The sequence below is a fragment of the Chelonia mydas genome, chromosome 3, assembly GCF_015237465.2.
Source record: "Chelonia mydas isolate rCheMyd1 chromosome 3, rCheMyd1.pri.v2, whole genome shotgun sequence".
Lineage (NCBI taxonomy): Eukaryota > Metazoa > Chordata > Testudines > Cheloniidae > Chelonia > Chelonia mydas.
Window position 1 is genome coordinate 87,087,747 of NC_057851.1, and position 136,680 is coordinate 87,224,426.

Genomic DNA, 136,680 nt, shown 5'->3' on the forward strand with positions numbered 1-136,680 from the left:
AGAAAGGGTGGAATCCTGCCCCCACTGAAGTCAATGGGAAAAGTCCTAACGAGTACAATGGGTCCAGAATTTCACCTGAGGGACCCAGGGGCTTTGCCCTGTAACCTTTAGTAAGTCTCTTAACCTTTGTGCCTCATTTTCCCCAAACAGGAGAAATAGTGCTAATACCCATGTTTTGAAGCATCCTGTGATTCTCAGAAGCAAATATTTTATTTGTTAGTTAAGAGACCATGGGGCTGAGAGGATTTACCAAGGAGCATCAGCTGTCCAATCTCTCACCCTGGTGCCTGGCAGGATGGTTGAGATATGTAAGGCAGGAGGAAGTACAACTGGTGCAGCCTTTATCCATAATGCTCACTAGTCATTGGAGTTAAATAACTTCTAACACCACCAAAGAGTTTTAACCAGTCCAGCTAAAAACCCTCTGCCCCTTTCAATTGCTCACTTTGTTTCTTGTCTCTTCTGATGTCATAATTTTACCAGTCATCATAGCATTTTCCTGAGTACACGAGATGTAAATTTCTAATGTAAAAAATAAACCAAAATAAACAGCAAAAGTCTTTTATGTAAAGACAGGTTCAGAGTAGCAGCTGTGTTAGTCTGTATTTGCAAAAAGAAAAGGAGGACTTGTGGCACCTTAGAGACTAACCAATTTATTTGAGCATAAGCTTTCGTGAGCTACAGCTCACTTCATCGGATGCATAAAAGTGGAAAATGAAGTGAGGATGTTTTTATACACAAACACCCATTTTTTCATGGTCTGTATCACTTCAAAAGGTTTTCTCCCCTCCACCCCACTCTCCTGCAGGTGGGGTGGGGGGAGAAAACCTTTTGAAGTGATAAACACCCATTTTTTCATGGTCTGTGTGTATAAAAACATCCTCACTGCATTTTCCACTTTTATGCATCCGATGAAGTGAGCTGTAGCTCACGAAAGCTTATGCTCAAATAAATTGGTTAGTCTCTAAGGTGCCACAAGTCCTCCTTTTCTTTTTATGTAAAGTTCTTCTTTATACATTGTAAAGAAGCAATAAAAGACAAAAGACTATAATTTCCACTTGCAGATCGCCTTTAAAAGTCCTTTTCTATATCTGTTTAAGTTCACTCTTCAGAGTTTGTGATAACTAGCTTGCCTTAGCTCTAATTTTAAATCGCTGAGGTCCCAAACCTGCAATCCTTATTCACATAGATAAACCTTAATTATATGAGTCAGCCTATTGAAATCCAGGGGATTACTGGTGTAAGGATTACTCACAGGGTTATGAGTAGCAGAATAGGGTCTTACCTCTTTGTCACCCAATAAGATCTTGTATTTCTGTCATTTAAAGCATTTATTTCATGTTCTATAGAATCTTGATAGTGGTTACAGATGGAAAGACCCAGAGAATCACTGGTTCCTGAACTGGTCTTTCAACCTGTGGTAGTCCACAGAGCCTTTGCTGGTGGTCTGCTGAGAGCTGGCTGTTCACGTGGTGCTGTCCCAGAACACCCACACCTGCTCCTGAAATATCCACAGGAAATACAGGGAAACAGAGATCTATGTTGCTAGCTAGTGCAGAATAATCCATTGTCTTGGACTGATTGAAATTAGTGTATCATAGAATATCAGGGTTGGAAGGGACCTCAGGAGGTCATCTAGTCCAAAGGCCCTGCTCAAAGCAAGACCAATCCCTACTTTTTGCCCCATCCCTAAATGGCCCCCTCAAGGATTGAACTCACAACCCTGCGTTTAGCAGGCCAATGCTCAAACCACTGAGCTATCCCTCCCCCCTTCTTTAGGAGTTAGGAATTATGTCATTTAAATTTTACTGTTTAATAATTTCATCACAATAGCTACAGATACTACAGCACTTTTAATTTAAAAAGCAATTTACAGACATTGGTTAACTACCACAACGTACTTTTAAGGTTGGCAATCATAAATGTTATTGGCCACACTTTCTAGATAGCAATACTGCAGCAGCGAAATTAGGTGGCTTGCCCAAACCCATACAGTGAATCCTTGTCAGAGTTGGGCTTAGAACTGATTTGTAGCCCAGTGCTTAATCTCCTGAACAATACTGCCTCTCAGTGTTTACATGTTTTGTTAAATGTAAAGAAAGGAGGCAATGGAGAACCAGGCCCAGATCCTCAAATGTATTTATTTGCCTAACTCCTATTGAAATCAATGGGAGTAGGTGCCTAAATATCTCTGAGGATCTGGACACAGATCCCTAACTCAAAGACGGACTTCTGTCTGGCACAGCTACCTTGGACTGGAAGCTGCAGGTAATGAAAGCAGGTGTGTGGGTAGGTGCATGGGCATCCAATAATTCCTGAGCTATAAAAACTTAATTCATTCTCCTCCTTTTTTTGGAGTTCTTTCCATAGATGTCCAGGTTCTTCGTTACAAAAGAAAAAGTTCCTGGATGCCTGTAAATGCACCTGGAAACAATGAAGGAGCAGTATAGGTGCTTCCAGAAAAGGGGATGGAAAAAGGAGATGTGTTCAGGAATAACATCCACCAGTGGAAATGGAGCTATCTGCCACCAGCAGGAAAACAGAGGAGCCAGGGGAAAAGGGAATGAAACAGCCAGCCAGGGGAGAAGATGGACAGCATGTCTGGGGAAGCAGAAAAACCAAGTTGTAGAGAAGCTTGTTCAGGGGGAGAGGAAGGGGACCAGGCCAAAGAGACGCATATGCAAAGGAGCATAAGGAGAGGTAGGCACAGAACACACAGACAGGGAAAATTAAATGAAGGGCAAAATGAGGCAGCATAATAACAGCTAAAAAAGGGCAAAACACTTATCACAATAAAGACACCTTCACATACTTTTCTAATGTTACTTTTTCACATAAGCAACTTCTGCAGTTGCCATGGGGATCACTAATGGAAACAAGTAGGTGACAAGTGTTCCACAAGACAACATGGTTATTAAGACATGATACCTCTTATGACAATCTGAGAACCCTTTCATCCACACCAAGGGTCGGGGATTGCCCCAGACACAAGATGTATCGGATATTGATTGATAATGCTCCTGATCTTAGCTGAAAGGCTGGTGGTTCAGGAGAGAGTTTAAAATTGGACTTCAGTGAAGTTGGGAGTCAGAATATAGTAACCCTGTATCAGTGTTATCCTTCAAAAGAAGAATCTTGGTCAGAGTGCACTGGTTAGACAAAGCAAGCCCCAGGGGTTCCCACAGGTAATATGGCACAGCTCTGGCTCTGCATCTGGGGCAGTTATCACACCAGAATGGCTATACAGAGTGTTATGAAACATGGCATGATAGTTCAAGTGAAATTTTTAACAGTGAAGGCAATTAACTGTTGGAACAAACTACCACAGGAAGTGGTGGATTTTCCATCTCTTGATGCCTTCAAAGCAAGATTGGGTGCCTTTCTGGAAGATAGCCTTAAGGAGCTCAATCTATTTAGCTTAACAAAGAGAAGGTTAAAGGGTGACTTGATCACAGTCTATATGTACCTACATGGGGAACAAATATTTAATAATGGACTCTTCCATCTAGCAGAGAAAGGTATAACATGATGCAGTGGCTGGAAGATGAAGTTAGACAAATTGAGACTGGAAATAAGAATTAAATCTTTAACAGTGAGAGTAATTAATCACTGGAACAACTTACCAAAGGCTATTTCATCACTGATTATTTTAAAATCAAGATCAGATGTTTCTCTAAAAGATATGACCTAGGAATTATTTGCGGGAACTTCTATGGCCTTTGTTATACAGGAAGTCAGATTAGATGATCACAATGGTCACTTCTGGTCTATGAATCTATGAACATAAGAACAGCTATACTGGGTCAGACCAAAGATCCATCTAGCCCAGTATCCTGTCTTCCGACAGTGGCCAATGCCAGGTGCCCCAGACGGAATGCACAGAAGAAGTAATCAATCATCAAGTGATCCCCTGTCGCTCATTCCCAGCTTCTGGCAAACAGAGGCTAGGGACACCATCCCTGCCCATCCTGGCTAATAGCATTGATGGGACCTATCTGATATGAATTTATCTAGTTCTTTTTTGAACCCTGTTATAGTCTTGGCCTTCACAACATCCTCTGGCAAGGAGACCCACAGGTTGACTGTGCATTGTGTGAAAAAATACTTCCTTTTGTTTGTTTTAAACCTGCTGCCTATTAATTTCATTTGGTGGCCCCTATTCCTTGTGTTATGAAAAGGAGTAAATAACACTTCCTTATTTACTTTCTCCATACCAGTCATGATTTGTAGACCTCTATCATATCCCCACTTACTCATCTCTTTTCCAAGGTGAAAAGTCCCAGTCTTATTAATCTCTCCTCATATGGCAGCCATTCCATACCCCTAATAATTTTTTGTTGCCCTTTTCTGAACACTTTCCAAGTCCAATATATCTTCAGATGGGGCGATCACATCTGCATGCAGTATTCAAGATGTGGGCATACCATGGATTTATAGAGAGGCAATATGATATTTTCTGTTTTATTATCTATCCCTTTCTTAACAATTCCCAACATTCTTTTAGCTTTTTTGACTGCCGCTGCACATTGAGTGGGTGTTTTCAGAAAACTATCCACAATGACTCCAAGATCTCTTTCCTGACTGGTAACAGCTAATTTAGACCCCATCATTTTATATGTATAGTTGGGATTATGTTTTCCAATGTGCATTACTTTGAATTTATCCATATTGAATTTCATCTGCCATTTTGTTGCCCAGTCACCTAGTTTTGAGAGATCCTTCTGTAGCTCTTCGCAGTCTGCCTGGCACTTAATTATCTTGAGTAGTTTTGTATCATCTGCAAATTTTGCCACCTCACTATTTACCCCTTTTTCCAGATCATTTATGAAAGATATGTTTTAGTTAAAGACAAGTTATTTGGCTCAGTAAAGGGTAGCTGGATGAAATTCAGTGAACCATGTTATGCAGGAGATCAGACTAGATGATCTAATTGGTTTCTTCTGGCTTTAATATCTACAGATCTATGAAGCAGAATTATAGGCAAAACTTTTTTAAAAAATATCACTGGTGATTGTTTTTAAATCCTCTTTTTCCTCTTATGGAAATATGCCCATGTCTGCTAGTGGTGTCAGAGGAAGGGGAGATCTTCATCCTGCAGCATACTGGACATGGCTGCAGTTGACCTCCGTCAGAGGTGAGGGTGTTGGTGTCAAGTGAGTCTTGCTACTAATGCAGACTGCTTTAGGGTGCAGATGTTTTGGGTGCTTAGCACCTCTTTGGACCAGGCCTCATGTTGCAGGACCCCAACTGCAGTCTGAAGTACTGAAATTGCTGGGCTGGGGTGTGAAGGGAGGGTAGCTGCTTTTGGAATTTCCTACTCAACAAATAATTTTCAGGGTATTTGCTCATTAGAAATGAGACAATGTTAATGGTGTCACGTGGTAATTTGTCTACAAGAGCTCACACAAGTGCTGTCCGCCCACAAGGGGACCACCTGTACTGTACTTGTCAGAACACTTAACCAGATCTCTGAAGTCTCCTATTCTGGTCGGGAGGTTCACACTCCTGATCTGGAGAACTGAGGAGACACTTCAGGCTGTCTCTGGATGGCTACAGCTGCTTTAGGCCTGATCTCTATGGTGAAGACTCTAATCACAGACACCCACCCAGGAGGATTAACGTCCTGTCTCCATACAACTCTGGCTAAAGCAACACTAGACAGTGCTCTCCTGACTGCAGGGACCTAGAAGTGCTAGACCCAGAGGTGCTCCCGCTCATCAGCTAGGGAGCGATGGCCTGACTACAAAGTCCTCCCACCAAGGGGCAAGGAGCAGCCAGAACTAGACACCCAGCTAGGGGCCAGAAGTCCAACCAGCCATAGCAAAAAGCAGCCAGGCCCAAATCCCTTTCCTGACCAGGGCAGCAGCAGCCAACAGCAGGAAATAGCCACCCAACCATAGCCCCATTCTGGAATGGAGAATACGTTTATAAAATTTTCAGTTGACACCAAGCTGGGAGTGGTAGCAAGCACTTTAGAGGACAAGATTAGAATTTTAAAAGACCTTGACAAATGGGAGAATTGGTCTGAATTCAACGAGATGAAATTCAGTAAAGATAAGTCCAAAACACTGCCCATAGTAATGAAAAATCAAATGTACAACTACAAGACAGGAAAAAACTGGCTATAGAATCATAGAATAACAGAGTTGGAAGGGACATCTGGAGGCCATCTAGTCCAACCCCTTGCCCAGAGCAGGACCAATCCCAACTAAATCATCACAGCCAGGGCTTTGTCAAGCCTGACCTTAAAAACTTCTAAGGAAGGGGATTCCACCACCTCCCTAGGTAACGCATTCCAGTGTTTCACCACCCTCCTAGTGAAAAAGTTTTTCCTAATATCCAACCTAAATCTCCCCCACTGCAACTTGAGACCATTACTCCTTGTCCTGTCATCTGCTATCACTGAGAATAGTCTAGATCCATCCTCTTTGGATCCACCTTTCAGGTAGTTAAAAGCAGCTATCAAATCCCCCCTCATTCTTCTCTTCCGTAGACTAAACAATCCCAGTTCCCTCAGCCTCTCCTCATAAGTCGTGTGTTCCAGACCCCTAATCATTTTTGTTGCCCTTCGCTGGACTCTCTCCAATTTCTCCACATCCATCTTGTAGTGTGGGGCCCAAAACTGGAGACAGTACTCCAGATGAGGCCTCACCAGTGTCAAATAGAGGGGAACGATCATGTCCCTCGATCTGCTGGCAATGTCCCCACTTATACAGCCCAAAATGCCATTGGCCTTCTTGGCAACAAGGGCACACTATTGACTCATATCCAGCTTCTCGTCCACTGTCACCCCTAGGTCCTTCTCTGCAGAGCTGCTGCCTAGCCATTCGGTCCCTAGTCTGTAGCGGTGCATTGGATTCTTCCATCCTAAGTTCAGGACTCTGCACTTGTCCTTGTTGAACCTCATCAGATTTCTTTTGGCCCAATCCTCCAATTTGTCTAGGTCCCTCTGTATCCTATCCCTACCCTCCAGTGTATCTACCACTCCTCCCAGTTTAGTGTCATCTGCAAACTTGCTGAGGGTGCAATCTACACCATCCTCCAGATCATTAATGAAGATATTGAACAAAACCGGCCCCAGGACCGACCCTTGGGGCACTCTGCTAGATACCGGCTGCCAACTAGACATGGAGTCATTGATCACTACCTGTTGAGCCCGACAATCTAGCCAACTTTCTACCCACCTTGTAATGCATCCATCCAGCCCATACTTCTTTAACTTGCTGACAAGAATACTGTGGAAGACCGTGTCAAAAGCTTTGCTAAAGTCGAGGAATAACATGTCCACTGCTTTCCCTTCATCCACAGAACCAGTTATCCCATCATAGAAGGCAATTAGATTAGTCAGGCATGACTTGCCCTTGGTGAATCCATGCTGACTGTTCCCGATCACTTTCCTCTCGTCTAAGTGCTTCAGAATTGATTCCTTGAGGACATGCTCCATGATTTTTTCCGGGGACTGAGGTGAGGTTGACCGGCCTGTAGTTCCCAGGATCCTCCTTCTTCCCTTTTTTAAAGATTGGCACTACATTAGCCTTTTTCCAGTCTTCCGGGACTTCCCCCAATCGCCATGAGTTTTCAAAGATAATGGCCAATGGCTCTGCAATCACATCCGCCAATTCCTTTAGCACTCTCGGATGCAATGCATCCAGCCCCATGGACTTGTTCACATCCAGCTTTTCTAAATAGTCCTGAACCACTTCTTCCTTCACAGAGGGCTGGCCACCTCCTCCCCATGCTGTGCTGCCCAGTGCAGTAGTCTGGGAGCTGACCTTGTTCATGAAGATAGAGGCAAAAAAAGCACTGAGTACATTAGCTATCTGGTAGGACTGCTGAAAAGGATCTGGGGGTTACAGAGAATTACAGTTTGAATGAGAGTCAATAATATGATGCAGCTACAAAAAAACCTGGGTTGCATTAACAGGCGTATTGTACGTAAGACACGGGAGGTAATTGTCCTGCTCTACTTGGCATTGGTGAGGCCTCAGCAAGAATATTGTGTCCAATTCTAGGTGCCACATTTTAGGAAAGATGTAGACAAATTAGAGAGAGTCCAGAGGAGAGCAACAAAAATGATAAAAGGTTGACAAAAATCTGCCCTGGGGGAAAGGTTAAACAAAACTGAGCATGTTTAGTCTCAAGAAGAGAAGACTTAGGAAGGAACTGAGACATGTGAAGGGCTGTTATAAAGAGGATGGAGATCAATTGTTTGCCATGTCTACCGAAAGTAGAACAAGAAATAATGGCCTTAATCTGGAGCAAGGGAGATTTAGATTATATATTAGGAAAAACTTGCCAATTATAAGAATAGTTAAACTCTGGAATAGGCTTCCAAGGGAGGTTGTGGAATCCCCATCATTGGAGATTTTAAAGAACAGGTTGGACAAACATCTTTCAGGGATGGTCTAGGTTTATTTGGTCCTGCTACAGCACCAGGGACTGGACCTGATGACTTCTCGAGGTCCCTTCCAGCCCTACATTTCTACGATTCTGTGCTTAACCTTAATTACATAAGGAGTCCTACTGATTGCTGGATCAGGCCAGAGTGCTCAGCACCTTGCAGCATCAAGCCCTAGGATATTTGTACTTGCAGACACCCTTTTGCAATCCTTTAATTTCAAGACAGTTTTGATTTGGATAAAAAATGCAGATATTTAAGGCCAGATTTTTAAAGCTATTTAAATGTGTAACTCCCATGGAAATGAATGGGAATTAGGTGCCTCGTTAGAAATCTGCCCCTTAGTCCATAAAGTGGTCTAGTATCTAAAACAGCCCATATATTGAAAGTCAAAGAAAGTGGGAACTACATATGTTCATCAAGTACTTCTCCATAATGTAATTTCTACTGTGTATATTGTGTTCTATGCCAAGCACACTGGAGTGTCTTAAACAGAGGAGGTCAAGAGAAACAGTAATTTGTGTTTGGAGACTGAACCTCTTGTACCACTATAGCACATAATGGCTATTCCAGTTCCTCTCTAACTTAGATAACAAGCATCTCATATGTGCCATGAAGGATTCTTTTCCTCCTTCAAAAATATCATTTGCTTAAAAGCTCATTAACACACTTAAACTTACTTTGACGTTTTGATTTCTAGCCTCAAAACCCAATACATTTAGGGTTAAGGTTTCTACTCCATTTTTACCTTCCTCTCTCACAGCTGGAGGTGGTACAGTTCAGAGACAAGTACAGCACCGGCAGTGGCAGTTTCCTCCGCACCCAGATAACAAGCCAGGAGTGTTGCTCTAAAGCTAAGAAGATAAATTATTCTCTTTGCCCCTCTGATGCTTGTCACCAACGCAGTCTATAGTGTCTTTGTAACGTAGATAGCTATGCTGTATGAACGGGATTGAACCACCAATTTAGTTTGCATAGGCCACTGACCAGTCATCCAGCAGCAGTGATTTTCAGTCCCAACAGACATTCGCTAGATTTGAAGCAGCACACTGTACCGTTGGGGAAAATGGCACTGAGAAGACATTTTCATCTGCTAGGACACGCAGAACCATGGATTATTGATTATAGATCTTTCTTTCCAGCTTCATTCAAAGAAAATCCATTCTTCTGCACCTCTTCTCAGAATTTTTGCTTTACTCTACTGAAAATGTGCACTATACAAACTCCCTATGCCGCCTATCGATTTGCGTTTCTGTAACACGTCACATGTTCAAAGCCCTGTATAAATATCAAGGAATAAAACCTCATCAAATCACTGTGAAATAGTTCAGTTTTATTATTCACATTTTACAGATGGGAGAAGTGAGGGAAAGAGAAGTGAAGTGACTTGCTCAAGGCTGTGCAGCACAACTTCTTGTCACCCAATCCTGCACTGGTTAGGGAATTAATCCTGCTGCTGCATAGGTCCTAGGGCATCACCAACCAAGTGGACACCCTTGGGAGTGAGATGAGCAGCCAGCAGAGCAGCATGCAGTCCAAAGACAGCCCGCACACAAGGATCTGCCCACACAGCAGCGGATGCCCATGCCACAGAGAGGGACATGGCTTCAAAACAGTGCAGCAAGGGGGATTGTGTCTGGGGTCACCGCTCCATCTGGCTGAGATAGACACACCATTGGTTGGCCAACCTTCAGATACAGTTCTTCTCCAGCAGAGCTACCTGGGCTTGGGGCCATGGTGCTCGTGGTGCAACAGCTGGGTTCCTGCAGTTCCCTGTCTGTATGGTTGGCCCCTACACTTGCAGCCAGTAAGCACAGGGGAATTTGATTTTGGATGGTGGGTGGGGAGTAGCTGCCACCTCCTGGATCATAGTGCCTGCAAGGGGTATGGTTCCATGTCCTGCCTCTACCCTCTTGCCCCGCCCCTTCTGTCCTCTGAGCACTCCTGCAGAGCAGGTTGGGGAGTGGTCAAGAGTGCATAGCTCTCCACATCAGGGGCAACTAGGGATCCTCAGTGATAGGGTCACCACACCATGCTCAGTGCTTCTGAGGATCCCATCTGTGTAGTGGTACCCCTGGCAGTGTCCTGCACCACTGGCAGGGTCAAGCCCTGCTCCTCCAAACCAAGCCCCCCAATCCTGCGAATGCCATATTTGTAAATAACTTTGGGCCTGAAGCAAAACCCACTGACATCAATGGGAGATCTTTTCCATCAATTTCAATGATCTTTGGCTCAGGCAGGCCCTTGCTGCATTTGAGTGATGCTATTGAATGAAAGGGAGTTATTCCTGGGCGTTAAGTTACCCACATGTGTTAGCAGGACTGGCGGCGGGGGACTCGCTGTCTACACTTTAGAATCCTAATGTAAAGATTCTATTACTTATTATTTCAAGGTTATCCAAATGGGAGCAATGTATATAAAATGCTCATCAGCCAACATATTAAGAGAAAGCAAAACATACACTTTTCTTATCCAGTGAACATAATCTGGAAAAAAGTGCTAGAAGTTTTACAGTTTTCTATCAGCATCACCAGGTCAGGGTTTCAAGTTTAGTTGTAATCACCTACTCTTAACGATCATTTATAGGGGCTTTGACAGGTACTTTAAAAATAGATTTTCTGTATTTATTTTGTAATAATCTCTTAGAAGGCCAGAATTTTAACACCTTGTTCTACTCACTTAACAAACATTTTGGGCCAGACTTCAATGGAGTTACGCACTAGCTGAGGATTTGGCTCTTTGTTTCAAAAGAACTCTGCCCATATACCATGTTTTCTTTATTTCTCTCCTGTGTCCTTTATTACTAAATATATTTGCATGAAAACAGGATATTGTAACCGCTAATAGATAAATAATGCAAGAGATGCCATTTAATAACTCTGTCTAACTCATTCAATTATAATTATGGTCCCAATTGACTATCCACACTTTTTAGTCAGTACATTCTGTTTGGAAAACTTGTCAAACAGTTTGGTTTGATTTCCAAATACAGAAAAGGATATTGACATCTTCTGATCTAAGATCTTGCATCAGGGTCTGTTAACCTGATCTGTTGTACCCCTCCATTGTCCCAGTCCCTGCATACCCCATTGGTGCTATCCATAGTACAAATACATTGTAAGAGACAGCCTCTGTCCTGCAGAGCTTACAACCGGACATGAAACAAGACACACTAATTGTGACAAACAAAAGGAGGAGGTAACAAAAATAGGATCATGTAGATTCACAGAAAAACTATTGCACAACTTAATGGTTCCAAAGTCTTTTCTTTTAAATTAAGAAATAAACTAAGCTATACCCAATGATGCACAGCCCGTGGGCTGATCTCTGATTGCAGCTGTTTCAACTGGAATTTGAAAAAAATAAATAAAAACAATGACATTTTTCTTATATTTTGCAAAAGCTTGTTTTTACAAAAATCTAAATGTGGGCCAAATTTCAGGCAATATTGTTGCCATAAGCCAGCGAGAACCAGCTTTATAATATATCGGGGTGGCCAAACTTACTGACCCTCTGAGCTGCATACGATAAACCTCAGATGGCTGAGAGCCGAGTGCACCTGCCAGGGCTCAGGGCTTCCGCTCTGCAGCAGGGTGGTGAGGCTATGGGCTTCAATCCCACTGCTGCTGGAAGGTGCCTCCTTCAGGGTTGAAGCCCCGACCCCCAGCAGGCACCTCCTGCAGTGCTGAAGCCCTTAGGACCCCCTCTCCACTGGGCAGAAGCCTTTAGTCCCCCCACCCCACCACAGGGGAGAAGCCCTGAGCTCCACTTTCCCAGTCTTGTAAGCAGAGAATGGGAGCTATGGGGGGTGTGGGGGGGGGGCTGCATAAGCCACACTTTAACTGTAAAAGAGCCAAATGTGGCTCGTGAGCCGCAGATGGCCACTCCTGTAATATATGAAATAGCACATCATTGCTCTCTTTCGAGCATGATAGCATGTGTGCCAAAATTTCATTTTAAAATCACTTCTCATCTGATTACATGTCCAATTAACCTAGTTCATATGAAATTCCCAAGTGGCCATAAAATTCAGGAATTCTTGATCCAAGAACTCCTATGTCACTGGGTTACTATTCTGTTATATATCATTAATTCCTTTGCAATATTTTCCAGTATTTTTAGTCGTTACAGTTTTTTAAATAAAACCCCAGATGATATCTCTAATTTTGACAAGAGACACATGCTTGCAAGGTACTTAACCTGAAAATAAACCTATCAGATCACTCGTCATTATCAGAGGCATAGTTCACACCTTCAGGACTGCTGAAAGTATGGCAGAGTGCAGGATATTTTCCTTTGCTTATTTCTTCATCTGCACTGGTGCCTTCTCTTCTTTCCTCAGACTGAAGGAATCAGATTTCACCCAGCTCATTTGAATCTCTGTTTTCTTGATCTTGTTTGTTTTCTGTGACTAGTACCAAATAGTTTAAGCCTTCGATGTTCCTGGTTTCCATTAATGCAGCTGAAAGAGTACTTTCCGAATCTGTACACGGAGCATCATCATCTGCATCTGAAAGAAAGGCTGCTGTTTTACTACCAATTCAAATGCACCATTAGAAGGCAAAGAGAGTCAAGCAGCAGGTAGAGAAAGTGAATCTAGCGACCACAGAAGGAGTGACAGCTTGCATTTATTCTCTACTGCAGCATGACTGGATTATATCCTGAAACAAAAAATTTATCACCACTCATGCTGAAAAGGACAGTAATACAGTTATAAATAAGTGATTTGCCTTTCCTGGTAGGAAAGACTGTGTGCATATGGCAAGAATGTTCGTAACCTCTTGGACCCTACTTCTAACCAAAACTGTCCCACCATTTAGGCAGGTTCTTCCCTACTGGCAAAAGGTTAAGTAAAGTATAGATTGATGCATTCTCTACTGTGCTTCTAGGGGCAGAGACATATAATTTAATAGGTTTTGTCCATTTCTGATTACTTTAATTTACAGTTTTTATTCCAACTTTGTATTGCTTACATTTGCACATGTGCCCAGAACCAGGGATGGGCATATCTTCTAAAACCTGAAAAATAACTGAATAACTAAAAGGCTTGAGTTATCATTGCTGTTATTCTGGGTATTTATTCTTAGTAACACATACCTTTTTTTATTAGATACCTACTTACTTTATTTCATTACTGGAAAATAAAGCATATGACACCCAGGTTCATCTATATGAAAATGAAGCATGTGACATCCAGGTTTATCTACACTTCAGAACCACAAGCATTGCGCTGTTCTACCCAGAGGACATTTAATTATTCATGTTGATTCACCAGCTTTTTTTTAATCCTTCTCTGTACTATGAAGAACTCAGAAGTGAGTCGGGTCCACATGATACAGTCAATTCGGAAAGATTATCAGAAAAAAGAAGTTTAATTTAAGAACCCTATTGAGAGGAGGGAAGTTTGGAGACAGATCAAACTATGTTGACATACTGTGATGACTGACAGCTAAGAACAATCATTTGATACACTCTTTGTCAGTTCAGGGTCATTATGGCAATATTTAGTAAGCCAATCCTCATTGAGATTTCACCCACCAACATGGCTCTTCTTTGTATTTGTTTTTTTGCTTAATAGAGCACCTAATGGAAACCCTCAGGGGCAAGCTGCCCTGGAATAGGCATGTTGGCTACACACTGAGGGCATATTCTCAACAAACTCTTAAGAGGGAAAACTTAAAATAAGGACTTCCAAGTACAACCAGGTATTTACGGACCAGACATATGCCGGCTGACCAGCCTAAGTATAGAACACTAGAGGAGCATTCGGATTTGTTTCCTGTATAAGTATCTGGAGCTGATGAGGTGATGGTTACAGAAATGTGAGCATGAAGTCACTGGGATATTTTTACCAGATATATAGATACATTACTAATTCTTTCCCCATCAGTCCTGAAGGATCACAGAACATACAAAATATAATTTTCTCCTTAGCTGACACGCCACTGTGTCTCCCATTAAAGAAAAAAAAAAGACATCTTGCAACTAACTTCTTGCCTTGTTTTTAATCTTTTAGCTTTGGAGACAAAATAAGAAGAAACACTATTTTGCAGAAGCATTCAATATAGTGTACAAAGCCAGGGAAACAACACAACCCTGTTAAATATACCTTACTTTATGTCATGACAGCAACTAGTTACAAAACCACTACAGAACTGATGCTTTGCCATGTTTACACATTGCAGTTTTACACATGGTTAAATGTGTATGCTCTTTCCATTTGCCTCTATTTATTCTTCTGTTGGCATAACATTCCAGGTGAAGACACCAATGAAAACTTTGCACCTTATACACTAATGTACAAGCTGAGAAATATATGCTAAGATGTCAAGTTACTGGGTCCAGCGGTCACCTTTTGCATAGGTGAGCTTAGCAAGGCAAGAAAAGCTAACCTGGATCATTACAGCACCAACAGACCAGTAGAGGATACACAGATGAACAATTACAGGAAAGTCATGGCTGGTTAGGAAAGCCTCAGGAAATTAGAGAAAAGGCTGTGAGCACCCGAAGCAGCACTAAAGGCCAGAAAAGTGATAGACCAGCAACTGAGCTGAGTTTGGGTAAGCCTTGGGAGGCAAAAGAAAACTGCTAGGTTCTCAAGCGAACAAAGAGGGAGGGACATATGGGTGGGGGCTTGTTTATACCTGGGTCTTGTCAGATTTTTTTGTTAGTTTCAACATTGTTAACATTAGATGTTTGATTTATACCCAGGCTAGGTTATATGTGAGTAGATGCAGCCATTAAATTTTGTTTTGTGATCGCTTCAGATTTCACATGCAAAGCCTGGTTGAGCCAGTTAAACACTCAAATCGGAGACCTCCAAGCAACGTCTGAATGCTATATGCAGTGGTGTGGGTGATTCACCCGTGGGCGCTTACTCCCTTAGCACTTTTCCCAAGAAAAGCATTGTTAAATACAACGCCCTGGCCAAACTGCAGCTGAATTAATTACACTGTGCCTCTCCTAATTCACCCTGCACTTTCCACTGCCAAATTTCTGCAGTATTCTTCAGTTACCTCCTGTTCTAAATTGATATGCAGTGTTGTTCAGTGCTGTTAAATAGCTACTGCATTCCACCACAGTGGTGGGAGAAGCAATCGCTAGGCATATTCCCTAACTACCTTGTGGGGTGTTATGCAATTAGTTCATGTAAGTAAATGTTCCGAGATCTGGTGTGGAAAGGTGCAAATAGTTATAAAGTTTATATAAATATCTTCAGTGTACTTTCAGTATAGTCTTATTTAAAGAAACTTTTGATATCCTTTATTTTCAGAGATGACAAAATTATAAGAGGAAATTAATCAGCAGAAGGGGTGATTGGTGACGAAGGAGCAAACAGAACATTTTTAAAGCTGGCCTAGAAATGTTACTTTTTCCATTGAAACTATTTTTAGGGGCCAGATCCTGAGCTGGTGCAAATCAGTGCAGCACCAGCAAAATCAGTGCAGCTATATCAATTTACACCAGCTAAGTATCTAGCCCTAGATGATAATGATTTTGTAATAAAGACGCAACACAAGCTGTCTGATATCGTACAGTTTTTATATGGTGACTAGCACTGTTTCCCTAATTGAAAGTTACTTTCCTATTTTCTTTTTAATAATTATTTGAGATGACATCTCTCGCCCACCACCTGTATGCACACCAAACTATTCATATGTTGGGGAGCAAGAGATGCTTCTGGAGAGAGCATAAAGTTGAGTATATTCCAGACAAGTATTCAGTTACATATCTTTATTCAAGGAATATTAAGGGTAAGAATTTGGTTACGGGACCTTGAATTTCTCGGTCTCAGACATGTATGATAGTATGAGGGAGTATTTCCTACAGATAAAGTATTATGCTGATACCTATGGACTACCTGGAGGTGCAGGTACTGTATTTCAGTAACAAGTATTAACAGAACAAAAATATATCTGTTATAATACTTCACACTGTATTATATATCAGTGGAGATCCATCTGTGTCTCCTGTCTAATCAAGCATATCATCTCACACGTTTTTAGGATGACTCACTAAGCTTTGCTATTCTGTCATCCTAAGGATGCTAAAAGTGAGAATTTTGCTTAGCCAAGGGACAACTGTGCTGTGCACCCATTTATATAGTGTTTAAAAAATAAAAGCAACACTTAAAAAGTTAAAGTCCATTTTTCAAAGAGATGTTTATCAAGAGAAACCTCTGTATGAAAGAAGCACTCTTGGTAAACGCAATGTGGGCCACAGTCAAAGCAGGGATAGATGCAGACTGGTTTGTTAGACTAAAATGTATTGTCATCTAAGAATTCCTAGCAAGGATCAGGGCCCCATTGTGCTAGGCACTGTACATACCTGTAATGCAGAAGACAATTTCTTCTCCTGCTTTATAATGACTTATTGTAATGATCACTTTTTGTATTTTTTCAAAATCTAAAGGAAGATGTGACTGTTGTTTCCCTAACCAAGTAGCACCCATTATTTGTTCTCTCTGAAATGAAAGAGTAATTGGCAAGGAAACAGAGATGAAATGACTGTTCTGTGCTGTACTGTTTTTGCATGCAGTGTTGTAGCCATCCACCTCTACAGCAAAAGGGCTTGAAATAAAAGCCTACTGAAATCAATGGGAATCCTTCCATTGACTTAATTTGGCTTTAGGTCAGACACTAACTGAACTAAATAGAACAGAGGATAATGGAATTTCAGAAGCCTGCACAGAAGGCCAGATACAAGGTTTAGGTGATGTAGTTTATCAGCACATCTGTTTTAGAGAAACTTCTGCTTGTCCAAGTGATTTACTTAAACACAGGCAGGTGTGCAGAATAGCAGGTAAGAGTGATTGGTTTTAACAAGGTACATGAGTTGAAAACCATTACTAGTCATCCAGCAGATGCTACGCTCTCTAATCCCAGATTTTAACACGGCAGAGAAGTTTAAATAGATATGATCATTCCTCTGAACAACAGAGAATTCAGGGGAAAAAAGACTCATGACATACACCCTGCAGGTTAGTTTATTACTCTTTTTTTTTTTTCCAAAATGTGAATTGAGCATTTAAGAATGGTGGTGGCTTGCCAGCTCTAAAGACAGAAAATAATATAGCCACAAAATAATTTACCATGGACAGTGGCACTGCTGCCTTCTTCAAACTTCCCCACCCTTGTGTCTGATCTGTCTGGAAGAACCGTTTCTAGACGGGACAGAGTAGCAGAGGCTCACACTGGCACTTTGAGCAACTAGAGATTTGCCTGATACATCCAGCTGGAGCAAGAAGTGGGCGCTGAGTAGAGCACTGATCAAAACTAGTGCTGCCCAGCAGACAGACAGATACTTAGATATTTGATTACCTTCTATTCAATACTCCTCAGACAAAGTACATTCAGCTGCAAAAAGAGCCCAGCACATCTGTCCAATGTTTTTGAACATTAACATTTGGTAGACACGCCTGGTCTGTTCAGTGGGTACACAGAGCTTTCACTCCATTTAATAAAATCACTAGAAAAGACCTAGCGGGTGTAATGATGCTCAGTCTGTAATATGGTAACGCCCCGTAAAATAGATCTGCTGACCATATTCCAGTACAGGGTCTCTATAAACAAAAGCCAACTCTTGTAATGATTGTTTTGTTTCTGGCAAGGATTTGTAAACTTGTTAAAATGTCCCAAATAAATAAATAACCAGCTAGACCTGCCAGGTCTAAAAGGCAGGGAGCTGATCAGCTCCCTCAGCTTTGCTAAGTATCCAATCCAGCAGACTGAGACATTGGCAAACCTACAATTGCACTTGTAGGTATAAACTTCATGTTTTGCATCCACAAATGAAGCAGTCTGGGAACGGCACAACCAAACACCCAGCTTGCATGTGCAAATGCAGAGGGTTGTTCTGTAAATGGATAAACCTAACAATTCTACAGGTACATTTCTGGAGGCTGACAGAAATTTGGGGCCTTAATGTTAACATGGTAGTTAGTGATACTTTTCATTTAGGCTTTTTGAAATTGGAGGAAGGATGCTCTTATGTTTCAGGCACTGAACTGGGTCTCAGAAAATTTGGGGTTTGATCCTGGCTGTGCCTATGTGACCTGGGGCAATTCACTTATTTTACTCTGTACCTCAGTTCCCCAGTCCAATGGGATAACCGTGCTTCCCTGTCTCACAAGGGTGTTGTGAGGATAAATTCATTGTTTGTGGGCACTCAGAAACTACAGTGATAAAAACCATAGAAATAACAACTGTGGGAGGGAAGCTATCCACTCACATTGGTTAAATTATCGAAACTGCCACAGTGCAGTGCACTCGCAGTAGTTGTTGGGAAGAACACAAAGACTTTGGTTGTGGATGACCAGCGAAAGGCTACAGACTAAAGGCTGAATCTCAGAGTAATGGAGCAGAAAGAAGTTCTCTCTTCTGCACCTTTATAATGTTCACACTGCCATGCTTACTCTAGAGTTGGATATTCTACAGAGTCAGATTCATGTTCCCCTCTGAAGAACAACCCCTGGTATTTGGTCATTGTTCTTGGTGCATCACTGCCAGGCTCACATCAATATTTTGGTGTCACCAATAGGACGTTGTGTGACATGTAAAAAAGGACAGGTTGCGTGTGAATAGCTGGCTTTCTTAGCGGTCACCAGTGAGGCAGGCAGGTAAAGTGGCTAGCTTTCCAGGAGCTACAAGCCGCTTTTTCTGCAGGTGTGGAGACATTTATACAGTTGGACTGGGAGAGAGATCAGGTGTCCAACAGCTATCCTCTTCCTCACTGCTCCTCTTCTTTGAACTCTCCTTCCTCCCCCTCTTCTAATTAATTTCTTGCCCTGCAGACTGGGGAACTTTGGCATAGAACCTTGTCTCCTGAACGTGTCTGTTTTAGATGACATCCTTCTGTATAGTTGTATTTTAAGAGGCTGGATATTTGCTGGGGTCTTTATGTCATTCACTCTTCTCTATTACATATATTCTTATTTCTCCTAAGAGTCAGGGGTTATAAAGTAGCACTCATCTATCTCCTTCCCCAACAGCAGGCTTCTCTTTAGATCCTACACTGTGCCCTTCACTGTGGTACCTGCATGCCTAATGTCCTCAATGTCCTTCGGGTATATGGTGCATTGCAGCCAGGGCTGGGAATGGCAGGTTGTTTAGATATACCTGCTCTAGCTGTGCTTTAGTTAGTTCACTAAAAATAGAAGTGAGGATGTCACAGCCCAGGCTTCAGCATGGGCTGCACTAATCCTCCTGACACCCTGGATACATATTTGTTTGTGCATCTGGTATGGGTACATTCACATGAGCTTCCCTCCACAGCCCCGGCTGTAGGGTTGATGTAGTGTCATTACAACTTCAAAGATAAGTTCTCCTGTCAATGCAATGTGCAAGTAGGTCTCCTGATTTTCCATGGATTTCTGTGCCCAAGGTCAGTTCAAACAGTTATCTGTCTGCAGTGTAAATCCCCTGAAATAGCATTCACCCAAATATTGCCTCCATATGTGGGGCTGATTTAAGCAAGAGGTGGCAATTCAATTCGGGATCCTGAACTAACATGAGCACTCCTTAATTACTCTGTTGTAAATTGTTTTGGGCAGGGAAAGTGTCTCAGTCTATGAATGTCAAACGCTCCATAATATCAAAGTGATTTTTAATAAGAATAATCCTGAGTTTACACATGCTATCATTTTAGCTGTGACTAAATTAAGCACATTTATGTTAGCGCTGGTAAGACCAAGGCCAAATCAAATAAACCAAAGGTCTGTTCCATGACGAATTATCTGAGACCTGTTTTCCAAAAATGTTACATGACTGTTGGCCTTTGTGTGTAATGAAACTCCTGTTACAAATCTCCAGCCAAGAAATGCTCACTGTCACCAAGAGCTTTGGTTCCAAGAGAAAGAGTCACATGCCGAGGGAAGTGAAGTGATAGGCCTAATAATAATAATACCTAGCCTTACTTGGCGTTTACATCTTCCAAATGCTCTAGAATTCTTACCTAACTGATTCTCCCAACACCCCAGGAGGCAGGTAAGAGTTAGTATCTCCATTTTATAGATGGTCCAACTAAGGCACACTAGATTTCCTAGGATCTCCGCCAGTGTACTAACATGGGGGCAGCTCCACCAGCAGGTAGCAAGGGAGGATGCACTTGTGTACACAGGGCACTGGCATTTTTACCATCGGGGTGTCTAACCCAACTCAGAACAGGTAAAGATGACCCAATAAAGCTGCTTGCTGTCACTAGTGCCCTGCCTACACTTGTACTTCCACCATTGCTACCCACCAATGGAGCTGCAATGCTGGTAGCACAGTAGTGGAAGATTTCCCCCCAAAAGATAGTGTAAACCGACTTAAAATGTTAGTGACCTCCTTCACAAAGGTGCTGAGCAGTCACAGTTCCCACTGATTTCAACATATATTTTAGCCAAGACTGGTAGCACCACCTATTATTAAGGTTGCCCGACACTTCTCCCAATAAGACCGTTTTTCAGCGGCATATAATTTTGCCAAACTTCAACTGTTTGGGCTGAAATTTTCCATGCTGGGTGTCTGCCTCAGGCTGAATTGTTTTGGAACATTTCAGTCAAAATGGATGAGCCATTTTGTCTGTGCAACCTTAATTCATTCCTCTTGTGAGTATGCATTATGACTATGGTAACGATTGCAATAACAAGAATACCTCACCCTTTCTTTTGGCGATCTCCTCTGCAGTTTACAAATATCATCCAATTAATGTCCACAAGCCCACTGTGAGGGAGATAAGTAGTACTGTCCCCATTTTGTCACTGGTGAATTTGAGGTAAAGAAATCACTAAGGGTATCAGCGTCTGTCCGTCTGAACTTGTATGACAATGAATTCCTGAATCCTATTCCTTTTCTCAGAGCATTAGAACACGCTGTTCTCCCACTGCTCATAACCTTGGACACTTGTTTCATGTGAGATAGCATTTTCTGGCTGACAGACTTGTTGGGCCACAACCCGATCTCATTTACACTAGATGAAATCTGGAGTAACTCCCTTGATGCCAACGGAGTTACCCCAAATTTGTACCAATGTGAGATTGCTATGTGGCCCATTTAAACAAAATATTTTTCATGTCTAAAACACCTGCAACATTATGTTTTGTAACTACATCTCTATTTTACAACTACAAGAGCATTTACCTATTCTGCTTTGTTTAATCATACACAGAATGCCAGTTATAGAGAGAGTGATAAGCTACTAACTAAAAGCTAAGTTGTAAATAATATGGAACCAAGACATGATAATGAAAGAACAGAAGGAAAAGCTGAACTACAATGTTGCCTACTTTAAATTATCCTGTACCTTGTCAACAGGGGAAACAAGTGAGACTGAAGGCATTGTCTCAAACTCACCTTCAAAGGCATGGTTGAGGACTCCAGTAGAAAGCATTCTGTCCTCACGCTGGAGAGTGCAGCACATCGGAGAGTTTCTCAGTTCTTGCAGTTGGTCCTGAATATAACAGAACGTAGGCCTATTGTGAGGTTCTTGGGCCCAGCATTTTGTCATTAAATCCCGTCTAGAAAAAAATAAATGATAAAATAAAAGAATTAATTCTAATGTAATTATAGCCACCATTATAATGAAGCTATGTTAGTGGATCATTAAATCCTCACCACCAATAACTTTGAGGGCCAGATTTTCAGCTGAGGTAAACTGGCATATCTCCATTGACTTTAATGAGTCTATGGTGACTTACACTAGAATGTTTCATTAATGAACACATAGATGAACACGATAGGCTGGGGAAGAGTCAACACGGCTTTTATAAAGCAAAATCATGCCTCACTAATCTATTAGAATTCTCTAATGGTGTCAACAAGTATGTGGACAAGGGTGGTCCAATGGATATAGCATACTTGGACTTTTACAAAGTCCCTCACGAAAGGTTTATAAGCAGTATAGGAGTCATGGGATAAGAGGGAAGGTCCTCTCATGGATCAGTAACTGGTTAAAAGATAGGAAACAAAGGGTAGGAATAAATGGCCAGTTTTCACAGTGGAGAGAGGTACATAGTGGGGTCCCCACCAAAGATCTGTACTGGGACCAGTGCCATTAAACATATTCAGAAATGATCTGAAAAAGGGGGTAAACAGCGAGGTGTCAAAATGTGCAGACGATACAAAATTACTCAAGACAGTTAATCTCTCTGTCTGTTTTTTATTTAATCAAGCCTTTTACTGGGGAGGAACTCTCAATATAGGCCAGTGTTACAAGTACAACTGCTTAGTTACACACGTAATCAAAAATGTTTCTTCACCAAACTCAGCAGCAGAACTTTCATGGATAGCGAGGGGTTATGTGTGGAAACGATGGCCTCATCTACATTCAGGGACTACCATAATTCAGCTATTGGGGTAGCTGTGCTGGTACACACTCCGACATGTAGACAAGAGCCTTTTGGGGTTTGCATTGATTTAGCTCAATTGTTCAAACTTTGGTTTGCCTTTGTCTACACTTAGGGGTTCACGCCAGTGTAGTTATGCCAACTGATGGCCATCAATTACTATATCAGGGTTTGAGTGTCAATAAAGTCAATATTTACTTAAGTGTAAATGCTTGTAGATCACATAGTCCCTGTCCCAACTCAGTACTAGAATTTACCCCCTCCACTCCTACAGGGAAAGTGGATTATTATCTTCCTGGATTAACATTTTGATAAACAAATGGTGTGTGTGTGGGGGCATTCACATCCTCCTCCCTACCCATACAGTCCCTGCCCCTTCAAGGCCTTTTATGTCCTAGGCTTCATGTGAGTTCTACTTGTCCCTGCAGTGAAAGCCTACCACAAATTCCTAAACACTTCTTAATTGAAGTTGTTTGGCCTTTGAACCCTCTTCCTATCGGTGACGGTTTGTTTTGTAAAATGACAGTGAGCGAGCTGAAGTTCAGAGGAGACGATTAATGACTGCTGATGTCCAGTGCAGGTTCAATTGGGAAGCAGGAATGCCAAGAATCTAGGCATTCCATTAATAACTGAGCAAAGCAGCAACAAGCGATTTACTTTACTGACAGAATCGGCATGCAGGTGCTGAGTGGTTGGCCAATGAGATAAATGAAGGTACAAGACTTAAAGAGCTAATTCAGACTCCTAGCTTTTAAAGATCAGGTTATTGATCTTAGGCCCTCATCCTACAAGTTACAACGTGTGAACGACCCCCACCACCTCCGTGCAGTCCCCCTGAAGTATGGATCTCTGCAGGGGTCCACCTGCACATTGTAAATTGCAGGACTGAAGCCTTAGAGGGTTATTTCAGCTAAAACAGATTTTCCTTGTTCCTTTTGAAGGCCTAATTAATCTTTATCAAGGCAACATAGAGCCTTGAATAGCTTCCTACTAGAAATAAATTTCATGTGATATATTTGTTAAATACTCTCCAGCAATGATCCATGAAACTCATGCTGCTACTCACTAACCCCCTGCCGTAGAGGGCAGGGCTCACCAATTCTTCCCAAGCCACTTCTATAAAGCAGACGTTTGTGGGACTTTTACACCAGCGGGGATCTTGCATGTCAACTGGTCTCTCTTTCCATTTTTTGGACTGAATGCCAAATGCCCTGCTGTGACTACTTAGATGATAATAGCAACTTAGAATATAAGTCCTCCTCAGAGAGTTTAAAGGGTGAAATGGATTTGCTCCATCTCCCTCAAGCGACAGGCATATTGAGCCATTCTGCACATCAGTCTTTTTAAAAAATTTCATTTTAATGTAGTGCTTAAGATAGCCCGGAAAGGTGCTGTTTTTATCCACAGATATGTACAGAACAATCAGAAGAAGAATAAACTTCTCTCTTCTCACTTTGCCTCAACCTTTCTCTGTAGAGAGTACTTCTAGGGTGAGGGGGTGCCTGGTCTCCAAACACATTCCATCTATGGCTGGTTTTCTGAAATTGCCAACAAGGGTGCTAACCATTATGCTTATATAGGCACCTGTACACTAGGAACTAGACTGAGACTAAAATTCTTAAAGCCATCATGACTTCTATTGACTACTGAACTGGCTGCAGTCAAACCTGTGACCTATATAAGTGAAGGCTACATAGGCCATTACCAATCCACACATCTTATGTTTAACTGCTTGGATGTGATACATTCTGTGAGTGGCAATATAATGCACAGACTGAGAAAACCCAACTTCTGTACTCAAGTGATTAAATTTAAGGGACAGAAGATGAACTCTCTGAAATTACCACTGAATTTGATTAGATACATCTCTTGCTACAAGATTCATTCCCAATGCTGAATGTCCAAATTATATCTTGGTTCCTGCATGTACAACAACAAATATACACTATTTAATTTTAGGGCTGAATTTTCAGCCACAATCAAAGCTCTACACTCACAAACTGGGCCATTGGATGAGTAGCTAGCCAGCTGGGGCATGCAAATGCAGATTATTTTGTCTGCCAAAAAGAGAACACACTGAATGCTGCAGGGGAAAGCACTGCATGTGCAAAAGTTCCCAAGCAAAATGATGGGCAGGTGGACATGTGGCCCTCAGTATCTCATTAATATTCATGATTCTATTCAAACAAAATTAACTTACAGATCATCCGGACAATTGTTTGGCAACTGCAGCCTCCCTCCTGTTTGTACATGATGTAAAACATCAAGATTGGAATAACCTGGATATGGCTGATGACCCAGAGTTAAAGTTTCCCAAACCAAGACTCCAAAAGCCCTAAGGAAGGCAAAGGGAGAATTTTAATGAGCTTAATGGATGTCATAAATAGACAATTATGTCTACTGTTATTTAACCTAATTTTCGCTAACCTCTAAATAAGAAAAAACAGAGCGAAAGGGTTTTAATTTCATATGAACCAGTTCATACATTGTTAACCAGGTCTCTAGAAAAAACTACAGGAAGTAACCTATTATGCCACCTATCCTTCACGTACGTTGGGATCAATCCTGTAAGGAACTGAGCACCCTCACCCTCCACTGACACCTTGTAATAGACAATTGTATCATATTTATTTAAGAAGCCTCTAGTGGCGTCAATGGGCGTTACACTTGCTTAATATCACTCAGGAGGCAGTCAGCACCTACAATCTGGGGCCTGGACTTGAAGCACTATACATTTCCCTTATGTAAATAAAAAGAGTGAAAATTAAATGGCTGCAGTGAAGTACTGTTGAAAATTCTAACTGTGCTGATGCTAGGATCCAGACTGGGACAAAGGTCTAAAGAAGTGTATTAACAACTTAAGGTCATTGCGGAGCTTGGGGAAATAGTGCTAAGGAGAAAAGGTTTGCCTCTGTGGAGGATGCACCATTTGGTCTAATGGAAAGTGGAGTGGGAAGAATGTGATGTCAGCAGTCAGTTCATTGACAAAAAAAAGCAAAATAGACACTTTGTGGACAAACATATAAATTTGTTTTGGTCATGTGACCCTAGTTACTTCCAGCTGGACTGAAGTGAGACTCCATGGCTTTAAATAATGAAATATATACATGCAGGTATTTGTCAGAAGGCGGGACCTTTTATCAACTCAGGAAAACATCAACAAGCAGACATTATTTCCCTCAGTATAAAAATGACCAGAGATGGCACTATAAATAACACACCATTGCTACTGCAAACTGATTTTTCCCTGCTTTACTATTTATTATTTTTCCCACCTCTTTGTACCCCCAGGAACTTACCATACATCAGATCGGTTAGTAAACACACCATCAATAAGACTTTCAGGTGCCATCCATCTCACAGGGAGAAGCCCTTCTCCTCTTTTCCTGTAATAATCGTTTTTATAGACATCCCTCGCAAGTCCAAAATCCCCAATCTTCACTATTCGGGAGAGGCTGGTGTATTCCTTCACTGACACAAGGCAATTACGAGCTGCCAGGTCCCTAATATACAAGCATAAACAATGATGGAATTGTAATAGTTTTTGCCAGGCAATCATTTTCAGTTTAGTTTATTTTCTCCTACAAACTGTAGGTAACAACATGTAAGAGCTACAAGGAAATTAACCCTGTACCTATGAATGAAGTGCATTTTCTCTAAATAGACACAACCTTTGCAAATATCCAGACAGATAGCCAGAAGGTCAGCCACTTTTAGCAAAGGACCACAGAACTAAAAGAAAGAGAGGCAGTGATTAGCAATGTCTTCCATCTTTACAAAGGCAAAACAAAAAAGACCACTTGTTATGACAAAATTTATTGCTTGTCTCCTTTTGAGATGACCAGAGATTTTCAAAAGTGCAAAAAGCAGGTAGGTGCAAAATCTCTGTATATTACCAGGACAGACAACTCTGGGTATTCATGATTCAAGAACAAGGGGATTCTCTATTATCTAAGTAATATCAGTGAGAGATAGCAAAACAAACCCTATTTGCCGACTTCAGAGTAACATAATACTTACTGACGTCATATATAATGACATATATAATGGGAGATATATGTACCATGTACTGGGAGAATTGGGCCTCTGGAGATTATCCCCCACCTTTAAGGCATTATTGAGGACAGGCTAATTACTCAAGAGCTAATCACTAAACACTCTCATCAGGCCAGAGACAAGCAAACTTTCTGTAGTATGGATCAATAGCTAAGATCAGTACACTGGATCTGGACTAGGCATAGGAATGGCGGTGAATTAGGTTGTTGCTACAATGCCATAAAATCCTGGCTTTAAGTCATCCTTGCCAGTGACTTTTTAATCCATGTTATTATTCCACATACTAAATATGAATCACCTGAGTAAGAGATTTATCCCTCCTCCCCAACCCTTCATTAGTTGGTAGATCTCCCCTAGCATATAAACTCTTTGAGACAGGGACAGTGTCTTCCTATATGTCTGAGAACTGCCTTTCCATTATAGATGCTTCTGCAATACAAATCATAAAAAGAGAAAATATTATATTATCAGCCTTATTTATGCCTATTTGGGGTACATGATTTTACTAGGTAAATTCAATGGGCATTTTAGGACTAAAAATGTTTTTTGAAAATATAGTCCTAGGCCTATTGGCAGATCAAGCTACTGCCACACAAGAGACCTGAAGTTGGTTATGAGCTCAATGTTGAGTTCCTGGGCTGCTATGAAGAAGCCAGTCCAGAGACCTTCAGATGGAAAAAAGGGTTGGACAGACACAGGGCCTTTCACCAAGGGGAAAAGAGGAAAACGGTGGGATCCTTCAGGAATGCCACCAGCAGCTAAAAATAAAACATACCTTTTGGAGTCCACTGCCTACCTTTTGCCCTCTGGCTCCTCGTAAATAGCTGAGTAGATCTCCTCCTTCCATCAGTTCCAGGATAATGTACTGGGGTTCATTCAACAGACAAACTCCAAGTAACTTCAGGATGTGGGGGTGATCAAATTTGCTGAAAAAAACAAAACATATGTAGGAGGAAAAATCCAACAAAAATCATGGACTTTACTAGCTAACTGGACTTGCACCCATTTCCTGCTACCAGTACTGTACTAAGTGTTTCATCTCTAAAATTCTGTCTGTACCAATTGTAGGCTTTTGACACTTGCAAAGTTCTGTATCTCCTCAACCTTAAAGAGAGCTCAAGTATATATACCAAAAATGTAGCTTTATGTTACTCTATGGGGTAGGGTGGTTAGGCATGGACTCTTCAGAGTGTTCCTTAGGGTGACCAGATGTCCTGATTTTCTAGGGACAGTCCCAATATTCGGGGCTTTGTCTTATAGAGGCGCCTATTCCCCCCCCCCCCCAATGTCCTGTCCTGATTTTTCACACTTGCTATCCAGTCACCCTAGTGTTCCTAGAAAAAAGGAAGTGTGCAGAGGAAGAATACCCATGTGATTGTCTCCTCTTGGTTGAAGTTAATATGAACTGCAATCTGTCCTTGATATTCTGGAGATTTACTACATTTATAGTGTTTTCTGCAACATAACATTAAATGAGAAAAAAGAGGACATTTTACAGTTACTATTATTAGAGTGGAATGACTCACCCAGAGAAGTCCATTCCAGCATATAGTCTGTGGGGCAACATATCATCTTAGTGCAGAGGAGCTTCAGCAGCTTTGCCATAGCTTTGTGCTCATGTAACGCTGACAGACCCTGGTCGTCAGCAGGGAGCATCGAACCGGCAGCCTCTGGAGCTTAGTGCATGAGCCTCTACCACATGAGCTAAAAGCTAACTGGCTGTTAGCTAAGGCTGTAGAGCAGACTCGTTTTTCTCTCTCTCGCTTTAAATGGTCTCGGTGCCACTAGATGGGACATAACACCATAACCTGGAGGTGTGTGGGTTACATACTTCCCCTAGCCAAGGAAGTGCATCCTGAGCTTCAGAGACTTCCCAGCTGGAATCGTGGATGAGCCCCCACTTGTAACGCCAACATACCCCGGTCATGGGCGAGCAAGATCGAACTTGGGGCCTCTGGAGTCAACTGTTGACCTGGGTCAACTGGCTCTTAGCTAAGGCTTTAGAGCAAACGCATTTAACTCTCTCTCTTAAAGTGGTCTTGGTGCCACTAGATGAGACAGAACACCACACCCAGGAGGTGTGTGGGTTACACTAGATTGTCATGAATTTCGACTAACCAACCGTCTAAAGAAGACTCTGATTATGGCACAAGGTGTGTTGGCTGCACCAGAGATTTCAATAGCTGACACCATACTAGATATTGTGCACAAGTTCTGCTATCTAGGATCATCTGTACTGGAGAACTTATTGCGAGATGACAAGCTTAATTCTTGCATCAGCAGCCGCCATATTCAGCCAGCTAACCAAGGGCATGTGAGATAACAGGAAACTAACACTGAACACCAAGATACACATCTAGCAGACTTGCATTTTGTGCACATTGCTGTTGGGTGGCGAGGCCTGGACCACCTACCACAGACATGAAAGAAGGCTAAACATCTTTCACACACCTGCTGTCTTTGCCGTATTCTAAATATCAAGCGGGAAACCAAAGTTCCTGACACTTGAGAAAGCAACATTGCCAAGTCTAATCACTCTTCTCGAACACAGATGTCTCCGTTGGCTTGGTCATCTGCACCCAATGGAAGATGAACATAGTCCAAAGGATTTCCTGCATGGAGAACTTGCAAATACCCTGAGGCCACTAGACTGACCTAGGGTCAGGTACAAGGACGTTTGCAAGAGGGACTTGAAAAGAGGGACTTCAACATTGACACCATAAGCTGGGAAAGGTGCAGCTAGCAACAGGCTGCTCTAGAGGCCTGCACTTTACCACAGAGTCAAAGAGCTGAAGGGAGTGGCTGTGAGAGAGGAAAGTGAAGAGAGCGAATAGCAAAGTGCAGCAGTTCTCAAGCTCTAGTAATGAGCTGACTTCTTCCTCTGGCCCTGTACCTTACGCCTGCGTTATCTGTGGCAAGGACTGTCACTCAAGAATTGGACTTTTTAGCCACTTGTGATGCTGCCGAATGACACACAGTAACTGAACTTTTTTGGCACTTACACCATCATTTTTTGAAACAGATGGTTGCCATCGTATAGTCTTTAGGGGCAAATGACCATAGATTCATGAGAGTTAGAGATGTAAAAGACCTATTAGGTTACGCAGCCCAACCACTTGCTTATGCAGTATTGCTTCCTATAGTACATTTTCAAGGGAAATCTAAAACTGTGTGAAGAATACTTGCAATCGCATCTGTTTGCATGCATAAACCCATTAAACAGACTTTTATGTGTCCAAACAAATAGGGATATTATAGGGACACTCTAAAATCTAGTACATTTCAAAGAAGGAATTAAAAGCAGTGCCAGATTCTGTCAGTTTCTGTGATTCTACAATCTCAATTTCTTATGATTTAAAATGGTTTTCTCTCCCCGCTGCTGCGTGAAAGATTCTAAACAATCTGGGAAACTATCCAGGGGATAGAGTGAAACTGACTTTAGTCAAAGTGCTGTCAAATGTAAACAAACAAATAAAACGGAGAAACTTTTTTCCTCTAACCTCTCTCAGTTCCAGGAATCTTAGGTGTTGCTTGTAACAATAGTAGGTAAAAACTTTTCCGTGAGAAGTGTGATTTTTAAGTTGACAGTTCCCTTCCCCGGCCTGGCACATACCTCTCAATCATACATAAACTCTGGCTCTCAAGAACAATAGTAAGAGTAGGAGCACCTGGTACTTCCCTTACAAGTCTCCAACCGTTTCTCCACAGACTTGTCATTCTTCATCTCCTGAGATTTTGCAATATATTTTTGAACACAAGAGACTCAGTTACCAATATCCAATATCAAATGGTTGTTTGAAAACAGAATGTAACCCAAGTATTTTATCACTGGTGCATAATAATAGTAACAGAAGCAATGTATACTCCTTGTTTAAACACAACAGTGTGCATAGCATTACAGTCTGCATTGCAATATTCATTTAGACAGACAAGCAACAGAAAGGTTATATTTAGATAAAAAGCACATCAGGATTTTTTAAACAGCTGCAATTATGTTGCCCAGTCAGTCCTCAGCTTCAATAATTTATGAGACCTAACAGATAAATATCAAGCATCTACCATTAGACCTTCTCGACAGCTAATGAAAATCTCTCCCGTTTTGGTAAGTGCCTCACATGAAAATTCAGTAACAAATGAAACACATGAAAAAGTTCCTGGTTTAGTGAAGGTTAATGGGAACAATGAATTTTTAAATTTTGTTTCATATTCTGCCTATCTCTAAGTCCCATTGTGTGTGTTCGTGTGTGTAAATTTAATTGTACTAATTTTCAGGGGTCTCTATTTCCAGGAATTTTGTGTTTAAATTATTTATCTGTAAGAAATAATGCAGTAAGTAGGGATGCATAAAATATTTTGTCTACAGATATATACCATATTCATTTTACCTAGAAAAATATATGTTTGTAGTATCTTAGTGACAAGCAGACTGGTTTTAAGTTAAACTCTTATTAGGAACAGTAACGATGTATAAAACTAAGGTAACAAACTTTCCTAAAGTCCTCCAGGAAGTGAAGAGTTGTCACACTTTTTGGAGAACTTATTCTATAGCACAATGTAGCTGGAACTTAAGGTCGCAAAGGGAAGGCTACTTACCTTACAGTAAGTGGAGTTCTTAGAGATGTGTTCTCCCTGTGGGTATTTGCTGTAGGGTGTGCATCTGCTATGTGCGCCCAGGACCAGAAATTCTTCAATCACAGTGTCAGTTATGTAAGAACATAAGAAGGGCCATACTGGGTTAGACCAAAGGTCCACCTAGCCCAGTATCCTGTCTTCCGACAGTGGCCAATTCCTGGTGCCCCAGAGGGAATGAACAGAACAGGTAATCAAGTGATCCATCCCCTGTCGCCCATTCCCAGCTTCTGGCAAACAGAGGCTAGGGACACCCTCTCTGAACATCCTGGCTAACAGCTATTGATGAACCTATCCTCCATGAATTTATCTAGTTCTTTTTTGAACCCCTTCAAAAACACAACATCCTCTGACAAAGAGTTCCACAGGTTGACTGTGCGTTGTGTGAACACTTCCTTTTATTTGTTTTAAACCTGCTGCCTATTAATTTCATTTGGTGACCCCTAGTTCCTGTGTTATGAGGAGGAGTACATAACACTTCCTTATTTACTTTCTCCCCACCAGTCATGATTTTATACACCTCTATCATATCCCCCTTAGTCGTCTCTTTTCCAAGCTGAAAAGTCCCAGTCTTATTAATCTCTCCTCATATGGAAGCTGTTCTATACCCCTAATCATTTTTGTTGCCCTTTTCTGTACCTTTTCCAATTCCAATATATCTTTTTTGAGATGAGGCGATCACATCTGCACGCAGTATTCAAGATGTGGGCGTACCATGGATTTATAGAGAGGCAATATGATACATTCTGTCTAATCCCTTTCCGAATGATTCCCAACATTCTGTTAGCTTTTTTGACTGCTGCTGCACATTGAGTGGATGTTCTCAGAGAACTATCCACAATGACTCCAAGATCTCTTTCTTGAGTGGTAAAGCTAATTTAGGCCCATCTTTTATATGTATTTTGGGATTATGTTTTCCAATGTGCAGTACTTTGCATTTATCAACACTGAATTTCATCCGCCATTTTGTTGCCCAGTCAACCAATTTTGTGAGATCCCCTGTAACTCTTCACAGTCTGCTTTGGACTTAATTATCTTGAGTAGTTTTGTATCACCTGCAAATGTTGCCACCTCACTGTTTACCCCTTTTTCCATTGGTCCACATCTGCAATGCTATGCCTTCTCATGCCACAAACCGAGGGCATAAATGGTGGTGCCAACAGTCTGCCCCTTCAGTTCCTATTCCACAGTGAATCACGTGAGGATCCAAATCAGAGGGGAAGGAGAGCAGGTCAGGAATACCCACAAGTACCACACATCTCAAAGAAATCCAGTTGTTATAAGGTAAGTAACCTTCCTTGCTTCTTCTAGTGCTGGTCCCTATCTGTGTTCCCGCTAAGCTGCACGATTGGGTGGCTGACCAGGAGTGATTCAAGTGCCATGCACTTGATTAGCAGAGCTGCACACATCTGGCAGCATGTGTTCAGGTACCCCTCCCCCTGCTACTTTGCAGCCATGTTGCTCCTGCCCTCTACCTTGGAGCCCCTGGCCAACTGTGGGCTGTGCAGAGTGGGGGGAAGGGGGAGGCACTGATGTCAGGGTGTCCCTCTCCCCCTGCCCTTGTACCCCATCTCTGCAGAGCAGGGGAGTGGGGACAGGGATAGGGAGCAGGAGAGCTGCTGCAGTCTGAGGTCTGAACGAGCCTTCCGGGTGGTGAGTGAGTGCCTTAAAAAGACAGCCCATGGTCTCTCAGAGATGTCCCCAGCAGCCAGCGCACGCACTCTCACTCACACACACACACACACACACACACACACACACACACACACACACACACACACACACACACACACAGAGTCATAAATATAAAGGGAAGGGTAAACACCTTTAAAATCACTCCTGGCCAGAGGAAAAACCCTTTCACCTGTAAAGGGTTAAGAAACTAGGATAACCTCGCTGGCACCTGACCAAAATGACCAATGAGGAGACAAGATATTTTCAAAGCTTGAGGGGGGGAGAAACAAAGCTTCTCTCTGTCTGTGTGATGTGGGAACAGAAAAGGAATGGAGTCTTAGAACTTAGTAAGTAATCTAGCTAGCTATGCATTAGATTCTTTTTTGTTTAAATGGCTGATAAAATAGCTGTGCTGAATGGAATGGATATTCCTGTTTTTGTCTCTTTTTGTAACTTAAGGTTTTGCCTAGAGGGATTCTCTATGTTTTGACTCTGATTACCCTGTAAGGTATTTACCATCCTGATTTTACAGAGGTGATTCTTTTACTTTTTCTTCTATTAAAATTCTTCTTTTAAGAACCTGATTGCTTTTTCATTGTTCTTAAGATCCAAGGGTTTGGGTCTGTGTTCACCTATGCAAATTGGTGAGGATTTTTATCAAGCCTTCCCCAGGAAAGGGGGTGTAGGGTTTGGGGAGGATTCTGGGGGGAAAGACGTTTCCAAGAGGGCTCTTTCCTGGTTATATATCTGTTAGATGCTTGGTGGTGGCAGCAATAAAGTCCAAGGGCAAAAGGTAAAATAGTTTGTACCTTGGGGAAGTTTTAACCTAAGTTGGTAAAAATAAGCTTAGGGGGTTTTCATGCAGGTCCCCACATCTGTACCCTAGAGTTCAGAGTGGGGAAGGAACCTCCACACACACACACACACACACACACACACAGAGTCTCTCCCCTCCCCCCTGCCCATGTACCCCATCTCCACAGAGCAGGGAAAGGGGCAGTGCTCAGAAGCAGGAGAGCTGCTGTGGTCTGAGGTCTGAATGAGCCTTCCCACAGTCAGTGAGGGTACCTTAAAGAGACAGTGCACAGCGTCTCTCAGAGACTTCCCTAGTAGCCAGCACACACACTGTCTGTGTGTGTGCATGTGTGTGTGTGTGTCTGTCTGTCTCTCTCTCTCTCTCTCACACACATAGTCTTTCACCCTTACCTCCCAACACATACTTGTATTATTGTTGTTGTTACTTCTTGGTACTTCCTGCAATGCACAGATATTCTCTGTAATTTTATTTTTTCAAAGTGTTATTTGAGTTTTTTGACTGGTCTATGCATTTCATCATTTTTATTTCTCTCTTACACTTTAATGTAATTCTTTGAGTAGTGAGTTCTAAAATGCCTAACCTGTGCTGGCTGGAGTAATTATCCCTATGGTAACTTTTTAAAACTATGTATTTTATCTAGGTTTTTGGTTTCTACTGGTGGTGCACATCCACACATACTTTGGTGCACATAACAAAATTTATTCCGCACATGGATGGAAAAAATTAGAGGGAACATTAGTACTGTATTAACTATGGGTGATTCCCAAACCATGTTTATTTTGGAGAAGGGTGCAAGAAGGTACCTGGCACCTCAGACTCTGGGACTGCTGAACCAAAGGATGCATCATCTGCCAAGGCATAAGTCAGAGCGTAGTGCCAAGTCAATGTACTGACAGAGCTCCAAGTAGTTGCCCTGCAGATTTTGGAAAGAGGGACACCTTGCAGTGATACTACTGGGGCAGCCTGTGCCCTATGTGGGTGACCTTTGGTACAACATGGAGGAGGAGGAATTTCTTCAGGCTGATAACAAAGGAGGATGCAGCCAGAGATTCACCTCAAGAATCTGTGGGAAGATATGGCCTTGCCCTTCGTTCCAGCAAATGAAATATATAGTCGAGAAGCTCCTCAAAATGGCTTTGTCCAATCCAAGTAGAAAGCCAGGGAGAGACTTTCATCTAAAGCATGTCATCTCCTTTCATCTCTCAGATGGGGCTTCGGGTGAAATACAGGTAGATGAATCATTTGACTCAGATGGAAATCCGACAGGACCATAAGAACAAACACAGGATCTAGGCCACCGTCAGCAATAAATACAGGAAGAAGCATGAAGCCAAGGGCTCAAAGAACAGCCTCATAAGTGCTTCTAGTACTAAATTCAGATCCCAGGGAGAACAAGATACCAGAGGGGAAATGCTAACAAAGCCTTTAAGGACTGGACTGTCATGAGATAAGTGCAAACTGAGTAACTCTCTCTTGGAGGGTGAAATGCACTGATAGCCGCGAGATGCACTCTCAGTGAGCTGACTGGAAGTCTTGATACCTTTAGGGAGAGGAAGTCATGCAGGATACTGGAAAGTTAGGACTTTTCCAGAGAGAGGTGATGTTGCTGGTACCACAAGGAAAAGCACTTCCATTTAGCAGCATAACACTTCAGTGTAAAAGGTTTTCTAATATTAAGCAAGATATATTGCACTCCTTTTGAGCAGGTTCATTCAAAGTCTGTCACCCAATCACCAGAAACCAGGCTGGGAGCTGTAGGGAAGCCTGGCTGGGATAAGTTTCAGAGTAGCAGCCATGTTAGTCTCTAAGGTGCCACAAGTACTCTTTTTCTTTTTGCGGATACAGACTAACAAATTTATTTGAGCATAAGCTTTCGTGAGCTACAGCTCACTTCATCGGATGCATGCATCTAATGAAGTGAGCTGTAGCTCACAAAAGCTCAAGCTCAAATAAATTTGTTAGTCTCTAAGGTGCCACAAGTACTCCTTTTCTTCTGGCTGGGATAGTTGATTCTGCCCCCATACTGAGAGAGAAGTGTTGGTGATGATTGTAGGTGAATGCACATATGAGGGGTCATTTGTAGGGCCATCATAGGCTATTATAATTACTGTTGCTCTGTCATTCTGTATTTTCCAGAGAACATGAGGCATGAGGGGAATGGGAAGGAAGTTATACATTAATGGTTTTGACCATGGAAGCAGGAAGGTATCCCCTCTAGAGTCCAGACCCTGGCCATTGAAAGAGCAATAGTTTGCCATTTCTTGTTTTCTTGGGTGGCAAAGAGGTCCCAGAATGGGTACCCCCATTGGTGGAAGATTTGCTGAACCACTGAAGAGTTGAGCTCCCACTCATAGTCCTTGTTGAACTGCCTGCTGATCTGATCTGCCAGGGAATTCATGAATCCCAGAAGGTGCAATGCGGAGAGGGTGATGTGATGGATGCACCAGTTCCATAGCTGTACCATGTCCCTTCAGAGCAATCTAGCCCATGGAAATAATGTCCACAACCCATTTGCCAAAGGTTCAGATTGACCATCATGGAAGGAAACGGGTTAGGTGAGTGCCAAATGGGGGTGATGGTGGTGACAGAACAACTGGTTAATGGCTCTTGAGCAATCCATAAAAGCACCGTTTTAGAGGGCTGATGAGTTTGGAGGGAAGATATTAATGGAGCAGTGTATCTGCCTTGTTGCAGTCATGAGAATCTTTCAGTGTGTGGAGTTCTTCATACATCTTCTTGCTGAAGAGGGTGTTCCCTTCTAAAGGGAGGGCCTCCTCTGTTGTTTGTACCTTAGGGAACCCAGATGTCTGTAACCAGTAAGCTCATCTCATGACCAGCAAGGTTGCTATTGAGCAGGATGCCATGTCCACTAATGATGACCTGGCCTTCCCCTCACCAGGTATGGCCTGAAATTGAGGCTTACTCAATATGGACATTATGGTCATTCACAATCCTGAAGAGCAAGCTGACTGAAGAGAAGTTCTTCGTACCAATGGTCCAGCCTCTCAGCCTCTTTCTCTGAGGGGTTGGATTTTTGGGTGATGGAGTCTACTGCATTCAGGGGCTATCCGGACTACCAGCAAGTTTGGGTGATAATATAAGTATTTTGTCCCCAGAGGGGACAAAATATCTATTCTTGGCTCGCTCTTTCTCTCTCTCTCTCTCTCAGGTGGCCAAGGTCCTCCAAATGGCCTTAGCCGGGTCCAAGATGGCTTCATTCATGGATAAGGACATCTTGGCAGGAGCTGCAGAGTGGAGGATGGCTAAAAGCTTTGCATGTAGGTCCTGCACTTCCTCCAATGGGATTTGGAGGGTGTCAGCTATCCTCCTAAGCAGTTCTTGGTATAGCCTGTAATTGTCAGGCAGAGTGGGGAAGATTGGCAATACCACCTCATCTGGGGACGAGGATGAAGCCGTAGAGGGTTCTGGCCGTACCAGCTGCTCCAGCTGTGTCTCTTGATATTCTGCCAGAGCTTTCTCTCTAAACGCTGGAGGCTGACATTGGTATCTGAAGTATTACGATTCTGGGCCCAGTGGCAAGGGTTCCATGCACCCTAATGTGACCACATAGGGTCATATGGGTAGGGAGGTGGACCATATGTTGGTACCAGTACTCCTTTGGGGGTGAATATGGGTCCTGGGCAGGGGAGGGTCCCCATGAAGCCCTGTCAGGTCTAAACTCTTATAGGGAAGCCCTTGTCATAACTGGTTTACCATCTCTTGTTCTCGGAGTAGAATTTCTCTGATTCAAGAGGCAGTGCCATTGGTGTCACCTGGGTGAGGGTGGTATGGCTGGAGGTGGGACAGAGACAGCATCCTGATATCATAGTTCTGTTGGAGGTGGGGTTGGGGAAGAGATGGTGTTTCAATGTGTAACACCGACAGACCTCGGTCGTCGGCAGACAGGATCAAAGCTGGGGCCTCTGGAGATTAGTGCATGAGCCTCTACCGCATAAGCTAAAAGCCAACTGGCCCTTAGCTAAGGCTGTAAAGCACACTCATTAACCTTTAAGTGGTCTTGGTGCCATGCGAGGGGACAGAACACCACGCTCAGGAGGTGCGTGGGTTACAAATATCCTATACTAACACTGGTTACATGAGGACCAGGGACTCTGGATCCAGGTAGGTTGCCAGAACATCTTGAAGGGCGCATCTCAGTTGAGCTGTAAGAGAACTGGCTGGAGTCTTTGGTTTCAGGACCGATGGTGCAGGCTTAGGGGCACAGTATGACACTGCCAGCGTAGAGGGTGTGCACTGCTTACTATCTTTGCACCACTAGAGGACAGTTTTGGAACAGCAGAAGCTGCTGGTATCATCGATGCCTGCCCAATCTCACCATGAGTTCTAGGTGAACCCTGTATGGGGCGCAGAGTCTTGTCCAAACCTGAGAGAAGGAGTGAAACTGCTCTCCTGTCTGAGGACCTATGAACAGACTTCTCTGCTCTTTTGTGCTTCTTTCCCTTGTCATGCTTCCACTTGGTCTTTCGGCTTGGTGGGACAATCTGCCAGTGGAGCCATGCTCAGTGATTCAGGTGAAGAGTTGGAGAATGGGATGGCCCTGGATCTGATCTAGGTCTCATGGTTAGCTCCATAAGAGGTTGGCAGACCTGGAACTCCAAGAGCCTGCCTGGTACAGGGGGAGACAAGTGGATAGAATGCATGACTCCCCGAAGCAGTGGGGGCTGGTATTGTGAGGGTCACTCAGAAGGAGATTTAGGGACAGACAAGGCAGATTTGAAGCGAGGAACCCTGGGCATAGGGGAGACAGGTTGGGGGAAGGAACCTCCCCAACTCTAACTAACTAACTAAACTAGATTTAAGCTAACCAACTATGTAAACGTAAGAATGAAATAACTATTTACAATTATTTACAGGTAAAACATCAAGTGAAAGAAAAGAATACAGGTGGATTCTGTCCCAGACCACGGGCAGTAGAAGACAAACCAAAGAGGCACACCCACACTGAATACTCAGAGAGACCAACACTCAAAGAAGAAGGGAAAGGATGCATTCAAAAGTCAGGAAATGCACATAAAACCTTAACTCCTCTCCTTTATGAAACTGCATTTTGATAGTCTTTAATTACATAATCACATATAAGTATTTTCATAGGAGCCCTGTCTCATTCCATGCTCGGTTCAGCAAATTAGCAAAGGAAATGTGACACTGATTTTTAAAAAACTTCTGGAAACAGAAGCAAAGAGGGAGTATGCACACAATATAATTGCTATCTATCTGTCTATTATAATTCAATAATATTATATTTTCAGTATGGGAAATTGAATTCCAAATTTTCAATACTGGCTTCTTATTGTGAGTGCCCAAATTTAAAGTCAGAGAATTGCAAGTGCACCTCTGAAAATTAAGCCTTGTTCATATTCTTATGCTCCTAAGTGAAGTTTTTATCTCAAATCATGGCACATTCACTGGGGACTCCAGAGAACCTGGATTTCCAGCTCAAACACTGACGTCTTCATGTAAATTCATTCTCAAAGGACATGTACATATATCATATATTTGCGCCCTGAATGGGTAAAGATATGTGGCAACCTCTACTGGTGAATGTGCACATATTAAAACCAACTTTCAACAAGGAATTAAAACTTTGGGGCCTATTCTTATCCTGATAAACTGGGACTGTCAAATACCACCCCATTATTATTAATATTGCTATTGTTACTATTATATTAATTGGCTCAGAGGGAGGAGCAGCGAGGCTGAAACATCCCAGTCCAAAGGTCCAGTCAATCCATGAAATTAGTGCAATAAAATTTCAATCTCCATCTACTCTGCAAACAAATTTTGCAGCTTCATTTTGGTATGATTCATTAGGGATGCTTTAATTCTTTAGCAAAAATAAGGGACACAAAAAATACCCACAAACCCCATTCAGATGAAAGTGATTCTCTAATCCCTCCTGAAGGCCAGAGCCTTCGTTTAGATCATTCTTGAAAGAAATTTTGTGGCAGATCCAGCATTACCTCATCAAGTGTGCCTCCTTCAGGAACTCACTCTTCTCATAGTCTGTCGCACCCTTCTTCAAAGTCTATGCAACACAAGGCCAAAACAAGTAGTTAGCACAATTCGATCACTGCCAGTGTAATCCATGTAGCACTTATATCAGAAAAAATTCAATGGGCTGCTTTCCTCTTCTAACACACACCCACACTTTTCCTATTCTATATTTCCAGGAGTGGCTACAATGTAATAGGCACTTTCTGAACAGAAGTAGGCATCTATGCCCTCTTCCTACTCTGAGGAGCTCACAGTGTAAGGACAGACTAGTAAACCGAGAGCAGGGTATGGGGAAGGGGGGTAACAGCTGAGGCTAAAGACACTTAGGAAAACTGTGTTCCAGCTCAAAGGAGTTGCCTATAGTTGCGCAAGACGGTTTTAACCATGTTTCAGATGCATCCCATTTGTTTTCAGCTTTCCTCTTCTGCAGCTGTTCAGCATGCTCTTGATAAAGGTAAAGCTACATATTCAGTGTTCCTGAACATGCTATTACACCTCCCTGCTCCCCAGTTCTTGTTTCGACTGACAGTTAAAGAGGAGGGAGATTGGATCATTCTGTCAAGTCACATTACTGGGGTGTATCTACACTGCAGTCGGAAGCCCACCTCCTAGCCTGGGTAGACAGACTTACACTAGGTTTGCTTGAGCTAGAGCACTAAAAACAGCAGTGTGGATGCTGCAGCATGGGTGGAGGCTCAAGCTAGCCACCCAAGGACTGATCCAGGGGACTCAGGTGATTGGCCCAAGCTGCCATCTGTGCCACGGCATGCACACCGCCATTTTTGGTGTGCTAGCTTGAGTAGTGTTAGCGAGTCTGTCTACCCCGTCTGGGAGGCACACTCCCAGCTGCAGGGTAGACATGCCGTGGGTTGCCTAGTGAGTTCGTCTCACATTCCAAGATTTGGAACTGAATATAGATTTTGTCTTAGTTGAGTCACTGAAGGAGGGTGATCCAGAATTTAAATATGTTAAAATGTTTAACGTGATTGACTGTCTCAGTTAAGGAAAGGCCCAAGACTGGACATTAACAAGTGTTATGAGGGGAGCTCAGCCCTTAGTGATTTCCACAAGGTCATGAGTGAATTAGTGGCAGGGACAGAAATAGAACCCATGTTTCTCGACCTCCATTCCTATGGCCTAACCACAAAGCCATGTTTGCCCACCTTAGACCATGCTGTTGCTAGGGGGCTACACAGCTGAAATTACCTTCACTGCCACTTTGGATTCCCCACTTCCAGCTCCTGTGGTATCTACTGCAGTCCCTTCGTACACCTCTCCAAAGGCTCCACTTCCCAGCAGATTATGCAAATTCAGTTTGTCCCGAGGAAAGGCTGGCAAGCATTCAATCTCAGCCCTAGTGGGGAGAGTGCTACAAAACAGTATGGCTTGTTAGAGCTTTCAAAATAAATAATCATTCAAATAAATATGTGGTTGAGGAATATTCTCAACATTTTGCCTTAAACAAATTTGGTACAGTTTGTCTCAAACTCAGTTCACAAAAGACTAAAGTGATGCACAGGATTTTTGCATGCCCTCTGCAGAGGAGGGAATTACACCTCTTGTGTACCTAGAGCCAGATTTATACACGTCACAGCACAGAAGATGCTGAGAATTCATGGACTGATATTTCAGGGTATCCCAATGGGAGCAGCTGGGTCCTACGCTCTTTTGAAAAGCTGGACCTTATCTAGGTGCCTAGATGGAAGCTGAACTCTTTTAAAAATCTGGCCCCATTTGTTGGCATTGAGTCACTTTCTCTGGGCCTGATTCTCTGAGTGCTGGGCACTCACAGCTCTCACTGCCTTCACTCATAGTTTTAGGCGCTCGGCATCTGTGAAAATCGGGCCCACGAAGGTCGGCTAAATTTTCTGCTCTGTAAGTAGCTTTTACACGTCACAATTACATACCTCACAGCGTAGCAAGCATTAGACAATCCCACAGCATCAGCCAGCCCCCTAAGTTGATCTAATTCTTTATCTTCCCTGACGAGCACTATCTGCCCATTCTGCGCAGACTTTCTGAACTTCCATATTCTGTGCCAGACTGGAAGGGAAAAGCAGAACACAGGAGATTGCACTTTGACATCCTTTTACACAAGTAAACTGAATAATTACATTTGTTTTTCCTCTATATCATAGACCCTTTTCTAGTCCCTTTCCTGCATTTGGGTTTATACATATGATCAGTGACATATCTGACAAAACGATTATTAACCATACCAGTGTGAGTTTACAATGCAAGAATGCAACTACACCCTCAGCGTCCCTCTACTCTCCCTGCAGAGAACTAAAATCATTACAACGAAACTTGCCACTGTGAGCATAACTGGTAATCTCTGGTGACCCAAAACATGAGCATTCCCAGGTCCCTTCTAGCCCCAGGTCTTCTGCATGGGGGCTATACAGCACCACCTAGCAGAGATCCAAGTTCGTACTGTGCTGAGTGTTGGAATCAGCCAGGGCTAAGGCCATGAAACGTGCTCCAGTGATTGCTTGGCACCTCACAAGATCTAGCTCTAAAATACCAGCTGGTCCTTCTCTTACATTTCTGATTTGTTTCCTTTTGTTGTGGTCTGGCAGACCCACAAGATATATTAAACTTTGTAATCACATACCAAAAGCAAACAGTGCAATCACAATGAAGATGAACGCAATCACTCCAGTCACAACAGCTGTGATAATGGTTGCCTCTGGGTGGGGCATAGCATCTGTTAAGGAAGAAACGAGTCGTTCACTGACAATGCAATGTGGGTGAGCAGTACTGAGCTAAGCAAAACTGTGGCTTTTTCTACACTGCACTTTCGTGAAAAATGACAAAAGTTTTAATGACAAAAAGCGCTTTGTCAGCGGGAGCCGCCCTCCTGTCGATGAAGCTACTGACCCTTGGTCAGGGTCATTTGATTTTGTTGCCGGCAGAGCTCTCTCCTGGCGACAAAGGGCGGCTATACTGCGCACCTTACAACGGTGCGGCTGCAGCGGCACAGACATGCCGTTGTAAGGTGTGCAGTGTAGACAGAGCCTGTTAGAACTCCCGCTCTGTGCCATTCCTCTACCCTCCGACTGTTGTAAATGAAAGACGAGCGCAGAGCCGTTGAACAGTTAGGAGGGGATTTTCAAAAGCCTCAGTGCATGCCTATGTCTGTTCCCACTGAAGTCAACGGTAAAACTCTCATTGATGTCAATGGGAGCAGAATTGAGCAAACGCTGAGCTCCTCTGCACCCCACCCTTACTTCATTCCATATCCCACGGCATCTCCAGACAGTGTAGAGAAACATATCCAACCCAGTGATAGCAAGTGCAGATAGAATTTGGCCCCAGTGTTTCTTTGAAAAGAAAGTTAGCCCTAGCACTTCCAACTGGGAATCTTCACAGAAACACTGCTATTAATTGCCATGTACACATTGTACACTATAGATGCGACAACATCTTCATACAAACAGTTGTCTCTGTTCATAAATCATTGGGATTGCCCTGACTAAAAATGATTTGTGTTGGTGATCGACCATTTCAATGTTAGCTTATTCACCAAACAAAAAGTACAGCACATACCTTTCACCAACACGACCTCGTCACTGATGCCACTGTATGCACCCAGTCCCAGCATATTTGCAGCTGCTGCTCGAAACTGGTAAGTTCCTACTAGGTTCTTGGCCTTCCATGTGCATATATTGCTGCAAGAGCCATTGTAAACCACCTCCCAAGAAGGCTTCATTTCGCTTGTGTTCCGGGACCCCTTCCTACAAAGCGCACAGCAAAACAACAGAGATATATTAGCTAGTATGTGTTATTTACAGCTCCTGCCATACATCATTTCAACAGCATGGCCTACGTGAAGACTCTCTTCGTGCACATGTTCCATACTCAGTACCATTCCATTCATGTGGGTTTGGCTGCAGAAACACAGTGATATTAACATGCCGTTCCAGTAACGCAGGAGATGACACCTCTTTAGCCTGGCATAGAAAATGAAATGCCAGCATGTTTTGGACATACACGGCGAGGGCATCCTTTCTGCTGTTTTAATATGCAGCTCATAGCTAGGATCTCAGAACATTGTTATTTCATTTTAGGCAAAACTCTTCATTTATTCTTTGTACTATTAGAGGTTTTAGTTCTCTCGGGCCTAGAGCAGTTCAGTGCCCCTTGTGTATCAGGTTTCACAAGCTAATAAAGAAAGCATGTCATTGGCAGGGAAGACACAATCCTTTAGCTAGCCAGTTTCCCACAGTATCTGCTGGCTGCCGGGCATATTGCTTCCTTTTTAAGTTGGCTTTGACTGGATCGCTTAACACAAATTCAGAGCGGATTATACACCATCTGAAGAAGGAGCATATATTAGATTTGTAGGGCATGTCTGAATCGTCATTTCATGTTACATGATACAGGTATACTTCATGTGAAATGGACTTGTACTGTATGCCAACAAACCCCACAACTCACTCTAAAGCAGAACAACAGAACAAAAACGTCTAGCCCAGAAAGCCACGTGGAAACTAAATGTATATGTTATTGGGTTATTCATGTTACTGACAGAGCTCTGTGAAAATCAATGGGTATCCTCAAGGATATTATGCAAATAGTTTCTTTAGTATTGATTAGCTGGGTTCACAGTTACCTAACTGGGTTCAAATGAACCTTGGACACATTGCAAAACTCAGTTGAAACCATTGACTTTCTCCTGGTTTTACATCAAAACCACATGAGAAAAGTAAATTTCACAGAACTGATGAAAAATCAAAAATGAATTGTGGATTGATTATGGGCTGCTTTGGAGCCAGGAGAATACAAAGCTTGTGACTGTGCATAACCCTTACATGAGATAAGGCTCCTCATCATGCCTGTCCTCACCTTGGACTCCCACACATGGGTCAGGTGCAATCTGGCCTTTAGCAGATCAAAATCTTCAGGTCTCATCTATCTCAGTTATCGTATGCAGTTCAGTCCTGCCGTGTACTCACAGAACTGTGGTAGAAGCTTACAACACCAGGAAGATATGCCTGGATGAAAGCTTATGCTGCTGAAGTACGCCAGCCTCTGGCAGTGCTGTCAGTCTTTCGCTATCATGAGCACAACATTAACTTGGGAAAAACAATGCACTGAGTTTTATTTTTTGGTTCTTTCCCTAACCCCTAATCTACAAAATGTCATACAAATATCCCAGCAGAAGAAACCCCTTTGATATTATGCAATGTATTAATCTTCAGGAGATTTAATACTTACATTGACTCTGGAATGCCCTGACAAGATTCCCCTCCAGATTCCTTATCAGGAATTGGAAGAACCAAAGACAACTCTTCCTACAAAAAAATATCCTAGGCTATACAGTTAGCCCATCTGATCCCAGAACGAGACTTTTTAAAGTCTTAGCTACTGCTGTGTAGATGCCTATGAGTATAGATAGACACGTTCACTAAAGCTAACCATTTGCAAGAGGATTAATTCAAGGAGTTCCCAGTAACCTGGAACATTTAATGCCCTTGTCTGACAACTAATTAACATTTCCCCCCAGATTCCTCTGGATAATGAGGTATCTATACTTCAATTAGTGATGAATATGCATTAATTGACTCAGAGGTTTGATTTGGAAAAGCGTCCAAAACTTCGTCTGATTAACCAGTTTATCCAAACAGATCTATGTATCTGGGAAATGGTCTGAAAATCTTATTAGAACTAGTTTTCTTATGAGATTTCTAGAGCTTTCTGGTTTTGTCTGAGTTTATCAGAGTCAGAAATACTGAGAGGATAGCCTTTCCTAAGACATTTCTTAAGCCTCAAGGAGCTGACTGAGGAGATATTAGAGCCATTAGAGATTATCTTCAAAAACTAATAGAATATGGGACAGATTCCAGAGGACTGGAAAAGGACAAATTTAGTGCCCATCTATAAAAAGGGGAATAAGGACAACCTGGGGAATTACAGACAAGTCAGCTTAACTTCATTACCTGGAAATATAATGGAGCAAATAATCAAGCAATCAATTTGCAAACACCAAAAAGATATAAGGTGGTAAGTAACAATCAACATGGATTTTTCAAGAACAAATCATGTCAAAGCAACCTAATAGCCTTCTTTGACAGGGTAACAAACCTTGTGGATGGGGGTGAAGCATTAGATGAGGTATATCTTGACTTTAGTAAGGCTTTTGACGCTGTCTTACATGACCTTCTCATAAACTACAGAAATACAACCTAGATGGAGCTACTATGAGGTGGGTGCATACTTGGTTGGAAAACCATTCCCAGAGAGTAGTTGTTAGTGGTTCACAGTCAAACTGGAAGGGCATATCAAGTGCGTCCCACAGGGATTAGTCCTGGTTCTGGTTCTGTTCAATATCTTCATCAATGATTTAGATAATGGCATACAGAGTACACTTATAAAGTTTGCAGATGACATTAAGCTGCGAGGAGTTGCAAGTGCCTTGGAGGATAGGATTAAAATTCAAAATGATCTGGACAAACTGAAGAAACTGTCTGAAGTAAACAGGATGAAATTTAATAAAGACAAATGCAAAGTACTCCACTTAGGAAGGAAAAATCAATTGCACACATACAAAATGGGAAATGACTGCCTGGGAAGGAGTACTGTGGAAAGGGATGTGGGGCATAGTGGATCATAAGCTAAATATAAGTTAACAGTGTAAGACTGTTGCAAAAAAAGCAAACAACATTCTGGGATATTAGCAGAGGTGTTGCAAGAAAGACATGAGAAGTAATCCTTCCACCCTGAGCTGATAAGACCTCAGCTGGAGTATTGTGTACAGTTCTAGGTGCCACATTTCAGGAAAGATGTGGACAAACTGGAGAAAGTCCTGAGGAGAGCACCAAAAATGATTAAAGGTCTAGAAAACATGGCCTGTGAGGGAAGATTGAAAAAACTGGATTTGTTTTGTCTGAAGAAGAGAAAACTGAGAGGGGACATGATAACAGTTTTCAAGTACATAAAAGGTTGTTACAAGGAGAAGGGTGAAAAAATTATTCTCATTAACCTCGAAGACAGGACAAGAAGCAATGGGCTTAAATTGCAGCAAGGGAGGTTTAGGCTGGACATTAGTAAATATTTCCTAAATATCAGGGTAGTTAAGCACTGAAACAAATTACCTATGGAATCTCTGTCATTGGAGGTTTTTAAGAGCAGGTTAGACAAACACCTGTCAGGAAATGTCTAGTTATCACTTAGTCCTGCCTTGAGTGCAGGGGACTGGACTAGATGACCTCTCGAGGTCCCTTCCAGTCCTACACTTCTATGATTCTATTATTTCAATATTATCTTCACATACATAAGGAAGACTTAGCCATAAGAAAGACTAAAAGCTCCTTGGGTCTCTGGCCTAAATTTTCAAAATTGATTTTGAGTGTTTTAGGACATTTTAATTTTTGGAAGCCTGAGACACCTCAGAGGGGGTGATTTCCATAATGAATTGAGCAGCAGCCCTCTGAAAATCAGATCCCTTAAAACTGTGTCAAGTTGAGTACCCAAAAAATTGAGGGACCTAACATTTCTAGTCACTTTGGAAAATTTGGAATCTCATCATGAGCTCTTCAGCCTACCTCTTCTGTTAGTAAGCACAGGTTAGGAATAAGCTGAAAGCCCGAATTCCCCCCTTCAGCCACAAATCATATGGGTGATCTTCCTTCCCATCTTGCTTGAAAACAAGATGTGCAGGGGCATGTAAATACAATTTCAAAACCAAGGATATTAAACATTTAGAAATTTCTAAAATGGCTTGAGTTCAATTTGGGATTTGGGCCGGAATGTAGGTTCATTAGTATTTAATCTGAACCTATTTCCTACTTTGTTACTGTAAAACATTCTGCTGGATACCCGTATACAAATGAACCATCGATCATTTGCTAGCAGGAGCGTGCTCTGCAATTCACTTACCTGCTTTCTAAAATGTGGTAGGTAAGATTGCTTCCATTGTCTTCAGCTTTTTCCCACTGTACAAAATTTTTATTCTCCTCTGCTATTTTGGGGATTCCTGGTTTACTTGGAACTCCAGCTATTGTGCAAAGTGAGAAAATGGAGAATTCTGAAAAGACAGTATTTTACTACACACATTTCATATTCTGAGAAAAAAGTGACAAGAGCAAGGGCTAGAGCAAAACTTAAACATGCACCGGGGTGTTGAGACATGGGAAGGAACTGAAGACTTGTAGACTCTGGTCTAAAAGGCTACTCATGGAAAAGGAACCTTTGGACTTTTATTCGTGATGGAAAACTTCATAAGGTTCTTTCACACACACTCAGACTTCTGCTTGGATTCATGAGTTCTTATAACATTAAAGTAGTTCATTTCAATTCCACTCTCTCCTTCCCCGTCTCCCACCTTTGAAAGAGTCCTCCAATTTTATTTTTGGCAGATATTTATTTTGTGCTTTTTTTTTTTGGAGTTCACACAGAGAGAAATCAGTGATTCTTATAAGATGATTATTATGTGGCAAAGCACCCTGAAAATGTTTACTTTCACCCTCAGAATAGTGTTAATCTAGGATCAGATGATTTTAAGGGCTTACCCCTAGTTTTAAAGCTTCCTGGAGGTGAGGTGCTTTTTGCTCCGGTTATGTAAATGACTGCTGCTCGCACAAAGTAGTTGGTGTCAGGACGAACTCCCGTGAGATGACATTTATACATGGGACCTTCCGTACACGTAATGTTTGCAGGACAAAACCAGCCGTTTTTTGTTTGCCACTAGAAAAATAAAATATCATCTGAGTCAATAGTCTCACTCTGTGAGGGCCTGATCCAAAGTCCATTGCAACCAACAGAGTCTTTCTATTGACTTCAGTGGCCTTGGCATGTGGCCCTTAAAGAAGTGTGTATACAAACATAAGTATTGAGAGGCTCCTGAGGCTGGAGAGCATGAACTACAAACCCTCTTCCGACAGACCAAGGCCACCCAGAAATTTGATGTTATTCTTCTGAGATCTACAAGGCCTAGAAATCACAGGGGACAACAGAGTGGGTGGCACCTGCATAGGTGTGCCAGTGCAGGAGAGACCATAAGCAGCCTGCTCCTTCCACACCTGTGTTTGGCCAGTACCTTTGGCTTGCTGTGAGCTTTGCTTGCCAGGCTGTCCCTAAGTGAAGCCATCGCGATTATGATCAGCTCTGTTAAGACATTCATGCAGTCTAGTAGCGCCTATGTTATTTTCTGACTATCGTGGTTCAGACATTAAACCCGAAGTTGCCATGTATATAGCTACTGTTGTAGCATTTACTTCATAGTGCACGCTGCAGGACTGATTTCTTTCCCCAGCAGTTTCTTTCTAGGCCTGCCCCAGGTAGGAGATGAAAATAAAATTCATAGACTGTTTTAAAAAAATTATTTCAACATTTAAAAAAATTGAAGCCCACCTATTTCTTTCTAACCATGGCACACGCTGGAGAGTGCATAAGGGGGCTATTCCTTCCCCAAGAGGTTCTGGATGACTCCGCCAAAAATCTTTTGGATCTCCTGGAGAATGCCTGCTGCAGCGGCAGTTCTCCCTCGTTCCTGGCCAGTGCTGCCTTCACCTTGCCCCTTGTTGGGGTACTACGACTGGCAGTGACATTATGGTGCCTGAATTACCCGGTGGGACTCCCTGCAGCCTTCCCTCATTCCCCACCCTCTATAAGGCTGGGCAGAATCTGGCCTTTCATCCAAAAAGAAAAGGGTATTTTTTACCTTCTGCACTTCAAACCAGAATTTGGTTATGTTGCCATGCAAAGGAGACCTCCATTCTAACTGACAACTGGTGTTTCGGGCAATTATATTCCCTGGGACAGGTGGAGTCTCAAACGTTGCTGCAAACACAGGGGCACTCTCAGAAAACCAGTTCTTCTCTGCATGAAAAGCAAGAACCTAACAGGAGAAACAATGAAACATACAGTCTCAAGCCACTCTGAAAACTGCATTTGATTTGGTTTTGGTGGCTGTTGTTATGACAATGTGAATGCTCCCTTCCATCATTCAAGTACCTTGGCACATTACTTAACTGCTTTAAACAACATTGATACTCAGGGGAAGATTAAGACTATGTCTGGCCTGAATCCAAACATTCTGGGCCTTCCCACTAACACTCTGGGGACCCTGAGACAGAACTCCTCTTGGCCACGAGCCCCATCCAACAGACTCTTCTTAGCTCCCCAGTTCATCTTTCCCACAGAACTGCTCCCCTCATATTCTTTCCTTGAGGGACACAAGCATTCACGCAAACCTTTGGATGGCGTTTTGACACCTACCGAGTCTTCTCCCTAGGTTTAAAATCACCAGTTAAAATATCACCTATTCTGTCCATATAGGTCTCCTTCCTTTGTCTGCAGCCTGCCTGGACAGTGTCATGAATAGCATCACACTTCAGTGGAATTCAATGAGCCACAAGGAATTGCGGCATTTTTACCAACTAGATGTTAAGGACCATTCCCTGCACTCCTCTCTCTGAGGCACATCCTAATTTGAGAGACGTTTTTCTCCTAAAATCCACCAAACAGCCAACGCGCTGCACGCATTTTTAAGACCCTTGTTAACCTGTCCTTGCTAATACTAAAGAAATACCAGAATTTGTGTATTGTTCCTCCAGTTGCAGTATGCTTTTTTTAAATTTTATAAACTGCTGAAAGGTGGAATCCACTTTTATGAGTCTGTCAACTTTCAGTGAAATAATCAAGTATAGTTCTATGGAAAAAAACAGAAAACCCTGGATGCCACAAAGGGACTGAGGCATTGCGATGCTCAGCTTCCCAATGCTTAACGTTTAGGTGACTAAAAAATCACAGCAACAACACCATGATGCACAAAGCCTGAATTAGGTGCGAAGGCTAATATGTGTGAAGAGACAAGCACCTTACAATGAGAGCCTCAAAAGCCAGCATGCTAAGTGGGGAGCCGCCTTAGCAAGCCTGTAGGAGATGCTGTGGAGAGGGGTATGCCCTAAAGCCCTGCCCTTCTCTCCGAGATAGGCTCCTGAGTTCATGCTGCAGGGAGGCACCTATCTCTGCTTAAAGAAAAGGAGGACTTGTGGCACCTTAGAGACTAACAAATCTATTTGAGCATAAGCTTTCTGCTTAGTGATCCACAGCCAAGAACCCTCTCCTAGAGTCAGGCAGTGTAGCCACCTAAGTCATTTTTTGTGAGAGTGAGACAGACACCTGCTTCACTCCACACAAAATGCATGAGGAGGTCTGGTGACACCTTATACCTTTTACCCCAGTCATTGGAGCACTCACCTGGGGTGGGGAGACCCAGGTTTAATTCATTCTTCTGTCTGATAGGGGAAAAGGAGCCTCCCACACCATTCAGGACAGTGCACTAACCATTGAGCTATGGGATATTCTGATGTGGGGCTCTCTCAGTCTCTCTGTTGAAGCTGTACCAAAGTGGATTAAATAATGAAAGAGCTATTGGGCCAGAGAGAGAGCACGAGAGAATGATTCTGTAGCCTGGTGGTTAGGGCATGCATATGGAAGACCTAGGATCCAGTCCCACTGCTCCAGTGACTTTACTTACACACAGCGGAAGAGCGTCAACAGGAGAGACTGAGGGAGTGCTATATCATGATATCCCATAGCTCAACTGTTAGAGCACTCACCTGAGATGTGTGGGAGACCCCTGTTCAAATCCTTTTTCCCCCCAAAGGCAGAGGTGGGAATGGAACTCAGGTCTCCCATCTCCCAGGTGAGTGCTTTGGCCAGGGAGCTAAAAGCTGCAAGGTGAGTACCACCACCGACCAGATTTTGAAAGGGTCCCAACCCTGCAGGCAGCCTCTGAGCATGCCTTCCAAATCAGGCACCACACACTTATCCTTCATTTATCTCCCTCCCAGTCATGGATCGTCCTGGGGCTTAGGGAGGAAACAGGCTTCCAAATGCCTAGAGTGAGGCAGCAGAGTGCATGCTGGGGAGGAACTCAGGCACCAAGGGAACTTTTACCCTGACAATTTAGGCATCAAGTGAGTTTAGCACCTACAGCGTTAGGCAGAAGTTTTCTGGATCTCAGTAGAGCCTAAATGCCAGACATAGGCACCTAAGCCTGGAGTTCTTGGTAAGTACCTCGGTAGATCTGGATCAAACAGCTTTTTGGAAGAACTAGAAATTTTCCATTTTTCATTGAATAAAAAATATTTTAATAATAATAACAATAATACTAATAATAGGCCAAAGACCTGATCCTACTGCCAGTGGAGTTAATGGAAAGTCTCCCATTGACCTCAATGGATCAGGATGGAAGTTTTGCAGTGGGACTTCACGATTTGACCCAATAACATTTTACATTTATATAGCTCCGTTTAACCCATTTGAACTCAAACTGCTGCATATACAATAGGACTGAAAAACTCTACGTTGCAGGGGGAAGGTTGGCAGCCATCTGATCAACTCACAGCGTGCTGTATTACAGTGCCAAGAGGAGAAGTACTGGCTAAAAATATCGCAACCAAGCATTACACATATGCATGGGGTCTTAAGTGTCTACACAAAACAGAAAGGCCCCAGAGCTCAGTTTTTAAGATCTCATCTGAAAGACCCACACAAGGAGAAATGGATGAAGTTTGATTTATCTTCCTCAGAAAGCTGAAGGACCGAGATAACTCTGCCAAGGGTCTGAACCCATGTTTACAAAGTGTAAGTATGCTCTTACTTTACAAAACAGTGGCTTGGTCACTTGTTGGGTAATAAGTATATCATATTTTCAGGCTTCTTGAGTAGACAAAGTCATTTATAACTATACCTTGAATATGTTTTTTGTTCCACCATTGAGGCCGTTAATAGACCAGGCAAGTGATCCATTTGGAAATTCATTTTTTCTCAAAGGAGCTGCAGGAATTGGGGGTAAAAAGTTGACAGTAATTTGATAGCGGACAGAGTCTATGGGTCCATTTGGCTGTGAAGGCTCACTCCAAGATATATTGATGGTGTTATCAGACATAACCAGTATCTCAATGAGGTTAACTGCCTCTGGTACTGAAACAAAGGGGAAAAACAAAAATCTTGTAGATTTGGGGGGGCAAGGGTTATTTTCAGAGAAATCAAGAAGAAAGTATCAGTATAAAGGGCTTTAAATATACACAAAAACATGTGACGTGTGATCCATTTTTAATAGTTACACTCTATCCCTACAAACCATACACATAAAATCTACATTCTTGTACATCAAAAACTGTGCACTGACTCAAAAATATTTTGAAGTGCGTGCTTAATATGTCTTTGGCTATGCCACAGTCCCAGCAGGTACACTTACAACTGTTCTTCTTTGCCAGCCTGGCAGTGGTGCTGTAGAATTCATGCTCTTTGCTAGACTCCTACCTGGGATCTCAGATATGCAATTTACTCAAGGCATGCATTAGAAAAAAAATGTCCATATTCTAAAATCAGAAATGTTGCACACTGATAATTCAACAATGTCTGAAGGTAGAAATGTGAAAGTTAGGCTTGTTAAGTTGATCTTCTTGAAATATAAGGAGTAAGTCAAGTTTGAAGAAAGAAAGTTCAATAGCTTAAATTTTATAAAGTGTGCATATTTACCCCGGGAGTCAAATGCTGTTTTAATTTTGCTTTGCTTGATCTAAAAGCTAGAAAGTTAGAATGAGGCTTCATGCAAGGATAGCAAGATCTAGAAAGCCTGTCTGTGTTTGAGAGGTTCCACATTAAAGAAGATACAGTTTCTGTACATCTCTTGTTTTGTTACTCTCTCTCTTTTTTTAAAAAAACAGAGCAAAATGTCAGATGCTTTGAAGCACTATAGATTTTTCTTAACAGTACAAGAGTGTTGCCTCTTGTGATCTTGAGTTGGCCTTTGGCACATATCCTAAGAACATATGAAATGATACTCTGTTCATGATCTGCCAAGAGAAGCACAGCCATCCATATATACGGAGAAATATTTAATAATGTATCAGTCATCCTACTCATTCGCTCATTTTGACATAGAAACAATGGGAAGACAGAGAGGATCCACAAAAGTTCTGATGCGTTGTCAAATAAGCTAGGAACACGAAGAAGCTTTGATAGTAGCTGATTTAATTCCAAGCTTTAATAAAACCGTTAATCACATGCCTAAAACTAAGAGAACAAAAGTCAGGAAACATACACATTCCAACAGCAGTGTAGAAGTTAGATGCCTGGGGGGAAAAAGACTTCATATTGCACACACATAGTGATCACTCCCTATGGACTCAGATCTTTCGTAGGTTACATACAATGAGATTTTAAACTGAGCAGATGCGCTGCACTCATATTTTCTTTAGTGAAAACCATCATATTCTTGCATCTCATTCAAATGAACAATTAGCTAATTTGTAAAAGAAACAAATAAAATATCAGCTCATAAGTTATGGAATCATAACACTTAGAAATGGAAAGGATTGTTAGGCTAACCAAGTTCCTGTCCATCTAGTATTGTTTCCTACAATATATTTTTCAGTGCTTTGTTCTGCCCAGTTTTAAGTTTATCAAACAATGAGGCTTTCACCATTTCTCTTGAGAAATGGTTTCTTAATCCAATAGATCAAACTGTTAGGAAGTTTTCCATACTGTGTTTTCTATATTGCTTATTTTGATTTCATTCCATTTCTCCCAGCTATACCTTCACACTATGGAATCCATTCCAAGCCATTTCAAATAATAGAATATGAGCATTTTAATATTAATACGGATGCACACAGAATTGTAACTAGAGCTGTGTGGTCGTTGTATGTATTTTTCTGTGAATATTCAATAACATCTTTAAATAAGTTTATTACAGCCAAGCTTATAGATTTCTCCTCCACTTCCTTTCCTATCCATGTCAGTTGGTTACTTGATGACCATTTTGAAAAACTAAATCTTCTTTTGACATTTACAGATAAGCTTTGAACTGATATATGGTATGTCCATACTGATTCAACAGGAAAATAATTTTATAAATGGAGAACTAGACAGGCAAATGTCCGTATTAGGTTTATAACAAGGTAGAGTCCCAAACACATCAGAATGAGGAGGATGTGCTTTGTAAATCATCGTCATTTACTTCTATGGTTTACTTAATTTTTATATGTATTTTTCCCTAAAGTACACTAATGTTTTGGCTGCAATATCATAGATTATTCAAGTGAAATTTGCATGAGTTGTGTTGATAAGGAAAACAGATTTTCCTACTAATAAGCAATATGTGGAGTAAGAGTGACACTCAGTGGCAAGACCAAAGCATTTATTTTTCTTAGCCCTATTTCCTTTGATTCTGCCTGCTCTTCTATATATGCAGAGATGTAAAGGTTGATTCAAGCTTCACTCATTTTGACATAGAAACAATGGGAAGACAGAGAGGATCCACAAAAGTTCTGATGCGTTGTTAAATAAGCTAGGAACACGAAGAAGCTTTGACAGCAGCTGATTTAATTCCAAGCTTTAATAACACCGTTAATCACACGCAGAAAACTAAGAGAACAAAAGTCAGGAAACCTACACATTCCAACAGCAGTGTAGAAGTTAGATTCCTGGGGGGGAGGGGGAGACTTCATATTGCGCACACATAAAATTATTTTGAAATGCTGCCTCAGTCACAAAGAATCACTACAGTTTCTTAGCTATTGCTTTATGCCTTCTCAGGAAGTCAACAAGCCAGATCACTCCCTATGGACTCAGATCTTTCACAGGTTTATATTTAGGGCTTCAGTTTTTCAGGGTTTATTAATTTCATTTTTCAAGGGTTTTTTGTTTTAGCAATTTTTTAGTTTTATGTAGATGTCCACAAATCGGGGTTTTGAGGACTTTCTCTTGTATATACCACAATGAGTAATTATATATATTACTCATTACAGCAGTACATACCAAAATAAGTAATCCATTTGTAATGTTCCACAGTGTGCTTTCACACAGTATACTGCTTAAAACAGTACTACATTAAAGCATTCAAAAGAATCTTTAGTGCTTACCAGCAGAGTCTACACAGACCAATTAATGTGCAACATGTTCATGCACTTTGGAAATTACATCCCCTTAGCTCACAGTACTGCTTTACGTAGACAAGCCCTTAGATCCAAGTAACCATTTCCGGCGTTTTTCTGGTGTCTATTGGATAAACACCGATTTTGGTTTTTTACTGTTGTTATAGCAGTGTGTTTTATCGCTGGTTATTGGTTAAAACGGAAAATCAGAAACCCTATTTATACTGTTAGGCCTCCAGGCTTTTGTGCAGGTCTGAGTACATTAAATTTTGACAGACACTTCCAAACTCTCTAACAGATGATACATAATTAAAGATAAAAGGCCTGATTCTGCTCTAGCTTACATTGGTGTAATTCAGAAATAACTCTAACTGAAGTCAATAGAGTTATATTTGCCTAAGTGAGATTAGATTTAGGCCCAAAAGTCAGAGTAGAGCCTAAAACTCACCTCCATAAAGAGTTGTGCCAATGGTCTCTTTTCCCAAAGGTGGCTGCTCAGAAGAATCTGAATAATAGTTTTTCACAGCAGCTTGTATCACATAACTTGAAAATGGCTGTAGGCCTTCAATAAGTGCTGTATTTTCCTGAAGTTCCTGTAATTAAGAGGCAGAATCACAGACAATAAATACTTTTAGAAAATAAAGCACTGGATGTCCAAACAGGCATCTGGCAATGAAATGGGAACATATGATTTAATTACATAGGAAAAAAATCAAAATATCGCAGTACTTTTTCCTAAAAGTAAATTTAATGATCCTGAAAGATGCCAGATGGACCACATTAGAATGTTAACATCTCTAACAGATCAGGCACAAGACAGGTCATGGTCCTGCAACTGACCAATGTACTTTAATCCTGATTTTGGTGGGTCACTTCTAGGAATGAACTAGGGTATGTCTGTTTTTGTGCCATTATAATCCTTGGCCTCTCTACTGAGATTGCCAACAAGGATTTCAGTTAATTAGAGCCAAGTGTAATGATATTTTTGAAACTGAGACCTGCAACTCATTTCACGTAAAGTACCAAGGAATAATCAAACTGTATCGTTTTATGCACAGAAAATGAACTTCTTCCATCCCAGAAAATGTTTTGTCGTTTTCATGGTATAATAAAGATGTGAGCTAGGGATCTTATCCAGCCTCCACTGAAGTAAATGGAAATCTTTTCACTGATTTCAGCAGGCACTGGCCCAAGAGCTAGGTGCAGTAATTACAGTTACAAAATCATATTGTTCAGCCACTGTCAGAGGGATTAGAAATAGCAACTGCAAAAAAAAAAAAAAAAGTAAGAGCAAAAGGACACTCATTTCCTATGGGACGCACACAAAGATACGAAATCAAACTGGTCTCAATGGTTATTTAAATAGATTAATAAGAGCCACAACCTACTTTTGAGGAGTAGAAACTGAAGGGTCCCTTCAAATGAGCTTTAGCAAGGAAATGTTAAGAAAGTAGAATGTCAGAGAATCATCTTGTGTGCAAAATATGCTACAGAAAGCCAGGGAAGCTGCCATTTATGGCAAGAAGAGTCGTATAGAAAGGGTAGCATGGTTTTATGGAGTGGGAAATTAACACATAGTAGTGTCTGTCTGTGGAAACAAGGTTTCATAATGGAATATCAAATACTTAGAAGTGTCATGGAATCACCTTTTCATAATCGATGCCATGCAAGTTTTTGCTCCAAAATAGTCTTACCATTACTGTACAATGTAGGCCAGACAAACAGTGGGCTGAGCTCCTGCCATCATTAGTAACTTTTCCATAGTACACCAGGTACGTTGAAGTAGGGAGGGTTATGCCAGTGCACAGAAGTTGTGTTTTGACAGGTGGTAAGCTTACTGTAAAACTGGTGTTCGTAATATTAAGGATAGTAGGTTTCTCAGCATTTGAAGCTAGAGTCAGGCATCCTTTATCTAGAAGGGATGGGAGGGAAAACATTCTGAAGTATAACAGCTGTAGGGACACTCCAGATTTTAGATGTGATCCTACTGCCTTTAGCAACAGAAAGTATAACTAGCAAATACTATCTTTTCACTGGTTTCATAAACAGATAAAGAAAAAAAGTCTGAATTTAATAGTTTGGGTTCATTTTTTGCAGCCAGTAAAAGTAAATTTTTTCAAAGTGAAGGATTTGTTTATTTCTTGTAAGTTACTCAAGGACAGATTTCTAAAGGTATTTAGGTGCATCCTTAGGCACTGTAGGAATATAGGCCCACATTAGATTTGGGTGAACTACAGTATTAAATTGAGTTGGGATATTAGCATGAGCAACAGGCCCAAAGCATTTGACCAAAGAGAATATGATCCTGAGAAAGAAGAATTGTTGTGTTGAAGTTTCAGAGTAACAGCCGTGTTAGTCTGTATTCGCAAAAAGAAAAGGAGTACTTGTGGCACCTTAGTGACTAACCAATTTATTTGAGCATAAGCTTTCGTGAGCTACAGCTCATTTCATCGGATGCATACTGTGGAAAGTGTAGAAGATCTTTTTATATACACAAAGCATGAAAAAATACCTCCCCCCACCCCACTCTCCTGCTGGTAATAGCTTATCTAAAGTGATCACTCTTCTTACAATGTCTATGATAATCAAGTTGGGCCATTTCCAGCACAAATCCAGGGTTTCTCTGCCTCCCCCTCCCCCCCGCCAAATGGTGTTGGAGAGCTGCCGAGCAGCCTCTTGTTCATATTCAGACCTATTCATGATGACAACAGCACCTCCTTTGTCAGCCTTTTTGATTATGATGTCAGAGTTGTTTCTGAGGCTGTGGATGGCATTGTGTTCCGCACGGCTGAGGTTATGGGGCAAGTGATGCTGCAGCTCTCCAACACCACTTTCTACAAGCCATTGCCCTCTGATCCCACTGAGAGTTACCAAAAGAAACTACAGCATTTGCTCAAGAAACTCCCTGAAAAAGCACAAGATCAAATCCGCACACCCCTGGAACCCCGACCTGGGATATTCTATCTACTACCCAAGATCCATAAACTTGGAAATCCTGGGCGCCCTATCATCTCAGGCATTGGCACCCTGACAGCAGGATTGTCTGGCTATGTAGACTCCCTCCTCAGGCCCTATGCTACCAGCACTCCCACCTACCTTCGAGACACCACTGACTTCCTGAGGAAACTACAATCCATCGGTGATCTTCCTGATAACACCATCCTGGCCACTATGGATGTAGAAGCCCTCTACACCAACATTCCACACAAAGATGGACTACAAGCCATCAAGAACACTATCCCTGATAATGTCACGGCTAATCTAGTGGCTGAACTTTGTGACTTTGTCCTTACCCATAACTATTTTACATTTGGGGACAATGTATACCTTCAAATCAGTGGCACTGCTATGGGTACCCGCATGGCCCCACAGTATGCCAACATTTTTATGGCTGACTGAGAACAACGCTTCCTGAGCTCTCGTCCCCTAACGCCCCTACTCTACTTGCGCTATATGGATGACATCTTCATCATCTGGACCCATGGAAAAGAAGCCCTTGAGGAATTCCACCATGATTTCAACAATTTCCATCCCACCATCAACCTCAGCCTGGTCCAGTCCACACAAGAGATCCACTTCCTGGACACTACAGTGCTAATAAACGATGGTCACATAAACACCACCCTATACCGGAAACCTACTGACCGCTATTCCTACCTACATGCCTCCAGCTTTCACCCTGACCACACCATAAGATCCATTGTCTACAGCCAAGCTCTGCGATACAACCGTATTTGCTCCAACCCCTCAGACAGAGACAAACACCTACAAGATCTCTATCAAGCATTCTTACAACTACAATACCCACCTGCGGAAGTGAAGAAACAGATTGATAGAGCCAGAAGAGTTCCCAGAAGTCACCTACTACAGGACAGGCCTAACAAAGAAAATAACAGAATGCCACTAGCCATCACCTTCAGCCCCCAACTAAAACTCCTCCAATGCATTATTAAGGATCTATAACCTATCCTGAAGGATGACCCAACACTCACAAATCTTGGGAGACAGGCCAGTCCTTGCCTACAGACAGCCCCCCAGCCTGAAGCAAATACTCACCAGCAACCACATACCACACAACAGAACCAGGAACCTATCCTTGCAACAAAGCCCGTTGCCAACTGTGCCCACATATCTATTCAGGGGACACCATCACAGGGCCTGATAACATCAGCCACACTATCAGAGGCTCGTTCACCTGCACTTCCACCAATGTGATATATGCCATCATGTGCCAGCAATGCCCCTCGGCCATGTACATTGGTCAAACTGGACAGTCTCTACGTAAAAGAATAAATGGACACAAATCAGATGTCAAGAATTATAACATTCATAAACCAGTCAGAGAACACTTCAATCTCTCTGGTCACGCGATTACAGACATGAAAGTTGCGATATTACAACAAAAAACTTCAAATCCAGACTCCAGCGAGAGACTGCTGAATTGGAATTCATTTGCAAATTGGATACAATTAACTTAGGCTTGAATAGAGACTGGGAGTGGCTAAGTCATTATGCAAGGTAACCTATTTCCCCTTGTTTTTTCCTACCCCTCCCCCCAGATGTTTTTGTTAAACCCTGGATTTGTGCTGGAAATGGCCCAACTTGATTATCATAGACATTGTAAGGAGAGTGATCACTTTAGATAAGCTATTACCAGCAGGAGAGTGGGGTGGGGGGAGGTATTTTTTCATGCTTTGTGTGTATAAAAAGATCTTCTACACTTTCCACAGTATGCATCCAATGAAGTGAGCTGTAGCTCACGAAAGCTTATGCTCAAATAAATTGGTTAGTCTGTAAGGTGCCACAAGTACTCCTTTTCTTTTTGTGTTGAAGTTGTAGAGAGCCTTCAGAATACCTGTGTTATCTTATGTCACTTTTGAGCTGAAGTAATAGAAATAAAACACAATTAACTGGGTACCAGGTGCAGTAAATAATTGGCTACATAAGAAACACCTTCATCTGGCCTTAGCTAAGGTCCAATAACTGGCAATGACTTCACTTGTTTGTTAAAGGGTATAAAAAAAGTAAACCCTTTCAAGGGTTCATTGCTAACACCTGCCTGACCAAGCTGGAGCCAGCCAACATAAGTCTAAGCACCCTGGGTCAGCCCTTTTGTAAGTATCTTGATCAAATGCTTATAAATGTTTTGTTACTGCTTGGATGCAGTAAATTGCTTATTATTTAGCTTTTTAGGCTTGTTTAGAGCAATTGTAGCCTTAGGATTTAATAAAAGAATTTATGGTTAAATTAGTGTCGCGGCAATACCCTGCATAAATAATAATTCCAACAGAAACCTAAATACCTTTGAACAACTGGCCCTTAGTTACGAGTGCACTATAGCTAGATTAGACTGAATTTGCCTGTCATAGCAGAAGAGCTGCCGTGCAAAATCTCATTTTCATTTGCAGTGATGTTTTCTCACACTATCTTTTTTCATCCCTCTGCTCACTAGCAATGTTCATGCTCGCAAATTAACTCTCACAATTCTACTTTGAGTCATCATACTGTCTTCAGGATGCCACACTTACAGGTTTCCTGTGGTTCCACTGTAAATCACCTCTTTTCATACGACATTCAGGTTCCAAATTCTTTTAAAGAGGTATTGTCCACTACTCACATCCCATGCTCATGGAATGTATGCAGCATCTATTATCATGATGCACTCTAACACGATGTAACATGCGGCCAGTTCTTAGCTTTCATTCTACCTTCTAAAATTGGCATTGTATTACAGTCTATTGCACTGCCCTATCTAAATCATTTTCCTCTGAAATCCATCTGCAGTCAGCTGGTAAATTTTAGATAAACACTTTTAGAATAATTTACAATCCAAATAAATTATTTTAAAAAGATGTGTTAAAATTTTAAAAACCTGCTACCTGGGTAGGGCTGCATGGCTGTGCTGTAGGCTAAGATTTGCACCTGTTTATGTGCTCTTTCCTGAAAGAAGAGGATTTTGCTTTCTTTATTTCCTTGATAAATTGTCGTGTAGTCCTTTGTTACAACAGTCCAGTATATAAACTGTCTGTCGACAGTCAAACTACCAATGGTCATATCTGTAGAAAAATATTACAGAGTTAAGTTTCAGAATAAAAATTAAGGGAGTGATTTTCAAAGGCAAAAGTGCAGTTAGATACCCAGTCCCACTGAACGTCAAAATGAGTGAGCATTTAACTGGCATCTGAGTCTTTGGAAAGCTCCTCCTAAAAAAAAAAAAGACTTCTGACATTTTCTGACATGTCTCATAAAGGTGAAATATTTCCCTCTTTAACAAACTGTAGATTTGATGCCTTCTCTTCTTATCCAATTATTATGGTTAAGATTAATTACAGGAAGTGTAATTCAATGATGATAAACCCCAGTAATTATAGAACACAAAATTGTAGCTTATCATTCACCTTGAACGGAAACCCTCACTTAAGGAGGAGATGACCCCTCACTTCCGAGATGAGATGTTAAAAACCAGCACCCGCTCTGTGCAGCAAGAACACTACACATCCCATAGATCCTTTTGTAATAGGACAGTTTTAGCCAAGTCTCTTTGGCTACAGTATCTAGGACCAGGCTGAAAACAGAGCCTGGATTACCATTATAGAGTTATCAGGGTATGAGTCATCCTATAAGATTTTTTGTGCATGGAACACCTTCACCACATTCAAGCCATTCCCCTGATGGGGAGAAGGGAGACACTAAGGCCTGTATTACCCTCTGGCATATCTTTTTGGTTGTGGGAAGGAGACACACAAATCCTATCAACAAATAGATATTTCCAATATTAAACCCTCTCTATGTAATGTGACAATGTGCTAGATACAGTGGCATGCATTGACAAGCAGCAGGAGTTGATGCAACACTGTGTCTATCTGACTGATGATTTAATGGGAAACAATAATTCCTGCAAATATCCCACACTGTTCCTTCCCCTGCTCTGTTTCAATGGCAAGCATATATAATACTCAGACGTAGACTTCTTTTTTCTGTCTTCACTTCAAAGTGGTTAATGTTGTGGAGAAAATCCATGATAAGTATTGCATTATTTTTGCTGAAAAGTAAATTCTTTGGAACAGTGAAAAGTATGGAACAGACTGAGAATTAAAAAAACACATCAGAGCAATCTCACCTTGAAGACTAGGAACATTGATAACCCTCCAGCAGTGGCATCCATCTAAATCTGAGGCCCAGATTTCATCCCTTCCTTTGATAAAGAAAATCTGGGACTTCTTGGAGTCAGACATATCTATAGTCATTGCTCTTCCGAGGTCTGTTTCTGTCACATTGCAACTGCAGTAGCTTCCTCTTGTCTGATGTTGTAAAGGTGTGTGTCCCAAAATGTGGTGCATGGTATTATTCACGATATCATAATAAAATATCCAGCAGCCTGAATCAAAGGCTTCCATCCAGTACAGACGACTATCAAATAAAATGTATCATTTCAATAGAAAACCTTGCTCCACGCAACCTACCTTAAATACAGTCTTATGAATTAATCCAGCCATAGAATCATTAAAGTTATTGTAGGGTAAATGCAATTCCCTCAGAGTGGTGTCAGGTTTTTTTGTTGGTTTTTGTCTATTTGTTTTTGGGTTTGTTTTATTTGTTTTTAAACAGAACATCTTTAGACAGAGGTCCTCTATGGCCAGAACTGCAATGTGCAGATTGCAGAAAATTTTAATTTAGCTACCGACTTCCATTTTGTTTCACTATAAATGGATTTTCATGTCAGTATAGCCATCACTTGAAGTCTTTAAATCAAGAATGGATGTCTTTCTAAAAGGTATACTTTAGCTCAACCAGAAGTTGTGGAGACAGAGTTTCACCCAGTAATTCCTATGGCCTGTGTTATGCAGGAGGTCACACTAGATCATCACAATGTTCCCTTCTGGCTTTAAAAACCTATTAATTTATTTAAATTGCTATATTTCAACTAAATTAAAAACAAAAGTTATCAGTCATTTCATACCATACCTTAAGAAAGGATATGTTGAGAGAAATGATATAGTCAAGTATTGGTTACGTGACTGTATGTTCAAAGTTTTAAGGGATTTTGCCTTGAGTTCTAGATCCATAATAAATATTTGAGTTCCTTTCTGTGATGTTTTCAAGGCAACAAAGAGGTGTCTTGCAATCCAGTCAATTGCAAGAGCTGTGACATTGCAGAGAAATCCATGTTTGAAAAGCTTAAGGGAAATAAGAAAACAGTTAGTACAGCAATTCAGAAAGTAGAATTTTTAATCCCCTGGGAAATGTAGACATTTAGAAATTAGTTTCTGTTTCATTTCATAACAAAAAGTCAAAATACCAAAAAATCATCAAATGAGAAATTTTGACTTCTTTGACAGAAGCAAAAATTGTCATTTCAAATCAACATTTCAACATAACATGTTGTTTTGGTTTTCTTAAATCAAAAAATAAATAAAATAAAAAAAAATGCCATTTTATGTTGAAATGAAAATTTGTTTTATTTCGAAATGTCGATACAAAATGAAAATTGTCATCAGGACATCTCTTGTTGGAAAATTAATCTTTTTTATCAGCGTTGATATTTTCCAGGAAAAACTTTGTTTCAACAAGCCATATTTTCTATAGGAAAACTTTCCACATAAAACTTTTCAACCAGCTCTAACAGCTACAGATAAAATGGATTTTTCCAGACTGGATGAGGATTTTTATCATATTACTAGAAATCAAATAACCCAGTCATCTACAACTTGAACTAAGCATCTCATACAAGCTGGCAATAATTAAAGCAGAATGGGCCATGTTTCTAATGCTGTTTTCCCCATTAAAAGTGATTTGTTTGTCAGGCTTCTCTTTTCAGTTTTTAAACTATAATTGGGCTCTAATTCATGACATACCTGGTCCCAAAATAACTGCAATAATATGCATATTTTACATGCGCCTTTCAAACAAGGAAATATACAATAGAATACCTGAAGCCTGGAATTATTCTGTATGTTCAGAAGAAAAAGGGAATCTTCCTGGCTATAATACATTGTCTCGTCATTAGCAGTGTAACAGACACCCTTTATATCTCCTTTTGCTGAAAGACTCTGGATGGTCTGATTTCTGTCTATGTCAGTAATGACCATCTTGTTGGCAGAAATAGTTATAAGATCTGGAACTGGAAAAAGATCTGGAGGGGAAAATGATACAGAACAACTGATACCAAACTCTCAAACAATAACATTCATTCATCATGACAAAGCATATTTTTATCATAGTTTCGCATCATGGCCATCCCCCCACCCTAAGAACCATGTTCTACAATAATTTCCTAGACTACTTCAGGAGATAGCCTAGAATGTGATTCAGCTAGTACAGTTCTCAGAAAAGCATCCCAATTCACAGTGCCCAGGGAAACTGTGAGAACTGCCCTAACCACTCTGGAGTTTAACACAATTGTTGCTTGCATAATTTCAACCAGAAGGAGAACTGGGACTAAATGAATAACAATATCTACACAGGAACTTTTACAGCTGAGAGCTGCAAGTACACAAAGGTGCCATTCAAGGTAACATTTGTATTAATTTCAACACAGTATAATGTGCTGACTGGTGTGTGTATTATACTGCCTTTTACTGGATGGAGTGCTCCCAGCTGCTCATTGTTTGTGATTATGTCATCCTTTAGTGGACTGTGTACAAGTGGATGTAAGCCTTGATACTAGCTACAGCTCATGGATAATCTGTTTGCTCAAAGGGTAGAGATTTGGGATTTTTGATGCGGGTCATGGGTTCTAATGCCCCACACTGCACACATGCTATTAAACTGGCAAAGTGTCTGTTGTTTGCAGCTATGGATTTTTTTACAACAGCCCAGTGAAAAGTTCAAATAATTGTCCTAGTTTGTTACAATGGGAAGTGGCCAAGGCTCAGTATGTGACATTTGCCTTCATACACAGAATGTAAATTTGTGGTTGTTTGAACAAATCATCCATGGCCACTGCCAATCTGAGCTATATTTGAACCGTCATCCTAGTAGTAAAAGGCTCGATATCTCATTACCAAACACGTGTATTATTGAGTCCACCATGCAGTAGCATTTGCATTGCAAGGGGTGGTAGCTGAATATTGATACCTGAGGAGTTAGCTTCTGCTATATTAGATAGCGGTCCTGGACCTGCCGATGTGAAGGCTTGCACCTGGAGATAAATGGAACAGGAGAAACGTTCAGGAGAAATGTCCACTAAGGCCCCAGTTCAGAAATCACTTAGCATGTGCTTAACGATAAAACATGAGTAGTTCCTCTGACCGCTCACATGTTTAAATTTAAACATGCGTCTAAGTGCTTTGCCGGATCAGGGCCTAAGCGCAGGGGGGCTTCCAAAGGTGGTCTGGGCAATGATAGTTCATCGTGTGTCTACCAACCACTTCTAGGTCCCCAAGTAAAGGAGACAGGCTTTTCTCATTTCAGAGAGAGGTCAGGAAGTATTTCTCTCCTGCTGCTTCATGTTGTAATTCTCCAGCAGGCCCAGCTGCTTCATTCTTGGACTAGGATGCAGCACAGCTCGCCTGGCGCCTGGTGTTTTGAATTTAATGCATTACCAGCTCTGTGCATTATGGGAGGGGGTCTCCGTTCTCACCTCATAATGAAAACCACAATGCCAAGCTAGATTGAAACATGAGTCATCAGAGGCCAGCTGGCACCAGGCGTCACCTGAATCCTCACGCTTCTTCTGTGGTGGGGCTGTCCTTGATCTGTGGAACTAAGTTCTGTTGGGTCTTTGACTCTCAGCCAGCCCAGGATTCAGAGCTACAATAGGATCTGTACCTAACCTGCTGCTGCTACCAGGGGCTTTGGAAAATGGGAAATTTTCCTTTAGGCCACTCCACGCCTGTGGAATAGTTATAAGAGGTAAAACACTATTGCTCTCCACATCACACTGACAGGCACAACAAAGCATTCCATCTTGTCACGGTTATAACACCAAAGAACTAGATCATCACCTTATTAATTTTCCATACCTGAAACCTCACTGTCAACCTGGGAAGCACATCCTTGAGCGAAAAGGACATCAGAGAGGGTGCAATGTTGCTTATAGTCCATTCTGTAAAAGTCTCATTGGTGCCACTTTGATTTACTATTTGATAGTAAATTCTGAACTTTGTTAACGCTCCGTTTTCTCTCCTAGGTTTATTCCACCTAAATTCCACTACGGCTCTCTCTTTGCCGCCATATGTACCATTATGTGACACATATATTCTGGGATTTGCAGGGGCTGAAGGAACTGTATTAAAAATACACACAAACATAGCAGAGAACTTGTGTTAAAATATGATGTTTGATAACCCCTGCTTTTACCCCTGAGCCTGGGCTCTACAGTTAGTTTATGGCACCTAGGCTGCTAAAAAGAGAAAAAAAAAACATTCAGACTTGTATTAATTCATTCTTCAGCCTAAAATTGTCCTTTAAAAACAATTTGATTTTAAGGTAGAAATGTGAATATTTCATTAAATAAATAGGTATGTGAAACCATGAGTGTGTGTTTTAATGGTAAGACGGTTCCACTAGCTACTTCCAAAACTCCCTAGCTATGACTGTGACGGCTATGTGTTTTTCCTTGTCACGTGTGTATTTGATTTTAGCTTGATCAACAAAAACCCACACAATTGACACTACTCGATACAATGGAACTCAGCTAATGTCAGTGGAGCTGTCGTTATTTACGTCACTTACACAGAGCAGAGCATTTGGCCCACAGTCTTTCAAACTCTGTGAAATTGGCATATTGCACCAAACAGTTTTTCCCTGTGCTTTGTTCAGACGCGTTAATTCTACAGTAATTATATTGTGGTGTCCCTTTAACTGATTCATCTTTGACCTGACCTGAGTAAAATAAGACACCTATGAAGTAAAAAATAAGTATCATTTCTAAAAATCCAAATAACCGTCTAAAGTATTATATGCAGGATTTTACTGCTCATTTCATAATAAATTTCAGTTAATCAATCTTAAAAATCACAGGAAGGGGATTGGATATCACCATGTATTGTCTGTTCAAATGTCGGCATGCATGCACATGTGACAGTGGATTGTCAAAGACATTCAAGAATGTGTATCTGCATTCTCTGTGATTCGTCTCAACTCACAGTGAGCCAACCCTGGAAGCAGCTTAACACCTCTTAAGAAAGGCCCAACCTCCTGAAATAAAGTAGGCCTTACTGCACCCATTAAATATTAGGAATGAGATTTGAAAGTCCGGTACCTTCTTCAGGGGCTCGAAGGGATATGGATGTCGTAGGTCCCTCCCCCCAGTACGTATAAGGAGTCACAATAAAATCAAACTGCATATAGGGCTCCAGCCCTTCAACTTTGTAGGATGCTACAGTCAGATTCCAAGGAGGCAGGCACCGTTCACTATCCACAAACTAAAATAAGCACAAAACATTTTTCTCCTCTCAGAAAAAAAACTTTGTAAACATTCCTGATCTTTAACTTTGATTTTCCAAAAACCCCATACCAAAATGAGAATAAATTTGTTTCGAATTGTCATAGCTCCACAGATTTTTATGGACTTGTGACCATTTACACCACCTGAGGATCTGCCCCTTTGAATCAAGTGTAACAATAGTTTATCAAATGTGCTAAAATCAAGTGCAGATGAAGTTTATAACTATGGTTCAGGTGGTCAAAGACATATTATGGTCGACATTGATTGGTTGTTAAATCAAAGTCATTCAAGCAAACTTCAGAAGAGTTAGAAGATCTGTCCATATATCTATAAAAGAAATACATAAAGGCACAATATGGCATAAAAGAACACAGACTATATGTCTAATTTTTAAAACTGTCAGTGTCTAGGAGCAATAATTCCAGATAATGGGAAGGAATCTCATGAATACCCTGGTCTGTAGAACCTTGGACTCCACACAGTAGAAGACAGTGCCCCATTCCACAGTTGTGGAAGCCTTCCAAAGGATGTGAAAATGTGAAGAATTCCCTTCAATCCTAAAGGAAGACTCCAGAATTGAATCTGGAATCACTTTGGGTGGAAATGAAAAGTTTCCTGTGGTCCAGAAAATGAGGAAAAAAATAAGAATTATGAACAACGGGTGGAATTTACAAATCTGCCTACGTGATTTATGAGCACAAGTTCCATTAACTTCCATTAGTATATTATTAATAATAAAATGATTTTGTTTGTTTAGGCCACATCAGTATCATTTGGTTCTGCTTCTACTGGTTTATATAGTTACAAGTTACCCATCTCTATTCTGATAATTGTATTAACAAGATTTTTGTATTCACATCTTTTCCCACTCAGATGTTAATAACCAAGAATGACAAGCTGAGAGTGGATACATTTTTAAGTTCTGTCGATCAGAAAATCAAATACCTGGCAGAGGTTTAAGTGACCTCTGAGCAAGTGTAAAAGCTGCAAACTCTGCTGGTTGCGAAAAGGGGATGCTAACACTCTGATTGACTTCTTGTGCCGTAATGAACCGGTAGCCATTAATCCAGAACAGCCGTCCACTGTAATACAGCAGTGCACTATGGGATACTTCTGAAGAACTCCATTCTGCAAATTCAGTGACTACAGCATCACCACAACTGTGAAAATAAATATGGCATTACCTAAGCCTCAACTTGCTTTTTAAGGAAAAAAGGATCTATGCAATAAACTTTGATAGCTTAAACTTTATCCTTCGAGTTCTCCTTCCCCCTGCAGAAATAATAAGAACAAATAAAAAGGTTCTTTTAGTTCCTGCCCCTCCCCTCCACTGAACATTCCTTAGTCTGATGCACCACTGGAGCACCAAACACAATACTTTGTTTCTTCAGCTCTTATAAGAAGACACCTTTAAAATGAAGTAAACATTTATGCTAAAATATTATAATGTATTCAAAAGGAGACCGTATGTTATAATTTATTAAAGATATCCCTGTTTTTCTGTATAACTGAAAACGATTCTCCCACTTTGATTGACAGGGGCCTCTAGATTAGTGTGCCATTGTCCAGAGGTGACCTTTCTTGTCCTTCTCTCTCCCTTTAATTTTCTGCACTGCAGCCTTTGCACTCCACTGAAATTCCCCGATGGCCTTGTAAGATATACAGACAGTGACTTCAAGTTTAAAGAGTGTTAGATCAGGTCCTATAGCAGGGGTGGGCAAACTGTGGCCTGGGGGCCACATCCGGCCCTTCAGACATTTTATTCCGGCCCTCAGGATCCCACTGGGGAGTGGGGTCCAGGGCTTGCCCTGCTCCGTGGCTCCGCATGGCTCCCAGAAGCAGCGGCATGTCCCCCCTCTGGCTCCTAAGCGTAGGGGCAGCCAGGGGGCTCCACACACTGCCCCTACCTCAAGTGCCACCCCCACACCTGGGTGTGGCACCTGCAGTTGGGGCAGCGTGCAGAGGTGCCTGAGGGGGGACATGCCACTGCTTCCAGGAGCTGCTTGAGGTAAGTGCCACCCAGAGCCTGCACCCCTGACCCTCTCCTGCACCCCAACCCTCTGCCCTAGACCTGATCTCCCTCCTGTCCTCTGAGCCTCTCGGTCCCAGCCCAGAGCACCCTCCTGCACCCCCATCCAAAGCCTGCCCCCCAGCTGGAGCCCTCACCCCCCCACACACACCCCAACCCCATGCCCTAGTGCGGAGCCCCTTCCCACACCCTGAACTCCTAATTTCTGGCCCCACCCCAGAGCCCTCACCCCCTTCCACACCCCCCATTTCGTGAGCATTCATGTCCCGCCATACAATTTCCATACCCAGGTGTGGCCCTCGGGCCCAAAAGGTTGCCCACCCCTGTCCTATAGGCTGGCCGAAGGAGTTCTCCCTTTCGCTCACTTGGTATAATTGCTGCCAACAGAGCACACAGAAATACCAGTCCAGATGCCCACTCAGTGAGCCCAGCCAAGGGATGATGTCTCCACTAGCTAGAAGAAGTCCACTCTAACATCAGGCATGTCACAAAAGATGCTGCATTCTCCTCAAACCCAACTGCAGGCTCCCCTCCCAGTTGAAGGCCATGATGACTCCAGGATGATGATGTTATCCACAAACAAATATGAAAGAGGGTAAGAGCAGTGAAAACTTAACTAAAGTTGCTGAACTAGGCCTGGCTTTTGGTGCCACAACAGAGTGGTTAGTTTCCCAACCCTTCCTTTCTCATGCTCCTAGCAGAGAAAACAAATATTAAAGATACAGTGATCCATTCAGGACAAACGAGACATGGCTTTCTGCAAAGATCTGTGTGTGCACCTGGCAGAGTAGCTCAGTACAAACCTCCTCTGTCACACACTCAGTTTCATATTCATTGTATGGGTTAGGGCAATGGTAATGGAGACTTGATGTAAATGTCCCTCATCGACCTTGTTCAGCCCTCTGGGAAAGGCTCTTATTAGCATAGACACTAATTTCTTCTTCATTTTCTTGCTGATGTAATAAAGTTCACCTAGTCCTAAAAAGTATAAATAACTCACAGGCAATCCGCAACCAGCCAATCAGCAGCCACACAAATAATTTGCTGGAAAATCTCCAATGCACTGCCACATTATTTCCATCTGAGAAATGCAACTCTATGCTCAGTCTCTAAACTTGGGAGCCCAATTCAGAAGCTCGGTCCCACCAGATGGTACACCAATCAGTACCTATCTATGTTCATTTTAGAACTTAAATGCAGAACTGAACATTTTGAAAATTGATCTCCCTTCCCTCACAGTTCCAGTGACAAAATGGACTTCCCGCTCACATTAGGAGCCCAATTCTGCTCCCACTGAAATGAACAGAAAACACGCCATTGGCTTCAATGGCAACAGGATCAGACCCCAAAGCTGATTGTCTTCAGGGTAATCTGCTCTTATTTATTAAAATCTATTAAACTTTCTTTCCAGCTGTATTAATGGTGATTTGATCTATCGTGCTACTTCTAGGTATTCTCTGATCCCAATTTATCTTCTGGGCAACAGATTAGATATATTACCAACACATCATTTTACCACCTTACAAATATCTTTCAGCTTTGACACATGCTATCCAAAAGAGATTTGAAAGGCTCAGACATGCTGTTTGGTCCATTAAGATTGATTACTCCTACTCTCTCTGCTCTGGAATGCCAAAGATGATGTATGCCTTGCAGTTGGTTCACAACTGAGTTGCAAGTACAGCCCCTCACACGCAATCTAATCAATGTATTTTGATTGTTAGGTGTTCACAGTGCACTGGCCACCAGTGAGTCTGGGATCAATCTTAAAATTCAGTTGTTTGCATACAGGGCTGGGTCTACAGTACAAGCTGGGGTTGTGATTCTCCTGCTCACGTGCCCGTACTTGCGCTAACGGCCACTGAGCTAGCGCCAGTATAAATAGCAGCGTGGCAGCAGTAGCTCTGGTAGGGGCAGCCGAAGCACAGCTGAGCTGTGCCAAGTACTTGCCCGCTGGTTTCAGGTGGCTTTGTACTGGGCACGGCTCAGCCATGCCTCCCACGGCCACTACCAGTGCTGCCCCAGCCACACTGGTATTTATACTTCCGCTAGCTCAATGAAAACTAGCACGAATATGCGTAGACAATCCGGGGGATGGCACCCCTAGCTCGTAGATTAGTTACAGCATAAAAGACTCCACATGAAATTTGTAGAAGTTCACTCTGAATCCTGTACAGTTGGACTTGCAGTAACTAAGAGAAGCTTTACATATTAAATGAATATAATTTAAAACCTTTGTAAGTAGTTTTCCTGTGCATCCACGGCACATGCAGAATGCATGATAAAGTGATATAAAGGGCTGACCAACACTCGTCTGACGTAACCTATGGAACTCACTTGTGGATTTGCCATTTGTGAATAATGCAGCCATCTTATGTTCATGGGGGTCAAAGGGACTACCATATGACTACTGGTTGCTCATGTGAGTAAGGGTTGCAGATTCCAGGGCAAGGGCAAGGAGTATTAGTTGCTGCCCTTGATATTTGAGAAATGTCAGGTTTTTAAAATGATCCAGATTCAAGATAATATGGAAAACTGTAACAACTTATTTTCTAATGTTACAAGTCCAACATGAAGAGGAGTATGACCTCAACTGAATCAAGTGTCCATATCCATGCTGTTTCTATCACCATGAAAAATATGAATAACTTCCTGGTAACACAACACAGAGTTATCCATTAGCTACAGGTGACCATCAATTCTTCCTGTTTATTATTTGTTTAGCACAAACAATGTGTTCAGCATAGTACAATACACAAAAAATAAAGAGTTCCTGCCTCGAGGCAGTTACAGTCTAAAAAGCAGAAACACAGAAGAAAGGATGCAGTGAAATTCTGATTGCTCAATGTATTTGAGAGAGAGAGAGAGACACACACACACACACACACAGGTACCTTTACCTCTCTCCACAAAGTGATACTCTGTACAGATTTAGGCACAGGCTGTCTTGCACAAGCCAGTAGAGGAAGCCGTCACTGAGATCCAAGGTTAGAGCAACTACCTACAAGATAGAAAAATCCAAACAGCAAAGTGAACACAATGAACACATCCTGGAAAAAAACCCTTCAATTCTGAAAGATATGTTGCATCATTATTGTTTATATTATACAGCACCACGAAAAGAATGGCTCTTTACCAGAAAACAAAAAAGTGACAAGTCTCTATCACAATGATTTTTTGGTCCAAATTAGACATAATATAAAAAGGGATAACAATAAACAATAAGTTAGTGTAAATCAGCATCATTCTATTGAGGTTAGCAGAGTGACACCAATTCACAGCAGCTGAGGATTTTATATAAAGTGTTTAATTATATTTATATGCATCTGCTATGTTGCGCATCCCTGTAGCACCTGAGGACCTCAGATATTACTGTAGCAGTATATCAGTTAATTAGTGAACCGTCCATACCTAAGGTTGCATAAACACCTCTGGCATTTTAATGTCCTTTGTCCAAAACAGTTTGTTGGTTTCCAATCTGAAAAGCAGTATCACTCTTTAGAGTAATATTTCACAGTCTCCGATTGTGTTTTTACAATTTGATTTTACATAGGCTATATCACTTCTGGGCAATCAAAAGAAGGGCATCTTGTACAGCGTCTGATCTCACTATTTATGGAAAATGATATGCTAATTAGTTGAAAAATGTTTAATTAAGGTTCACATTCAAAATAGCTAACTTTCAGTTAGAGCAGAGTGCCATCATTTTTATTTAGTAGTAACCTGAAAAAACATTAGAGGACTCTTCTTGGCCCTTATCCCTACTCTCACCTACACGGCAGAAAAATAAGTTGTTGGTTTTTTTAAAATTAGACCAAATGTTCCAAACAAATCATATAATTTCGTACCTGCAGTTAACAGCGTGTGCAATACTGTATGCACAAACTGACCTGGTTTGTGAGTGAAAATAAGATTTGCATCCGCAAATGAGGTAGCTGAATTCTATCATATGAAACCTCAGCTAATTGTGCCTGCAAGTTGTTGCAGGTACAAAATTGCAAGTGCAAAATTAGAGATAGGTTGACACCACTCTGAAATTTTGCCTCAACATTTCCTAACCTCTACTCTCTTGTCAAATAATAGATCTATCTCATTTTTTAAAGTTAAGAGTTAACTATGGATGTGAATGGAGCATCCATTCTTTTACTCTTCACTAATCAGATACAAAAAATGTTGGCATTAAGGAGAGAAAAACAAATGCCGTATCACGTACTCGGATCTCTGTTGGCCCGTATGCAATTCCCATCACATTCCTGTTGATATTGCATGTCAGAAAATCAAGGTTTGAATTATTGCTCTGGTAGGTTTCCTTTGTAAAAACTACTTTTGGTATGAGAGTGTGTGTAGTCAGATTAGGATTATATACATTATTCCTTTTACCTGCTCTCACTGACATGTTCTACATCAAATTTTGTCTTCCTGTCTCTCATGAGCACCTCAGTCCCACATCTATGTTCTTTAGCCATTTTGGGCTCCTCTTTTCCCCTCTTCTTCTCTTTACCACTACTACCTTCTTCCACCAATTCAGGCTTGTCCATCTCCCTCCATTAATACTTACATTAAAGCAAAGAAAAATGTGTACTATTCATATTCAGGGGTCATGCAGTAATTTAACACCTCCCCTTTCATGTGCTACAAAAATAGACAGATTTTTTCCATGGTGTGACAGACATTAATCTCTGAACATGATGTATAGTTGTTATCCTGCAATGTAACCCTATATCATAAGATGCAACATAAATTTAGCCTCTTGAAATAACCTTTGATTTACCATATGTCATGAGGCAGTACTCAACAGGGTTCTGGCACATACTGCATGCAGCATGCTTTGCTGCTCCTTTATAATTTACTGACCTCACAAGCATATTGTAAAGATTAACTAATCAATGTTTATATGGCATTTTGAACATACTGGGCCAGATCCTAAGAGCCAGTGTAAGTCAGAAGTCAATGGAGCTATGCCAAAATACACCACCTGAGGGTCTGGGTTACAAAGTGTTACCTAAGTGCTAAGTTTTGGATAAAATAGTTAGCCATCTCAGCCCTGCACAGTGAAATACCAAATCAGAGATGTACTCCAAGACTCAGGTTTAAAGCCCAAAAGGTGAATAGTTATGGATTGTTGAAGATCTTGCAATAACCTATTTAATAGTCTATTAATTTTGTTTTTAAAAAAGCTTAGTAAATTTCAGCAAAGAATTAGTTATTCATAGAACTAAATTTACCATCTGCAGTTACATAGCTAGAGGACAATAATAATTCTTATTGGCTGTTATATTGTTTGCATTGCGGTAACACCCAAAGGCCCCAATCACAGAAATGGCGACCGGAGTGACACGACAACAACTAAGCAGGCAGCTGCAGAGTTGTGGCAAGGGCCTTGAAGTTGAGGATGAGAAGCTTGAAGTGGATGTGGGAAGCTATTGCAACGATTCAAAGAAATGGATGATAAGGGCAGAACAAACGGAAAAGATTATTTTTAATGCAGAAATTATCAATCCTTATGCGTTAGAGCAGAAGCTGATCACCAGGGAAAAATCTGATACAGTTAGGCATGGGATATTGACATCTTCCATTGAAGAAGTCAGCACTGGCCAGCATCCAAGGTGGGGTGTAAGGCAGGTGACTGGGTGGACCACTGATCCCTTGCACCATGGAAATATTTTTCTGTGTGGCAAAAACTTCTTAATTCTTCAGTATTTAGGATTATAATATGATTGTTTTACTATTAGAATTTGCCATTTGATGTACTAGCTGAGACCTCTCACACAGAGTGGATGTAACAAAAAAGACCTATAAGATTAACTGACCTTTTGAATTGCTAGTCACTTTTAAAAGGACAAACCCATTCTGCTCAGTATTTACGTTTTACATTCTAGAAGCCCTGATGGTTAGTGGTTACTCTCTATGGAGAAGAAAAATACTTTTAAAACTTTAAGGATTCCAGGAACTGTGGTGAAGGTAGCAGGAAGAAGTCAGTGGATTTGGAAACATCTGGAGTTCTAAAAGGATCTTTGATAATGAGCAGTATCTGTGTAAGACGGGAGCACATCTTGTATAATCCTAAGGAAAAACCTGTATCAGGAAGGGATGCATTTTAAAGAAAACATTTAAGATGTATGCTACAGCAGGTTGCCTTTTTTTTTGGTATTCTTGAACTCTTCAACAATAATTTGGCTATGATTAATCCAAGCTCTGAGAACAGGGACTTTTTCCCAAGAGAGTGATCCAGTACATGTCATGAAAGAAGACAGCTTTCAGCCAAGTGCTGATGAATATTCATGGTGCTGGACCTAAATGACACTGCTAGTTCGCAAAGCCTTTTCATAGGGAAAAACAGTGCATTTAAAGATTTGCCCCATATCCTGGGCTGCTCCTGAAAAGTGCCCAATGCAGCTGAGAACGGGGTTGGAAAGGTAGCTTTGAGCCAAATTTGCACTCCCCTAATCTTGGGAGTAACGAGCATGGGCCAGTCCTCAGGCTGCACTGACTGCCAGTGTCCCCCAGGATCCATTCCTACAGACAGGGTTTTCCCAGGGTATAGGGTCACAATGCCTTTCCCCCAGCTACCTCAGTGCTGAGACAGCAGGTGACACAGAAATGGCTACTGTGGCTCCATATCAACTGACAATCCCTTCAAGAAAAAGGAATCCTCAAATGGCCGGATACATCTGCTGGGGAAATGGCAGAAAGCTGCCTTGATGCAATGGAAAATCGGGATCTTCATCTACTTTTTACGTAACAACTTGCTATGATAAGACTAATTTGTTTGCAAGAGTCAAAACCGACCACTAGAGTAATTCTATTTTGGAACAGATGGGAAACTTTGGAGATCACGTTGTCCATCTTCTTGCTTACAGACAGGTAAAATTCATGGGAGTGATAGCCTAGTTACTGGTTGTGACACAAAAGCCAAACAGTGGGTACAATGTGGGTAGAGATGGCAAAATGACTAGCAGGAAACAAGTAATACAATATTTTGCTCTAAATGTCATTTTAAACACTCAGGGCCAGGATTTCAATGGAGCCAAGGTGATTTACACCAGCTGAGGATCTTCAGTATCTACAGTGGTCATTATTAAAATGTCAATAGTTGCCAACAGTTGCTGCTGTACAAGGCTATTTTGTACAAGGTTATTTTCATTTTTGTTGCCCTTCATTGGAGAGAGTCCAGCGAAAGGCAACAAAAATGATTAGGGGGACTGGAACACATGACTTATGAGGAGAGGCTGAGGGAACTGGGATTGTTTAGTCTGCAGAAGAGAAGAGTGAGGGGGGATTTGATAGCTGCTTTTAACTACCTGAAAGGTGGATCCAAAGAGGATGGATCTACACTATTCTCAGTGGTAGAAGATGACAGGACAAGGAGTAATGGTCTCAAGTGGCAGTGGGGGAGGTTTAGGTTGGATATTAGGAAAAACTTTTTCACTAGGAGGGTGGTGAAACACTGGAATGCGTTACCTAGGGAGGTGGTGGAATCTCCTTCCTTAGAAGTTTTTAAGGTCAGGCTTGACAAAGCCCTGGCTGGGATGATTTAGTTGGGATTGGTCCTGCTCTGGGCAGGGGGTTGGACTAGATGGCCTCCAGAGGTCCCTTCCAACCCTGATATTCTATGATTCTATGAGATACCACAGCTCTGTCCAAATGCAAAATAGCACACATTCTATGTGATAGCAGTAGGTAAATGATCACTTTCTAATGGCAGCCACTGAAATTTAAAACTCAGTTAACACAAATATTGTTAAATACAGTTATTCAAACTTGTACGTCCATGATGATTACTCAATAAAGTAATAATTGTATGAATTAATCCTTACTGTGCAAGTACAAGTTACATCAACTAACAAATGAAAGCCATATTGTTATATTTGATGTGACAAGCATTAATACTGACTGTATCCTATGCAGCTAGACACTAAAACACTCCTTTTAAAAGATCAGTCACCTGTTTACCGGAAAACCGTGGCTGCTCTTGTAATATAAAGTAGTGCTCTCCATTCAGTCTGGTGCTTTCCACTGTGTAAGTTGTAGCCCAGTACAGATAGCCATTGATTGCATCGACCACAAGATCCTTCACCAGGAATACAACATGCACCACAACATCTGTGTGTCCTACCAGCAGTGATTTTCTGTAGATCTGGGGTGGAGGAGGGTGGAGAAAATAGCGTAACACCTCACACATTATTTATCAGCCATAGGCATCTGAATACATGTATATGACTATTTCACAGCTATTGATTTCAAGTGTTTAAAGTGTCACATAAAGAATTATGCAAAATTAGTATTTAGGATCTGCTGTTAAGGGACAAAATCAAAAACTAAAACTAACAAAAGCTAAATCCCTCTTATCGTTCCTTGTTTCACCAGCCTTCTGAGCGGATAAGAGTTCACATCCAGTTTGCACTCACTAAGCACAGCTGTAAATTAGGATGCAAGGTAGTGGAGAATCTAACCCTATGGTTCTCATTTTCAGAAGGGCCTCTAACTTTGCACTCAAGTAATTACAGGTACAATTTTGTAGCACTGCATAAATTAGCACTCCATTTTTAATGCAGACCTATTTTATACAACTGAAATGGCTAAGCAACTGATTTGTGGGTGCATAGAGTGCATTTACATTTTTGGGGCACAAAATATCAAAGTAGTACATCAGAGATGACTTCTGAAAATCCACCCCTATATTTAACAAAACACCTAAAATTTGCTACACGAGGATCTAATGCAAGGATAAATATAAATGTACATCTCTTCATGAACTGAGATTCAGTTGGCAATCTTTAGCTGAGCACTAAGACTATGAAACTATTGTCAGTAGATTTTATTTGTATATTTTGCACCTGCAGTTCAGTAACCCGGCTTTAATTAATAATTGCATTTTACCTCAAGCCCTTTCATAACTGGAAAGGGAAATACCTCAATGGAAAGAAAGGTGTAATTGCTACAAGTTGATCTACTATAAAAGTAAAGGGTCAACAGCAACTCAAGTTATAGGAGGTAGTAAACACCTTCCCAAATATTACTGAATGATCTTTGTTATTTATTACTTTCGTTTATCCTTAGTGTAACACTCTTACATACCGTATTTGCTTTGCCAGCCCAGTACAAATACTGACCCAACCAATCAAAGGCCAATATCCTTGCTTTTCTGATGTCAGATATATGAAACTTCACAATGGCACCAGCTCGTCTGCTCAATGACCACATGTGAACTTCCCCCGTTGAGTTGCTCCAGTAGAGAGTGTCATTATACCAGTCCATGTCTTGAAGCAAGAAAAAGGACACTAACAGCTATTTCTCAAAATACGTCAATAAAATTACAATTTTTCAAGAGCAATTAAAAAATCCAACCAACCAAGACCTTGTCTACATTAGCGGCTGCATGCAAGATACCTGTTGCTATATGCCACTGTAAAAGGCAGGCTGCATCCACAGTGTGGTGTGTAGCTAGATGTGGCAGTGAAAGGCTCTGGCAGGGGGACGCAGTGGGGAAAAGTCTGGTGGCAGAGAGCTACCAGAGCCTTTCCCCACTGTCTCCCCCTGCCAGAGCCTTTCTCTGCTGCCGGAGCCTTCCACTGTGGTGTGGAAAGGCTTTGGCAGCAGGTAGGCCGCAGGACATTACACTGCTGAAAATAGCCGTGTAGATGGGGAAGGCACTGCTTGGGCATGTAGAGAGCTGTGTAAGGTATATACCCTGGGGTACAGGTGTGTCTTTACTCACTCAAGCTGTGCCTCACTGCCTACACTGCTATTTATACCCATGCTAGGGGTCGTGCAGTGTCTGTCCTCTGTCTACACTTATGGCATTGTGTATACCTTAAGACTGAAACAGGTCAAACCTGCTACAAATGCAGGAACAATGTACAAAGATTGATACAGCTCAGCTCTAAAACTCAATTGATAGCGAGATCGTCATCATGATCTATCTTACGTACAGCAATCACCTTACTACACGGACCTCATTTTCATGAGTGCAGCCCCACTGATTACAATACCACTGCATTACTTTGTAACACTGGGGTTACCCAGCTGTAGAGCTTAATTCATCCCTACTGTAACTCACACTCATGGCGTTTCACCAGGGATGAATTTGGCCCAGAGAGTGCAAGGAGCTTCTGCCTCAAGACTCAGTTCAGTTCAAACTGTTTCACTGCACATTCAGGTCTAGTCAGATGTGATGTGCTGACAGAGGGAAGAAAGGAGAACAGCAGAATACAGACCCTGGACTTCAGAAAAGCAGACTTTGACTCCCTCAGGGAACTGATGGGCAGGATCCCCTGGGAGAATAACATGAAGGGGAAAGTAGTCCAGGAGAGCTGGCTGTATTTTAAAGAATCCTTATTGAGGTTACAGGGACAAACCATCCCGATGTGTAGAAAGAATAGTAAATATGGTAGGCGACCAGCTTGGCTTAACAGTGAAATCCTTGCTTATCTTGCTGATCTTAAACACAAAAAAAGAAGCTTACAAGAAGTGGAAGATTGGACAAATGACCAGGGATGAGTATAAAAATATTGCTCGGGGATGCAGGAGTGATATCAGGAATGCCAAATCACACCTGGAGTTGCAGCTAGCAAGAGATGTTAAGAGTAACAAGAAGGGTTTCTTCAGGTATGTTAGCAACAACAAGAAAGTCAAGGAAAGTGTGGGCCCCTTACTGAATGAGGGAGGCAACCTAGTGACAGAGGATGTGGAAAAAGCTAATGTACTCAATGCTTTTTTTTGCCTCTGTCTTCACGAACAAGGTCAGCTCCCAGACTACTGCACTGGGCAGCACAGCATGGGGAGGAGGTGACCAGCCCTCTGTGGAGAAAGAAGTGGTTCAGGACTATTTAGAAAAGCTGGACAAGCACAAGTCCATGGGGCCGGATGCGCTGCATCCGAGAGTGCTAAAGGAGTTGGCGGATGTGATTGCAGAGCCATTGACCATTATCTTTGAAAACTCATGGCGATCGGGGGAAGTCCCGGATGACTGAAAAAAGGCTAATGTAATGACCATCTTTTAAAAAGGGAAGGAGGAGGATCCTGGGAACGACAGGCCAGTCAGCCTCACCTCAGTCCCTGGAAAAATCATGGAGAAGGTCCACAAGGAATCAATTCTGAAGCACTTAGAGGAGAGGAAAGTGATAAGGAACAGTCAGCATGGATTCACCAAGGGCAAGTCATGCCTGACTAATCTAATTGCCTTCTATGATGAGATAACTGGCTCTGTGGATGAGGGGAAAGCGGTGGACATGTTGTTCCTTGACTTTAGCAAAGCTTTTGACAAGGTCTCCCACAGTATTCTTGCCAGCAAGTTAAAGAAGTACGGGCTGGATGAATGGACTATAAGGTGGATAGAAAGTTGGCTAGATTGTCGGGCTCAATGGGTAGTGATCAATGGCTCCATGTCTAGCTGGCAGCCGGTATCAAGTGGAGTGCCGCAAGGGTCGGTCCTCGGGCCGGTTTTTTTCAATATCTTCATAAATGATCTGGAGGATGGTGTGGATTGCACCCTCAGCAAGATTGCAGATGACACTAAACTGGGAGGAGAGGTATATACGCTGGAGGGTAGGGATAGGATACAGAGGGCCCTAGACAAATTAGAGGATTGGGCCAAAAGAAATCTGATGAGGTTCAACAAGGACAAGTGCAGAGTCCTGCACTTAGGACGGAAGAATCCCATGCACCGCTACAGACTAGGGACCAAATGGCTCGGCAGCAGTTCGGCAGAAAAGGACCTAGGGGTTACAGTGGATGAGAAGCTGGATATGAGTCAACAGTGTGCCCTTGTTGCCAAGAAGGCCAATGGCATTTTGGGATGTATATGTAGGGGCATTGCCAGCAGATCGAGGGACGTGATCATTCCCCTCTATTCGACATTGGTGAGGCCTCATCTGGAGTACTGTGTCCAGTTTTGGGCCCCACACTACAAGAAGGATGTGGAAAAATTGGAAAGAGTCCAGCGGAGGGCAATAAAAATGATTAGGGGTCTGGACCACATGACTTATGAGGAGAGGCTGAGGGAACTGGGATTGTTTAGTCTGCGGAAGAGAAGAATGAGGGGGGATTTGATAGCTGCTTTTAACTACCTGAAAGGGGGTTCCAAAGGGGATGGATCTAGAGTGTTCTCAGTGGTAGCTGATGACAGAACAAGGAGTAATGGTCTCAAGTGGCAGTGGGGGAGGTTTAGGTTGGATATTAGGAAAAACTTTTTCACTAGGAGGGTGGTGAAACACTGGAATGCGTTACCTAGGGAGGTGGTGGAATCTCCTTCCTTAGATATTTTTAAGGTCAGGCTTGACAAAGCCCTGGCTGGGATGATTTAGTTGGGGATTGGTCCTGCTTTGAGCAGGGGGTTGGACTAGATGACCTCCTGAGGTCCCTTCCATCCCTGAAATTCTATGATTCTTGTCTTTCACTTCCTTTCATCCACTGTCAGGAGCTCTGATCAATGCAGACAGCCCCGCTACAGGAACACTCAGCCTGGACAGTATTTACCTGAGACATTTCTTATATTAGGAGAGAAGAATTCTCCTGGCCCCAAACTATCCAACGGCTGCTTCCAAAGTCCGTCGTCCCCCACAGCCAAGATATAAGGTTCTTCTTCAACTGAGAAACAATGAAAAAGTTGTAACTATGCATTATTCCTGTTCCAGCAACCAGTATCAGAGGCGCATTGTGCTAAGGGCTGTACGAAAACATAGTAAGAGCCTCTGCCCCTAGGAACTGTAAATCTCAATACGCAAGAGAGACAAAGGCTGACAAAAAAGAAGTATGTGACACCCATTTTTAAATGGGGAATGGAGGCACAGAGAGATTAAGTGCCTTGCCCAATGCCCAAAATCTGTGGTGAAGCCAGGAACTGATCCCAGACCTCCTGAGCCTCAGTCTTAACTAGGAGCCCCTCCTTTCCTTTCCACATATGTTATTCTACATAAGCTACGTTTAAATAAATATTTCAACAGTGTACATGTTACAGCCATTGTACACATGCTTGCCGAGGGCCTTTTGCATTTCCCCAGCAAGCCACTCACTCCCATTCATTACATGGTGACGGGGATACTCAACTGTTTCTGACGGTGTGCCCATGCTCAGCCACCTGCCACTGGTGGTCTTCAGAATCCACCCTTTGCACTGGTCCCCAAGCACTTTAAAGGAGGTCCCAGCTGCTCGTGTCACTTCAAAGGAAGTACTATGTGGAGAGTAGGCACAGCAGAGGATTGAACCCCTGGTGGAGAGTATGCACAGGACAAGTTTCTCCTTACTGCTCAGTAAAGTAGTTCTTACCTTCTTTTAAAGTGGTGCCCCTAAAAGACTCTGTCCAGGGTCCTTCTCCAGCAGGAGATAGCGCTCTCACTGACACCTCATATGTTGTGGAGTAGGTCAGCCTTTTCATTGTAAACCTAGTGTCACGGATACTGGAGACAACCCGATCCTCATCAGCACCATGTTGGGCTGATACCTTCACAATGTAAGTCCAGTTCTGCCAGGCGGAAGGACCTGAACGGCGCAGACAGTCACATTATTGGACAAGAAACTACTTCAACAGAAGCCAGGAAAACTGCAGTTTTAGAGACCCATTTCAAAGCTCCCAATATCAGAGACATCAGCCAGGGAGAAAATTAAAAACTAGTACAGCTTTAGTCCCTGGTGCCATGGGGACAGCATGCCCTTCCCAACAACCTAACCGGGAGTGACAGGCAATCTCCACAGCACTAGCTATGTTTCGCGCACCACGGTACAAACACACTTGCATGTGTGGTAGAGCTGATAGCAGACTTTGCCAGCCAGCAGCCACCATGTGTGACTCTCCGTAGATGTGTGACAGTACTGTGATAGCAGCAGTCAACACTGCAGTCATTACACACCATGATTTAAGATGCAGCCTTTTTTAAACCCTGCAAGACAGAAAGACTGTGAGTGACTCACTCAAGTAAGCCTCCATTAATTTGGCCAGGTGTGTTCTTTATTTTATCAGCAAATCTTTGCTTAAAATTTTGGCAGCTTTATCATAAACTATTGGGCCTGGTTTTTCTCTCGCACCTGTTTCATATTGATGTAACTCCACAGATTTCAGTAGAGTCGCTTCTGATTTACACCAGTGTTAGGGAAAGGAAAATCAGGAAGATCTTTCCATTAAGTACACTTGAACGTGGACTGGACCTGTAGGATGGAGTAATTGAACTTACTGGTTCCAATAGTAGGTTCAGGTGGTCTCCAGCAGACCACAGCTTGGTCTGATCCAAACAGCACTGTGACAAGCTGGGGATGAGTTGGCAAAGGATAAGGCTGAGTTGCCGCACCATAAGAAAGCAAGTTGTTGTATCCAAAATAATCGGCCTGGGTAAAATCGCAATCCACCACAAATTCATTAAAGGCTTTGATCCCAGTTGGAGACAACTCCTCACGGAAAACTGCCCTGCCGTCTGTGACAACGAAAGTATTATTCTCATAAACAAAGCTCTCTATGTCTCTAAATGAAACTTGAGATCGCAGGATATTAAATTCTGAGCCATCCAGAAAACCAGACACAAAGGATTGATTGATTTTGTTGAAGTAAATTAGTCTTTTGGACTGGAAGTTTATCACAAAGTCTTTCAGAGTGTCGCTTCTCACAATTGGCAAAGCTTCAGGGACCTGACCAGGATAGACTGGGAGGTTTGCCCTGTAAATTCCATCCTCCAGCAGATAAAAGATATACCTAGCAATGGAACAAAACAGCCCACAGTAGTTACACCATAGAACACAGTGTAGATGAGTCACTGATATTTTAGTGGTCTATTGGCTCAGAGACACACCTGTCCTAAAAAAATATAGGGAAATTATTTTGGTTCATATTTATTTATATCCTATGAGAATTAAATACAGGAAGCCCAATTCTCAGCCAATATAAAATAAAACTACATTGATTTACACTGGCTGAGGGTCTGGCCCATGATTTATGTAAGAAAAACTTAGCAAAACTTGACAACAGTCAAGCTGGTACGCTGAGCCTATCATGCTGATCAATATTGCCTTCTTGTTTCCTTGTGCTCCCACCCCCCTCTGTTGGTAACCATCTGTTGTCTCTTGTCTTATACTTAAATTATAAGCCCATTGGGGCAGGACTGTCTTTTGTTGTGGTTGTACAGTGCCTAGCACAATGGGATCCTGATCCACAACTAGAGCTCCTAGGTGATAACAGTTATACAAATAATAATGAGAAGAATAATGAAAAGAGCACTCATATAATAGCTCCAATATTAGACACAGATATTTAAAATTCAAACAATTGTTTTGATGAAAGAATTCAATGTCTTTAAAAAAAATACAATGCCTCCAAAGCCTTCACAAATTGGGAAGACTTCATACCCTGAAACAAATCGAACATGATGAGGAGTGAGCAAGCTGAAGAACAACAGAGGAGCAAGCTTGGCAGTCTGTACGACTGGGGCAGGAGACGGTGTGGGGACGGTTTCTGAAGAAATTAGTAACTGGATAGCTAACCAAGTGAAGACGATTGCTGAAAAGATCAACAGCACATCTGACACCAAGTCGTCAAAGGAGAAAAAACTTACCCATTATATGGATCAGCTACAATTTTCTTAGGGGAGGCAATGGAAGGAAAAGTGATATCTTCAGCTACAGTGCAGTTCTCTAAATTACAGACACATACCTAGGGAATCAGAATAAAGAGAAAGGCTCCTGGGTATCAGTAGGATGTTTACTGATGAGCAGCAACATGACCTGAGCATCCTACAGGGAACCACAGAGACAGACACTAACCTAAGGCACTTCCAAGCATCTGCATTTCCAGTCATTCAATTACAAGGCTGGCTCACTGTGCCAAGCCTGAATGCACCCGTTAATGCTTACCATGAAGGAACTGTCCATTCACTCTGCACTTACCTTGCTGTCTCCAAGCTGGAGGAAAACAAAGGACCAGATTTTGGGGTCCAGCCAAGCTATGCTTTTAGCAGGACCTGACAAGGGCGGGGAAGAGGTGGTTTACAACTACCTTTGTGCTGATCCTGTGAGCAGCCTGGGACAGGTTTGTCCTCATAACTTTTTTAACTTACCTTAGCTGCAATGGACTCCTACAGCCATTGTTTTAACCTAGGGCTACCAGAGTGCAGACATCTCTGGCCACATCTCATTCTGTACCTATAAGCAACCTGGGCAATAAGTGGAGAGTGGAGTGGCATGGCATGGCACTGGCACAAGGAATCCCTGTTTATGGCAGCTTTCTCACCCTTTGTCTCATATAGCAAAGGAGCCAACCAAGACCTCACCACTAAAGTCATTAAAGTTTCAAGAAGAATTAAATGCAGGGCTGCCATCTATTTTTTCTCTCAGGACAAAACAGCTGTGATCCTGCATCACTTTCATCATCACAAGAAAATATTAAGCACTTCAATCTCTCGTATCACTTTCATTCTATTTGTTAACTAACTACTTCTCGCAACACCCCTGCAAGGTACAGTAAGAAAGCACTGTACACATGAGGAACTGAGATCTAAAGGTTAAATGACTTGCCACCGAAGGCATGAGCCACGAGTGGAGTCAGTCTCGGAAATGACATGACTTTTTCTTTCATGAGGATAAGAATTAGCTAAGAAGCTGGAATTCTAAGACGTCAGTTTACTTTTAACGTGACCGGAGATGCCTATAGACCCCAGTAGAGGCAGATGTTACTACTTTGTTCTATTCCTTTGATCAAAAAAAAAATGATCACATTAAAAATAAAAACATTATAATAATCAACCATATGCCATACACCCCTACCATAACCCCTGAGCTCTTTATTGCTATATATAAAATACGGCACACATGCGTAGTTCATGAGTATTAAGAAAATAATTAAGCTGCGGAGCCCAACCTTTCCATTCATGACAAAGTACATCCGCTGGTAAAGCCAGTCGACTGAGATTGATGTAATTTTCCCTGGGCCTGCATAAAAGAGCTTTAAATCGGACACCTCAGACATGCTGGCAGCTCCTTTCACCCAGATCGAATTTCCCTCTGAGAAATAGACAACCCGCTGGTGAATATTCACAGAAATCCCTAGAAATAGCAAAACAACACACACACACACGGTTAATATGAGAAACACATTTAGATTTTTCATTACTTTTTAAAAATAAGGTCATAGAATGCGGTGAGCAGCTCTCAGTCTGAACCCTTACATGACCTGAAAAAATATTAACATTTCTCTCCCCCATTTCTAGTATTTATTCCCATACTATACAATATTTCCCACAATCCTTGAAAGTGGCACAATTGTACACAACGGCCCTTAGAACTGATACTACAGTGGGCACTGCAGAAAACCAATGAACAGATTAGCTAGAAAGACAAATTAGTGGGTAGACAGACCAATCAACAGCAATTCACCCTACCTGGGGCCCGAAGACGGAATTTGCATCCCATCACACAAAGCACAATTCACTCTGCTCCAAGGTGGGGGCTCATCCCGAGAGAGAACTACCGGTCTCTGCACCACCACCATGTGATGGGCAATTACTGCAGCCTGAGGCAGCTTTCATTTCAGCTGGGTACATCATCCCAAGGAGCCCCGTTGGCACCCATGTTAGGATAGGAGCCCAGATACCTGTCTTATGTCTCATGCCCAGACAAAGCATCAGTGGACACACAGGTGTTACAGCAGCGTGCAGCTATAAACAATATGGCTCCGCTCTAAATAGTTATGCTACCGTGCACAGACTAACCCATGATTGCTTAGCTCCTGGTTAACCAGCAGTGACGACAACGTAGCCATATACTGCTGAGGCAGAAGGGGCTGAATCAGCACATTCTCCAGCTCTCCTGGCCACATCCTTTCCCCAGCAGTGCTGACCATTTCTAGGTGGTGCAGGCCCCCTCATGCATTCCACCAGGTCAAGGGAGGCTGTGGCCATTTTTCTCTCCCTCTATCTACACACACCCCTAAAGGACATTCTTCTGCCAGAAATCAGAATAAACCAGTAGTGAAACTGGCCCAATATGTCGATATCCCTGAGAGCACACTCCCCTCTACTGTCTTCCTTTCTGGTTATGGCTCAGTGAACATCAGAAAGTTCAGAGATTTCATTTGCAAAGGCACAACATCTTCAGCTGTTGAGCTGTACCTACACCTGACCATTGCGAGATTTCTCTCTCTCCTGGTTCCTCCTTCTTCACTGAGTCCCTCCACTGCCTAACAAGCCTGCCACCCATAGCAAACCTCCCTCCACATTGCAGTATATCTCATCCACCAGATTTCTTTATTGCCTCTCTTTCCACAGTTTCATTCAACAGATTCCTGGTGCCCCTTGAACTCCTTCAATACATACAATTGGTATCTAAAATCATTTCAAATGTCTGGGTAAAACCGGTAAGAGTTTGAGATCACCCACATTGCTACAAAGAGGAGACTGCAGCTGCATGGAGGAGTGGTGGTCTTGTAGTTATAAGGCATGAGACTGGGATTCAAGAGATCTTACTTCAGTTCAAGGTTCCACCAAAGATCTCTTGGGTGACCTTGGGAAAACCACTTAATCTCCCAAAGATAACATTTTCAAAAGCACTCAAGTGAGTTTGGATTTCGTTCTACTGACTTGCAATGAGACTTATGCTCCTAAGTGCCCAAGTCACTTTTGATAGGCTCTTTTGATAACTCTGCACTTTGGCTCAGACAAGCTTCCTACCTCACACTGGTGTTTGGGAGGCACTTGCATAATGCAGTAGTGGGAGCTGTATCAGTACCTATGGTGGAGAGAGAAAGAGAGAGAGAACTGACCTGTAATATTGTGGTGTATGATGTCATTCTGAAGGCATTGTGAGACTTCCAAGAAAGATTCCGTGGATCTCTTTCTTAGAGATTGGTTTCTGGCTAGAAAGAGCCATTTCACTTTTTCCTTAACTGACAATTAAAAAGACAATTTTAAAATCAATCTAGAAGACAGAAATGAAAATCAGAGGGCAATTTTCCTAACTTGTACATCATTAATCCACAATTCACCATTTGCATGCCCACACACATCCACAGACACAAGGCAGTCCACCACCACATCCAGCAAAAACATAATTCCTGAGTGCTGCAATGATATGCAAAATTACTAAGGCTAGACAACTTTTGCGAAATATATACTTTCCTGCTACGCAGCTTATCATCACTGTTTAAGTGATTCACAGGGGACAAAAGGCGTTTGGCCACATAAATCGTATGTGGGGCCCAATCCAGAAGGCGCCCTCTGAGCACACTTACTGGATTGGTCCCTTCAGGAGAGTTCACACAAAACAGCCGGGACGGGGAGAACCCACCTCATAACTTTTAGCCCAGTGGTTAGGGTACAAAGTTGGAATGTGGAAGACCCCTGTTCAAGTCCCCCTCTGCCTGAGGAGGGGCAGGGCTTTGAACAGGAATCTGCAACCATCCCTAACCATTGGGCTATGATATATTTTGATGTGGGGCTCCATCAGTCTCTCCTGTTGAAGCTGTTAACTGTGGATAAATAAATAAAGAGTCATTGGAGCAGGAGGGACTGGACCCTGCAGTGGAAGCTTATGTTCAACTGGTTATCTACCATGACCCCCAAGTCCTTTTCAGAGTAACAGATTTCCAGGATACAGTCCCCTAGCTTATAGAAACAACCTACATTCTTTATTACTAGATGTACAACTTTGGATTTATCTGTGATATAACACATGTTGTTCAAATGAGCTCACCTTACCTAGCAACACAGGAGAGTGAGACAGGAACTTGGGAGAGAAAGGGAAATGAGGTTCTTGCTGGGGAAAATATTGTGATGAGAACTATGATCTTCAACTAGATCAGAAGCTGGGTGAAATAAGGAGCAAAGATCTTGGGTCTGTTTTGCCACTGTGTTAACCTAGTTTTACACTGGTATAATTTAATTCATTTCAAAACTAGGGTAACATAGGGGAAATCAAGCCCCATGCCTTCATGTACAGGTAAATTCTGTCTTCCAGTACAAAAAATGTTGCCTAGTGATTAGAGAAGGGGAAGCGCAGGGACAGCAATTGCACCTGGCTTCTGTGTTGGGAGCAGGGAGGAAGCAATTTCCTTCTCTGTGAGATTTATATAGCAACTATCACTGTTATATGTAAGCACTACACAAAATTGCCCAAAAGTCCAAAATGGAGGGTTTTTTTGCCTCTCTCCAGTCTTCCAGAGCAGAGGAGAATGGCTTTGTGATTGCAAGGTTTGTAGTTTGGTTTGTTTGCATCTTTCAGAATTGTTATTATAATATTTTTAAAGAGTATCAGTTCTGTGGCCTGTATCAAATGGCGTGTTTTGAAGTTTGATCTGAACGCAATCAGACTTGGACTCAGTCTGATTCCTTCTGGCAAAGGGCTCCATAACCAGCATCCCAACTCTAAGAATGCTCTCTTCCCACTGCTTGGTATTTGGAACCTGGACCTATTCAGCTACATCATCCCCCAGGAACACAGTCCTCTCAGGTAGTTTTGAAGGGAAAGGCAGCCTTTGTGGTGGTTAAATACCTATACTTCTGCCCCATACCTATATACCTGCACGATGGCCAGACACAATCTTTTTAATGTATGGGATTCAAATCCTAACTCAGAGATCTTCCTTTATGTAACAAAAACCACTGAGGTCACATACAGGGTGCTTGTCACTCACTGTTCAATGCCTCTAGGAAGGTCAGGAATTGCCGTTGCAGGGCATCACCTGCTGCAGGTGAATGAGTTACCGGCTATGTTGGGCCCTGGGTGTGGGGCGAATTGGTCAGGAGAAGCTAGAGGAAGCCCCCTAGTGGATGCCCAGGCCCCTCACAAGGGTTTGGGACAGACTCATGTCTGGCAGCACCAAACACCATTCTGTATTTGACATAGGCTTGAAGAGGTCCAAGTTATATCATCATGCAAATCATATACATACTGTTAGAATTCAGATACACAAATGGACAAACTACAGTCTGATGTGGCAGCTACTGAGGGTTTGTTTAACACTAGAAATTTTTTTAATTAAAATTAATTGGTTGTCACTTAACTCAAGTTAACCAAACCATTGGTGCATCCTAACCTGGAGACTCCACAAATGCTGGTTCCAGGACACACATTTTTGTGATCATGGCTCAGTTAACCCTGGAACAAATGTTAGTGGAGTGTCCAGTCCAGCATGTACCAGTGTGTTAGCCAACTTGAGTCAACTGGCAATCAACTAACATGAGTTTAAAAAGCACTAATGTAGACACAGCTTCAGTGTCTGCAACCCACAGAAGGTGGAAGGTGGGTGAGGATACAGGAACAAAGTTAAGGCTACTGTTGTAACCTTCATGGAGAATTTCCTGAGTTTCTAGCATTTAGTTTTTTTAAGTTTGGTAACAATGCTTTTATGCCCATTCATAACTCTATCTTAATATATTTCTCCCTGGGAATAAATTAATATTTGTAAAATATCTTACGAGACTCAGATAGATAGGTGGATATAATGTATTGTTTTTTGTATAGTGAAATGCCATTAGTGGGGGGGAAAGAACAAAGGAAGAGAAATAGCAAAAAAAAAAAAAGGATATGATCTGATGTTGTTTTGCATGAGATCATTCAGGAATTTTTTACTTGAAAGTCTAATGTGAAATTTGTTTGTGACGCTTGGTCAGAAAGGGTTAAGCATCCTGCAGGATAAATGACTCAAATTCAACCCTTAAAGACATACTGGTAGATAATGTTTGAGGTTTTGTGTGTTTACATATATAATGGTAGAGGTTAACAATGTAATCAAACAGTCCCTGTCTATACTGTATTCTGTTAATTCAGAGATCAAAAGGACATCTTAACATTTAAATGAACTGTAAACATAAGATATCGCTGTATTCATCTCTCTTTGAAATGTATAGCAAATCACCTGAGAATGATGGAAAATGAACAATTGCCTTATGTTAATCTGTGTAGATAATTACTGGTGATGCTTAGGAAATGGGTCCACTTCAAAGTCCCCATAAGTGCCTATCGTTCACCTAAGAACTGTCACAAGAGGGCCTAAAACTGTATATAAGACCCTTGGGGCCTGATCCTGTCATCTCAATCTGCTTGAGGCTTCATGCAGGGGAAGCTCAAGCCATAGGGCTGAGATCCCAGTTCCGACTGGACCACCCTGAATATAAATATTGGACTATAACCTATGAACTAATTTTGTGATTACAAAGCTCACCATCTCTGCTATGAATCTAAACCTCAAGAATTGTACTCATGTCTGAATGAATACTGATCTTTTAACCAATACTCACTCTTTTCTTTTTTAATAAATTTTTGTTTAGTTAATAAGAATTAGCTGTAAGCGTGTATTTGGATAAGATCTGGAATATTCATTAACCTGGGAGGTAATGTGTCCGATCCTTTGGGATTGGTAGAACTTTTTTATATGATGAATAAGGTTTTCAGTAATCCTCATCGTGTCTGACTTGGGTATCTGGGTGGAGGCCTGAGGCTGGGTTATTTAAGGGAACTGTGTTGTTGGCTTCTAGGTAACCTGTGAGGTATTGTAGAAGCTGTTTTGTGCTGGCTTGGTAAATCTAAGTATTGGAATATCCACCAGTTTTGGGAATTGGCCACCCCATTCTTTGCAGTTCACCCTAATTGAGTGACCTCAGTTGGCTCCCCTGTGGCCCCGGTCACGGTGTTAATATTAACATGAATTCCCCACATGCTGCCACTGATACCATGTGTTCCAGAAAATGAAAGCATCTTCTGTTAAACACTCATTCACACCTATTTCATACTGGTTCACCTTTTTGTCACTTGTACCAGCCTGTGTTTTTGTGCCCAACAACCAAGCTGTTGTTGTTACTACATTTATTACCGTAGTGCCTAGAGACCAACCAAGAACAGAGCTCCATTGTATAGGTGCTGTATAAACCCAGAGTAGAAGACTGTTGCTTCCCCAAAGAGCGTACAGTCTAACTATCATTCTTTTCTGCTGTACACCCCATAATCCAGGTGAACCAGAATTAGTTACCAGTTACTAGGAAATATAAGGAATATGTTGTATGTGTACCTGTGGGTTCTGGAGTAGTGATATTAGCTTCTGCAGGTGGCCCGTCACCAACCTCATTTACTGCTACGATGGTAAACCTAAAGTAAATCAAAGAGAGATCTTACGGAACGTTATAAATGCTAGAAAAAATGCCTTCTCAACTAGAACTTACTTACTCACGTACTTTATCATGTTTCTCCTTCAGTGAAAAAAGCTGCTGAAATAAAGTCATTCAGGGACAAATTCTAATACAAATATAATCACATGAGGATTTGAACTCACTAGCTTTGCAAGATAAGGTAACACAATCTAATAAATTACATAGCTACCCTATAGCTATAGATCTGCTGCCCTCAGAGTTATGTGGGCAACTCAGTTTCATCTCAAGGGAAGATCTATAGTCACCTTTGAGAGCAGAACGTGGCCTTTGGAGTTTAACTAAACTGAAGGGAAATTTACAAATGCTAAATTAATTAGAAGAGGGCTCCCCTATAATTCTCTGAATACAACAGACATGTGCACCAAGAGGGGGGAAAATAAGAATATAAAGGTTACTGAATTCAAAATTCCACATTCTGGCACTGCATCAGATTGTCACCCCACTCCCCAGATTGATTTGCTTTTGCCTAAGTTCTGATCTCAATTATACATGAAGAAATCTAAAACAACTCCATCAATTTAAATTTGAGATATGTCAATTTTCACAATAGCACAACAGAGAAGAGAATTTTGCCCACTGATTCTGCAAAAGAAGTGTTAACGTGCACTCTGTTCTGTCAGTCAGAACCACTCTCACCCCACATACACACACAGATTTCTGAATTGTAGGAACTCTACTGCCCACTGTATGACACCAAGGGCACACTCTGTCCAGCTGATCACCTTTTCTTTTGTACCTGTAAGTGGTGTTTGGAAAGGTGGAGTAGAACTGGAAACTTTGACCTCTGGATGCTGTGCGCAGTTCCTGCTTTTCACTGGTTAACAGTAAATTATATCCAACAATCAATCCACTGGGGAAAAGTGGTGGAGACCAACTGACTTCCACGGTTTCGGGACCCGAACTTTGAATATCTTTAATGATAGGAGCTGAAACAGGAACTGTAAAAGACAGAAATCATTTACTGTAGACATGGTTTTTCAGGAAGTGATTTTTTGGGGATGGCTGGGAGAAGATGTGGGGGATGAGTTAATATAATAGTCCATTCTTGCTGGTGTTATATGCTGCTGAGAAGTTAAATAGCAGGGCCAGGATCATGTCCTGGAGTTTCATGCATGGAAGATGCCCTCCATGCAGCATCATGGAAGGTGGAGAGTGCCAATTTTGTGTGACATTCTTCCCCTTTCCTGGCCCTTTATGCCTGCCCTTCACTGACTGTTCCAAGCAAAAGGGGCTCTGCAGAATTCTAGGAACTGGGGCAGGAAAGGGTCAGCTCTATGTGGCACCAGCCTCTGCTCAGTGCCTGTTTTTCCATGCTGGACCCTTAGATTCCTTCTCAGATGTTTATGGGGTGATCCAGCTACACAAAGGAAAGGGAGGCAAGAACCACATTGCTACAGGGTGGCTTCTGATTCCACACAGAATTAGGTTCCCAGACCCACAGATCCTGAAATCCAGGGGTCTGGTGGGCGCTTGGCCTCCAACATCCACAGCTTCCCCAAGTCCCTCCCACCAAAGGGACAATGTAGAGAAGTCTCCATGAAGTACATCTCACAGAGTTTTATTCCTTCCTTTAAATAAATCCTGTGGGTTTTTCCATGGGAGGATGCAAACTGGCCCAGGAAAATTAAAACATCAACATTTCATTTAGGGACAAAAAGCACATTCAAACCTTTTATGACATTATATAGACATACATAGTTTTCCCCCACATGTCTCAGTATTTCTTAGTTTTGCTCCAAGGGGAAAGCAAAAAAGTATTGCAAGGAAAGCACTAAATGGGGGAGAATAAATCTCATATAATCCATAGACAAGTTTCTGATACATCATAAGACCCAAACATAACCACGGAGATGCCCCAGTAGTGTAAACATCAAGTCTGGAATGCTTACACTCAGTGATGTTATGGAGAGCACTGACAGGAACCCCTATTTTTAATCTTGCCAACAAACTGAAAGACTGAGGTGATCTCTCTGCTTGTAATGAATCACTTTCCATCTTTTTTTTTTTTAAAGATCTCATGGATACTGTTGAGTTATCACTCTCACAGATGATTCATCCCTAGGATTTATAAAATACATATGAAGAACAAGGTTCCAGTGAGGTGTACTTAGTATAGATTTGTTTCTTTGTCACCTTCCCTTCCTGTGGCTGTGAGAAATCATCTCTGTTTAATTGGAAAAACATATGAATAGGTTTATCAATCCCACACTCCTCTTGGCAGTATGATGCACTCCTGGGTCACAGGGTTTATCATAAGCCAAAGAAGGAAAATTTTGCGGGAACCTTTGTTGTTTTGTCAGCACATCACCTGAAGCCACGGGTCAAAATCCCAATAGTCAGCCCATCCTTCCATCGTTCTGAGGTAGATAAATTAGAACCACATAACTTTCTGTGAGGGGGCTTCGGAGGGGACTTTAAAAACTATGGGGCTATCTGCTGTGACTAGTTACTATAAATCCTGAGATACTTTTTGTAAGAACATATATGTCCTTAGCCAAAATTGCCCTCCACTCCATTGTACAAAGTGCTGTGCACCCATTTGGTTGTCGTCCTACCTTCAGAATGTAGCCTACACCTTTGGCTAATTTTCGATAGCGCTGCCTTTAGTTCTGAAAGCATTTCCCCATTTCCTTCAGCATGAGGCGCTATATAAATCTAAATTCATTATACTATTAATGTCTACACTTTTAGAAACTTAGCCACTTAAACATCTAAATCTTTTGAGGTTCAGCCATGTCCAATTTAAATATAACCTAATGATTTACATAACAGGCTCACAACCAGCGCAATACAAGTGAATGCAACAAAAAGGAACTTGAACAAAGATTTTTTTTATGCCTCAAACGAAGGGTTTGCACTAACACTTTAGTTATAGTTGCTTAAGGGTCTACCCTTATCCAAAGCCCAGAGAATAGAATGGAAAGACTCACATTGATTTCAATGAGCTTTGAAGCCTAAAGCCTAAAACGAGTACTATTTCTCCTTTCCCCTACTGAACACCAGTATCAGTTTCTGCAAAGGGGAACACAGATCAGTGTTCATGTCGCACTCCCCGTTAGTACCCAGCCCAAGCCAAGGAAGCTAATCATAGAATCATAGAATATCAGGATTGGAAGGGACCTCAGGAGGTCATCTAGTCGAACCCCCTGCTCAAAGCAGGACCAATCCCCAATTAAATCATCCCAGCCAGGGCTTTGTCAAGCCTGACCTTAAAAACTTCTAAGGAAGGAGATTCTACCACCTCCCTAGGTAACGCATTCCAGTGTTTCACCACCCTCCCAGTGAAAAAGTTTTTCCTAATATCCAACCTAAACCTCCCCCACTGCAACTTGAGACCATTACTCCTTGTCCTGTCCTCTTCTACCACTGAGAATAGTCTAGAACCATCCTCTCTGGAACCAGCTCTCAGGTAGTTGAAAGCAACTATCAAATCCCCCCTCATTCTTCTCTTCCGCAGACTAAACAATCCCAGTTCCCTCAGCCTCTCCTCATAAGTCATGTGTTCCAGACCCCTAATCATTTTTGTTGCCCTTTGCTAGACTCTCTCCAATTTATCCACATCCTTTTTGTAGTGTGGGGCCCAAAACTGGACACAGTACTCCAGATGAGGCCTCACCAGTGTCGAATAGAGGGGAACGATCACATCCCTCGATCTGCTCGCTATGCCCCTACTTATACATCCCAAAATGCCATTGGCCTTCTTGGCAACAAGGGCACACTGCTGACTCATATCCAGCTTCTCGTCCACTGTCACCCCTAGGTCCTTTTCCGCAGAACTGCTGCCTAGCCATTTGGTCCCTAGTCTGTAGCTGTGCATTGGGTTCTTCCGTCCTAAGTGCAGGACCCTGCACTTATCCTTATTGAACCTCATCAGATTTCTTTTGGCCCAATCCTCCAATTTGTCTAGGTCCCTCTGTATCCTATCCCTGCCCTCCAGCGTATCTACCATTCCTCCCAGTTTAGTATCATCCGCAGATTTGCTGAGAGTGCAATCCACACCATCCTCCAGATCATTTATGAAGATATTGAATTAAACCGGCACGAGGACCGACCCCTGGGGCACTCCACTTGACACCGGCTGCCAACTAGACATGGAGCCATTGATCACTACCCATTGAGCCCGACAATCTAGCCAACTTTCTACCCACCTTATAGTGCATTCATCCAGCCCATACTTCTTTAACTTGCTGGCAAGAATACTGTGGGAGACTGTGTCAAAACCTTTGCTAAAGTCAAGAAACAATACATCCACTACTTTCCCTTCATCCACAGAACCAGTAATCTCATCATAGAAGGCGATTAGATTAGTCAGGCATGACCTTCCCTTGGTGAATCCATGCTGACTGTTCCTGATCACTTTCCTCTCCTCTAAGTGCTTCAGAATTGATTCTTTGAGGACCTGCTCCATGATTTTTCCAGGGACTGAGGTGAGGCTGACTGGCCTGTAGTTCCCAGGATCCTCCTTCTTCCCTTTTTTAAAGATTGGCACTACATTAGCCTTTTTCCAGTCATCTGGGACTTCCCCCGTTCGCCACGAGTTTTCAAAGATAATGGCCAATGGCTCTGCAATCACATCTGCCAATTCCTTTAGCACTCTCGGATGCAACTCGTCCGGCCCCATGGACTTGTGCACGTCCAGCTTTTCTAAATAGTCCCTAACCACCTCTTTCTCCACAGAGGGCTGGCCATCTACTCCCCATGTTGTGATGCCCAGCGCAGCAGTCTGGGAGCTGTCCTTGTTAGTGAAGACAGAGGCAAAAAAAGCATTGAGCACATTAGCTTTTTCCACATCCTCTGTCACTAGGTTGCCTCCCTCATTCAGTAAGGGGCCCACACTTTCCTTGGCTTTCTTCTTGTTGCCAACATACCTGAAGAAACCCTTCTTGTTACTCTTGACATCTCTTGCTAGCTGCAGCTCCAGGTGCGATTTGGCCCTCCTGATTTCATTCCTACATGCCCGAGCAATATTTTTATACTCTTCCCTGGTCATATGTCCAACCTTCCACTTCTTGTAAGCTTCTTTTTTATGTTTAAGATCCACTAGGATTTCACCGTTAAGCCAAGCTGGTTGCCTGCCATATTTACTATTCTTTCAACTCATCGGGATGGTTTGTCCCTGTAACCTCAACAGGGATTCCTTGAAATACAGCCAGCTCTCCTGGACTCCTTTCCCCTTCATGTTAGTCCCCCAGGGGATCCTACCCATCCGTTCCCTGAGGGAGTCGAAGTATGCTTTCCTGAAGTCCAGGGTCCATATCCTGCTGCTTACCTTTCTTCCCTGTGTCAGGATCCTGAACTCAACCAACTCATGGTCACTGCCTCCCAGATTCCCGTCCACTTTTGCTTCCCCCCACTAATTCTTCCCTGTTTGTGAGCAGCAGGTCAAGAAAAGCTCCCCCCCAGTTGGCTTGTCTAGCACTTGCACCAGGAAATTGTCCCCTACGCTTTCCAAAAACTTCCTGGATTGTCTATGCACCGCTGTGTTGCTCTCCCAGCAGATATCAGGAAAATTAAAGTCACCCATGAGAACCAGGGCATGCGATCTAGTAGCTTCTGCGAGTTGCTGGAAGAAAGCCTCATCCACCTCATCCCCCTGGTCCGGTGGTCTATAGCAGACTCCCACCACTACATCACTCTTGTTGCTCACACTTCTAAACTTAATCCAGAGACACTCAGGTTTTTCTGCAGTTTCGTACCAGAGCTCTGAGCAGTCATACTGCTCCCTTACATACAGTGCTACTCCCCCACCTTTTCTGCCCTGCCTGTCCTTCCGAACAGTTTATAACCATCCATGACAGTACTCCAGTCATGTGAGTTATCCCACCAAGTCTCTGTTATTCCAATCACGTCATAATTCCTTGACTGTGCCAGGACCTCCAGTTCTCCCTGCTTGTTTCCAAGGCTTTGTGCATTCGTATATAAGCACTTGAGATAACCTGCTGATCGCCCCTCATTCTCAGTATGAGGCAGGAGCCCTCCCCTCACAGACGTTCCTGCCTGTGCTTCCTCCCGGTATCCCGCTTTCCCACTTACCTCAGGGCTTTGGTCTCCTTCCCCCAGTGAACCTAGTTTAAAGCCCTCCTCACTAGGTTAGCCAGCCTGCTCGCAAAGATGCTCTTCCCTCTCTTCGTAAGATGGAGCCCGTCTCTGCCCAGCACTCCTCCTTCATGGAACACCATCCCATGGTCAAAGAATCCAAAGCCTTCTCTCCAACACCACCTGCATAGCCATTCATTGACTTCCACGATTCGACAGTCCCTGCCCCGGCCTTTTCCTTCCACGGGGAGGATGGACGAGAATACCACTTGCGCCTCAAACTCCTTTATCCTTCTTCCCAGAGCCACGTAGTCTGCAGTGATCCGCTCAAGGTCATTCTTGGAAGTATCATTGGTGCCCACGTGGAGAAGCAGGAAGGGGTAGCGATCCGAGGGCTTGATGAGTCTCGGCAGATCCAACCAGCGGACCAAATTTTTGTGACGCATCCGGGTCATGTGCCACCTGAAGCATGTTGTGCATACCCTAGGAAGAAGACTTCTGCAAATACAGGGAACTTTAAATCTCCGGTGACTTCCAGTGTTATCACAGGATGAGATTTAACATGCAATTAGATGCGAGTTGAAAAAGTAACAAGGTGTACCTTCACTATGTCTTATTGATATATATAAGCATATTTCCTATCAGTGTGAAGCAGGCTCTACACCACTAATAGAAAGAGAGCTCATATCCTGAAGCTGGCTCTATCTGAACGCTCCAGTTAGTGCATCGTTTCTTATGTCCATTTTATGACAAACTGATAAAGTAGCCATTAAGTTAAATGGTTACTTAAAGCCAAATTGCAGACAAATATTGTGAAATTTGCTTAAACTAATATTGCTTCTTTCCATAGCAAGAATGTTACTAAATTGATAGTTTCTTCCTGCCCTGGTGCTCTGAACCTCACCTAAAAGTCACTGGTTTCAGAGTAACAGCCGTGTTAGTCTGTATTCACAAAAAGAAAGGGAGTACTTGTGGCACCTTAGAGACTATCCAATTTATTTGAGCATAAGCTTTCGTGAACTACAGCTCACTTCATTGGATGCATTCAGTGGAAAATACAGTGAGGAGATTTATATACACACAGAACATAAAAAAATGGGTGTTATCATACACACTGTAAGGAGAGGTTTCAGAGTAACAGCCGTGTTAGTCTGTATTCGCAAAAAGAAAAGGAGTACTAGTGGCACCTTAGAGACTAACCAATTTATTTGAGCATAAGCTTTCGTAAGCTACAGCTCACTTCATCCAATGAAAACTTATGCTCAAATAAATTGGTTAGTCTCTAAGGTGCCACAAGTACTCCTTTTCTTTTTACTGTAAGGAGAGTGATCACTTAAGATGTAGGTTTTCTTTCCCCGTTCACCCCCCCACCCCACTCTCCTGCTGGTAATAGCTCATCTTAAGTGATCACTCTCCTTACAGTGTGTATGATAACACCCATTTTTTCATGTTCTGTGTGTATATAAATCTCCTCACTGTATTTTCCACTGAATGCATCCGATGAAGTGAGCTGTAGCTCACAAAAGCTTATGCTCAAATAAATTGGTTAGTCTCTAAGGTGCCACAAGTACTCCTTTTCTTTTTGCTAAAAGTCACTGTGGATTTTATTTGGTGGTGGGTACAATATATTTTGTACCAATTTTTTTTTCTTGTTTTATATACCTTGGATATACATGATAATATTCAGATGTACAAGAAACTTGGCATTTTCCCTATGTATCTCTACAAGGGCAAGAAGATGTGTTAAAAACGCAATCACTGTCAATGTTAAAGCCCAAAAAAGTCATTTAGAGAGATTACATTTGAGAATCATCTGAAAAATTACATTTGAGAACAAAAACACACGACTTTCGCACTGCAATGGTCACAAGCTACTGAAGCTCACCATGCAAACAGGTGGAAATTTAATTGTGTAAGAGATGTGATAGTTCTGAATGCACAATGCCTTCACCCCATGAGGCAGTTGTTAACATCTACACCTAGCAGACCATAAAGGGGAAAATAAACTAGAGACAGCACATGAAAAATGGTGAGACACACTAGCAGCATGTGGCTCTCTACACGGGCATACAAATGGATCAAGAGCACTTCTTAAAGGTTAGAAAATATACATACAATATCTTCTCCCTCTTCTGCCCACAGCCCTTTCATTTAAAAAGGAATGTTATAAGTATACGTGATTAAAGCTACATGTGTGAAGGAGAGATTTGCAGTTTTTCAGATGAGTTTAGCCCATTCCTACTCACGTAGCTTTTCCTCTTTTTCTTTCAACCTTATTGTTGTAATCTTAAACCTCTGTAATCACCTGAAAATAAATGTTTAAAATGGAAACCCATTCAGAGGGTCATTAGTGACGCTTTGAGTCAAACAAATGGATTATGGATCATCTTTGTCTCACTACTGCAGAGACATGCAAGATTATCGTGCTTTTTCCATTCTATTGCTGCAGTTAAACACACTTTAACTTGAACAAACTTTAGAAATGCAAACTAGCCCATCAAGGCCAAAGTTTCAGCCAGTGTTAAACCAGCCATCAGTTTTGTGTCTTCAAAGATAATCATCAAAGTATTTGCACTCACAGAGTTGTGTGAACACAGACCAGGTAACTGAGCACCCAACGACCCAATCTGCCCTCATATTTTTGAAGAGGCAAACACTTCCATATGCCTTTTTGTAGAGACTAAGTAGGAATCATAACTGAAAATTCAGCCAAAACTCTTTCAGATTAAAGCTAAAGATTCTTTAGTAATATTACCCAACAGTCTGCAATTTTACAACATATAATGAACATATGCTTCTGAAAGGGATAGATAAGACAGAAAACATCATAATGCCACTATATCAATCCATGGTACGCCGACTCCTTGAATACTGCATGCAGGTTTGGTTACTCTGTCTCAGAGAAGATATATTAATATTGGTGCAGAGGTTCAGAGAAGGGCAAAGAAACTGATTAGGGATATGGAACAGCATCCATATGAGGAAAGATTAAAAAGACTGAGACTCTTTATCTCAAATCAGCGATGATTAAGGGGTCTACAAATATATTCCGTAGACCATAACCTTTACAGAGATATGTTACATGGCATATGTAGCACAAAACATATTCCAGTTATGTCATATATATTTTCATAAGTGTATTCCCATAAAGCATTATGGGGTGCAACATCACACTGGGGGTCACCCATGAATTATAGAAATATAGGACTGGAAGGGACCTTGACAGGTCATGTAGTCCAGTTCCCTGCACTGAGGCAGAACTAAATATAATCTAGACAATCCCAGACAAGTATTTGCCTAGCCTCTTCTTAAAAACATTCCACAACCTCCCTAAGTAATTTGTTCCAGTGCTTAAACACCCTATAGTTAGGAAGTTTTTCCTAATGTTTACCCTAAATCTCCCGTGCTGCAATTTAAAACCCATTACTTCTTGTCCTGTCTTCAGTGGATAAGGAGAACAATTTATTGCTCTCTTCTTTATAACAATATTTATGTACTTGAAGACGGTTACCATGTCCCCCCTCAGTCTTCTCTTCTCCAAACTAAAGAAACCCAGTTCTTTCAATTTTTCCTCATAGATCATGTTTTCTAGACCATTCATTATTTTTGTTGCTCTCCTTTGAGCTTTCTCCAATTTGTCCACATCTTTCCTGAATGTAGTGCCCAGAACTGGACATAGTACTCCAGTTGAGGCTTAACAGTTCTGAGTCAACTGCAAGAATTACTTTACATGTCTTGCTTACAACACTCTTGTATTTAATATATCCCAGAATGATGTTTGCTTTTTTTTTTTTTTTTGCAAGAGTTGTATATTGGTGACTCATATTTTGTTTGTGATCCACTATAACAGATCCTTTTTTGCAGTACTCCTTCCTAGGAAGTCTTTTCCCATTTTATATTTGTGCAATTGATTATCCCTTCCTAAGTGGAGTACTTTGCATTTGTCCTTATTGAATTGCATCCTCTTTATTTCAGACCATTTCTCCAGTTTGTCCAGATCCTTTTGAATTCTAATCCTGTCCTCCAAAGCGCCTGCAACCCCTCCCAGCATGGTATCATCAACAAATTTTATCAGTGTACTCTCTGTGACATTATCCAAATCATTTATGAAGATATTGAATAGAACTGGACCCAGGACAGATCAGGGGTACTGAAACAATTTGTATAGTGGGGTTACTGAGAGCCATTGAACCAAACTGTAAACGCTTCATATGATGGAAACCACTTCAAACCAGGGGGTGCGGCAGCACCCTCGGCATGCTTATTTCAAGAACCTATGGGACAGGTCTCTGTGGGACCCCACTTGATATGCCCTTCCAGCTTGACTGCAAACCTTTAATAACTATTCTCTGAGTATGGTTTTCCAACCAGTTGTGTACCACCTCACAGTAGGTTAGTCTAGGCTGTATTTCCCTAGTTTGCTTATGAGCAGGTCATGTGAGACAGTATCAAAAGCCTTTCTGAAAAATCAAGATTTATCACATCTATTGCTTCCCCCCATCCATAAGACTTGTTACCCTATCAAAGAAGGATACCGGCTGGGTTTGGTATGATTTGTTCTTGACAAATACATGTTGACTGTTATTTATCACCTTATTATTTTCTAGATTCTTACAACTTGATTGGTTATTTGCTCCATTTTCTTTCTGGGTACCCAAGTTAAGATGACTGGTCTATAAATCCCTGGGTTGTCCTTATTCCCCTTTTTATAGATAGGTACTATATTTGGCCTTTTCCAGGCCCCTGGGATCTCTCCCATCCTCCACGGATTCTCACCCAATTCCTTAAGTGTTTTATGATGTATTTTGTCAGGCCCTGACAACTTAAAGACATCTAACTTGTCTAAGTAAGTCTTAACTTGTTCTTCCCCTATTTTAGCCTCAGATCCTACACAATTTACACTGATGTTTATCGTCCAATCACTGCTAACCTTTCTAGTGAAAACTGAAACAAAAAAGGCATTTAACATGTCAGCCATTGCTACGTTTTCTTCTGCTATTGAAATTAATAGACAGCAGATTTAAAACAAACAAAACAAAGTACCTCTTCACACAACACAGAATCAACCTGTGGAACTCATCCACATGAAATGTTGTGAAGGCCAAAAGTATGATTCAGATAAGAGTTAGATAAGTTCATGAAGGATAGGTCCATCAAAGGCCAATAGCCAAGATGGTCAGGGACACAGCCCCATACTCTGAGTGTCCCTAAACCTTCCACTTCCAGAAGCTGGGACTGGATGACAGGAGATGGATCACTCAAAATTACCTTGTTCTGTTCATTCCCTCTGAAGCATTTGGCACTGGCCATTGTCAGAGACAGGATACAGTATGGCTGTTCTTATGAAAGTCAATGGTAAGTAGTTTTCTACTTTAGAATCATGACATCAAAAGAAACTAAAACTTTTTAGCACTGCCCTTGAACTGTGACCAACAGTGTAATTACCTCCAAATGCATGAGTCCGGTAACTGGGACTAGATGGAGAATAGAGCTGCATCTGAGATGTGATGATCCAAACTACTCGAAACTCGTATTCTGTGAAGGCTTGAAGGTTACTCACTGTGTACGAATGCTCAGATACTACCTAGATCAATACACATACATATAATCATTATCACTGTTCCTCTAGCTGGAATGACCATGTAGGATCTCAGTCTAGCCTGATATGACAACATAAAACAATATGTACATATTAGAATGTCACAGACCTAACTCTCTTATAAGCAGAACAAGTTCTAGGTGATTCATTTTCCTTAAACAGTATGTACTGATTCCTCCTTTAACACTTCCTTCAAAACCCACTGCCAAATTTAATCAAATATTGGATGGATGGAACACAATATTAGGTACATAGGACATAGGCCTGGAAGAGATACCCTGGGTCAGATCAAATCCCCTGCTATCGCAGGCAACCCAACATATACTCCTGCTCCTAAAGTTATCAAGCTCCATCTTAAAACTAGTTAGGTTGTTTGCCCCCACTACGCCTATTGCTCCAGAACTCACTTCTCTGATCATTAGAAAGCTTCTAATTTCCAGCCTGAATTAATTTTAAAGAATATTCTAATTTTAAGCAAATAATAGCTTAAAACAGTAAAATATTAAATATATTAACATCAGTAAATTTTAAATTGTTGTCACTCACCCACAGGCTTCTGGGTACTTAACAAATACACTTAAACTTAACATAATAGTCATTTTACCCAAATAAATCCAAGAACAAAAATAAACAAAAAACATCCCCAACAATCCACCACCAACATAAAAAAAATGCACAAAGAATCCCCCAATGCTTTACAATCTTAACAAAATTATACGCAAGAATCATGTCATTCACCACTCAAATGGAGCCACTTCTAGTGTGAAATGTGGCAACTATTTTATAGAGTACAAGAATAATAGAGAATAGGTGAGGAGAAGAAGTGAAGAACACCTTTCCAATTGAATCACGACTGGATTGTAAATTAGACTAGGTTGTTTTATTAAAAGATTAATTTAAAAAATAAGTTGGAACTTATTTTGTCCTCCCTTACCTCAGCATACCTCCAGTCTCCTGGGAGCTGATTGTACTTCCACTGAATAATATATGTCACCCCAGAGATATTAGCCGACTTCCATCTCAATGTCACATTGTGGCTTCCAATAGTAGATGCAAATGGTGCTGTGGGTGAGTTCAAATAATCTGAGGGGAAAAGCCAATAAAACATGAACAGGGCTTAAGTCATTAATCCTCTCCCAGTGGTATTCTGTGGCAGCTTCTGGGCAGTAGGAGAATGCGGCAGCATTCTCTGAAGGACTGATGTTCAGCTGGAATACACTTTGGTGGTGACACACCTAGTACATTGGGTAAAAGTAAAGTGCATCTTGCCCCAGGGACCTGGCACATTCAGCAGTTGTGAAGCTGATAAAAACATGGAAAACATGCATATCAGGAAAAGAGTTACAGAATGAACCACAGTAATGTTATAAGACAATTGATATTAATATTAACTGGGCCAAACGCATCACTGTTGTAAGTGGGTGCAGCTATACTGAAGTCAATGGAGATATACCTATCTATGTTAGTGGTGAATCTGGCCTATTATGTTAAGCTATCCCTTAATTGGAAGCTTTGGGAGATCTGTCCATTTCTTTAGTGTCCTCACTTCCTTCTCCACTCAGTGATGGGTAAAACTTTGAAGGGAAACCCCTTCCATCAAAACATTAAAGCATGTGCTTAAGTTTAAGCACATGTGCAGTCACGTACATGCTTCAATGGGATTACTCGGATGCTCAAAGTTAAACACATGTTTTAAAATACTGGTCCCCAAACCAGCAAAGCACTAACGCATGTGTTTAATTTTAAGCACGTGCATAGTCCCAGTGAAGTGTTTTACTATCGCATATGCTTAGTGTTTTGCTGGATTGGGGACCAATATTTAAATAATCCTGTGGAAGGTCATGATTGGATGACCTGTCAAATGATGAACTTGCAGATAACAGACACTAATAGGCACGGAATAAAGAATAGGACATCTTCCATTTAAAATGTTGATACCATTCTACTTAGAATTTTGCAACCAGGATGAAAGTACTGTGTGTGACAAAATCAGAAATACTTTCTTAATTGGTTTGGTTTGGTTTAAGTGAAGTCCCTAGTCCATAAACAAAATCAGGGCTGCTTTTCTCAATGCATATTTGTGGAATGCCAGAGTTATACTGTAACTTAAAACCATCGCAATATGGCTCCCTCCCTATGTCCTGTCATAGCTGGGAAGATCTGATGTGGGGCATTCATGCTTTTAGTCCCTCCGATTTACCTTTCTGGGGCTGACAGCAAAACTTTTCAGAAGAACGCAACCAGTTGTGTCACTTGCTCTCCGACATCTTGTCAGAGACAGGGTTTGATCGTATTAGGACACAAAGTAAAGTGTACCTGTTCAGTCATGCCTTTGAATATATTTCCATTCAGGCAAAGCATGGGTGTGCTGTGCAACTTTATATAAATCTTCTTCCCCTGGTATCACCCATATTTAGTATATACATGCTTGTTTTGAAACTGAATGTGAGGCACCAAGTTCCCAAAGCAATGGGCAGCATGCGAACGCTTCAATATATTTTTATTATGATACAGCGCTCAGCAAAGCTTTTACTATAAAGCTTTGCTGAATGGAAATCCCTAAATTTTTCCAGTCAGGTATGGTAGATCCATAGGTGCTGGAACTAGGGGTGCTGAAGCTGCTGGTGCACCCCCAGCTTGAAGTGGTTTCCAACAAATACAGGGTTTTCAGTTTGGTTCAGTGGCTCTCAGCACCTCCACGAGACAAATTGTTCCAGCACTCCTACGTAGATCAGTCAGGGTGGGATTCAAATGCACTAAGCATTGGCCTAATTGCTCCCATGGAAATCAAAAGGAGTTTTACCATTAATTTCAACAGAAGCAGAGTTGGGCCATAGCTGAGTGCATTTGAAAATCCCACCATAAACTTCTGCATTTATATCCAAAAATTCCCAAGTTTCTGGAAGAAAAAGCCTACTTTTGTAATACAGCAACCATCTCTTTACTTTTAAGCTACACTAGCTGTGTAAGAATCAGAAAAGGAACAAGACTTTCCTGGCCCTGTTCAAAGAAAATCATATAATAAAAGCAAAAGGATACTCTTAGAAATGAGTTCAGCAGACCCTGGGTTACTACACAGCACTATGTCCATGCTTACCTTGTACTTCAGCACCATAAGCTTCCTCTGCACAGCTGCAGCCAAACTTACAGGAAACTCTCTGTATAAGACAGAAAGCTTGCCAGTTAGTACTGCTTCAATGGGATGTCTTGTTAGAAGCATCCAGACACATTTCTAATACACAGGAATACCACAAAAGTAGTTATATTCATTCTAAAAACATTGGCACCTTAGGCTCATTCCAAAAATCTATTGGCATCAACGGCAGTCTTTCCATTAAGAAAAGGAGGACTTGTGGCACCTTAGAGACTAACCAATTTATTTGAGCATAAGCTTTCATGAGCTACAGCTCACTTCATCGGATGCATCCGATGAAGTGAGCTATAGCTCACGAAAGCTTATGCTCAAATAAATTGGTTAGTCTCTAAGGTGCCACAAGTCCTCCTTTTCTTTTTGCGAATACAGACTAACACGGCTGCTACTCTGAAACCTGTCAGTCTTTCCATTGACTTCAATGGGCATTAGATCAGGCTCTGTATTCCCTATATTGCCCATTTGCTGCAATGCACAAATCTGGGGACAATTCCTGCTCACTTTACACATTTAAGACTTCAGTGAGAATATCTGAGGAAGGGAAGCAGAATATAGCCCATTTAACTTACTATTGATGAGAAGGCCTGAACACTGAGCCCAGCCCTTCTTGCTCCACCTATTTCTCACAAATGCTCCTTGCTCTTGGTCAATACGCTGTATTAGAAGTTTTTTTAAAAACACGTCTACCATCTAACTTCTTGTTATTATTTTTTGTCTGTGTTATAGTTGTGTCTATAGGTCTTAACCACCCCCAGAGCCCCAATGCCGCCCACACTGAAAATGTATATAGTAAGTAGAGAGCCTCTGCCCCAAAGAGCTTACCATCTAAATAGAGAAGACAGACAAAGGAAGCCTCACTAGCTCTATTTTACAGCTCCACTGAACTGAGACGCGGAGGGTAAAATTTTCTAAGGCACCCAAATGACCGACAATCCTAAGCCTACTTTTAATCGTGACTTAAGCACATAGGAGCCTGAGTCTCACTGAAAGTCAATAACTAAATAAGCAATGACTCCAGCTTGCCTTTCTGGCTGCTACTCAGGAATGAGAGGGGGCTCAGGCTGCAGGGGCAGGATTTATATACACTCCCCCAGGTGTGCAGGGGCCAATCACTTACCTGAGTCCCACCGGCCTGCCCATCAATTCAGGTGATGCCTTCTCCTCTCCCCTCCCCCTCCCGATTCCCAAAGGAGGGGAACCCTTAAAGGAGCTACTATCCTGTTTTTTATGCCAGTCCAGACAAAGCTCCCCCACCGTGAGAATGCATTTGCTTTGCTGTATTTTATTTAGGGTCATTTACACTGCAAGATTGTCTGGCTTACAAAAGCTGAAGAAGATAAAATGTCCCAACTTTATAATCTCTGTTCATACAGCAAACAACTCTCAAGTAATAATTAACTTTGGGGTCATTAAGGTGATATGCTATATTAGGTGGCATTGTTTGTCTTGGTAACGTTCAAAGATTCAACTGTACACACTTCCTGCAGCTCACTGAAACTGATAAGAGAAAATTGTCCTAGCACAAAGTAGAGGTTTATTTCCCAAGTTCATGCATTAAAGAAGTGGCTCTTTGTGTTTTAATATTATTAGCAAGGCACAATGTTTCCAAGAGAAATATCTTGGTAAAGGAAAAGCAAACAGTACAAATACCAGCAGTCATGCTTCTGTGTGCTGCTAGGACAGCGTTGAATTGGGTGACCAGTTGTCCCATTTTTAAAGGGACAATCCCATATTTAAGCCCTCTTGTAGGTGTCCAGACTTTTTCTTAAAAATGGGAAAATTGTCCGGTATTTTCTTCCCCCCTCCCCGCTCCGCATCAGTACTGGGGGGTCCTGCTGCTGGCCAGATCCAGGGAAAGCCCAAGATCCTCTGGCTCAGGGTGCTGGCTAGGAGGAGCCAAGCCCTGCATGTGCCAAAGCCCCGCACAGCGCAGTACGGGGAAGCCTCTCTGCCACTCAGGTAAGCTCTGGAGTGTGGGGGTGGAGGGGAGGAAGCAATTTCTATCCTGTGCCCACCCCGAACCTGCAGGCTCCACAGCAGCCCCTGGGAGAGGGGCATAGTATCCTCTTCACCACCACCCCCGCCCTGTGTCCTGCCCCCAGAGCCCCAGGCACCCTCCCCTGCTGAGTCACCTCTCTGGCCGGTTTCCATGAAGCCCCTGCAGTGAGGTTCCCTGGGCCCTGGTGCACAATGCATCGTTAGGGCTCAACCCCTTCCAGCCCGCACTGCAGCCAGGGCAGCTAGGATATGTCGGTGGCCAGTAGCAGCCTGGAGGTGTTAGCTACCTTTCAACACTGTGCAGGCAGGAAGGGACAAGCTGCTTCCAGCCACATATGGGGCGGGGGGGACAAAGTGGGGAAAGCAGAGATGAGCTCTGCAAAGACATGGGCCAGGTCATACCTTCCAGCTCCCGTCCCCTCCGTCCCACACAGTGCCAAAAGGCTGCTGCTGGACACATTCTGGTGTGAACCTGGCAGAAATCTGGGGAGGGGGGCATGTGATCCTGTGTCCCACCCCTCCTAGCACCACATGTTGCCTCAGGAAGATACAGCACCAGGTACCAGGAGAGGTGGGTCCATCCCGGGGGCCCAGCCAGGCATGGAGGGCAGAGAGAGTTGGATTGGTTTGTCGCCCCCCCCACCCCGTGAGAGAGGTGTATGGGAGTGGGGGGGGGTCACCCCTCCCCGTGTGAACCCTAAAGCCTTAAAGATAAGAAGGTAAATAAAAAGAATCCAACTACGCAGTATTTCTTTTTAAACAGGGGCTCAGTCAACTTGATGTGAATTTGAATGTTTGTACTGCATAGTTCTGATTGATTGCCATTGAACTCACTTGAATATGAGTAATTTTTCCAGGTGTCCCGTATTCAGCATAGGAAATATGGTCACCCTAGTGTTGATCCTTTACAAACTGTCAGCTGCAGGTCTACATAATGTCTTAATCATTGACAGTCAAGAATGTTTAGGCTATGGGCACACCTTCTCTTAAAAACATATGCGCATCAACTGGTTTGTACTGCTTTGAAGAAACTGTAAAGTGCTCCATTCAACAGACATATTTCCTGTCTTTTTTCTTTATTTCATGTTTTCCTTCTTCCTTTTCCTACTGAACATTAATTGCTACAGCCCTAAACCTGATTTTGGCTCTTGCTGAGAAGAATAATAAAAAAAAACTTTTCCCTGGAGGTTTTTAAAAGCAAAATTTGCCATCTATTCCCCATGAAACCAAGAAATCCTTATTGGTGGAAGTTCCCCCTTAAAGTGCCAGATTCTGGCACCCTTATTCATGTTGAGTAGCACCTTATTCCATTAGTGCTCCCACTAACTTTAATGGGACTACTCTTGGGAAAAGATACTATTCAACAGCTGTGAGAATATTGCATTGTTTGTTTATAGGCATTTTCTATGGCAGTCAGCATGGCAGTATCTGAGCAACTCACATACATCAATGAAGTAGCCTCATAATGTCCCTGTGAGGAAAATGTGTACCCCATTTTACAGAAGGGACACTGAGGCCCACAGAGATTAACATGTTACCCAAAATCACACAGGAAATCTGTGGCATAGCCAAGAACAGAACTCAGCCCCAGTCCAGTCTTTAGCCACCAGACCATCTTTTCTCCTTCACAGGCTTAAAATTAAAAAGAAAATCTATGCCCCTGTTTGAAAATCTCATCCATACACATCTACATTCAAGCTTCACTTCTGGGCCAATGTACACTGTGTATCTTATGTTTTTAACAAGAAAACAGTGATGCAATGCCACAGGGTTTGCACAACACAATCAGACACCTGGATTTAAAATTTTGGGAATCTTAGCTGTGTTTCATTCTGCTGTGTGAACTGAAGTTATCATTTTAGGGTGTTTATACTGGCCTCATTGGTATTTAACTTACCTCACATGCTCTGACGTAGGTCTGATTCTGTAGAGAAGCAAACAAAAAGAGACGTGCTTAGCAGGAATATAGTCCTTCAATAGTCCAAATAAGGTAGTATCATCAGACATTTCTTACACACAGAGAGTACACAGCAGAAGCTTTTCAGTGATAAATGGCTAAAAAGAAGAAAATCCAAATTCAAAACTGGAAGGCCAGCATTTGAATTACGCCAAGTCTGACTGAGCTCAAGAAAAGGAACCCAGCTCCTCTCAGAGAGAAAGCGACTTCAAACTTTTCCCTGGGAACTGTCCCAGAACCTGTGCTAGTTCTTGTCCATTGGTTAACAGCAGGAAACATGGTGATAACATGGATTGTACAGATAGGAGTCTAACAGGGCCTGGTGCAGAAAGGTGTTGAACACTGACAATTTAACGGACTAAAAACCCAGCAGGGGAGTTTAATTTTCATTGAATGTTAGTGTTCTCTGTTCCCACCACACTGTGGCAGACATAATGCAGGTTTGTATTGTGAAGGTACCCCCTTGCCAGGAACTAGTGGTTCCCAGGTTAATGTACTCTATTTCAAAGACTTCTGAACTAATAATATGATGTTACATATTCCAATAAGAAATATATCAACCCACTGGGGAAAAAATTATGGCTATTACATTTTTTATTATAAAAAGACTGGTTTGGTAGAATACTTTTGGATAATTTATCAGACAAAATCAAAGCATAGGAAGTGGAACCATGACTAATACAGTACTTACACATTGCAGTGAGCAGCTTTTTTGTACTGTTGCATTCCAAAATCGACATCCCTGCGTGCACTGCAAGAAAGACAGTGAACAGTTAGTACTTTAAAAGAGCTGCAGTCAGACAAACAAGGAGGAAGGATGGTCCAGTGGTTAGGATGCTAACCTGGAAAACCTAGGGTCAATTTCTTGCTCTGCCACAGACTTCTGATATTACCTTTGGCAAACATGTGGGCTTTCTATGTGTCAGTTCCCCATGTGTAAAATGGGGTAACAGCACTTCTCTACCTCATGAAGATAAATACGTCAAAGACTTTGAGATGCTTAGACACTGTGGTAATGGGGCCTAGATAGACAGATAAAACTCCTGAAAGTTTCCCCTAAAAATTAATATAATGAATAAACATAGAAGTTTGTGTGAGTGATCCACACAGCCACTTCTAGACAGGACCTTGGCACAGCCATCCTGTCTGAGGTTACTGTAATGGCTGGTGTGCAAGTCCATCATTTTGGTCTAGACTGCAGCTTTACACTCTGCCCTGAGAGAGGGATGGTACCTGCTGCAAAGCTCCAGGAACAAAGCAAAGAATGAATTTTGGCCAAGGGAGCCCCAGTTCCTCTTTTGCTCCAGGAAGGAAGTATATTAATTAATTCACCCCCATCATAAAGCTCTTTCCTTGATCTGGCCAGGGTGGAGCAAGTGGTCCTTTCAAGTCTACTCCTGACTCACTGATAGAGAGAGAAGGAACAAATTTGCCATAAACAGCCCAAAACATTCACAAACGGACCCTCCAAAAATCATAAAATTGGCTTAACATCATGAGATTTAAAAAAAATAATAATAAATGTTGGATTTTTTATTTATCTTCTGGTTTTGGAATTGTGTTAATTACATTTAAATCTTTTCTCTCCATCCAGGAGCTCTACAAACTTCCTTTTTTTAAAAAAAAGAAAGTTGACATTCTTTCACAATCACCTGACTCCAAGAGCTGGGGCTTTACGAAAAACACCAAAATCACAAAGCGTAAGAAAATCACGATAATTGACAACTCTCGATCTGAGCAAAGACACCTAGGTGAGTAAGGGGGCACTGCTGCATGGCCAAGTAAACATTGTGACTATCTAGCTTTTCATGCTCACATGATCACTTAGGACGGAAGAATCCCATGCACCGCTATAGACTAGGGACTGAATGGCTAGGCAGCAGTTCTGCAGAAAAGGACCTAGGGGTTACAGTGGCTGAGAAGCTGGATATGAGTCAACAGTGTGCTGTTGTTGCCAAGAAGGCCAATGACATTTTGGGCTGTATAAGTATGGGCATTGCCAGCAGATCAAGGGACGTGATCGTTCCCCTCTATTCGACATTGGTGAGGCCTCATCTGGAGTACTGTCTCCAGTTTTGGGCCCCACACTACAAGAAGGATGTGGAACAATTGGAAAGCGTCCAGTGGAGGGCAACAAAAATGATTAGGGGACTGGAACACATGACTTATGAGGAGAGGCTGAGGGAACTGGGATTGTTTAGTCTGCAGAAGAGAAGAATGAGGGGGGATTTGATAGCTGCTTTCAACTACCTGAAAGGGGGTTCCAAAGAGGATGGATCTAGAGTGTTCTCAGTGGTAGCAGATGACAGAACAAGGAGTAATGGTCTCAAGTTGCAGTGCAGGAGGTTTAGGTTGGATATTAGGAAAAACTTTTTCACTAGGAGTTTGGTGAAACACTGGAATGCATTACCTAGGGAGGTGGTGGAATCGCCTTCCTTTGAAGTTTTTAAGGTCAGGCTTGACAAAGCCCTGGCTGGGATGATTTAGTTGGGGATTGGTCCTGCTTTGAGCAGGGGGTTGGACTAGATGACCTCCTGAGGTCCCTTCCAACCCTGATATTCTATGATTCTATGACCCCTGCCACCTCCCCCTACCCCTACCCCCGACCCCAGCTGTACCCGAGGCCATTTGCAGAGAGACTGTAATTCACTAAAAATTGTGGATAACATTGATGATTGAATCCTCCATGCATCCAGCAAATAAGTGGGAATGAGCCTTTAAGGGGCCTGTGGCTATCAAGATGAACTGTGCTAGAGATCCAAGATCTCTAAGGGAACCTCTCCTGAAGGCTGCTACTCCTTCCAAAAATCACCCCATCAAAAGTTTGTGTTAACTGGTAGAGATCTCCAGTATAAACCCAAACATTTATAGCTCTATAGAAGTCTAACACAACATCTTAAAAATAGCATTTTCAGTTTCCTCCCTGTGAAATTTGTGAGAAAATAAAATGGGTGTGTTATTTTAAATTCACTAGACTACCCAGAATGCAATAGTAATAATTATGTGCCTCTCATGGGTGGGGTGACCATACTTCCCATTTTGGCCGGGACAGTCCCCTTTTTAAGTTCTGTGCTGGCTGTCCTGATTTCTTTGACAAAAATGGGCATTTGTCCAATTTGCTCTTGCAAACTGATCAATTGGCAAGAGCAAACGAACAAATGCTCAGTTTACAAAAAAAGTCAGGTGCAACCGGAAGTGGGGCACAGAGGAACATTGGGGGTGGGGGTGGCAATGCGAGGCTCCAGGCAGCGGGACCCAGGCCTAGGCCCAGAGTCCGGAAGCATGGAGCTTGGCCACTCAACCCCAGTCCCAGCCACAGAGGGCATGGAGCTTGTGGAGGTCAGCCCCAGACATCATCAGCACAGGGCTCGGGTGCTCAGCCCCAGGCTGGGTGGCATGGGAGGGTAGGAGGGGGAGTCAGCTCCAGCCCCAAGTGGCAGCGGCTCTGTAAAGCCCTGCTGGCCGGGAGGGTGGGGGTGGGGGGCAAGCTCGGGCAAGCCCCGGGCCATCCCGTTTGTACTTTAGGAAATATGGTCACCCTATACATGGAAGCACTGATTCTGATGGGGACTCAAATTATCTCAAATATTTCTTCATTCTGAATTTTGTAGACCCTGAATTGAAATAGGAGCCTGAATAGAGACCTATGCTCCACTATGGCAAATTTACTTTTAAAAAAATAACCTCTGTCTTTTTAAGAATATATGCCAAATTCAGGCCTGCAGTAATTAGATGTAACTGCTCTGTAATCAATGGAATTGCCCCCACTTACGTCAAGTCTTAATATGATCCACCATGTTGAAAAAGCTCTAACCAGATAATGTGACCATTGCACCCTAGTTATCTATACAGAAATAATATTAGTAACAATGCAAACCATTACTCACAGCTACACTGATGTCACTAACATTGCAAGTATTAATGCCAAGCTCTCCTTCCTGTAAATGAAAAAATATATGTATTTATAAGTTAGTTTAGATATTCAGTACTTCCTCCACTAAAAAAAAATAGCAAAATAGCAGCATTTTCCTTCCTTCCTTCCATTTTTTTCCCCCTCACATGAAACTTTTAAAACCATTACTGAAATGTCAATTGCTTCTTGCTTGCTTGAATCATAGACTCATTAGGATATGGAAGTTGGTGGAGTCAGCTGGAGCCAATTAAGTTTTCTCAAGGAGGAATTTGGCCCTTTGTCTCCTGATTCATAGATTCTGAGGCCAGAAGGGAATACTGTGATCATCCAGTCTGACTTCCTGAAGGCCACTGAGCTTCCCCAAAATAATTCCTTTTGAACTACTGCATATCTTTTAAAAGAACATCAAATCTTGATTTAAAAATTGCTAGCGATGGAGAACCCACCAGGACACTCTGTAAATTGTTCTACTGGTTAATTATCTTCAGTGTTAAAATGTTATGCCTTATTTCCAGTCTGAATTTGTCTAGCTTCAACTTCCAGCTATTGGGTCTTGCTATACCATTGTCTCTAAATTGAAGATCCCATTATCAAATTCCCATTCCCTATGTATTTATATACTGTGATTAACCTTGTCTTTGCTAAGCTACATAGATTGAGCCCCTATAAGGTATGTTTTCCAATCCTTTAATCACTCTTGTGACTCTTCTCTGAGCGGTCTCCAATTTATTCTGATTTACTGAGACAATAATAAATGCTTCATAAACAAACCTGGAACACAAATGGCACAAGTCCAACTGGGTCTGACCTCCAAAATGCATGTTATAGATTTTGTTTCTTTAAAATAAATGCTTTTCTTCTGGTCTCCTTCTGAAATGGCTGTACCTAACCACATGGCAACTGATTCTCTTCTGGTACCAAAAGTGCCTCAGAACTATGGTTCCTATTCCCAGAGCACGTAGTTTGAAGTGTGCGAGACTAGGCACCTCTTCAGAAGTGCCAATGATTCTGGGATGCATCTAACCAGCTTTGAGTAGGTGAATGTGGGGTCATAGGACTTGATCCTACAAACGCTTTCGGCGTGTGCTGAACTCTAAGCATAGGACTAGTCTCATGAGAGAAGTTGAACATGCACAAGCATTTGCAGGATAAGAGGTATATAGAGTGGCAATGGTTAAGAACCCCTGTCTGATGCAAAACAGTCCCACAGCAGGTGTGATCACACATGTACCCTTTCGATGGGGAAATGGAAACTTTGAACTGTACTGACCTTGAGACCAGCTTTTTCTCATTTCAGTACCTGTCACAATATTTTTAAGTGGCATATGGAACATGGATGCCACATGTTTGGCTTTTAAAGAAGAGTGCTATGAAGAGTGACAGAGCATTTTGCATCAAGAATTTATTTAAAAATTAATCAGAGAATCCTTGTTCGGGATATTATTACATCCTAAGCTCATAGCAGGAAAGATGAGTAACCCTTTCACTGCTGCCAGGGCTCTTTTATGCATCAGAAACAGGTTTTAAAGACTGGCCATTTTAATAAGATCGTGTACCTGGTACACCCATCCTGTACATTTCATGTCCATAATCAGTATATTTTTCAGTACTGACAGAGCTAATTAGAAGACACACAAAATCATTTCTACAGAGCACAAGTACATGGTCTTCTAGACAAGATCAGTCAACATAGTAAGCCAAATAAAAATGAAATTTGAAGCATAATTATTGATCAGGTTTCAGTAAGAGTTTGGGCTTATCATCTTTATGCATCAGCAGAAGGAAAACAAATAAATTCCACTTCACTACCCAAAGGAACACTACAAAAACATAAGATTAAAGATATAACAACCCACTCTTCTACTTAAAGGGACACCAACAACTTGAAAGCTAGATAGTTTTAGATACCACATCTGCACTTAAGTCCCCTGCCAATTGTTGTGATTTTACAATTACACTTTCCTATTTTTAAAATGTTTTATTCTTCCATGTTGCTGTCTGAAAGACCCATACAAATAGAAGGCTATATTGACTAGCTAATTTTACAGCAAAAGCTGTAGATTAGATAGTCTATTAAAAAAGAAACTGCAAAAATAATTTTTGTTTGTTTTTTTTCCTGTAGTCTCTTCCAGTTATAATAATCTGATGTGTCATTTTAACAGAGGGGAAATAAAATTCAGATGGAATACGATTAATTGGGTTTCCCCTTTAATAGATACGATATCCATTTTTCCACTGCAAACTCAATTTTAAAAACATCATTTCAGCCCCCAGTTTTGCTCACATAGGTTCTTTACGTACAATTTCAAATAAAGTGGTTTGCATTAGAAAATGCTAATTGTGGTAACAACCATCATATATCTAAGAGTTAAGTATAATTTTTTCCAAAACTTACCAGGCCACCTGTACATAAATTCTGACAATTAATCAAGAAAGAACAATATACTGTAGAAATCCATATGCAGTAAACAGAAAGAAGACTGACTATCTTAGGCTTCCACAGGTTAAAGTTCCTCATAGCTTCAACAACAGTTTCATCTGGCAGTCTGCTACTTTTCTTGTCTCAGCCTCATAGATTCCTTGGATTTTAGATGCCAGATTGAAATGCGGAAGTTTTCTATGTTCTAAGTGTTAATAAAATCCTTGTTTATAATCCATCCATTCTATGGCTTTGGGGCTTCCTGGATCACTTGTCTTGAAATTGCACAACATCTATTTAACAGTTTCTTATTAAACCACTCAGACAAAGGTGCCGACCAATGAAAGGGCACATGACTCCTTATCATTGAAAAGAAAAATAAGTGGAGTGATCTTATCCTGCTATTATGGTGAATGAGGAAGAGCGAAAGAGAAAGAGAGAGAGAGAGGAGCCCTGTTTGTATTTTCTCTTATGATGAAACCATTTTTAATCACTGTTTTTAAAAATGGCTTCAGGTAACACAGCTGTGCTGATTGGTGTAGTGGAGAATAACTTTCTTAAAACATCTTTAACAAATAGTCCACACTGGCCAGCACAACCATGTTAGCTGAGACAGTTTTTAATAACTGTTTCCAAATATGGTTCATGGGGCCATATAAGTAGGGCCCTACCAAATTCATGGCCATGAAAAACGTGTCACGAACCATGAAATCTGGTCTCTGCCTGTGAAATCTGGTCTTTTGTGTGCTTTTACCCTACACTATACAGATTTCATGGGGGAAGACCAGTGTTTCTCAAACTGGGGGTCCTGACGCAAAAGAGGGCAGTGGGGGGGTCAGAAGGTTATTTTATGGAGGGGCCGCGGTATTGACACCCTTATTTCTGAGCTGCCCTCAGAGCTGCATGGCCGGAGAGCGGGGCTTTTGGCCAGGCGCCCAGCTTGAAGGCAGCACCCCACTAGCAGAAGCACAGAAATAAAGGTTGCAATACCATACTATGCCATCCTTACTTCTGCACTGCTGCCTTCAGAGCCAGGCAGCCGGAGAGTGGCGGCTGCTGGCTGAGGGTCCAGCTCTGAAGGCAGCAGCATGGAATTAAGGGTGATAATACCATACCATGCAGTCCTTACTTCTGTGCTGCTGTTGGCGGCAGCTCTGCTTTCAGAGCTGGGGTCCCTGCCAGCAGCCACCGCTCTCCATCTGCCAGCTCTGAAGGAAGCAGTACTGCAACCCCACACAATAACCTTGTGACCCCCACCCCACAACTCCTTTTTGGGACCTCCTACAATTACAACCCCGTGAAATTTCAGATTTAAATTTCTGAAACCATGAAATGTACGATTTTTAAAATCCTACAACCGTGAAATTGACCAGAATGGACCGTGAATTTGGTAAGGGTTGCCAGGTGTCTAGTTTTCGACTGGAATGCCCGGTCAAAAAGGAACCCTGGTGGCTGCCGACTGGGCCGTTTAATGTCTGGTCGGCGGTACAGCGGGGGCCCAGGGCTAAGGCAGGCTCCCTTCCTGCCCTGGCTCCACGCGGCTCCTGGTAGGGCCACCAGGTCCCTGCAGCCCCTAGATGCTTGGGCAGCCAGGGAGGCTCCTTGTGCTGCCCCTGCCCCAAGGGAGGCTCCACAGCTCCCATTGGCTGGGAACCATGAATAGGAGCTGCAGGAACAGTGCGCAGAGCCTCCCTGGCTGTCCATGTATCTAGGGGCTGCAGGGACCTGGTGGCTTCCTGGGAGCTGCCGTAAACACCACTGGGACCCAGCATCCCAAGCCCCTCATCCTGGGCCCCACCCCAGAGCCTACACCCCCAGCCAGAGCCCTCAACCCCCCTGCACCCCAACCCCCCGGCCCCAGCCCTCTCCTGCACCCCAAACCCCTCATCCTGGGTAGAGTGAGCGACAGAGTGAGGAGGGATGGAGCAAGTGGGGCCGGGGCCTTGGAGAAGGGGTGGAGCCTTGGGGAAGGGGCAGGGAAGGGGTGTTCGGTTTTGTGCAATTAGAAAGTTGGCAACTCTAAGCCACATACAAACCCAAAATATCATCTGAGTTGAAATGCTTGGTTGGGCTATACATGAAATGACAATAGGTTGTCTACTGATCCCATTAACTTTTAAAATTATTGATGTTATAATTATCACTATTTTAAAAATATCTATATTTGGTAGCACCAGGAAGCCCTAACATACATTTTGCTAGGTACTTTACAAACACATACAAAGGGCTTGCCTACTGTGAAGTTGCACCAGTTTAACTTACGCTGTGACTTTGTACTGCTGCAAAAGGTTGAATGGACACATTTTTCAGTTTAAGAGTGCCTTATTTTGATCTCTCTTATATTTATTAGGAAAATATTTAAACTAAACTGAAATAAGCCAATCAGACTAATATAGGAGTATCCACACAGGGGTTTGCACTGATTTAACTAAACCAGTTTCATTAAACTGATGCAAGCCTGCATGTGGACAAGCCCAAAGACACAGTACCTTTCCTAAATAGCTTACTTAAACAAATTCTAAGGAAGATCAATAGATGTTAAATTTTAGGAAGCTCAATTTTCTAAAATGGCCTCCAGTAACTGGGGGGTCTAAAACTGCAGATTCAATTAATTATCCCTGCAATGTCATCTGTGTAGACATCTAATTAACTTGTAGATAATCAGGCACAATCTGTTAGTTGAGCACCTAAATTGGTACAATTGAACTTGTAACTTTGTGTCCACAATATCGGAAAAGACTGATGAAGCCCCAGACAGAAATCAGGGCCGTGGTATTTAATTTAAAAAGAGACAGAGTACCCTGAATATACCAACTGAAGCCGTTTGTGGAACAAAGCTCACTCCTTCCCTTCAACAGCTCCTCACAGCCTGACCCTGGAGCTGTTCTGGAATATGCCAGCATCAAAGTCCTCAGCATTGGTCAAGCTTGTGCTTGTTACCTTCATAGTATACTCACCAAGAAATTAGATACAAAGCATAAAATACTCTTACTGGAAGCTTGCAACACAACCCTGCTTTACTGCATAGACTTTAGAAGCCAGATACACAAGAACCCAAAAATAGAGACACATGAAGCTGGATGCTTCCTAAAAGAAAGACAGCTCCCCCACCCACCTTACTCTAAGCTGCTCTTTGCAGACTGACTGCTACTGTTAGGCCCACCTCACACACCTCCCTGCAGAGTTCCCTAGCCTGCAAGCAGGACCAGGGGAAAAAACGGAACATCTAAAGTAATAGCTTATCATTTTAATACAGTTTTCAATATGCCACAGTGCTGAGCTCCCTTTCATGAGCGTAAGGAGCTTGTATGCTCCTCAGGCAGGGCTGTGTACAAAGGCGGGAAAGCAGGGGCACGCCCTTCTCTCCTCCCCTCCAGTAATCAGCAGGAGCACACAACTTCTCCGGCCCCAGGGCTGCAGCGGGTAGTGCGAGCTCCTCCAGGGCTGCAGGAGGGGCCCAGAATGTGCCCATCCAAAAGCAGCCAAATTTAAATTCCTGCACATGCCCCTGCCCTTGGGAGTTGGTGCATAGATACGTACCAGTGTCTAAGTTCAGGAGAAAAAATTTAAGGCCATAATATAGTTATTTTTTGTTTATTTGGGGTGATTCTTATATACTAATGAATTATTATTTATTATTTGTATTGTGTTGGCACCTAGGAGTCCCAGTCATGGACATGTGCCCCATTATGTTAGGTGCTGTACAAACACAAAACAATGCATGACATATACACGGAGTTGTATACACGGAGTAAATTTCACCTCTGGTGTAACTCAAGGGATCAATTTGGCCCATTGTATTTTGAAGGAATAAAACTCTGTACATGATTTCAAGCAGTGACATACACTTGAAGGTTTCTTTTTAAATGTAATTATCTATGTAAATATCAATAAAGAAACATTGTATGGGTGTACGCTCACACACGCATGCACAGTGCCTAGCACAATAGGCCCTGATCCCTGACTGGGTCTTCTATACACGACTGCAATACAAATATAATAATAAATAATAATAATAATAATAAAGGCTTTTGTTTCCAGAAACAAGTTGGCAGTGTAAGAGAAATCCTTACTAAAGGACGTATTTTCTTTTCCACCAGGTGGCACTGTGACACACCACAAATCAAGCTGGAGAGAAAACAAAAGGTAAATACTTTTCTTTCTTGTTGTTTGAGCTAATATAGTATAATACATGTGCCAAACAAGTAATGATATTCACCTTAGCACAGGGGCCTTTGGATTTATCATCTAAATACCAAGAAGCGCCTGCAGATAGGAAATTATTTATGCGTTTTAGAGACTGGAGTTCAAGAGAGGAAACTGTCTCTTGACTAGAGTTCACAAATGGTGAAATTCTATATACAGGTAATTCAGTTTTTGCCCCATTTGATATGGTTAACTATTGGCCCAGAACTGTGAATCCCAACCCTTTTGAAGTCCATTAATAAAATTTTACCTTTATAACGCTATGCGGAGGGGACAAAACACTTTAACTGGCTGAGAACAGCAGATTCTATTAAAATTCTCAGTTTGCACACGACCTTCACTCTTTACCTGTTTCATGTATTTACTCACAAATGTCACTTAATTTATCCTCACGACACCCCTATTTGCTACGGAAGCACGGTCCCCATCTTACAGATAAGGGGTTTGAGACACAGAGAGATTGAGATCTGATCCAGCAAAGCATTTAAGCATATACTTAACTTTGAGCACATGAATAACCTCACTTAAATCAGTGAGACTTCTCACGTGCTTAGAGTTAAGCCTATGCTTAGCTGGAACAGGGCCTAAGTGATTTGATCCAAGTCTCACATGAACTCTGTGACAGAGTCAGTAGCAGAACTCACATCTACTCTGTTCCAGTCAAGTGCTTTCACTACAAGCCATCCATCCTGTCTTTGAAGCACTCTCCCGTCTCTGGTGCCAAACAACCTGACTTCATTCAAATCCCAATTTAAGACGGGGGTGGAGGGGATCTCCTTAAAAAGCTGCACCACAGTAAAACTGAACCTGAACCCTGTGCCTGAACTGCATTGTCTGTTTCTGATTTAGATTGTAAACTCCTTGAAGGACAAAAATCTTCCGAGCCTGTCTTTCAGGGGGCTACCAATCCCACAGCCGCAGTCCAGCCAGCCCAATTTGTAGGGCCTAGAAATGAAAAGGAGAATCTCCACTTTTACCAAGAAGTTCCTAAGCCTTTTTCTTGTGCAGATAGCCTTGAAAATGTAAAGTGATGCAAAGAATCACTGGGCTTGAAAGCTTGTCACTGTTTCCTAAAGATCAGAGGTTATTCACATGTACCCTCCAGCAATGATCTCTCATTAGCTTTGTGAATTTCTCAAATGAAGAAAGTGAACAAGAACCATGGGGGTCTTGAAACTTCCTCCCCTGGGCCTGCTTTTTATTTTTCAGTGTTACCTCTAAGCTGTTTGCTTGGCAATGACAACCAACTGGTTCAAGAACACTTTGCACAAACAGGGAAAAGAACACGCAAGAGAAACCCTATGGAGTTTGGCTCAAGATTTATATCCATCTCCCCAGATTAGGGATGTAGTAAGAGAAAACCAGACTGTTAAACTGGATCAGATTGGAAAGACAGTCGTGTGTGAGATACTTAGTTAAAGCAGTCAGGAGACAGGGATTTGCTTCCACTGATCTGGAATAATGATGACTGGAGAAATGTCTCATTAAATGATGTACAGCAATGTACTGACTGGGGAAATTCAGGCTGGGGAGATTAACAATGGTATGAAAACTGAAGGCATGGTTAAGAGCTAAGGCTAAGCCTCCCCTAACCCAGGCCGGAGGTCAGGGGGCTGGGCCAGAGCTCGGGTTGCCCGGTGGCCTAGGGCGGTTCGGCTGGAGCTCCTCCGGCCACGGGGGTGGGATGGGATGGCTCGGGGCAGGGTGCAAGGGCTCAGGGCTCCGGCAGGTGACAGGGGGTGGAAGGGGCAGGACCTCAGGAAGGGGCACATAAACCCCTATTCTCACAGCAGTTCTGCGTTCAGAGCTAGATTCAGCCTGTAGGCAGCATACTGTGCTCCCAGGAGCAAACAGTCCACTCAGATGGTGATTGTGGTGGCATAAGACACCTACAACATCCACTTTGATTGAGGGGGCCTGGATTTGGTCACTGAAGTCCCCAGAATAGCTGGTACATGTCAGAGAAGGATGTGGTTAGGGTGCTGGTGAGATGCATCAATTTGCTACCCCTAGGGTAGCCTCCATGGGGTTTCAACCACAATTTAAAACTGACCTCCCCCAGCAAAACCACCATCTGCCCTCCTCTGGGCATGAAATGCCGGCTTGAGGTGATGCAGGAGGGCAATATTCTTCTGCTCCACCAGAAGGGAATCAAGCCCTAGTATAAAACAAACCAAATGCCTTCATGCCTGAGGTGCAGGAAATACAGAGGTGCATGAAAACAAACAAAACAGTTAATAAAATTCAGGTTCATTTCAAATGCTGAGAGAAGTGTTACATCATTTCTCATTTGAAAGGTAGTGTGGCCTAGGGAACAGGATACTGGATTGGGACTCCTTAGACTCAAAGTTGCACAAATAGCAGTTTACATTAATACCTTACCTTATTCCAGAATAATTTCCCCATGTAGACAAACCCAGAGACTCTAGTTTTTCCATAGCAAAGGATAAGCCACATACCACCCAGTTCTAGTAGCTGCCAAATCTAAATCAATCCACCTGAAGTCTCTCACGTATAGTCTTCTGACAGAGGAGGGATTTGGGTTTTTTTGAGAAATGTTGCAGGCAACCAACAAGAGATCTGTTAAATGCAACCATTTTAAATTGTGGGTTTTTTCACTTTTGACAACATTTTTTAAGAATGGCTGATCTCAAAAATGACACAGCCTGGAAATCCCAGATTTGGTCTGTTCTATTGTCATTGATGAGAACTGATTTAATTATTTGTAGAATGTTTGGTGGATTAGTTATCTGCTATGTTTTAATGTTAGCCTGCGATAACTCTGCAGGGTGTCCCACAGATTTTTTTAAATACAGGGTAGCTGGCAGGGACTTATGCAGGGTTTATAAATGCTATAGAAAGACCGACCACCTGTGGGTCTTTTAAATTCCAGACCGTGAGCAGCCAGGAGCAAAAGTGTATCTGTTACACCACAATTTATAAACTCTATAGGCTGCCTTGTCTTGTTGGGTCTCCTTAGTCCGTGTCCTGGCAGCTTTTGGGTGTCCCTTGTGCTCCACATGGACAGAAGTGCTAGGGAGCCTTCAAAGATTATACACTGTGCAAGATCAAAGAGAGATGCTGGGGCTGGGACTCCTGCAGAGTTTCTAAGGTCTTTAAGGGCCTGATCCAAAGCCCACTGAAGTCAATGAAAAGACTCCCAATGGCTTTATGGCTTTGGATGAGGCCTCAAGAGTGGAGCTGAAGGCAGAGTTTCTGCCTAGCATAATTCTAAGATGCAAACTGTTCTCATTATTATTATTTGTATTATTGTAGCACATCAGAGCCAGGTCATGGACCAGGATCCCACTGCACTAGATACTGTACAAACACAGAACAAAAAGACCGTCCTTGCCCCAAAGAACCTACAATCTAAATAAGAACGTATAATTTAAGTGGGGAAACTTAATTGTTTTATATGTAGGTGAGTGACAGTTTACTGAGTATTACACACAGATTTTGGACAGAAGGTGGTATACGTGTGAAATGGCCTATCATTAAGATAAAATTAAGGTTGTAATTACATATATTACAATATTGTAACTATTTAAAAAATGAAAATAAAGAGAATCAAAATTCACATTAAAATACAAACATTTTAAATTAGAATGTTGTACTAACATTTAGATAAAACCCCTGATTATTAGAAAATTTGGAAATACTCAGCTAGAGTGCTAAAGTTTTCTTAAATTAGATGTTATACTCCAGGAAAGGCAAGCAGACTGTCTGCAAATTTTATCAGTATTTTGTGTCTGTAGTATCTTTGCAGTGTTGTTTTTGTTTCTTCTGCTTTAGCCTTGCTGTTGCATTAGATCAACACAGCTACATATATCTAAACACAGAAAATGGCCATGACGCTGAAATAAAGGAGGACACAAAAAGATTAAGGTTGTTTATACTTAGAAGGCCTGGCTGGCATGGCTATGTCAATCAGGGATATGAGGGGATATGGTATTTTACTGACATAGCTGTGCTGGCAAAAGCAAAAGTGATACCAGAAAAACCATGCTTCTGCCAATATGGCTTATGTTGCTCTTTCTAGCTGGAGTAAACTATACTGACAGAAGTGCAGTTTTGCTAGTTCAGCTGTGTCACCATCAGGAGTACAGCCGCAGCACTGTAGCTCTCTTGCTATAGTCTAGACATGGCCTGAGTTGTTCTGATTCTCAACTTCCTGATTTCAAAGTCAGAGGCAGTTGAGAGTGTCCAACAGGTCTCAGGACTTGCAACTAGCACTTGAGCTGTAACAGGGCCAAAGCTGGGGGCCACTGAAATAGAGAGGCCTAATTTTTAGGGGAAGCTTCTATCCAGATGCCTGTTCCCCTATACCAGCTGGGACAGCTTCAGGAAGGAGGTCTGTTGAGACAGCCAGGAGTCACCACTAACACAGCTCTGGACCATCCACCCCCACCAGCTGGGACACTGCTTGGGGCTGGGCCTTTGGCCTAATCTAGACTAGGATTTAAGTCATGATATTAGCATATGGAAGCTAACACATTTTAAACGTCTAATGTAGACAAGCCACACTGCCTTTAACACATACTAAATTGGTCGAATTAAAGCTGAAGAGGGAAACCTAGCGAACTAACATCACATCTTTAAGTCTTATTCTACACGAGGCCTTTGAGGGAGTCCCCTGCACCACTGAGGAAGTGACAGTGCCTAGCACCAACCTCACACAAATACAAGTATTAAGTGAAAAACAGAGACCTGCAGTAGGTGGAAGCTTTCATCTGAGAGAGAACTTTTACAAAAGGGACACTGTAAACATAAAACTTATGTCCAAATATTTGGACTTGTCATCTTTCATGTTGTTTGTTTAGTTTCTGCATTCCACTCTCCTTTGACAAAGAATCTAGTATAGACTCCTTCATTTTTATTTCATGCACAGACACAATGCTCTTTTCATAGAATCTCAGGGTTGGAAGGGACCTCAGGAGGTCATCTAGTCCAACCCCCTTGCTCAAAGCAGGGCCAATCCCCAATTTTTGCCCAGATCCCTAAATGGCCCCCTCAAGGATTGAACTCACAACCCTGGGTTTAAGCAGGCCAATGCTCAAACCACTGAGCTATCCCTCCCTCCCAACTGGTTGCCATTACTTGACTGTATGGAAATATTCAATACTACCTCCACATCCTTGTTTTTCCTGAAAAATGTTTTTTTTAATGCCATCTTTATGATAGTTCCACTCAAATAACAAAAGTTTTTCCTCAAAAAAAGAAAGGTAATAAACATTTGCCCCAAAACTAATTGACAGTGACCCTTTAAACTATATTTAAATTTGTAATTGGCAGCTGTGACACTCATGAATTACAAGAATTTGACCTTGTACTTCATGGGTGTAATGTCCCTATGCTATGTGGAAAAGCTGCAAAACATGCTTTTTCCACATATGCAATTATTATTAGAGGTTTATGACCCATGCTTCCACTATGCATAACTGGCTTACTCTCTGCAACACTTATGAGGAATGGGGATTTTAAAAAGCAGCCAAAGGGAGTAGAAAAGAAATTTGTCTCACACAAATACAAATTCCTAAATTAACAAGCATGATTCCCATGCTTCTTAATTCAAAGAAACAGAAAGAATAGAAAGAGCATCTCTGGACCTGTTTCTCACCCTCAGAGAATGTCAGACTGAGTTCAAGGCAGATGTTGCTAGATTTTTTTTTATTGCAATATGAAAGTCGGAACTGGTGAAGGGCCAAATTCAGTCTTGGTATAGACTCATTGACTTCAGTGGAATTGTGCACACTTAGATCGGGGTTGACTCTGGCTTGAAATGTCTAATCCTCTGTTCAGATTTAGCAAAATATAAATGAATTGTTATATTTATCAAAACAAAACCAAAAAACCAAAAAACAAAACTGAATTTTACTTAGTTTGGTTATTCCTTTAAACACTGCTTAAATCACCACCATATGACTGTGTATTTCGCAATGGGTAGCTTCTAAATTCTCACTTGACATCCCTATAAAACATGAACAAACATCTGTAAAGGCAATAAACAAAAATCATGATGATGGCTGCTTGCTTGTCATGGCAAAGAAAACAAAACACCACAAAATTTAGTTGTTTTAAACCCCTAAAGTCATAGCATGCTTTTTCAAATATATTAGATGGGGTGGGTAGTACATTTTAAAAATGTAGTAAAACATAATTCAAATATGAAAAATCCATAAAGCACATGATGTGCAATGGTGGCCCCACTGAAGACACTGGGAGCCTTGCCCTGACTTCAGTGGGGCCAGCATTTCACCAATGGAATATTGATAACCTATAAAATAATACTAAGGTTTTTTTTTAAAAAACAAAGACTGTGATACAGTTTTAAATTATGTGGTTTTACAGGTGACCTTAAAGCACTTCTTTAAACCAAGAAAAGGAACGTCCCGCACAAGCACTAATTGCTGACAGGATTGAAGATGACAGCACGGCACTGGTTACTTTTGTTCATGTTTAGCAGATTATCGTCAAAACCAAGACTAGAAAAAAAATTTAAAACTGAAAGCTAAACGAGCACCATGGGCAACTATCGAACAGCTGTGAAAAACTGCAGAATCTGTGAAATGTGACAAATGAGCAGTTATAATCATGATTCATAATTAGATCATAGAAACTGACATTACCCGATATGCAACAGTAATTCAAGTGATAAAGGGCCTACATCCATCTGCAGAATGGCTCACACTGATGTTAAGAGTTACACCCAGATCCGGTTACCATATAGAATTAGTCATGTGCCATAAATTCTGTTTACATGGAATATTTAGAGCTCCTACTCTCTTTCAGTTTAGACCATGTCTACACTGGGGATTTTAGCCATCAATGTAGCTGTACCAATTCAAATCCATACCACAGACACAATACACTGGTATAAACAGTGACTTGTACCAGTACAGTTCAAACTGGGTTCAAACAGAATGCCGCTCAGCTACAGCTGAATTAGCTTAGTCCCAGCTAGATCCCTAAAGCTGATTTTGACCTGGTATTCCCCAGGGAGGCAATGACCAGAGCACTAGGATGACATACTCTCAGCTCTTTGTGTTGTTGAGCAGATGGGCTGTTGCATGCTGAACAAGTTGGAGCTTTTTAGAATCAGTCAAAAAATGGGAAAATCTGTCTACAACAGGGTTTTTTTCTCAAAATGAATCCCTTTGTCAAAAATGTTTAAAACTCAACATTTCTCAACTATGGTTATGTGTATATCCAGAGGCAGTGATGAGTCCATGTGGCCACCCTGGCTTCAGTTGTCTGGAGGCCTTAATAGAGATGTTAAAGAGATGGAAGAGTTCTTCAAAATTTTCACTCTCCACCAGCACGATCTTAGTCTTCTCGTGATTCAACTTCAGTCATTTTTCATTCAGTTACTGATTCCAGGAGACTCTTGTTTTATAGAATCACAGTCATGTGAAAGGACCTCTCATGGCCTTCTAGCCCACCCTCTGCTGCATCATAGCAGGATTGACTTCCATTCCTAAATACCTGGCCATAACTAAGGTTTTTATTTTACAGGACTTCTTTTCTATTTTTTTTATACTGCCACCAGCCCACGCCTCTGTTTCAATGCTGTATTAAAATGCACAGAGAGCCAACCATCATTCTCAACTATACCCTGTAAATCCAAGATTACCCTATTGGCGGCAGTTTGCAAAGTGTAAACTGAGGGCAAAGTTTGCCCATAGATTGTAAAAGGAGTCTCAATTTACAAACTGTCCTTGTGCTAAGCGAAGGGATTAACTATACCTCTCAATGGCTAGATTTGTTCTTTAAACTCTCTATTTGTGACTAGGGTATTTTCCACTTCATTGTGTATTATGATTTCCCCCAAGTCACAAAAAAGCACGAAAAACCTCTAAAGAACAAGAACTCTCCTGTTAGCAATGGAAAAGCAAGTACACTCCCAAACAGGGTGAAATTCAAACCTATCTGTGTAAATGAGGCAGGGCAGTCTCTTTCTAAGAGCCAAGGCATGAAATGAGACACTTTCAGAAGGAAGAGTGTATACACTGACAGGGTGGTGAGACAAGCTTAGGTAAACTCTATTTGATTTGTTTATTTTCTTCTTCCTTCCCTCCCACCTCCCATTAGAACACCAAAATACATATATATTTTAAAACTGATCACTACACCTGGGCATACTAGAGATTAATTAGTTGTATGATACCTGTATTAAACTTTAGAAGGTCTTTCAATTTGAAGCGTCAGAAGGGCAACTGCATATATAACTATTCATATGGAAAGCAATGTCATGTAAAAATCTAACATAACACTACCCTCTACCTAAATTAATGCTCTGTCACCACTGTGCCAAGAGAACAAATTAATTTGCCTTAATGCTTTGAGTTGACGTTATCCTGAAGCCAAGTGTTAATGGAGCTACATCTTTATTGTTAATAGGAAGCTGGCTTTACTTCATACTTAATATACATGATTCTTAATTATGTAAATCATTTTATGCTAAATCAGCCACTTAAGTGAATCTAATTGTAGAGGATTCTGACACAATAATAGCATTTACATATAAGTTTACAAGTCTGAATAATTTGGAGTTGCATTGTAAGACCTGGAAAATTACTAATACCTGTTAACAGGGCCACAAAAATAATCTTGAGTGCTATGTTGGTAGAAGTAACTGTAATGGAAGGCCTCATGTATATACCAAAAGTAAGCTACAAGTGGAGCTGGGTGAGTCGTCAGTAGGAGACAAGTCTGAATTATATCCACACACCTGGAAAAAAATCTTGAATCTTTAATGAAGTCCAAATGCCACAGGATCAAATTCAGCAGACAAACACATGGTGGCATACCACCATAGAAAATCCCTGTGCTCTCACAACTGCTGCGGTGACATAGCTCCCTCACGCATAAGATACAAGTATGCTCCCCAGTAGTCCACAATTCTGAAGCTGCAGAATTCAACTCTTGCTCCAGAACTGTGTCCCAAAATCTCATCTTTTGTTGTTAAAAAGTTATGTTTTAGCCCCTTGCTTAAGAAGAAACACTTGAAAATGTGAACCATGTGTGAACCAATGCAGAGATGCATCCATGAGATTGTACACACCCTGAAACAATAGCTCTGCATGGCACAGACTGCTCAGTTTCAGAGTGGTAACCATGTTAGTCTGTATCAGCAAAAAGACCAAGGAGTACTTGTGGCATCTTAGAGACTAACAAATTTATTTGAGCATAAGCTTTCATGGGCTAAAACCCACTTCATCGGATGCATGCCATGGAAAATACAGTAGGAAGAAAATATATATATATACACACACCCCGAGAACATGGAACAATGGGTGTTGCCATACCCACTATAATGAGAGTGATCATTTAAGGTGAGCTATTATCAGCAGGAGAAAAAAAACCTTTTGTCGTGATAATCAGGATAGCCCATTTCCAACAGTTAACAAGAAGGTGTGACTAACAGTAGGGGGAAAAAATAAGCATGGGGAAATAGTTTTACTTTGTGTAATGACCCATCCATTCCCAATCTCTATTCAAGCCTAATTTAATGGTGTCCAATTTGAAAATTAATTCCAATTCAGCAGTTTCTCATTGGAGTCTGTTTTTGAAGTTTTTTTGTTGTAGTATTGCGACTTTTAGGTCTGTAATAGAGTGACCAGGGAGATTGAAGTGTTCTCCGACTGGTTTTTGAATGTTATAATTCTCAACGTCTGATTTGTGTCCATTTATTCTTTTACATAGAGACTGTCCGGTTTGGCCAATGTACATGGCAGAAGGGCATTGCTGGCACATGATGGCACATCTACCAATGTGATATATGCAAGTGAACGAGCCTCTGATAGTGTGGCTAATGTGATTAGGTCCTATGATGGTGTCCCCTAAATAGATATGTGGACACAGTTGGCAACGGGCTTTGTTGCAAGGATAGGTTCCTTAGTGTTTTTGTTGTGTGGTTGCTGGTGAGTATTTGCTTCAGGTTGGGGGGCTGTCTGTAAGCAAGGACTGGCCTGTCTCCCAAGATCTGTGAGAGTGAGGGATCGTCCTTCAGGATAGGTTGTAGATCCTTGATGATGCGCTGGAGAGGTTTTAGACTGCTCTGTTCATCTTAATGAGTTAACACTGGAAGCTAATAATGACACCCTATGTATATTGAAAACTGACAACATGGAGGCAAGCTAAAGTAAACTGCATTTAATATCAAAATAAACAATACAGGAGCTACTGCAATGATTGTATTATTCATTTTATTATTTAAGTAACTAAAAAAACCCTATATTTAACATTCATCTGAACTACCTGCAGAATTTCCAAAATTTCCTCTGAAGCATTATAGAATCTGGGGAACTTGCTGCAGAGTTTAGGTCCAGTTTGACCCAGAGAATACACGGCCCCGGATAGAAGCAGCTCCAATTGAGGCCTCTGGAGCATGAGAAGGAAAAGGCTGTTCACCTGCCCTTGCAGAGGGTCCTTTCTTTCCAGCCATACACTGCTGTAAGCTGGCTGGCTGTTTCACCAGCCCAGGAAGGGAAGCAGATACCACACCCAAGTCCTTTTAAGGCCTTTTCTTCAGCAAAGCACGACTTACTGTTGGAATACAAGAGTCATAAAGAACACAAAGTGAACTCTACTATTGGCTACAACCCCCCAGACACTATCACCTTGCCGCCTCCACCACCCAACAAAAAAGAGAACACACCCTTTCCCGCTATCCTCTTCCCCAGCTTCCTCTTCCTTATATATTCTGTACAGCCATGTGATACACAGGAATCCCTTAAAGCTTTCTAGCCTGCTGTTTCACTTTGTCACAACTAATCAAACAGCACAGGCTCTGCTGAGAACGTTAGTGACAAAGTCTGTGTTGTAATAAAAATACCATAACACGTTTTTGGTTTACCGGTGCCTACTAGAAAGCACAGGGATCTCAGGACCCAATTTATTTTGGCACTGCCTAGATATGGCATGGAAACAAAAGACTTCCGTTGGACATCAGGGTGTTCTAACAAAGGACACGGAGTGACATTTTAATACCTCCTTTGGTGGACTGTATCTTGGCCTGAACTCAATGATTTAGCCAGTCTTTTCCATCTCTAACCACTAGGATTCTAAAAGATAATTAAATGTTAAGACCAATCTCACCTTATTTTTAAAAGCAGCTTTCTAGAACTGAAGTGATATAATATTAATCAGTATATTTTTAATACATATTTGCATATTGCATTGGTTTTCATGGTCCACTCAGCTGTTCCAGGACACTAATAATAATAACCTTACTAGCGACTGTATTCTTCTTCTTTGATTCCTGGCTGTCATCTCAATAGCTATGATGAAACCAAAGAAAATCTGTCCACACTTTCTATCTTGTATCTGCTTCACAGCTTGTTCATCTTTAAACCTTTTTGTTTTTTGTCATTCTTCACCATGTCTATCCCTAGTCTTCCTCTGTATCTAGTTCCTTGCACTCTGGTACGTATTGACATGTATGGTATCTTTTCTGGGTCCATTCTTGACAAGTGTCTCAGTCATTTTCCTGAATCATTTATAACAGTGTTATTTCTTCTATAACTCTGTCTCCTATCTCTGCAACTCTTTCAAAGGAGAAATATTCTCCTCTAAACTTTGTGTGTTTCTGCTTATTCCATCTCCCCCCACTTTTTTCCATTATGTACAATCTAATTTGCAAGTGTTGATGCAATATTGGTATTGAAGTTTATCTGGTCACATATTCCTACCAATATTGTATCAATTTTTTTTTAAATCCAGTCTTGACTTGATTTTCCTCTCCCTTACATCAAGGTTACTTCAACAGAACGCCACTGAATTCTGTGGAGTTACTTCTGACGTATGGTGGGAAAACTGATGAGAACAGAAACAGGTCTGTTTACACAGAAATACCCCCCCCCCTTTTTTTTTTTTTTGCAAGTTGTCTATGAAAGACTAGACTTGACAGACTCAATGACAACAGGCTCCACAGGTTAGTCCCTAACAAGTTAGCTGGTTTAGTGAGAAATCATCTGGCATTGCACTGATGAAATCTAATGAGAATTAGTTTGACTATTAAATTGGTGTAGTAATAAACGTTCTACCTTATACTGCTTCCCCACAATGATATTTCAAGCTAGATCTCAAGTGCTCATTCCCAGGATAGCGATTAAAAACCCCAAACCAAAAACCTGTGTTCAATGTATCCAACAAGGATAATTTATCTTATCAATTACACTGTGCAAACACGCTTAGTAAACATGTCTTGGATGCAATTATTTTGCATAGTTAAAACCAAAAGACAACAACATTTATAGAATATCCCTATTGAAACAAATGCTTATCAAAGTTGGTTAGCACACAAGTTAGTTAAGTACAATTATTTCCAAAATGCTACCTTTAAATTTACCAAAATAATAGCAGCCCTGTCATGAAAAGCCTTTATTATAAGATATGGTTTATTATTATAAGATATTATAACCTTTGTGCCCTCCCAATTCTTGGCTGCTCTGGGATCCCTGCATAATTTAGAGAAGACCACCCTGGGGCCTTTGTAAATTACTGTGGTATCCTGGGGCTGGCGCAGCACTCCCCAAAATCTTCACGAGCCATAACATTGCACATTAAAGCCCTGATCCCAATACATATTTGGCAAGAGGTCTGTTAAGCAACAGGTTCCCAGCGTCTGCGCTGAGGGAATCCTCCCACAACTGGAGCCCCTTTTTTAGGGCCTCTTTAGGGTATGTCTGTTAAAGCTTGCAGTGATCTTCCCAGCCTAGGTAGACAAACTCGCCCTAGCTCAGCTTGAGCAATCACACTAAAAATACTATGGATGTTGCAGCTCAGGCTCTCAAGCGTACCCAGCCCCTGGGTCTGAGCTTGGCTGGCTAGCCCCTGTCTCTGCTGGAGCTGCTTTGTCCATACTTTTATTTTTAGCATACTGTACTAGCTCAAGCCAACCCTTATGCCACTCTGGCTTTTCTATATTACAAAGGAGCTGGAGATGAAAACCTCAGTCTAGGATTTCAACATGTTAGCTAATAGGAGTTAAAAAGACACCTTTTTACCTAGTGAAGACAAGGGCTTGGTTTCAGGTTTTAGAAACTAGAAACTCAAGGCCAGGTTTGTGAACCTGCTGGTGAACGTGGGTCAATTTATGTTTTCTAGTAGAAAAACCAGGCTAATTCAAGACTATGTTGTGTAAACCTTACTCACTTATTCACACAATCAGCCCCATTGAAGTAAACAGAATTACTGTTCACAAGGGTAAGGGTTACACAATCTCAGTTTTGTCCACTAATGATTTTATTGCAACTCTCGCAATATTTGGTGTTGTACTTAAAGCCCCAGCTCCACGAGACAAGTAGTGACGTGACAATGTCAGTTTTCATTTCTGAACACCTTTAATTTTAGCCCCCATAGTTGCAGAGGAAAGCTTGAAAATGTGACTCGTGTGCACCGTAAAGGCTCAACAAGCAGAAAATAAGAAAAACCAAAGTATGTGTGTATGTATGTTTATACTATTTAGACTGATCTCATGATTTTAGGAGAGCATGCCTCTGATGTTTTGTACATTTGGAGGTGGTGATATTGCAAACCAATCTTCAGTGGCTTTGCACGGTTACTACACTAAACCAGGCAAAACATGGTTTCATCTGAATGTTCAGGTTGATTCAGACTCCCAGACCCAGAGAAACTCTGAAAGGGCAAACCCAGGCTGATGCAAATTGAGGAAAAAAAGTTTGTATGAACCCCCCCAAACTAAACCCTTTGAGTTCTGCAGGGCAGTAGCAGAAAGGTCACTCTAACTCCGGCTGCAAGTAACGGTGCTATTTGGGGCTTTTTCTTATATAGGCTCCTATTACACCCATCCCGTGTCCCGACTTTTCACACTTGCTGTCTGATCACCCTCATAGCACCTGCAATGCCTTGGAAGTTTCAGGACTTTCATTCTCATTTGCGGGGCCCAAACAACAGCCCTAACTTACCCCTCCCAACCCGGAGCTACGCTCTGAAGCCATGACCCCACCCAGGTCCGCCGGGATCCAAACGCCGCCAGGCTCCTGGGGCTGGCCCGGCTGTACCACCAGCAGCGCCTGCCGGCCTCGGA

At 42.0% G+C, this 136,680-nt stretch overlaps 1 protein-coding gene across 1 annotated transcript; it reads right to left on the minus strand.

Moving 5' to 3' along the window:
• Positions 1–11,001: 11,001 nt before the first annotated feature.
• ROS1 (ROS proto-oncogene 1, receptor tyrosine kinase) lies at positions 11,002–121,367 on the minus strand. Its single transcript, XM_043543138.1, has 44 exons — positions 121,296–121,367; positions 115,977–116,027; positions 112,781–112,840; positions 112,030–112,056; positions 108,081–108,141; positions 105,918–106,066; positions 104,830–104,968; positions 94,085–94,286; positions 93,210–93,286; positions 88,968–89,090; positions 87,069–87,253; positions 85,768–85,865; positions 84,400–84,911; positions 83,498–83,710; positions 82,709–82,819; positions 79,310–79,491; positions 78,177–78,368; positions 73,132–73,232; positions 69,148–69,362; positions 68,654–68,817; positions 68,017–68,179; positions 66,776–67,038; positions 65,889–65,952; positions 64,742–64,944; positions 63,777–63,988; positions 62,932–63,221; positions 61,691–61,867; positions 57,506–57,723; positions 56,260–56,404; positions 52,619–52,851; positions 49,580–49,756; positions 48,429–48,603; positions 47,797–47,914; positions 43,465–43,652; positions 42,530–42,622; positions 41,823–41,958; positions 41,122–41,284; positions 39,882–39,946; positions 27,577–27,706; positions 26,359–26,456; positions 26,024–26,227; positions 24,925–25,059; positions 21,733–21,896; positions 11,002–12,908 (listed from the first exon to the last, which is right to left on the minus strand). The coding sequence occupies exons 1-44, from the start codon at positions 121,365–121,367 to the stop codon at positions 12,751–12,753; spliced, it is 6,906 nt and encodes a 2,301-aa protein (XP_043399073.1). The 3' UTR covers positions 11,002–12,750.
• Positions 121,368–136,680: the final 15,313 nt, after the last annotated feature.

Coding starts and splice junctions, on each gene's coding strand:
- ROS1 (XM_043543138.1), bottom strand. CDS start 121,367: ATGAAGGTAACAAGCACAAGCTTGACCAATGCTGAGGACTTTGATGCT. Junction 94,287..104,829: donor CCGGACTCATGCATTTGGAG/GTAATTACACTG, acceptor TGTCTTTTACAG/TTCCTGTTTCAGCTCCTATC. Junction 52,852..56,259: donor TGGCACAACTCTTTATGGAG/GTGAGTTTTAGG, acceptor CCTTTGTTTCAG/TACCAGAGGCAGTTAACCTC.